Consider the following 144,179-nt stretch of genomic DNA (forward strand, 5'->3'; position numbering starts at 1 on the left):
GTTGAGAACTGGGCTTTACCCTTGCTCCCCCTGTGACCTACTTCTTTATCGAGTCTGCAGATATCTCAGATAGGCAGTCTTTCTCGGTTGTGAATTTGGGGAAGTTGTGTTGAACCGAAAGACCAGTGAATTTCTGCATAACAAGAAAGTGGCCTCCCATGGTTTCCAAGGCACAGGTAGTGGGCGTATTCAAGATGGAAGCTCCCTCAACTTCCCAAAGATGATAATTATCCATGATTTTTAAACGAATGCTAAAGGGACTTCTTCCTCTTCTTCTCCCTCTCTCTTTTTTTTTTTAACATTTACGTGAAAGATGTACATGTATTATGCTATACAAATTCATCAATAGTGGTTGTACAAGTTGAATCCAGAACCTATGGGCTATCATATGAGGCTTTGCCATGAAAACTGGTTTGTATCATTATTAAATTAGCATGGGATCCTTATCTGATTTCTCTCTTGAATGTTCAAGTGCTCATGGTGCTCTCAAAATGCCATGACATATTTGTGGAAGAGCAAATGAGAGCTCAAAAAGGATCTGCACCCCCAGATGAATCTAACTTTCTCTTTTTAACCTAAATTATGTTTGGCCTTTCCCCTATCCCATCCAACTAGAAACAAACCTCTCCTCTCTTCTTCAGTTCTACCTTCCAAAAACACCAGAGAGGTGTAGGGCAGAGGAGTGAGATAAAGAGAGCCAGAGCCTTTTGGCTACTGGATTTAGGGAGAGAGATAAAGAGGCGTTTGGAGGAAGAGGAAGAGGAAGAGGAAGAGGAAGAGGGAGAGGGAGGTGTAGGGAAAGAGGGCATGGGAGAGAGGACGAGACAGGGGTTGAAAGAAAGAGAGGGAGTATGAGAGAGAGAGAGAGTAACGCAGAGGAAAAAGAAAAGACCTAGAGAAAGAGGGAAAATTAAAAAGCGAGGGTGAGAAAGATAGTGCTATTTTGAAATTTCCCCTTATTCCTACGGTGACTAAGGAAAAGCCCTTGGGATTTTTTCATATTGACGAAAACACCATTGCTAGAAACGATGGTTACATTATTAATAAGGAATAAATGCCCCGATGTGATAATTACCAAAAATAGACATGGCATGAAATTGGAAAATATAGACTTGGGTCGTTTGGGACCCTAGGACATACAAATCCAATTTTGGTATATCTAGGTTTTGATGGCCTAAGGTCGGATGTAGTTTTCGAGATCATATCCTAGATATCCACATCCTCAAAACCACTCATGCTTTTCTTGTTCCCAAAAAAAAAACTTTGAATGGCCAAATGCAAGGTTTTAGGAAATCCAGCTTTTGCATTTAGATGATTATATAATAATATTTATTATAGTTATCATTTTTTAAAAAATATCATCAATGTCATCAATATTAGAATCATTATATTTTAGTATAATAATATTATATTGCCAAAACCAGGTTTTATATTTAGATGAATCAAACAACGGATTTGTTAAACGCCAGGTTAGTCCAGAAGGTACCCAAATGATATTGATCCTTAAACCATGTTCTACAAATAATAGAATTTGCATGCCCAAGATTTGATGCATGACCGCATATACTAAGCCCCAAACGACCCAAAAAAATGTGTGTGTGTAGATGGTGCCTTAGACCTCTTAGATCATATTATATATGGAATATGTGGGATTTGCAAGGGATCTAATTTAGTCAAATTTATAATTATTAGAATTGAGATAGTTCTTGAATCTGTTAGAGGTATGGCATGATGAAATCAGTTATACTTGTCACGACTCTGCCCCCTGACCCTTGTTGTTCCCAATCGGAGGGCAACAGAGTGCAGGATCGCGACCACAAAGGTAGCAAACGCCACTCAGGTCAGAGTGGCTCAATACTTTATGAAACAGTGATCAGTGCAAACCACGAAAGGAAGCAAAAACTGTTGGAAATATGGCCTATCAAGGCCTAAATTCCAGTAGTCTCTCATTCAATGGGAGCGATTGAGAGATTGAAATATTGGCGTCTTGCGAAATGGAACTCAGATTCTTTTAGCCTGAGTACGCATGAGGTATCAAGAGTTCACATGTTGAGAAAGCAATTTCTCAAGGAGGTGTGAGAGTTACCTCCTAGTCAGGATTTTATAGGTTAGCCTCATGTTTAGCTACAATCAGTCAGGGCTTAGAGAATCCAAATGAGAAAAATAGAACCCGAGTATTTATTGAGTATTCGCCCTGTATGGAATGGTCAAGATTTATGGGACAGAAGTCTGTATCCTGGCACGAGACCATTGCATGGCATGTACACTTTCATTTCGTACGAGAAGCTACTCTTCCAAATGCATTATCCGAGTTTAGAAGAGACGGTGCACATGTGCTTTGAAAGGACCCATGTAATTGAGTTAGATCATGTCCCACAGGGGTACACCTGTAATCCATTGAGAGCCGAATGATCGGAAGTTCTAGCTCAGCGGCTTTGATATGCCCAATTATATGCCATTGCTTTAGACTATGGAACATAGGTCTATTGGGTCGATCTGAGACTCGATGGAACATCATTCGGGACTAGCCCAATAGTGGACTCCGATACCTATAGTTATTAGCCTGATATCTCACTATATTTTTTGTCTGATTTTAATTGCTAAAAAAATACTTTAAATATTTATTGTGAATTTTAAATAATTTTTTGGAATTTTATTTGAAAAATGAGGGTTTTCATATTGTTTGGCTCATATTCCACTTTAGTCCTGACCTAGTAATGCCATGTGGCATTCGAGTAGACATAGGGCTGCCACGTGGCACCCCGCACCTCACTCTAGGATCACCGCCCAATTGGGCACTGATCCCTAGGTATGGGATTAGATTGGCATTTAATTATTTGTTTTATAAGGGGTTGTGTTATGGTGTCTTGTTATATATTGTTATATTTTGTTATATAATGTTATAAATTAAGGTCATCTTTTTATCACACGTCTTAATTAACTTACACATGGGTCATGCTTGGCATGTGTGAAGTTTAATTAATTTATTTAATTGATATTAAAGAGAAAAATGCATTTTCAAATTTGAGTTGAAAAATATCTTCACACACGTGTGAAAGAGACATTATCTTTAAATTGATTGGTTTTAAATTTTAGATCTACAAAGTGATTGGCTTTGATATAGTAGAATATCTCCACATGTGTGAGCTTTGCCAATTACTTATTTGCCCTTTAGCCTTTGTAGTTTCTACTTTAATACATTATTAAAATAAATTAAGGGTATTTTTGTAAGGCCATATTGGATACAATTGGAACAAAAACATGGGCCAAGAACAAAATGGTAAAGTGGCATAACTTAGGGTTAAGGTGAATGATAATGGTGTGAAATCTCATCCTTTCATCTTAGTGGTTGGATGGAGATGGGTGGCTAGGTACATTATCTTCTTATGCGCTTTTGGATTAATGCATCAAGGGTGTTGATTTAATGCAAAGATACACCCATGTTATAAAAGCACATCATGATATCTCAAACCCTAACTATCTAAACTCTTGAACCATTTTAAAAAATTGTTGATCTCCTCCTTTTTCTAAGGTTTTGTGCGATAAAATTGAAGAGAGCGAGCTTTTAGAGTTCCATTGATGGTGATATTGATGGTGGTCATCATTTTTTATGCTTAAGTCCATAGTTTGTATTTATCAAAGTAAACTCCATTGAATTTTACTTTCTCATAATATCATATCCTTGGCATCTATAGTTGCTGGAGTTTTGAGTATGGACCTTCATGAGTTATAACCTATATGCATGAGAATTCATGATCATGCATAGTATCTATTAATTACTTTGCTTCAAACCCATCAAATAATTTAGCCCCAGAGTGTTACTCCATTTTCAGAACTTTTTCATCACGTTTTTACCTATGGGGTTTTATAATCTTTCCATACAATACTGTGTTGGTTGTCCGATGGACTACCATGTATAGTTTGGTCATAACTCTCTTGTTCTTTATCCGATTCGATTTAAACCATTTTCATTCTGTTTTGGATGATAATGCTAGTGTGTTGAGATCTTAAGAAGTGATTTTAATGTGTGTAATTTCTTCCCATTTAGATTAGACACGTTCGTGAGATTGAACCACTTTTGTACAATCCGAAAGGATAAAATTAAGTTCTTATAGGACCCGATTGCGTGGCCCCAAAACAAGGGGTTCGAAACATGGCTTCCCTATTTTAATTTAGCATTCTAATTCCTTGTTTAGTTGGTTTTATTCTTTAGAATTTTGTTTAGATTAGTTGCGTGATGTATTTAAGATTTGGGACGTAATTTATATAATTTATGTTATAAAAGTGTAATTCATAAGCTAGTATTGCTTTATATGTAATTGCCCCATAAGGGGTTGGTATTTGAGTTTATTTACAGTGGTTATACAAAGCTGGAAATGGTTGTAATTGTTATGTAAAATATTGTAACTTATTCACTTAGCTTGATTTTTAACAAGTGGATTGTTGAAAGTGACCATTTTGCCTTGTTTTTTGGCTTAGAAATTTGCTTTAGTCTTTGTATCCACTTTCAAAATCCCCCACCAGAAACATAACAAAAAGTTGAATAAAATAAAACCATTTCATATCCATATACAATCTCCAATGTAAAAAACAGTATCCAGAATATTGCAATTCATCCAAGGCACTTCAAGCCTGACCACAAAATACATAACTTCACAAAACAACAAATGCATGGCCGGTGATTAACAAACACCTACACAAGAATAGAGATCCACTCTTCGAGCGCGGGCTTTCAGTCCACTAAACACGATCACCTCCCGCCGTTCTCGACCTGCAACAGTCAATCTACAAGGAAGGAAGCAATGAGATAAGCTAAGAAGCTCAGTAAGTAGATCACAATAGCATGCTTCCCTTCCTAACTGATAATAACTAACAATAAAGATCAAAGTTCTATACCATTCTCATAAAACAAGAGTCATGTATTTTAATCAAATCACACTTACATGATGGTTCTTTCTATGGTGAAACAAGCATGATTAGATATCAAATATCAAAGAAAAATCATATGCACAACCTTCTACCCAAAACTCAATAGATTAACAAAATCCAACAGATTAAAATACTTCTGGTTAAATAAAGAATCTCAACTCAGTCACAACATGACAAATGAAATAGACACCATTATCTCTCATTCAAAAGTAGTTTGGAGTCAAAAGACCGCCGGTTGATCAGTCAACACTTGGCGCAACCCAAACGACAACTCTGGAATTTCCGCACTTACTAATATTGACATGTCCCTTTTAAGAAAGCATAACTCCCAATTCATGAGGAATCCTGAGATGATTCCAAAAGCAAAGTTCAAGTAGAAACACCCATCTACCCAACCAAGGCGATATGAAAGCATTTGGATCTCAATTGGTTAGTCAAAAGCTCATATAAACATAGATCAATTATGAATTCTGCTTAATCTTGCCAAAAGTGACGTACATACACAAATCGAAGCATAACTTTCAATCTATGAGGAATTCCGAAATAATTTCTACATGCAACTTAAAGAACACTCAAAAATAGTCCTAACAACTGAGGTTTAGGAGCAATATGACTTCATTGATCAGTTGAAACCCATGGCAACAGAGGCAACAATTTGGCATTTTAGTGAATCTGCTAACAGTGACATACCTCCATAATTGGGATTATAACTTCACAATTATACAGAATTAGAACCAGATTAAAGCATCAAAATCATAGTAGACTCATGTATCTTTCAAATGGCTATTATTTTGTATTATTTGGGATTCAATAGGTTAAGAAAAGTCTCAGTGCAACATAAGTAATATTCTTGAAAATTTTCACAATCTGCTAACAGTGACATATAAGCACAAAATGAAACACATCCTCCAAACTATAAAGAATCTCAACTGGACATAAACATCAAACTCAAATTAGACTCAGATATCTCTCAAATGGTGGTAATTTGAGGTAACTCTAGGATCATTTGTCAGGCCAACAGAGAGTTACAACAACATCAATGCTTCCTGGAATTTCACAGTCCAGCCATAACACACATCAAATATCACATCATAACTTCTAAACTATACAAGATCACAACATGAAACCAATTTAAGCTTAAACTAGACTCACGAGAGTATCAATCCATCAATTTTCATGCTTAACAAGAATGGCAATAATGCCTAACAATTCATACAAAGAAAACCTAATTTCTGAAAAAACAGAGCATACAGACATTCATGCTATACTATTCTTGTATACAATTTCTATATAATCTCATGTCTAATCTCATGCTTAAATTCAAGCTATCATTCATGCCTAAAATCATGCTTCATACATGCTTAGATTCATACATAATTCATACATCATTCATGCTTCATAATACACTATCATGATCTACTTACCTCACAAGAACTCCAAGCTACCCCCCACCAAGCTCCCCCTCAAAGGTCGAGCTCCCAAAGCTTGAGTCTCTATGTGTGGCAAAGATAGAGAAAGGACATGGGAGAGTGAGAGAGAGCAAAAGCTCTTGGAGAGATGAGGAGGGCTTTATTTATAAAAAAGGAGAGGGCAGCAAGTGACAAGTAGTGTGCAAGAGTTCACAAGTGGCAAACATGGGCTTACATGGTCAACAAGTGGCAAATTCAAGGCACACTAAACAACAAGTAAGGGACAAGTGGTGTGTAAAAGAAGAGGAAGTCCCCCATACTACCCTATACAGCTGCGCCTGACGGCCCATATTGTACACGGCAGCTCACACGGCGAAACACAGCCGATGCTGGTCCATCTCTCTCAACACAACCCTCACTATACACTCAACACAGTCGGCGATAGCACAGGCAGCAACAACACAGTCAGCGATAGCACACTTCACTGCTGGCGATAGCACAGGCGGCAACAACACAACCGACGATAGCACACTTTACAGCTGGCGATAGCACAGGTGGCAACAACACAGCCGGTGATAGCACACTTCACAGCCGGCAATAGCACATGAGGCAACAACACAACCGGCATCAGCACTTACGCGCGCGGCGTTTGTCTCTCCTTCTCGTCACAGCACGCGCTCACCACGCTCAAGAAATTTGGGTTGTTACAATACTATTGGTCAAATTGGTTAGAGTGAATTTTTTTTTTGGAGTAAGTGCTAGACTAGATTATAAAAACAAATAAAATACAAACAAAAATAAATATTTAAAATTAGGGATTGTATACAATGAGACCATTTATCTTTAATACAAGGTGGTCACAATTACTAACAACCATTCGATATGAATTGTGATAGCTTGTATATGTCATAAAGTTTGAGAATTTTTTTTTAAGTTTGAGCTTGGTCAATGAATAATTGTGGCCATCCAATTTCACATATAATGGTCAAGATTAATGTGACCACCTTATACCAAAGGTAAATAGTCTCATTCTATACTTTCCCTTTAAAATATAAATATATTAGTATAAAGTTTATCAACTTTGTTTAACCAATTGAACCAGCTAAAACCAGGCAGTCCGAATAGGCCAAAACCATCAATATTGATAAACTATTTTGACCAAGCCAAGTTTTTGTTTTAGACCGCACTGACCAAGATACTAGTCTATGGTTTGACAGTCAAATTGGGCAAGTTGGACCTGTTTCGATAATTATGATCAAATCATTTCGATCCTCGATCTGTTAGAAACATAAGGGAAGAATAAGCTATCTCCATGGAAATAAGCTAGATTGGAACGACCGCCTCTTGGTCTGCATGCAACCAAGTGTTGGGTTTCTCATGGAGTCTCTGTGCATCCATGCATAATCTGTGTGATTCGTATGAAGCTCAAGTTCTCTTGCCGGTCTCCTCCCTAAATAAAAAAAATATTTTTTTAGTGTAGGTTTTAAGTTTATGAGGGGACTGTGCATAATCAATGGTATCCACAAATCGGATCAAGTAAGGGCCTCTACACTCACATCCCATACTCGTACTCAACCACTTCACTTCCTACATAGGGACAATCAGTTTAGCCTTCTTTTTTTGTGGGTAATTTAGTGGGGAAGAGAGGCCCTATCTTTTTTTTCATATGGATTAGGGAATTATCTTTTTTTAAAGTATCAGTGGTTCATTTCCCACATGGGGACATTTTGTTTGACTATTTATTTTATTTTTTTGGGTAATTCAATGGGGAAGACAGGCCCCTATCCATTTTTTCATATAAATTAGAGAGTTAGCTTTTTTTAAGGTGCCAGTGGTGTTAACAACATTGAAAACCACAATGTAGTAACTAGGTATGAGGGTCCTTTCTTGTTTTTATTCAACTATTGAATGCCCACAACTAACGGCCAATCTTGTTGAGTTAACAAATCAAAATGAAAAGTTTCAAGATTTATAAATGAATTAATATTCCATAATATAAACATGAATTACAAAAAGAAAATGACATTGGAAGGACCTCTACGAAATAGAGAAGAGCGCACTATCTTTTGAGAGAGGGAGCAAAGCCAAAACTTTGCCTTTTGGCATTAATCAAAGCAGAGAAAGATGGAGCTCAACGTAGGTAGAGAGCACCATATCTAGAAAGGGAAAGGTTTATATACTTCTCCAACAACATAGAAGATCTATGCTTCTCTATCATCCAGCCGTTCAATTTTGATCAACCTGATAAAGTAGAAAATAAGAAACATGCAAGTAGAAAACTAGGAAACTTAAATCTTATGGAAATAGCTCAATGTAGATAGAGGGTACCATGTTTCGAGAAAAAGCATAACACGGGAAAGTGAAAAGTAGGAAACAGGAAAGTAATAAAGTATTAAACTTGAATCTTATGGAATGTTGATAAATTTAGTATGAAGGGAAGTTATTTTTTTAAACTCCCATTGAAGCTCTTTACTAAAGTTCCACTGTCATGAAATAGGAAAGTATGAAACAAATCATTGGCTCTAAACAATAAAATTAGAGCCTGCCTTCAAATAGTATTGAGAAATGCAGTTTCAATACTTGAAATCTTTTTGATAGCCTTAAAATATATTTTCATATTTATTTATAAATTTTCAAGCACCAAAAATAGTGTAGATTGAGAGATCTATGAAAGCTTGAAAATCTTAAAAATTGATGGTTCAAAAATGCGTTACAAAATGCACTATTTTCACAACTTGAAATCTATTTTTTTCTCATGTCCATGCATCTTGATGTCGAGATGATCTATTTGAGGATATTTGGGCATCAAAACAACCTCTTATTGTGAAAGTTTCGAGGTAGACTCGAATTTGATTGTTTAGAGCTTTAGCTCTATATAAACTTTTCCACTTATATAATGGGCACAGTTTTTGTGCGACCAACCCGCATATTGTAGAAATGCGAGCTTGTCAATAAATATATTTTTAAATATAATTCAATCCTAATTTTTAGATAATATATAATATTTAACATGGAGATCATGAAGATGAAAAAATAAAAAATAAAAATTATAAATGATAATTATATCAATAAAATTTGAGCCATTAGTTATACTTATTTTTAAATGGACCACCTATTTACATCCATATTTAAGATGGATGTTTTATACCTCTGGACTGCATATTGTAGAAATGCGGTTCAGCCCGCATGAACCAATTTTCCATATATAATAATCTATCTTTAAATTATCTTCTTCCACGTAATTTATCAATATTGGTTTAAAATATTTATTGATTTCCTTAGATCGAGCAAAAAGATCGACTAAAAATCTTCATATTTGAAATGTATATGTTGTTTAAATATATTATTCAGGTTTTTTTTATAAGTGGTAATCGAATTGGAAGAATGGTTATAATACGAATCCAGGTAATAAAAATCGTATAAGATGTAATTATTGCGAAAATATATATTAATGCGGGTATAAACTGGTTCAAATAATAACTTGCCAGTATTAAGGGGAATGTTTCCATTTGAAAAAATGTCTTGAAGCTATCAAGTAAGAGATTGAGCAATGTGTAAGTTCGGTAAAACATGAAAATGAACAAATGCCTTATTATTTGGATAAGTCTTATTCTAGTTCTTTTAAATGTGGGGATTCGGGTTAAAAATATGGTTATAACCCAAATCCAAGTAATAAAAAATATATAAGGTATCGTTTTTGTGAAAAAAGATATTACTGGAGGCATTAACCGATTCAATAAATACCTTATCGGTATCCAAAATGAATGTTGTTTCGAGCAAAAAAAGTTCTTGAAGCTATTACGAATGAGATTAAACAATATTTGAATTTGGTAAAACCATAAAGATGAATAAAATGAGTATTGTTATATGGAAATATATTCACTAAGTTCTTTTAGAAGTCGTGATCCGGTTTGGAAGTATAGTCATGTAATTTATCAATATTGGTTTCAAATATTTATAGATTTCTTTAGATCGAGCAAAAAGACTGACTAAAAATCTTCATATTTGAAATTTATATGTTATTTAAATATATTATTCAGGTTTTTTATAATTGGTGATCTGATTGGAAGTATGATTATAATGCAAATTCAACTAACAAAAATCATATAAGATGAAATTATTGCAAAAAGAGATATTAATACGGGTGTAAACCGATTCAAAAAAATCATTGCCAGTATTAAATGAAATATTGCCATTTAGAAAAATGTCTTGAGGTTATCAAATAGGAGATTAAGCAATGTGTAAGTTCGTTAAAACACGAAAAGAAACAAAAGCCTTGTCATTTGAATAAGTCTCGTTCTAATTCTTTTAAATGTGGGGGTCTGGGTTGAAAATATGGTTATAACCTAAATCCAAGTAAGAGAAAATATATAAGGTGTAGTTTTCGTGAAAAAAATATCAATTGGGGTATCAACCGATTCAATAAATACCTTATCTGTATTAAAAGGAATATTATTTCGGGTAAAAAAGTTCCTAAAGCATTGTTATATGGAGATGAATAAAACAAGCATTGTTACATGGAAATATATTCACTAAGTTCTTTTAGAAGTCGTGATCCAGGTTGGAAGTGTAGTCATGTAATTTATCAATATTGGCTTTAAATATTTATAGATTTCCTTGATCGAGCAAAAAAGATAAACTAAAGATCTTTATATTTGAAATTTATATGTTATTTAAATATATTATTCGGGTTTTTCTATAAATAGTGATCTGGTTGGAAGTATGGTTATAATGCAAATCCAAATAACAAGAATCGTATAAGATGTAATTATTGCGAAAAGAGATACTAATGTGGGTATAAACCGATTCAAATAATACCTTGCTAGTATTAAGGGAATGTTGCCATTTGGAAAAATGTCCCGAGGCTACCAAATAGGAGATTAAGCAATGTGTAAATTCGGTAAAACATGAAAATGAGCAAAATCATTGTCATTTGAATAAGTCTTCTTCTAGTTATTTTAAAAGTGGGGATTCGGGTTGGAAATATGGTTGTAACCCAATTCTAAATAAAAAAACATATATTAGGTGTAGTTTTTGTGAAAAAATATATCCATTGGGGTATTAACTGATTCAATAAATACCTTATCAATATTAAAAAGAATGTTGTTTTGGGCAAAAAGGTCCCTGAAGATATTACAAATGAGATTAGACAATATTTGAATTTGGTAAAACCAGAAAGATGAATGAAATGAACATAGTTATATGGAAACATATTCATTGAGTTATTATAGAAGTCATGATCCAGGTTGAAAGTATAGTCATAGCCCGAATCCTAATGATAATATCATATAAGATATTATTGTGGAAATGGTACTAGTGGGGTATTTACTGGTTTAAGAAACACCTTGCTGGCACTAAGGGGGATGTTGTCAATTGTAAAAAAATTCACAAAGCTACCAAGGAGGAGATTAAATAATGTTGAAGTTTTGTAAAACACAAAAATCAATAAATGATGAACATGCACTAGCTAGAGCAACCAATACTCTTAGGGGCACATCTGTACAGAGGGGGGTGGAGTAGAATAAGATAAGGAAAAAGGCAAGTATAGAAAAAAATTAAGGACGAACGTTATGTTGAAGAGGGAGATGACTCATGATGGTCTCGGTTCCGATGCATATGATGAGGCTTAACCCTTTTTTTTTTTTTTTTTTGATGATGATTGAAGACTCTGGACTCTTGAGTCTTACACTAAACAATTTTTTTTTTTCTTATTTTCTAGTTTATATTAGTCTATATACACTTGTATAGTTGTAATATTGTGTAATTGTATGGAACTATGAGTTATAGAATGGTATAAATAATGGAGCACGAAGTATGATCTATGGAGTATGAATTATGAATTGTGCATATATTACTAATTACTAGAAAACAATTATATATTTATTTTTGGTTGTGCTAGTAGTCTATGTATTATAAATTACAATAGTTTTGAAACTTAGATTATGGGATTTTTAACATTTCAAGATATATACTCATATTTCTTTGCCCCTTGTTTATTTTTTTCATTCCAAGGAGCTGGGTGGCTAGGACTCCCATGACTTATGGAACACTAGTAAGAAGGGAGGAAGAGTGTGTTGTGAATGTTGACTAGGAGAAAGGAGAATAATGGATGGAATATTGGCAGGTTTTATAAACTTTTGAGGTTAATGGGAGCATTGCTCCCATGGACCATTTTATATGCTTATTCCATCAAGTTAAATACAATATAGTTCAGATAATTATTATTTTATGATAATTATTATTTCATGTATTTTTAGCTAGAATAAATGTTCTTTTATTTCTCAAGCGGATAACAAGCCATACAAGATATTTAGATTGAAACGGAACTCTTAGAACATTTACCTCACAAAGTAGGCAAGTTGTATCAATCCAACCAAATCACAATACACACCAACCTCTCCAAGATTTATTAAAAAAAGAAAAAAAAGAAAGAGAAGAAGAAGCAAAATCTCAATTATTTTCATATAAAATATGATTAAAATATAATTAGTTAGATATAGCTAAAGTCGATAAATAAAAAGATGGCAATATTATATAATACTAGTAGATTCACACACGGAAATTTAAGAAGAAATATAACAAACAATAAAAAAATTAAAAAACAAAGTTTCACAAACAAATGAAATTGAATATAATTATTATCATTATAAATTGTTTAATTCTCATATGCAATTCGATCAAAATTTTAAATTACAAAAGATTTTTAAAACTACTTTGCTATTTTAGCAGGTAGCAACAAAGATAGCATGTATGGTTTAAGAAATTTATGATTATTAATTTCAAATCGTGTAAATACAGTTGTCAAGTGCTATTTTTAACCACCATATTAGTTTACAAAACAATTAATTAATGCAAATGTTAATTACAACATATTTTACAATCTTTTTCAAGACCACCGCTTCGAATAGATCCGGATCCCTAATCCAACACATATATGTGGAATGGACAATCCATATTTTCCAAACACTGTTTTAAATAAAATATCCTCATGAACATCAATCAATATTGGTATACAACATGTGCCTATGACATTAAAAAATAATAATTAATTTATGTTCATGAGGATATTTTATTTTAAAACAGTGTTTGGAAAATATGGATTGTCCATTCCACATATATGTGTTGTTTTAGGGCTCCGGATCTATTCGAAGCGATGGTCTTGAAAATATTGTAAAATATGTTGTAATTAACATTGGCATTAATTAATTGTTTTGTAAACTAATATAGTGGTTAAAAACAGCACTTGACAACTGTATTTGCACGATTTGAAATTAATAATCATAAATTTCTTAAACCATACATGCTATCTTTGTTGCTAGCTGCTAAAATAGCAAAGTAGCTTTAAAAATCTTTTGTAATTTAAAATTTTGATCGAATTTCATTTGAGAATTAAACAATTTATAATGATAAGAATTTATATTCAATTTCATTTGTTTGTGAAACTTTGTTTTTTAATTTTTTTATTGTTCGTTATAGTTCTTCTTAAATTTCCTTGTGTGAATCTACTAGTTTTATATAAGATTGCCATCTTTCTATTTATCGACTTTAGCTATATCTAAATAATTATATTTTAATCATAATTCTCTGATATAAACTTACTGTATGTTTTGGTATACAATGGACGCAAAGCAATGCAATTCAAAACTAAAAGAAACACAACAAATTATACCAATTTAACAATAAATGGGTTGTAACCCTAGAAATTACTCAAATTGAGACCGACACACCCTAATTGGATGTTGTGATGGAGCATGCCCTAAATATGACTGATATGACGACATTTTTCTTCACATTTCCGGCCAACCTGTAGTGAGGGACCATCAACTCCAGCCCTTGTGCAACAATCATCTCATAATTCATTAGACGAGATAGAAATGAATCCCAGGATAATTTTGAAACTTACACATAATTTTGTTGAAAAATAAATTAAGTTCACAACTTCACTTTATCATTTGTCCCCTATCCCACCTTATTCGGGTGTAGGGAGCCTATGTTCATCCGAACCGTGCATACTCTGTGTTATTCTTATGCGACATTGTGATTTGTTTACTACTGTACCACTACAATATATGTCACTGTTGCCGACTCACTATAACCTATCCAATCGAGATTAGACATTATATGGTTTTTATCGGACATCTATTTATTTCATAAGTATGAAGTATATGTATACCCATGTAGATACGTCAATTATATATATATCATCATCATTTTAGCTTTTTTCAATTTAATTAAGGTCGGCTACAATCCTGGTTCTCATTTCTCTCTCTCTCTCTATATATATATATATGGGTGAGCCTTGTGTAAGGTTGTAACCTTAAACAATCAAAAGTACGGTACACATGTACCATATATCTCTAAATGATGTCAAAGTTGCATTACAAAAATCCTTGTGACGGTTTATATATATAATATAGACTTACCAATGTATGTAGGACCCTAAATGATTATCATTAATTTTGGTATAGATCTGTAGAAAAATCAAATCTCACATCCATGTGATAACTTTTATAGAAATCTGTGTCAAATTTAATAGCGATATTTTAAAGTCCTACACACATGGGTATGGAAGGATCTCATAGGATAATTAATATATATATATATATATATATATATATATGGGTGTGGTTTCTATAAGGTTGCAACCTTAAACAATCCAAACAAGGTGCACTTCCAAATTTTATTATAATTTGTAATTTTAGTGTAAACTATTATTGGAATTATCTCAAAATATATTTTCATATATAATTATAAAATTTTAAACTAAAAAAATGGTTAAAATCAAGAATATCTATAAACATATGAAAATCTTGAAATTGGATGATCAAGATAATGTGTTGCAAAATGTACTGTTTCTAGGACTCAATCTTTTTTCTTTCATAGTCATAGATCACGATGTTGAGATGATCATTTAGAGGGTTTTCCAACATTAAAACAACATTTTTCGATGGATTTTGAGGTGTATTTGTAATTTTGCATGTTAAAGTTTCAACTTTATATAATTTTTTTCCTATATATGAGAAATAATCATATAGGACCCTCCCAATCCATGTGTGTAGGACCCCGAATGATCGACATTAAATTTGATACGGATTTATAGAAAAGTCAAGTCCTACACCCATGTGATAACCTTTATAGGTACTATCTTTTAGTGAATATTCCAAATGAGTAATGATCCTATAGGACCTTTCCCCATTCATGTGTAGGGTCCCAAAAGATAACTATTAAAGTTGGTATGGATCTCTAGAGAAATTACCATATAGGTGTGAGATTTGACTTTTCTACATATCCGTGCCAAATTTAATGCTGATAATTTGAGGTCCTACACACATAAATGCGAAAGGTTTCATAGGATCATTACTCAATGTATATTTTTTTCATATTTAATTATGAAATTTAAATTTTAAAAACATGGTAGATCCAGTAAAATTACGGACATTTGAAAGTATGAGGCCTGGTAGGACCTAAAAATAAACCCTACATTAGAGCAAGGTCCCTACATACATAAGACGTGGGTGGATAACAGGGAGGAAAAATAAAAAGCAAAATCATTTTTATGTGAACACCTATAAATATAATTGGCTAGGGCTTGAAGCAGGTTTGTTAGCAGGCGCAAACCGCCTCCTCTGGATCTCGCACCACACCTTCACTCGCTCTCTTCTTTCATCTTTCTCTCTCTAAAAGACTTATCTTTATCTCTCCAAAACATCTCTCTCTAAACGCAGTGCCTTCTCCATGCCTATTAAACCCTCGCTCTCACATCTCCGGAAGGGAAACCCTAATGCTCCAGCTCTACCATCCCTAATTCCATTATCTCTCATGAGATGGGGGAACTGCTCTTATGCAACGGGGAAGTCCGTGGTTCCTGTTATTCTGCGCGCAAAGAAGCCTTTTTGACCTAGGTTTTGGCCTTTTCCTCTCAGTAGGCAGTGCTTTCTGTTTCTTCTGGTTCTTTAGGGTTTTGTAATGGCTCCTGGTCGAAGGAAAGGGATGGGCAAGTCTTCTAAGGCAGCTAAGCATCAATGGAAGCCTGGAGATCTCGTTCTTGCAAAGGTCAAGGGTTTTCCTGCCTGGCCTGCAACGGTATGCATGCTCTGACCCTAATATCCGTTTTATCTTCCTGTTTTTACATTTTTAATCTGAACATAGTTGCAAAATTAGGGTTGCATGTCTCTAAGTTGCTGTTGATCATAGGTTGTAAGCTGTTATTTGAACCAGAACTGGCTGATGAGAATCTTGGGTCTTGGTTTACACTCGTAGTTTTATTTTGTCTATTTTAATATGTATTCCATGGATATGAAGGTAGATATGCTTTTATTTTATTTTATTTAGTTTCGGCGGATGCATTTTCTCAGCAGGTTTTATTTGTTTATTTTTGTTTTTTTTTATTTGTTTATTTTTGTTTTTTTATGGGTTTATTTTGTTTGTATTTTACATTTAGCAGAGATGGAAGATCAGGTAAATATTTGCTCATAGGTTCCATTCACTTCTACCTTATTTATTTATCATTTTCTAAAATAGATGACTATGTAATTTCTAAGATAATACGTGGGGGTCATGGGTCTGAGATAATCAGTCATACAAAATCAAGAAAGGGCTTTCCTTTACTAAGGAGAGGATTTTTTAAGTTAATTGTAATTTTGGATGCTTTTCACCGTTTTATTTTTATCATTTCTGATGTATTGGATGCATGTTCTTGTTCACTTTGGCAATTCTACATCAATTTTAAATTCCACGTGCTGTCTTTCTTTTTTAATCGATAGCATAAAATTTCACAAAGAACAACAGAAATTGCGCAAACTATATTAAGCAGTAAATTAGGAGTACATTTCACATGGCCTGTTGAAAACTTGTAGATCTATTTCTCTCCCTTCTCTTTTATATCAGAATGTCATGGAACACTTCACAGCCTTTTGGAAGGGAGTGCTATACAAACATCCTACCGAAACCATCCAACAAATGACCTAACAATGTTTATATGTTCATGCATGCAATGCATCTTTTTACTCAAATCACGTCTACAACTGCTACGTATATCATGTATCATTCTCAAAAAACTGCTATATATATATCATATATATGGCTTATAATTCTTGATTATTTATGCATCTATGTTCATGCATGCTATGTATGTTGTCAATGCATCTATGTACAGCTTCTGTATTTGTCTGCAAAATAATGAAGAATTATAAACAATACACATAATATATGCTGAAGCAGCAGAGCTTGATGCACAACGACATTGTTTGCATGCATGAGCATAGACACATGTTTGTGTGATATTTGTGATGAATTCGTACAGTCTGTATGTACATTTATAATTTATCGGCATTGTCTGCATCTGGGAGCTACTGTTTGGTGTGATATTATTTAGTTGTGTGAAAGTGCAAACAGGTAATGGAACTTGCACATGCTCGCCAAAAAATAAGAATAAACTTGTATAAACTTGCTTTTGTATCTCTCTTTTTACCTGTTTATACACAAAAGAATTTCCATGCATTATTTTTGAGGTATATTTTATGGTCATCCATTTTCTATGCATTTGTTCCTTCACATGCTTTCAAATGCAAAATTTATATGCAGTTTATTGTTGTTGTTCTTGACTTGCTTTACTTGTTTGCTTGACTTTGTTATGATGTGGAAGCCCGTCGACTTGGTTATTATATTTGTTTGAGAAACTTTATTGTTTTTCATCACAACAGCTGAAAATATTACAAATTAACATGTTTCCAACTGGGCTTTTTGTAAACCACAGGTTAGTGAACCTGAGAAGTGGGGATATTCAGCTGATTGGAGAAAAGTACTTGTTTACTTCTTTGGAACAAATCAAATGTAAGTTATAGACTCGATATTTAGTTAACATATTGTGGATTTGAGACGTATTTTATAATTTTGATCCATTGATGCTAGAAGATATGATAATATATCTTCTAGTTTGATTTTCTTGTTGGTGTAAAGTTGAACAACGCTACAATTTTCAATTACCATATGTGATATGCACTATGTTTTGTTTCATAACTTCTTAGTAGTATCATATGCACAATTTGTGCTGCTAGTTTCTCCATTTACTTCATATCTTTTGTTAACATCATGGGCTGTCAAGGGAGTTGAAAATGGAGTAACATTTTAATTGTTTCCAGGGATTATTGTGCAACATGTTTACTTATTTATGTGTGAACATGTGTGGCTTATCAATCGATGCACATAAGTCCCATGTATTCTTCATGTTACTGACACATGTTTGTGTGGGTTACTTTGTATCAAACTGAGTTGATTCGGGGGCCTGCAGGTGATAGTAGTTGAATAATTTTCATGTTGTACTCAAAAGGGACTTGGTGGGTTTTCTGGCCGTTTAGGGCACAAAATGGAAATGATTTTTAGAAGGAACTGCCTAGGAAGCAACATTGAGAGGTAGAAGTCCACCTAGTTACGGGGATTATACTCTTAAATGTACTCAGAATAATCTTAATGAACCTTATAGTAGCACAGTGAACTTTTTTCCTGGGACAGATTCTAAGCCTAAATATGCTAGAGTGTTAGTTCCTGGGAACGTGAACAACTGCGTGTATTGTGAAATGTGTTGTGCCCTAACTCGTTGAAATTAATAGCTTGGGAACGTGGGTGTGCCTTAGTGAGGTCAGTCGTTGCTCTGATGTATGAGCCTGTTTAGAGCAGGATCCTCTTTTTGGGGAATATTAGTAATATTTACAGTACAACATCTTTCACCATATCTGGAGAGATTATTCACTAATAGATTGAGGGATAAGTAATTGAATTATTTACATGCGGATCTTGAATGTTCAGGATCCATAAGACCTGGACTCTAATCATGATGGGTTTTTTAGTTTTTTTTTTTTTGATACTGTTATGATGGATTGTCGAGTTACTTTTAGATATCCTAATTTGGTTAGCATTTCTAGTGGAGATGGGATTCCTTGGAGGTTTAGGAGTATGACAAAATCTATGGACAACAGGGTTTTGGGGTTTCGAGGTCTCCATGTTTGAATGGGATTAGGGAATTTAAGTTCTAATAACTTGATAGGAAGGCTAGATATGGTTAGGATAACAACTAGGGTTAGGTTTAAACATTAAAGGGTGTTAAGGGGATGAAGTTGTGAAAGTTACATATCTTCCATGGGTAATTAATGGGTTTGAATGGAATGAGGCGAGGTCAGGGCCGATTTAGCATTGGGGGGTTTAGAGGTATATGTGATGAGTTTGGGAAGGAGGTGGGCTATGTTTGGAGCGTGGGAAGGGTTTTCTTTGATGGGGTAGAGATAGGGTGACAAATTTGGTTGGAGGGATTTTGGAAAGGGAAGCACTACACACAAGGAGAAGAAAATAAAAAATGGTATGAGAAGACTATCCCATTCTTAAGATAGAGTTGTAGAATCACTCTTTATAAAAAGAGTTGAGGATTCTCTCCTCACAGTGAAGGAGTAACTCTTCAAAGATGCCCTCATTCCACTAAAAAGAACTCGAACTTTGTTCTCAGTTTCAACTTTGAATGAATTAGGCATAGGCCATATGGAGAGCTCCTAGTTTTGCTTACCCTATACTTGTACCACTTAAAACATGGAATCCAAATTTCTAGAGACTTTTAAGCAGCTGTTTTACTCAGGTTTCTAGTCCATCTTGGATTGGAATATTTTTTTGAAACACTATGATTTAATAAAAGTAAAATTAAGCCCACTTAATTCTACTTTGGAGTAACTCTCCAAAGATGCCCTCATTCCAATAAAAAGAACTCGGACTTTGTTCTCAGTTTCAACTTTGAATGAATTAGGCATAGGCCATATGGAGATCTCCTAGTTTTTCTTATCCTATACTTGTACTACTTAAAACATGGAATCCAAATTTCTAGAGACTTTTAAGCAGCTGTTTTACTTAGGTTTCTAGTCCATCTAGGATTGCAATTTTTTTTTGAAATACTATGATTTAATAAAAGTAGAATTAAAGCCCACTTACAATAAGTGCCCAATAATGAATAAGGACTAAAAAACTAAAAGAAAGAAGCCCAACACACTTAGGAAAATAAAATTCGGTTTTGTTTTTTCCATCAGGCTTTGACCATGATTGGAGAAAACTCATCCTCGAGTTTTGAAGTGAGCTTTTCCTCATAAAAAGCTTTGAAGTGGGCTTGAATGAGTCTGACTTTAAATCTGGTTGCATTCTTCATATTTTTCTCATTGCTCCTAGAAGTTTGGGTTGTACATCATTGGATGAGCATACTAATTCTTTCATGTGACCTTTGAGAAAGGTGTCAATGTATGAGAATAAAGGAATTAGGACTGCAAATCCACTCCCACTCTGTTTTCCAACCTCAATGTTTATGCACTTGTGTCATGTGCCCCTTTTTTGGAGTGAGGAGGGCAGATATTGCACGTGAAATCGTTCTCTCATGAAGAAATCTCTTATGGATGGCAACTTGTTAGGGAGCTCATCTGGGACCAAATCTGAGAAATCTGAGGATTTTTGGACCTCTAAGGAAAACTCATATGCGAGCAATTTTCTTGTAAGGTTGACATCTCTCCTAACAAGCGCGTAAATAACCCATTTTTCTTAATTTATTTAGAAAGGGACTGAGTGTCCAAGAATTAATGAGTTTGCTCGGCCTATCCTTTTTGGGAGGACTTGATTTCTTAAAAGGTTCGAAGGTAATGTTCTTATTCTTAACTTGGAAGGTGTATTTGTTGGCTCGACATATATTTGATTTGTTATCATAGAGCCATGGACATCCCAAAAAGTTCTGGCTAATGGTCGCGGGAAGGGCATCATACCAAACCTGATCATGGCAATAGTTACTTATCCAGGACTAGAGGTAGCCAGACATCAGGAAGCAACTAGGATGGTGATGTCCTTCGCCCCAGTAAGGAATGACTCATCCTGAGGGTAGCCACTCATGTGGAGGCCATCACATCATACCCGATTAGAGTAAGAGTTATTTATCCAGTAGGTAACTAAGCATTGGGAATTAATTAGAATTGTGGTGTCATTCATCTATGGAACCTTACTAGTTGTGGTATGTTTCTCACTGTTGAATTTGAGCTATCAACAAGCTTCCTTGAAGTCCTGCTCTCACTGTCTATACTGAGGTTGCAAATTTTCCCTTGTTTAACATGAGTTTCGAAAATGCTCTTGCCATCTTGCACATATAATCCTCTTCATCATCATTCCAAATGGTGAGAAAAGGTCGGATGGCAAGGATATTATTTGGAAGGGCCTCAATGTCTTTGTCTTCTATTTGTTCTTTGACTTCTTTAGGATGCTCAACTTTTATGTTATCATTGTCTCTACGCAAGTTTAGATTTTTGGAGGGGGCATTTTGAATGGTTGACCTGCTCGACCTCATTGGTAACATCTTATTTGGTTGCTGCCTCAGGAGGGTCATTTGTGACTATGTTACTCTTGTTGTTCAATTTGTTGATTCACATGTATTGGAGGCCTTGTTTTATTGGAGACCGGTTTTTTTATAAAGGGGCTTGAAAGGGAAAGGGGTTGCTGTTGGATAGTTCTTAGTGGCAAGAGATTAGGCTAGGTGAGAGCTAAAGTGTTGCAGAGTTTGTATCTTAAGTTGGTTAATCCCCAAAGCCATATACCAATCCTTGGCCACTGTCCTCATATCCCAAGTTCCATGAGCTTATTGTTTTCCATTCACTTATTGTTTTTCAAAGTTAGTTTAGTTGGCCTTGTTTTATTGGAGACCGGGTTTTTTATAAAGGGGCTCGAAAGGGAAAGGGGTTGCTGTTGGATAGTTCTTAGTGGCAAGAGATTAGGCTAGGTGAGAGCTAAAGTGTTGCAGCGTTTGTATCTTATGTTGTTCAATCCCCCAAGCCATATACCAATCCTTGGCCATTGTTCTCATATCCCAAGTTCCATGAGCTTATTGTTTTCCAAAGTTAGTTTAATTGTACCTTGGGACTAGTTTCTATTCATCAGCCTCAAAAGTGAATGGAAAGCATTAAGCTCATGGTTGTTGTGTTGCCTAGCTTAAGGGGAAGCAAATTCTAAAGCGACATCTGTTCGTGTTGTGGAGGCAAGTAACGTTCCTTCCTCCTACCATACATCTCCTCCCTTGTTTGGATGGCAGCCTGCCCCGATCTATGGAGTTTGTCTCTCCTCCTATGTTTGGATCATAAGCTGACTAGATTTAGGGACTTTTTCTTCTACCGCTTGTCACCAAGCTCTAGTTGATTCGTTTAGTTTCGCACATGTCGTACTAGTGGAAGTAGTCTTCTAGACTTGTAAAAACCAGTCTAAGGAGTTAGAGGATCCGTTCCGCTGCTAGGCCCGTTCCTTACCCTTCATTTGGCTTTGAGATTGAGCCCGAGTGGTCCGCATGGGGCTCATTGCTCTCCCAGCAGCCTCATGAACTTGCCCCCAGGTCAAGGTCTCTCCAGGGAATACGACATTGTCCTCGGCATCAACTTGCCACTCGTATGTGTTATCCATATCAGCAGCTTCAGTAGCCTCCTCTTCTTTGTATACACCTAATAGAAAAAAATTGAATAACAACCAAAATTTACGACTACATAAATACGTAATATATTAATAATTTAATATGCTAATAAACTAAGATAGTAAAGAAACAAACTACCATTATTATGTAAGTAACTAAGTATTAACTATTAAATAATGTTACCATTTCAAAGGCGCTGAAGTTGCTCTCACATCTAGACGAACTGCAAGTCAGATTTAGTAAATTAGGCATTTGTAGTAAATTAGGTACCTGTGTAATTGAAATTCAATACTCAAATCATAAAATCGATATAAGGAAGTTTTGGATTCACCAGGAGAGATCTGGTCCTCTGCCTAATTGCCACCTCCTTACCAATAGACGTAGTACAGAGCCTATATATCTCTAACTCCCATCATTACGTTGTCCTGCACTTTGGGGTTAGGGTAGAGCTTGATATTGCTTTGGTTGAATGCATTCATGAATTCAGACTTGCTATGTACCTCATGATCCTTGTAAAAGTGAGCAGGGTTAAGGTAGTACCCTGCTAAGTGTATAGGGGCCTCTCAAGCTGGTACTTCCATTTATCTTCAATAATCTTCAAATATTCCCGATAATTTTTATCATCATTCTTAAAAAATCTCTTGATTTATTCCTTTGCGTCCTACTCAGCTTTATAGATGTGCCCCTTAGCTGGTTTCTTCTTAGTATCAACCATCATGAGAAGCTTGACTAATGGGGGAAAACATTTAAGGCATATTGGACCTTATTCCAAAATCTTGAGTCCATGATAATAGCTTTTTCATCTGCTTTCTTGGCCCGCTTGGATTTGGTCCAATCCTTAGATACAAACATCAACCTCAACTTTTCCTTCTGACCACATAAGGATTGCAAGGACAAGTAGGAGGTGGCTAATCTAGTCACCCCAGGCCTCACCAACTCTCTATTCTCAGTGAACTTCCTCATCATGGCTAAGACCTGACCGACATAAAATTCCCTAAGTGAAAACTTACAATGACTTCATGTATTCAAAAGTATAAAAAATAAGTAATAAAGAAGCATAAACATACTATAGATTAGGTTCTTACCTGAGCGCGACTGTATAAATAAATTGTGACAATCCTCACTTTTTTGATGTTTGTCTTGAATGGCTTCCTCTTACCACTTGCCTCAAGCATAACGTCTATGCAATGTGCTGCACAAGGGGACAAGACAATACGCAACCTCTTCTCCATCAATAGCCTAGCGGCCGTCATATTAATTGAGTACATATCGGTCAGTACTTGGACCACTTTATCTCCCCTACTTCCTCTATGCACTGGTCCACCAAATTACAAATGAATTCCTCATTATGGGACTTTTCAGAAGCATTAATAGATCTTAAGAATATTGTCCCTAATGGACAATTCACCATCATATTCATAATGCTTCAATTTCTCTTTCACTCAACCATTAGTCATGATAGTGCAACCATATATACCCCATGCGTCCATGTGGGTCTTCAAATAGTTATTAGTGAGCTCTACTTCTTTCCTAAGCAATGGCATCTCTAAGCGCTCTTCTTTTTGTTCTACTTGAAGATCCAACCTTGGTATAAATGTCGTCTTCCTCTTTCTGAACTCTTGTATGATCTACAACCCTTACAATTCCTTCATGTCTTTTCTTTGCATCCTCTTTCTTGTTTTCCTACCCGTCAATTGCTCTTCCATCTCTCTTCTAACCTTAGCTGGCACTAGTATGCATGGGATCACATCCCATCTAATACCTGCTAAATGTTTATTTAATTATTTAATGCCAACATTATATGATTTTTTTGGCAAAACTTACACTCCACCCTATTCTTGTCGAGGGGATTTGGACAAGATCCATACTTCCAACCTGGATCACCTTGCATACTTGATCCACTAGAAGACATTGTCATTTCTCACGTCTTAAATCTCAACACACAGAGACACAGTAATTGATAGAGTATCAATGTGTATCACCTAATCAACAAGCCTGTAAAATACACAAGATTAAAGCATTAGAAAAAACATAAGAAAAATTGAAGTTTTAAATGAAGATATAAAAAAAATGAAACTACGTAAAAAATGAAACTTGAAAATATTATGATGGTATGAAACTTTCAAATTTCGTAATATGTGGAAACCAAATGAAATATTAAAAATCACATGATATTTCATATTTGGCTATCCAAAGTTCCAAGCTAACAAAAATAGATAATATGAGATTGAGTATATAATATCAATTCTAAAATAAATAATCACATAACTTAACATAAGATTAACATAATTAATATCCATAAGATTTGGTTTTGGATATCAAATATTCACAAAATATCAATTTCATTCAAAGTTTAAGACTATTTACAAAATATAAGGCCAAACTTATAACTATTCTATCTATAAACATGTAAAAATATCAATAATGTAAAACAAAACTAATAGAATATCAAAACGTCACACATTTTAGAAAAAAAGAAATTTTCGTATCACACATTATTCAATTACAAAAAAGGAGTTCGATATATGACCAATTTCATCCTCCAAACTAAGGAAATAATCGCAAAAAGTACAAAATGTTTCAATCTTTCAAACTACAAACATGTAAATATCCCATAAAAGGAAAAAAAAGAATTTCATATGACTCAAAACATAATACATTGTACCAAAAAAAATAAAAACTCCCATCAAAATGAAAACGATGTCGGTCCAAACCTCGTCTATCCGGTCGCCAAACGTTCTCTTATTCGACTACTTGAAGCTTCGAAAACTACCACGAAGTATTCCCTTTGATTTTGCAAGATATTGAAAAAAATCAAAATTCCAACAATCTTGCAAAAAGTCACAAACTCATTTTTTTTAGAGTTCTCTCTTTAGATGGCACAATTTGAGATTTGGGGGACTAGAATCAAAATCCTTCTCCCCTCCCCATTTTTTAGAAGGGGGGGATGTCATTTTTGGCCTTGGCGGAGGGCATTTTTCCACCCTTGGCCACATTGCATCAAGGCAGTGCCTAGCTGTCCGCCTTGACGCGAGTGCCTAGGTGCCAGATGCCTAGGTGGCTCGCCTAGGCGTTTCGGTGGCAGATGAATTTTCGAACATTGGTCATCATCATCATGTGTTGTGTCTCGATTAAAGTTGCTAAGCTTAAATGGGGCAACTGAGGGAGCTTCTTGGTGGTCGGTCAACCCCAATGTTTTCCCCTGCTTGAGTATTGTTATCCTCTGGGTTGGCACTATTGTCAACTGTCCAACTAACACATTGAGGAACTCACGAATAGAGTTCATCCCTTTTGTCATTCAATGGAGGATCTTGTCCCGCTGATATAGGGTGAGTCATGCTTTATAGGCTCTTCCAATGCATGTAACAACTGGGTAGATGTCTGGAACCCCAAGGATTCCTAGGCTTAGATACCAAAATTGATGTAGTACCACTAGGGCTTGGTTCCTACACAAGTGTGGCAAAATCATTGTGGGATATACCTAAGGTTTAGGGTTTTATTTCGAGGGTGTAATGAAGTTGATTAAAATTTAATAGTCCAGCAAGATACAATAGGAAAGGAGGGCATCTCAGGTTGTTTATAGGATAGAAAAGACTTGGGATGGAAGATTTGTGGTTAGAGTTTGTTAGGGGCTGATTTTCCTTGGGTCTTAAGACCTATTGGGATGATGGAGGTGTGTTTTCCGAAGAGTTTTGGTAGTGTGGTTGGATAGAGAGAGAAGAAGATGATGGAGGTACAATGGAAGACCATGAGTGTTAATAGGAAACAAAAATGGCAATGGCATTGATCCCAACCCAAGTCTAGGGTTTATGATTAAACACCATGGAAAAGAGGCTTTTCTTGCATATAACCTTTTTTTTATTATTATCAAATGTCTAATATCAATATTTTTCGAATAGCTTGCAAATGAACATGTACAAACCTTCTTGGAATGGTTTACCCCATGGACCCATCTGATCACTTTGATAGTGTCTCGTTGAATCTCTAGTGGAAGAAGGAAGGTAACTCTCTATAGTCTAAGCTTTTTGAAACCACTTGAAGGTCAAAGTTGTACTTGTTGAGTTACTTTCATGCATGTTGTTCTTTAAATGGTTTTGTATCAGGAAACTTTCAGTTCATGAAGTTGAAGTTGTCTTCAATTTTGTTTGCAAATATTGTAGAATTTTGTATACAATTTGGAAATGTCAAATGTCAGCAACCACAACAATTGATTGACTGCAGGCAATATTTGCATACAAGTTTTATGCAAAATTAGATAATTTTGTAATCTATGTTGAGTTCCTTAAACCTTGTACACTAGTTATTTTTCTTGTAGTTTGTATTATCATAGCTCTTTAGAACCATTTCAATCTTTTTTGATGTGCCTGTAAGCTGCTGTACAAGACATGCTTATTAGCAGTTGAAGCAAAATGCATTTTTGTAGAGACGGTGGCATTGCCGATATAATCCTTTTTACTCGCAAGAATCGATGCAGCAATGCTTATATCTACTGCAATAATCTTGGAGCCAATTGGTGTGTTCTATAAGTTCTCTTTGTGCTGCACTTATATGCATACATTTTTACCAAATGGTTAATAAAATCTTTATTCAACCATATAGAATTGAATTCATCATTTCTGAATGAAGGTAAAAGAGTGAAACAGTTTTTCGTTCTTTTCCTTATCCGCGAAATAGAAAGGACCTTTTATTCTTCATTTACAAATATCCCAGTTTTGATCCCTATTACCCTGCAGATAGTTTGAACCTCCTTGCAGTGCCTAAAATCTTTTATATCTTATGTATTGAGTGTAAATTGCCATGCATGGATGCCCCGACAGGCAAGTGGTTAGGTGTGCCTGTCCATGACTTGCCCTCCTGCAAATTGTGTTTTCAAAAGTATCTTAGTTTTCATTTTTTTGCCCTTAAATTCAACCATAGGTGCCATTTTTTGGCTGCATCCATTCAAATGTTGCTAGTTTTTTGGCATCCATTCAAAGGGTGCAGTTTGTATAGAGCTTAGGCTCTAAACAATCAAATTAGAGCCTACCTTCAAATAGTGTCGAGAAATGTGGTTTCAATACTAAAAATCTTTGTGATTGTCTTAAAATATATTTCTATTTTTATTTATAAAGTTTAAAGCTTAAAAAAATAGTGTAGATCGACAAATCTATGAAAACTTGAAAACCTTGAAAATTGACGGTCCAAAAATGTGTTACAAATGCACTATTTCCAAAACTTGAAATCCATTTTTTTCTCATGTCCAATTTGATTGTTTAGAGCCTTGGCTCTATATAAACTTTCCCCCATTCAAATAGTGTTAGGTTTTTGGCATCCATAGTGGTCAAGCATCCTATGAGCATATCTGGTCCTGGGTTTCTTATGGCAAATGGATATATGCTTGGGTCCCCTGCCAAGCCGTGTGGCAGGGGCTGATCTTCCAACTTTCCCTCTAAAAATGGAGACTCAGATGAGTCTATTAAGTAGTCTCTTGATTCCAATCACTGGATAGGAAGGATTCAAATTTTTTTATTTCCCCTCGATGAATTCCTACTTATGGGCCCTACTTCTAGTCTAGCAATACCAAAAAACTTTCTTCTATTTCAATGAATAATTTTCTTGATGTTGCATTGATGTAGGAGAACTTGAAGAAACCAAGAAAAATAAGCAAGAAGCACCTTGACACAAGCAATTTTGGAGAAACCCTAGGGTTTCTTCCACCTAGGACTCAAGCTTTAAGTTTCTTTTACAAGACAAAGTCTTTCTTTTCTTAAAGAGGAATACATGAGACAAAATCTTTCTTTTCTTAAAGAGGAATACATGAATGACTCGTCAGCCTATCCATGTCCTTATTTATATTGAAAAATTATTGTTTTGGACAATATTAGTCCATACAATTAACTTTTGACCAAAACGTTCTAACTTAAATATAACTTGAAACTAAACTCCCTAACTTTAATTAAAATATCTAAAAAGTCTCTAACTGTTCCTAGAAAACTAAAAAACGCTAGAATTAAACCATAAAACTAAAATCAAAATATACATCCTTCAAAATTGAATAAAAGTTTAAATAAGTATAAATTTTCCCTCCATCATTCTCCCCTTGTTGGATAAAACTCGTCCGCGAGTTTTGAAGTGTGCTAAGATGAATTCAACATCAAAACCACTTTCTTTAACCTTCTCTTTCTTTGTCGGCTCAAATATTACTCGAGGTAAAAAAAGTTCCTCAAGAAATGGGTCCTGATATGCATATTGAGGAATCCATGCAAATTTATCAAATTCAGTTATTCGTGAACTCCCATTGGAAATCATGTAAGATACTCCAAACTCAATTTTTTGGCTTTTAGAGGTTTTCTCAACATCTATTTGATCACTTTCTGAAATCAGGGCCATAATTTGCGGTTGAGATGACTACACTTCCACTGCGATACTCTGACTTCAATGCCCTAAATTTGGTGAACACTGCACCTCTACAATATTGATGAGATCTTCAAAGGGCATGATTTTGATCAGTCCTACTGCTGCCTTCTCTCCATATTCTTCCCCCGCTTCCAAAATATCTTCACCATCATCTTGATCCTTGTCATAGATCGGATCTCTTAAGAAATATTGTTCTTCATCTGAGTATATATCGAAGATTGGTGGTGAATTCCAATCATAAACTTGTTGACTTTCCATGCAATCTATCTCAAAACAAAAAATATCGTACTTCAAATCGAAAACCCTAAAGTGTTGTTCCCCACATCTAGGTCTTCTATCACTATCCTCATCACTCGACTCCACACGCGGAGCGTGAAAGTGAAAAGACTTGCACTCGAGATCCTCTTGGGCTGAAAGATCACCGTCTTGCCCATTTTTGAGTCTTGCCCATTATTGAGGCTTGTGAATTGCTGCGCCAGTTGTTGGACTTGCCTTTCAAGTTCTTCAATCTGTCATCTATAGGATTGCAGAGTAGATCTACGAAAACCCCACGTCTATGGCCCCTTCTTGCTGCCATAAGTTCGTTGAAATCACAAACCCTAGGCAAATAGTCAACAAAAATTGCTGAAATCAGCAAGATCTAGGTTGTCTCGGCAATACTCTGGCCTAGACCCCACTATATTCCCTCTTTGTTGTGGACCTAGGGTACCAAATAAAGGTGATGCTATAGTAACTCTGTGCGTGCTACAGTACTTCAGTACTGTTACAGCCTACGGTAACTTCCGTGTAGATCGCGGGCTCTGATATCACATGGTGTAGGAAAACTTGAAGAAACCTAGAAAAATCAGCAAGAAGCACTTTGACACAAGCAATTTTGGAGAAACCCTAGGGTTTTTTCCTACCTAGGCCTCAAGCGTTAGTCTTCTTTTACAAGACAAAGTCTTTCTTTTCTTCAAGAGGAATACATGAATGACTCTCAAGGCCATCCATGCCCTTACTTATATTGAAAAATTATTGCTTTCGATAATATTTGTCTATACAATTAATTTTTTACGAAAACGTCCTAATTTAAATATAACTTGAAATTAAATGCTCTCACTTAATTAAAATATCTAAAAAGTCTCTAACTGTTCTTGGAAAACTAAAAACCCTAGAATTAAACCCTAAAACTAAAATCAAAATATACATCCTTCGAAATTGAATTAGTTTTAGGGTTTAATTGTAGGTTTTTTTAGTTTTCTTGGAACAATTGAAAACTTTTTAGATATTTTAGTTAAAGTTAGGGAGTTTAGTTTCAAGTTATATTTAAATTAAGACATTTTCATAAAAAGTTAATTGTATGGATAAATATTAGCGAAAACAATAATTTTTCAATATAAACAAGGGCATGGATGGCCTGGAGAGCCATTCACGTATTCCTCTTTAAGAAAAGAAAGACTTTGTCTTGTAAAAAAAGCCTACTAAGGCTTGAGGCCTAGGAGGGAGAAAACCTTAGGGTTTCTCCAAAATTGTTGTTACGGTGCTTGTTGCTGATATTTCTTGGTTTCTTCAAGTTCTCCTACATCAAGTGAGAAGGAACCATTAATGATTCATATTTAAAGGGCAGTAGAGGTCACCAAGGAAGATAGTAAGTGGAACTTTGGTTATGATGAAAAGAAATGTTCTTCTATTTGGAGAGTTCTACAGGATAAGTGGGACATGTGACTATAGAGGCCTCTCAGCCTAGTAGGACAGTCTTTACTGTGCATATCTTTATAGTGATCATGAGATAGAAACTAAGGGTTGTTTTGTGTATGCGATCACCTTATGCAACATGAGACTCAACCAGTATGCAGACGTCCAAGACCAAGTGATGCGTGCGCGAGATAAGTAGAATTTTTCCCTCCATCATGCATTCCTCAATATTACTTGTTTTTCGGGTAACTTGTAAATCATGTACACTTGTATGGGATTTTAATCAGCCAATGGAGTTTTCTTGGTCTTATTGGTGACTTTTTTCTTTAAACAATGTCGATTAAGGACGTTCTAATTTTTAACTAGATTGAAAGTCAGGGTCAGTTTCAGGTTAAGATCCATAACCCCCAGTCCCTGCTCTTTAGCCAACATACCCAGATCGAGTGTATTCGCTCCCCTTGTTTATCTTAGGTCGGAACAAGTGATAGGACCCCCTTTTTGTGTCCCCATGTCCCTACCGGGGTGGCAACATGGGGGCGCAAAAAGGAAAGAGAGGGATGGGCTTTCTCTTGCTTTTGGCATAACGTCCTATTGGGTGGGGCTATTAGAGAAGTGGCTTTGTTCCTTTACTTCGCTTATGTTGAGTCAAGCTTCCTTGTTCCTTAGTGTAGTCTCGGTCCATAGTTGAAGACTCTGTTCCTTAGTCTTGAATCAGTGTTTTGATTAATTTTCAGGAATTTATAACTTACTATTTGAGTTTTGGCTAAAACTCGAGTCTGGGGTCTTTTCTTGTTATTGTTTTTACATTCTCCAATATTTTTACCCTTTGTTTTAGTATCATTTTTCTACTTCTTTTTGACTGTTTTGAAGACTCTCTAGGTCCTGAGAAGACTCCCCATTCGGCCTTAGTCCCTTGTGAAGTCCATTTTTCATCACTCCGTCTCTAGTTGCTTCCCATTTTTTCTGATAATTCTTAATTGCCTGCTAAATTCGTATATAGGGTGATCTGGTATACCCTCAGGGCATTGGCAGCCTTCTAACTTGCCATATGAAGGATGAAATCTGTGATATTCTTTTTGAGGAAAGACCCACTGTGCCAGGCCAGGTTGCATGCTGTTAGGCATGATATGAGTAATTAATCTACTGATTGAGTTATTTCTTTTTAACTATTTATTATCAATTGAAAAGAAACTCATGGTCATGTTTTCATTCTCATATGTCCTCTTTGCTCTCTATCAAGCTGTCGTTTTTCTCTTAATGCATGATATTTCATTTATCTAATGGAAGTAGTAGAGATCTAGTTGTTCAAGGCAGTACAAATATACAAATATATGTACGTTTGTACCAATGCTCATAAAATTGAACCAGAACGGTTAACCAGACATGGGGGTGGAAGCGGTTTAACCGGTAAATCGGCCGATTCAACCGCTCTAATTGGTCAAGTCGGGCGATCAAAAGAGTGTTGAAAAAGCTACTAAAATATGAAAAACATATAAAGAATGATTAAACTAAAACACATTCAAATGAAGTTGAAAATTAATGGAAAAAATGGATTTTAACGAATTGATTTGTGCCTAGGGGTATTTTTTTTTTTTAAAAGGATGGGAAAATATAAAAGTGAGTATTAATGACCAAAAGAATTTTTAATCTTTGCCATAATGTAAAGAATATTAAAAAATGCTTTACAAATCAATTTCCTTATTTTTGGGAATTTATATACATTATTTTTTATTTTTTAAAATACCGGTTGATCACCAAAACCGCCCAAAACTAGGACTGCTCAGTGGCCAATTTTGATCTAACCGGGCACTTAGCGGTTAGATCACGCGGTTTTTCCAACAGTGATTTGTACAGAGAGTATAAATGTATAAAGATATGTACTGCTCTACCGAAATGGTGTTTACTGATCTTTATTGAATTCCCAAATTAAAATTTAAACCAGTGTTGTAAAAATTGAACCGGAACGGTTAACCAGGACATGGGCCCGGAAGCGGTTCAACCGTTCTAACTGTGCAAGTATTGGGCGGTCAAAAAAATGTTAAAAAAAGTACAAAAAATCTAATGAAATATGAAAAGTATATTTAAAGAATGATTAAGCAAAGCACATCATATTGAAGTTGAAAATTAACCAAAAAATTTTAAAGAATCGATTTTTGCGCAGTAGTATTTTTGAAATTTTCTAAAATAGATGGGAAATTGTAAAAACAAGTATTAATTGCCAAAACAATTTCCAATCTTTGCCATAATGATGGAAAACATTAAAAATGCATTATAAACAAAATCCCTTATTTTTTGGATTATATATATATATATATATATATATTTTAAAAAAACCCGGCTGGTCGGAATAGCCGGCCAAAACCGGAACCGGCCAGTGGCTAGTTCCAATCTAACCAGGTGGTTACTGGTTAGACCGCCCGATTTTTCCTTCAATGATTTAAACTAACTAAACTTTGCACTTGAGCTCCAATTCTTGATATTTACCAGTTTTAAAACTAATCTTTGTGAGATAAATGACAATTTTTATTGTTTTGGATTTCCATTTCCCTGAAATCTCTGCATTGTAATTGTTATGCAGTGCCTTCTGCAATCCTGTTGATGTTGAAGCATTCACAGAAGATAAAAAGAATGCTTTGCTGATCAAAAGTCAGGGTAAAGGTGCTGATTTTGTTCGTGCCGTAAATGAAATAATTGATATCTATGAAAAGCTTAATCTGCAGGGTAATGGTGAGGAATTCAAATCAGATGATGAAGGTACTGTTGTGTCAAATGGTCAATGTTCCAAACGTTCCAGGGCCAAATCTTGTAAGAAAAGTCAGAAGCGAAAGCCCCATGGTAGGAATGAATCCATGCTGGAGACTTCAGACAATTCGTTAGATGACAGGTCTGGTTCCCACAATCCAGTTGATACTTCAGATACTGATATGGACATTCCTTTGGCTAGCACGACTCTGAGAAAGAAATCAAGAAACTCCTCCCTTCCAAGCTCTGATACACAGTGCAAGGCCCCATCTGTACGGCGGCAAAGAAGTGCTTCTCGGGCCGACAATTCTGAATTGCAGAAATTTGTGGTGACTGCAAATGGGAACAGCAATGATAATGTCATATCGATGGCAGAGGAACCTAAGAGAAAAAAGCGACTATCCAAATCAACGCCTGATGATTCTGAGGTTCATGTTAGAGATTTACATATCGATGGGCCAATTTTTAAAGATAACCAGAAAATTAATAAAGAGGAAGCTGGCCACCCTGACAGGAATTCTAATGATTTCCAATCTGATTTAAGCAGCTCATGTTCCCCCGCCTTTGTGGCTGAAGATAGCAGTGGAGATATTAGGGGTGAAACTGTAGTTGAAGAATCAGCGGGTACCAGCTTAAACACACGAGGTGTTACAATTTCAAATGGGAAATTGGAAGATCATGATATTATTGATGAACCTTACAAGAATGGCATGCTTCCTTTGCTTACTTCAGATCAGCCCAGCAGGGCAATCATGGCTGAGTATCCAACTAAGATGATTGTTCTAAGGAAGAAAAGGAACCCAAACCGGAAGCGGACACTTCCTGATGCAATGCCTTGTGCTAGAATGGAAAAAGATGCCAACTTGGATATTAGTACTAAGCCACCTGAGACATGTGGACAAGCTAATGGTAGGTTTCACACCATAGATGGTGATGAACACCTGCCATTGGTGAAACGAGCAAGGGCACGTTTGGGCAAGCCATCAATAGAGGATTGGGACCATGATGCAAACACTGAACTGAAGTCTGAAGGTAATATTTTAAATAAACCTGCTGGGGCAAGTCATACTTCTCCATGCTCTGAACATAAGAATACTAATAAAGAAGTGGAGTGCATTGCTACATCAGTAAAAATGTCCGCGATATCTATGAATGATAGGAGCTGCATGCCTTGGAAGGTGAATAAATTCCATCTGAGGGACAGTTCGGTGGATGGGGAGGCGGGGCTGCCACCCTCGAAACGCCTTCACCGTGCACTTGAAGCCATGTGTGCAAATGCTGCTGAAGCTGATGATGTAGCCGAATCTGATAGCATTAATATGGAAAACCAGGAAATAGGTGAAATCAAAGTTGATGTCTCTTTTAAAGTCAGAGATGATCCTTCTCAAGAAGGCGATGTATTAGTTAATGATGCAGCAGGGCTGTCATCTGAATCACCATCACTTCCACGGTTACGTACTGAAACTTGTTCTGAAGAGAAACCAAGTATCCATATCATAGGAAGTTCCTTGGATTCTATCCCTGGGGACTTCAATGAAATGGTTAAAGAGGGTGAGAAACATTCTGATGTAAAAGTTATTGATGGTTTGCCTCAGGATATCAGAACTTCTGACTCTGAAATTCCAGTGAGTTCCCTGGAGCTTTGTTCTCCTCCTCAAAAAGGGTGTAATAGTGTTGGATTTGGTCACGATGTTTGTGTGTTGCATCCTTCTCCTCAAATGGAAAAACATGCCACTGACCATGCACAAATGGAACAAAGGAATGAAGAACCAAGTTTAAGCCCAGGCAGGGTCAAAATGGCGAAAGAAAAAATAATTGCAAGCCCTGTTGAGGTAAAATCTGTGAAAGAAGGAATAATTCCATTTGCTGAGGTCCCAATCGTGAAAGAAGAAATATTTGCTAGCCATGTCAAGGTTAAAATTCCGAAAGAAAAATCATGTGCAAGCCCTGCTGAGGTTGAATTGCCAATTGCAGAATCAAGCAAGGATAACAGTGATAATGTTTTGGATGGAGAGGCTTCTGATTCACGAATGGGTAGATCAGATGATGAACAACAAACTAAGTTATTATATTCCCCAAAGCTGGATGGTGAGTTTTCACCTACGAATGGTAAACGCGTGCCACACTCCGCAATTGGGGGGACTATTTTAAGCAGCAGTGTAAGTGCTAATGTTTTATCACAATCGCTTTCAGAGGAGAACAGAGCCATTGAGGAGAAGAGAGCTATTGAGGAGTGAGTATTTGCAATTACTTTTTATTTTTGACAAGGTTACATAGGAATGGAATTTGAAACGTTGGGCTATGAAAACCTAGCCTCTACCGTCTTGACCCCAGCCCTTTTCCCGAGTATTTGCAATTACTAGGCATTAAGTTTCTGTATTTTTCTTGGCGTCATTCTTGAGATGCTTATATTTTGGTTTTTGCATGTTTGTATGTTCTGATTTTCCATAATATAACTGGAATTGCAGGTATAAAGTTCTCAAAGATCCTCCCATAACATTAAAAGATTTTGATTTCCCTGTATCTTCTAGACCCATGAAGGTTCTAATTGCAGCTGCTCAAGCTAAGCGAAATTTGTCACGATCTGCTTTTCTCTCCCATTCTTTTCCAACTGCTGATGATAAGGTGATGTCTGATTCTGGGTCGAGCCCATCCCCAGTTTTAGGAAAATTGCGAGGAAATGCTGAAGTAAATATGGCTTTAAAGTCTTTTGAAGATATGCTTGGGTCTTTAACGAGGACAAAAGAAAGTATAGGTCGTGCTACCCGTCTTGCTATTGATTGTGCAAAATTCGGCATTGCTGGTGAGGTATGCTATCCTTTTGGCCTTTTTTCTTGTATCATGTTTAGGTTTTTTCCATTAATGGCAAATTGTTATTTCATTTCTGGAAGTTGCACAGCTACACCTATAAATCTCCTCAGGTGATGTCATTATTGCTTTCTGGGCTGGTTATTTGGTTTATTTTCTCTGTCAGTTATTTCTTTATAGCAATGATTTAAAAGGAGTATAGTTTGTATTGGAAGCTGCAAATGATATATAAGCGGGTTTACTTGTTGTGACTTTATTTTAGGGATATTTGGGAGAGGTGTGACACAACTTATCGCAAGACTTCTGTTTGGGAATTTATTGAGTATACTAGAAAGTTGGTGCTTTTTTCCTGGATGTTCGTGGAGCGTGGATTTTGATTTTTCATTTCGTCCTAATTTTTGATAATTGCTAGTTATGGATATTGTTTTAAATAAGTAAAATTATCACTACAGAAAGAAACCGATGTAGATAAAATTTCTGTTGCTGCTACTTTCTGCGAGAACACAAGTAAAGCAAATCATGTGTTGGAAATCTGTGATGCCTTCTCTCATAGCACACAATTATTCTGAATTGTGAGAGTAGAATTATGGGTTTTGTATTATCTCTTATATCCTTTTTTAGTTACTATTCTCCCCATAATCTCAATCTCCATTCTTGTATCGTTCTTGGTTCTTGGAAGCTACTGGGAAATGAGTAGTCTTGGTAGTAGCCTAGTAGGAACACTTAAGGAGCAGTTTTTGGGTAATTCACGTGGTCAAAGCAACTGGGAAGGATCGATCTAGATGTGGTAGTGTCCAAGGGATATCTGATAAGCTAAAATATTTTCTACTCCCTCAGGAGTATGCTATCTATTTACTCCCTCGGGAAAAACGTACACTGTGACTATCTTATAGATCCCAAATTTTGGGGATGTAGTCTCTAGTACCCAGCAACCAACCCCAAAGAAAAAAAAAAGTTTCACTCTCTTTGTGCCTAAAAGATAAATGGAATCCCAAGTTTGCACGGGAACCATCCAATTTTTTGAGGGAATGATCTAGATGTTTAAGAACTCAACATCCAAATCTTTTTCTTTGAAAATAATCATCTAGTTATGATTAGATGGATCCCAAAATTTCAAAAAAAAAAAAAAAATCTCCCAAGCAAGTGTTTTGCCAGAGGGAGATGTATATTATGCTCCTGAGGAAGCATAGTATACGTGCTTATTGATAAAGGTTGCCTTCCTGGTAAGAACATTTTGTAACCTTTGTACGGCATAATGAGAGCTTTATAGTTTGTTCTAGACTTTGGAATATCCGGAATCTGTCGTTTGCCTAACTTATTCCATGATGGAAAACTAACGTACATCAACATGAAAAACTAACTCAGCTACATCATTGTGAATATTGCCTTATCAAGGGTTACTGTCTTCAATTTCTAGCTTCATTAGTTCATTGTAATGTCAGCATTCTAATATTTTGGTGTAACTGATTATTTTGTATACCAAAATAGAGGTTTTATATTCTGGGGGAGAAAATTAATCTTTTATTTTATCTGAATATAGACCATGCTATGCTATTCACTTCAGTTGGCTTTTTGTTTGTTCCCAAAATGGAAAGACATCAGCTCTTCAGCCGATTTGGGGGTTAGGTTTATTTTTAAAATAGAAAAATAAAAAATTTCAAAGAATTCTATACTTGGCATTGTTAGAATAAATGAATATATAAAGTGTATTTTTGAAATTCTGAATATCACAAAGTTATTTCTACATTATTTTTATATTGTGGATCCATTTTTACCAAAATTTGAATATATCGGAGCATTTATGGAATCAAAACCGACATATGAAATATATGTCTAGGAAGGATTTCCTTTGCATTGATTTGGTTGTATAACCCAAAGCCTTCGGCAGAGAAGGCTGAGGAAATGAATCTGGCAAGACTACGAAAGACAACCATTTGATGGGCCACCCCTGTAAAACTATGGGATGGAGCTCGGGACACTACATATTTTTTGTACTCTGGCAGTAGACTAGGCCAATCTTGTGTATAGCGTCTCGGGACCTATTTTTTGACCAAGATACCCGTCTCGTGGGTACTCGAGGTCCCCTCTTTCATCCTTCACTTGTACTCACTCTTGCAGCAATACAATGTTAACATTATAAAAAAAAAAAAAAAAACTATGGGATGGAGCTCTCAGCATGAGTCTTAATGCTCATTTCTTATCAACTGTTGAACTTATGATTATTAGGACAACTTGAACAAGAAAATTAATATCCCTACATGCTTTAATGCTCGAGATGTTTTTTTTGGTTGTTGCTCATATTTCTTCTCTCCTTGTTCTTGTCTTTTTTCCTGCCATGGATTCTCTTAGCATATACTGTAATGTGAATTAATTGGGAATCTATTGACAAACATATGGTTTCCTGATTGGCTTTGCTTTAGAAGTCTGATTATTTTCACATTCTGTGTGTGAATCTGTACCGACATCCACGTGTTTGTATGTGCGTGCACGTGGATGGATGTGTGTGGAAGTACTTTATTCTTATTTCTCTTGGAAACACTATGGTTTTATAATGCCTTACCGGAATTGATTTGATAATATGGTGCTCTCTTTTGAGATCAGTGAACAGAATTTTTATTTGTATTGTTCTGTATTTTTAAATTTTAGTGACCAAATATATTTGAATATATCATATCTAGGGTATCATCGCATTTTGCAAGGAGCATGCGGATTAATTTGGTCTTTGAGCCAGTATTATTTATTGGACTCTTCTTTTCTTGTTGCTTGTTGCTCTCAAACTGTAGGTTGTTGACATTCTTCTTCAGCATTTGGAAACTGAACCAAGTTTGCACCGTAGAGTGGATTTGTTCTTCCTTGTGGATTCTATTACCCAATGTTCTAGGGGTCAGCGTGGTAAGATACCTTCAGCTTTCAAACTTAGCATTTCAGGGGCTGAAACCCAAAAATGTGTTATGGGGACCCCTCTTTTTTTGTCTAGGTAAATATTGGATTTTTATTATCAGACGAAATTTAAGTTTTCTCCAAAATTAGGTCATAACATCTGGCAAATAATGGACAGTCACAGCTGTTTTGCTGTTTGGTTTTAATCAAGGGCCTAAATTGAATGTTGGCATTGATGTGTTAACACTTTAATCCTTTTAAGAATCCCTTTTCAGAAACTTTGCTTTATAATATATTTTGTGCCACATAGAATATGTTTTCAGATGCAGTGATATTGTTCAAAATTTCAGGTGTTGCAGGTGATGCATATCCTCCTGCAGTTCAAGCATTACTTCCTCGTTTGTTATCTGCTGCCGCGCCTCCTGGAAATGCTGCAAGGGAAAACCGCAGGCAGTGCCTTAAGGCATGTTATTGGGTCTTGTTTTTGTCGTCGGTTTGGATACGTCTGGGTACATTTTAATATAACTTTTCTTCTGCTTTATTAAGGTTTTGAGGTTATGGCTGGAACGGAAGACACTCCCTGAATCAATTGTTAGGCGTCACATGCAAGAACTTGATCTGTCGAGTGGTGACCCATTAAATTTTTCTCTGTCTCGTCGACCATCAAGAACAGAGAGGGCTTTTAATGATCCAGCTCGAGAAATGGAGGGTATGCTTGTCGATGAGTATGGCAGGTGCGCTTATATCTTTTAATCCTTGCGATTCTTGAGGGCAAGCTATCGAAGTCTGTTTGGTTTCAAAAGTTATTGCAAAGTTGACTGTCAATGCAAATTCCAACCGAGAAATTAAATTGATTCATCGGTTTGATCAAAAAATACTTTTATGTTTTGGCTATTTTTACTAATAAAAACTGAGTAAAATATCGACATATGCACTTATGTAGATTCTTTTAGATTCTTTTCTATGATGTCTCCTTGGGATACCTTTGTGACTGTTTTCTAATTCTATTATATGCTTTATAGTTTGATGATAAGTGATACTATTTTCCTTCTTCGGAAAAGGAAAAACTTGACAACTGCTCCTTTTGGGAAAATAGGAAACCTACCTACCTATTTTTGGTAGTTAGCAACCAACTGCTGCAGCTGCTTTCTTGCTCTCTCTCTCTCTCTCAAGCTCTCTCACTCATCCCTACTACTACTTGTGGGTTGCTTTCATTGTAGGGTAGAGAACAGTAGTCCCTCTGTGTACTCAGAAGAAAGATGAAACTAAATGTTTTGTCTTGCTTTAAAGAATGACACCCAAATTTCTTTCTTTATTTCATTCACTTTTGGGTAGAGGGAGGTCACTACCATCCTTCCTAGAGACCCATACAATATGGGCTACAGCTCCTATCTCTCTCTCATTGTAGAATCTAGTGGGGTTCTGTATTGCATTGGTAAAATTTGGTTGTGTTCCAGTGCTGGTGCTGCATCATAAATTTTCTAATGGTGTTTGTTATCTGCCTTTTCTTTAGAACATTGGTGCTTTAAGTGGCATTTCTAGCTTAGTGCTAATTGTGTTTGGTTCCTAGTACAGCAACACGAGCTTTCAACTTGTGGGACTTCATATACCACAACTTATTGAGGATGAAGAGGATGCAAGTGCTACCGAAGAGAAGGGCACCGCGCCTGCTACTCCTGTTGAAGCCCCAGAACCTCCTGTATCTGGAACTGAAAAGCATCGACGTATTTTGGAGGATGTTGATGGTGAGCTTGAAATGGAGGATGTCTCACCATCTGCTGAGATTGAAAACAATTCCACGTATCAAGATCAGTTTGGTTCTACGCCTTGTGTTAGGCCACATCCTGAAGGTCTGCCACCATCTGCTCCTCCTTTACCTTCTTCCCCTCCACCGCTGGCACCTCCGCCCCCTCCCTCTCCTCCTCCCCTTCTTCCTCAGCTACGGCCTCGCCTATTTGAGTGTATTGATTCACAGCATAACCCTCCTACAAATGTAAGCATGTTATGCCACTATTTTTTGTGTAAACATTTGATTCATGTAACAGGAAAAAGATTTCTTATTCCTTAGCCTGAAAGAAAAGAAGTTTCATGGCAATTTTTTTACATTGAACTGAGATGCATAAAATGTTCTTGTGAAATATGCGTGACACTCCACTTGATTTCCTTGATGACATATGGATTGCAGACAAAACTATACTCCATTATTGGTAAACTAGTGAACTGTCTCTCTCTCTCTCTCTCTCAATTTCCACCAAAAAAAAAAAGAATCTCTCTCAACTTCCAAAAAGAAAAAAAATTTCTCCTTATTTTCATATCTCTCTCCCCATTTATACTTCCTTATTGTGGTGAATCTATAGATAACAATAATTGCGTATTCTTTATTCTTTTATTTATTTATTTTGGGATCTGGGGAAAAAAGGGGCTAGGGCGATAAGATTATCTGTTTTGTTTTTTTATTGATTGCTGTAAATTATTTTTATTTTAGCAGAGTTTCCAAGGTAACTTGCCTCTGGATGTGACCTCGCAGCCACCTCGGGTTCCAGCACCTTATATGCCTCCAAGATGCCCGGACTCTCAAGTGCAGATGCCAGCAACAGTCGGTCCTTATAGTTCTTCTTCTTCATATGGATGTCCTCCTCGTGCAGCTTATCCTGTGATGCAACCAGGAAACAATGTCCAGCACTCTCATGTTGCACCTTTACCCAATAACGTTTATCAAGTGCAGCCCCCTCGGCCAGCGATTTCAAGTCAGTTCTCGTTTGTCCAGCAGTCAGAGCCACCCAAACGGTTACAACCTTGGTCTGAAGGCGCCCCCTCGCCTGCTTTTACACCAAAGGGCCCAATTGTTCATGATTCAAATAGATGGAATTACTCTGGTGACGGAAATACAATTGGGAGGGATCCACATCATATTGATGAGACCTGTAGATCATCCTCTTCTGTATATTCAGGTTAGATTTCATGCTTTGCATTGTAGTTAATGTACAGCAGGTTTTTGTGTCATGGAAGACATCAAAACTAAAAGATGATGGAAATTTGAGCATGAATGTAAAAAAATTAAGAAAATGAAGTGGTTGACACATAGAATCGAATAAATTATTCATCAAAAAATAAAAGTGAAGCAACAACAATGAGTTCTTTCTTTTGATAATTGTTGTATGAAGACATTTATGACGGCCTGATAACATTAGAATGCTACAATGAAGTGATTTCACACAACTGTCCTAGAGACCTGGCTAACAGATAACAGGTTATATACTCAAGGACCTCTTATGTGCCTGATGGAGGGCGTTTTTAAAGGGCTAGTGATTTTTGGTGTCTCCTCATTGATATATGCAATCCTCATTGGTTGAGGCTTCCCTTCTAGAGGTACGATCAGGGGCTAGCGAAAGATTACTGCAAATATCATGAGTTCTCTAGAACTATACCTGATGCAGTTTTATGGATTACACTTGACTAAATCCTTCTCCATTATCTGTTCCCTGTTGCCAAAATAATGGCTATTGATCTGGATCTTCAATCTGCTTTCTTAGAGGTGCTAATGGAGATGATGATTCCCTTGCGAGATATGGTTTTGGTCGAATGGTTGTCTTCTCGAGGATAACTCTTTCATTCCCTCGGCATTTCTTGTGAATGCTTTCCTATTTGTGTTTCTGGTGTATCTTTTTTTTTTTAGCAACAAAAGTTCAGAAATGTTAATAGCTGCAAAGGGAGGAGTTTTTCCATCCCATTTTGTGGTTATCTCTATACCTTCTTGATCTCTCAAAGGTGTGCCTAACTAGTCACTCTTCCTGCTTCTAGATTATAACCTCTACCTCGTCATCACCACGCTTTTCTCCGTTGATTAGGAGGGAAAAGAATTGCAATAAAACGGGTATTAGATAATGTAAAACTGAATTCTGGATAGAAATAAAAAAGCACAAAGAGTTTATAATTTTTGTGGAAGGCTCAAAATAGGTAACGGGTAGGCCCGAAAGGACATGGTTGGAAGTAGTGAGAAAAACTATGGTGATTTATGGCCTTATTGAGAGCATGACCCTTGACAGAGCAGAAAGGCGAACTAGGATTTGTGTAGCTGACTCCAAATAGTTGGAAAAAGGCTCTGATGATGAACCTTTTTTGATCTCTCAAACTTGTGCTTTACCCGCTACCATCCCTTTTTGTCAGATTTAAACCTCTACCTCATCATTGCTGTGGTTTTTCCAGTTAATAGGAGGAAAAAGGAGAATAACATAAAAAGGGAGTTCTAAAATGAGTAAACTGAAGTGTTGGTAAAAATAGAATAGGAGAACCAGGTTTTAAGTTCTAGGAGACAAAGTGAAATGTTGACCACTTGAAGCTTTGGACAAGAACAATTTAGGGAAAATGGAATTTGACTTTTGCCATGGCTATACTGCTCGTTGTTTCTGGTTGGTTAGGGACTTAATGCCCCACAGTTTTCCTGGATTTTTGATATAAGGAAAATATCAAAGGTCTTCCACTTTTGTGCACCTTTATGTATGTGTGATATATGAATAGTATAATATATTGCTAAACCTTAAAAAAAAAAAAAAGGTATAATATATTGCTTTGTTCTTGAGTTTTGTGGATATGGAATTTACTTCTTCTATACTCAGGTTATTCCAATTCTGAGAAGCCTGGACCAGCATATGCTCCTGTTCACTACGGGCCTTCAGATCATTCATCAATAACAAATCATCAACACTCTCAATATCATGGGGAATGGGATTATCGACATCCAGCACCCACATATCCTCCAATTTCTGGTGGAGCCATATCAGGTAATTATTTTTTGGTAGTAATTTAATATCAACTGTCATTTCATGGTTGTTCTGAATAAGTTGAACTCTCCTTTGCTTTGTTATAACGTATTTACATTCTTAGTGCTTATATCGAGGCTAAGAGTTTAATTGTGACTCTGTAGCCCATAACTCATGGAGACCGGTGTAAATGACACTCAAATATTGCCTACCATGGATGCTGGTATTTATTCTTCTATGATGCTTTTTTATACTTGTTCTGAGATGTTTTTTTTATTCATTTTCTTACATACTCCTTGAAATGACAGGTGAGAGCTAGATGCTCTTTTATACTTGTTCTGAGATGTTTTTTTTATTCATTTTCTTACTTACTCCTTGAAATGACAGGTGAGAGCTAGCTGCCTTTCATCTGAGTTTTGGATCCTGTCTTGATAGTTGATGCAGTGCAGATCCTTTCTGGATAATTACTCCCTTGGACGAAATTCTGAAGATTAAGAGAGTAAAAGTCTTTGCTGAAAAATCGCAAGATGCATTCCACCTCAATTGTATATATTGTAATTTGTCATTTATCTGCAAATGCAGATTGCGGAAAGACTATCACTTGGAGAGGAGCAGCTTCCCTAGCCAAAGGCTTTATTGTATCATTATCAGAACATTTCATATATTATATAATTGGTTTCAATTGCTTTGATATGGTGCCTCCACATTTTCTTCTCTGTTTGATACGTAGGAGGCTCCTTATCTTCATACTTAGCGGTTTCTTTATTTTCTGAGTGACATGGTTTTAATTTTTTTTTAAAGGACAATCAGCTGTTTATCGCTTATTCTGTACTCGTCAACTTTCCCTTTCTTGTCTATATTACTCTGGATTCCTTTTAACTCTTTTCTAGTGTTTCATGGTGTAAATCAATGGTTGCTCTCAAATTTATGTAATATTGCTTGCTATGCTATATGGGATAAGGCTTTACTTGTGGGAACTGTAAAGCTTCTTCTGACTCTATTTGGCTACGTATGCGGGCTTTTAAAGGTTTTCCCAATTTCATGATTTTTTTTTGAAGACCTGTGACTTTAGTTTTATTGGGTGTTGTCTCTTATATTTTGTCGAACGGTTCGTTAGTCTTTTGTTTCTTACTTTGAAGAGAAACTAGCATAAAAGAGGGAAAAATGCTGATATAAAATGGTCTGAATTTCAGTTCAATGATATTAAATTGCTTACAGTCATATGAAAGGAACAGATGTAATGGCATTAAGGGGAGAGAGTGGCAGACAAAAACAATGACCGTCTTAAGACATACATGCCTTCAATTTCTACGGACTAAGATTTTGGTTAGAAATCTTAAAGTTAGCTTGAGGATTAACTAGGGATGGCAAGCGCTTCTGATGGGTTTTGATTGCCAGGTTTGGCATTGTTTTGCTTGAGCCCCAGGTTTAGATATCTGGGCTAGCGTCAGGCTTTTATAGAAGTTTATTCAAATTTTTATTTTCACCAACTTTTTGAGGTATATCTGAGGTGAAGTACCCCACCTTAAGTAAACCTGAATTGTTAAGATGGCACCTCCCAACTTGGGAGAAAGAAATAAAAAGACATACAACTTGAAATTTTATGTGTAATGATCTCAAAGTGATTATTATACATAAAATTATTTGTTTTTTTAATGCTGTTTGCTTTTGACTTACCTTCGTGTTGAGAGAGAATTGTTTTATTAGATGTCTGAGAAATTCATTATATTGTAATTACTGGGTGATACTAATTTATTCTTACCAATGTGGTCATGAGGTACTTACAAATTTGACTGGTTATAGCCGAATCATTTTCTATGAGAAAAATATTATTGATTGAAGCAGTAAAATTTTTACTCCTTTGTGAAATTGGTTGGAGAGGGTGTTATGCCATATAGGATTATTGCTGTCTTAACCCCTAGTGCTGCTATTTTAGTGGTGACGTTTGAGAATGATTCTGAAGTGATCATGTCATGCAAGTGGAGATTGTTTGAAGCTGTTCTTAGTTTGTGTATAAGTTGGTTGTGTTAGATAAGAACTTGAGACTCAAGTGCATCTTATTTTTAAGTTGCAAAAAGATGGAAGTTCGTTCTACATTATATGCCTTTCATGTGCATACCATATATAAAATGGTCTCCACAGCTGGCCGAAATGACTGCAATAAAAGTTGTCATGCTCAATTCAGGGGCCTCATGAAATAATGCCTTCTTTGCTTAGTTAGTTCTCTAGCATTCCACATAATCATCTGGATTATATTGCAATTTTGCTCCGATCAGCAGCCAACAGAGGCTTCCAGGTGTGGTTCCTCTACGGGCCTGAATACTCTTCACGGAACCTGATCAATTTGGAATGGTATGAGCTTCAGATGAGGTAAGAGTCTCCTAAACCTTAATTGTCTAGAAGATGAAGTTTCTCTTTCCTATTAAGATTATTGATAAGATATTAAGTGTTTGATGGTGTCTGTTCTACAGATTGACATCATTTTTCATTATAACCATGACTACATGACGATAAGTAGATAGTTTCCTGAAGTAGATAATTCTAGTTGCTTTGGCACAATAGTTGCCATGGGATGAAATTTCTTACTGTAAATCTATGGTGTTTGTTTGTGATATGCCAATAGATTGTGCAGCTTGTTGATTGTTAAATGGCTATTTGGTCATGGGCATGTCATTTCCATGTTATCGTAGAAATGCTTGAAAGAATTCTACTTGGTACTCGAAAATTATCCTCTCGGCATTTCTTTTACTGGTCATTTGCAACCCATTGCGTTCTTCCTTTTGGTACATGGTTTTGGCCTTACTAAGTTATCTAAGTTATTTGTTGAATCTCTTGGACTCATTGTCAGTATTGGATGCCTTAAATGTACGTATAAATATGGCTCTTGATTAAATGACAGATTTTCAATTATTTATTTACTTAAATACATTAGTGTTTGAAAAAATGTTTGACAAAATTAATCATCCAAGTTACAAAACACGTGGTCTTTCATTTAGATTAGATAGAAAAATAGTTTCATTTAAAATTTCTTTTCCTTTTAACCAAAAAAGCTGTCTATCCCTTGCTTTCTGTTTCTCTCTTTCCCTTCCCAGAATGAGGCTTGTTTCCCCTCTCTTGCCTTTTCAATGCGGTGTCCAAGAACTTAGGAGAAAGGAGTAAAAGATGTACTTTTTATTCTGGCAAGGAAGCTCACTTTCCCTAACCTCAAATCATGTTTCCTTTTCCTCTCTGATGTGTCAGGGTTCATTGAGGTTGGCTCTCTCTCTCTCTCTCACATCTTTGATGGTTTTCTCTTTAGTATCTTTTTTTATTTTTTATTCGAGGGGATTTGTTTACTTGATAGGGTTTCTCTGTGCATTGTGGTCTTCTTTTTGGGACCATCTTTTTGCATTTGACGGGGATCAAGTGAAGCTGTCTGTTTTCCTTTAGGCTTTTGCCTCTAACTGCCTTTTTGGTTGGTGAGATAGAGATTCAGGCTCAATTTTGCGAGGAAACAGACGGACTTTTGAAGTAATTTTAGTAACTTGTTTCTCACAGTTTCACAGGAGAGAGCCGGTGGTGTTCTAATGTTGTAAGGGGAGTTCATACAATGGAGTGCATGTCATAAGACTTTTTGTTGACTTTCAGTACCAGATGGTCACCGTAAGAAATCATATCTGATGCCTGGGGTTGATTGTGACCTCACGTTAAAGGCATAGTGTTGTTATATATTCCATCCCTTGGGCTAACTACTGGAAAAAGAACTTCGCTAGTCTAGGAACCTTGATCTCTGAAAAAAAGATCTATTTTATAGAGCTTCAATTTACTGTAGGGGTGATACATGCACAGTCACAACTTAATCTGGATGACTATTGTTACAAGCCTCCATTAGGCGGACTTTTGAAGTAATTTTAGTGAACTTGCTTCTCACAGTTTCACAGGAGAGAGCAGGTAGTGTTCTAATGTTGAAAGGGGAGTTCATACGATGGAGTGCATGTCATAAGGCTTTTGGTTAACTTTCAGCACCAGATGGTCACCGTAAGATATCGTATCTGATGCCTGGGGTTGATTGTTACCTCCTCGAGTTAAAGACATTGTGTCGTTATATATTCCATCCCTAGGGCTAACTAGTGGAAAAAGAAGTTTGCTAGTCTAGGATCCTTGATCTTTGAAAAAAGGACCTATTTTATAGAGCTCCAATTTATTGTAGGGGTGATACATGCACAGTTGCAACATGCGCACCCTTAATCTCGACGACAATTGTTACAAGCCTTCATCTTTTAATGGCTACTGGCCATTGAGCTGTTACATGCACCCCAAGGCTTTGTGCGAAGAGCAAAGTGCGCTACAGGCATCTTAAGGCTATTTACGAAGTGCAAAGTGTGCTAACAACCGCTTTTGTACAATGTGCTACGGACATGCACCATGATTATCACCTGTGTACTATGAGTATTAGGCATGCTAATGTTTGCATTTAAATACTACTCAATCTATACTCTCGTCTTTAATGTCGGACTAAAAACTTTCATCTTTTTCGATTTACAAAATATATTTAGGAAAACTACACAAAACTATGTTGTTAATTTAAATTATACACAAGTATTCCTTAAAACAAAAAATACTAGCACCGACGACAACACCAAACCAATCATCATGCAAATGCGGGTTCTCTTTGCCACCAATGGGTCACAACCCGGAAGTATCCTATATCAAGCAACTTCTCTAATATAAAGCAATCATACTTGAGGATCTAAAGTAACAAAATCAAAGGTACAACGAACTAGTTAGTACAAAATGATATCCAAGCAAAAGATGGAAGCGTCACGCGTGAGTGATGGTGAGGTCATAGGCATGAAAACAATAAGCTTGGTCAAAATTTTCCTTTTTAATAATTGTAAACTGGTCAAATGAAAGATACCCTTTCTTTTAGCTGCGAATAAATCCAAGAGAATAAAATGTCTATCGACTCAAATGGTGCAACTACTTTTTCTCCAGACAAAATAGCAAGTAATATGGAAAGAATTGCACTAATTTTGTTCTTTCAAAACAATTTCACAAATTGTTCAATAAGATAATTTGAACCTCTGGGAGAAGATGCTTCCACATGAAATGAACCTCCCCAGCATTCCCATTTGCTAAAGGGTGTGGTTTGCGTAAGGTTGCAACCATAAACAATCCAATTAAGGCATACCTCTAAATTTTATAATAAATGTAAATTTGATAAAAAAAATTCTTAGGGGTTTGAGAAATCTATTTTCATCTCTAATTAAAAAATTTAGACTCTAAAAATAGTTTAAATCAAGTAGATCTATAAAAATATGAAAATCTTGAAAATGGATTGTCCAAATAATGCGTCACACGATATACAAACCTTGAAATCTTTTTTTTTCTTTTGATATTCATACATCTCGATATCGAGATTATCAATTAAAGGCATTTTCCAATATCCAAACCACGATGGAGTTTTGAGGTGCACCTTTAATTCTACATTTTAAGGTTGCAACCTTATATAAACTTTTTCCTTTGCATAATATCTCAATACAAACCACATCTTAATGCTTAGTGCCAATGTTAGTGATACAACACTTGCAGAAAATGTCCAAGATATTAGAAACAATACCCAGCATGTTGGAAGTCGTCTTACAACTCTAAAGTCCCAAAGCAAGTGGTACATCTATAAACCTAAATCCTCACAAACTGATGTTTTCTTTGAACCATACAAAATTGGTAAGATGACATACCCACCTCATCCAGCCTACTCCTAGATCCATTACAACCATATCACAACTAGCTCAAAATGGATAATTAGCAGAGCCTGTGTAGGATTCTATGCAATTTTCTCTCTTTTGCGCAGCTGTAGGATTTGAAATTGGGATTTATTATTGCAACAAAAAAACCTTAAGGAATTAAGCAAGCACAAATCCTTAAAATTTTAATATGTTAAACTCATTGGATATTGGTCATGATGAAAATGGCATCCCCAAATTAATTTTTAAAGTTTCAGAGAAAAAAAATAGGCAGAATATGAGTAGACTAAGATCTCAATGGGAAGTGTATCTATGTGACCCCAAAGACATATAAGTTATACGTGACCCCACTTCTTGGCCGTTCAATCTGAGTTCAAACTGTTACGATTGTTCATACTACAATGTCATGGTAAATACTGTTTTATTTTTAATTTTTTTTTACATAACATTTTTGAATGAAAATTTGGGCACCCATTATAAAATGGGCTAACCTGGTAAAAATAAAAAAAATATTTTCTGTAAAAATCAATAACCAAAATACCCTGCAAGATTTAGGGGCATTCTGGTAATTTTTTATCACGGGAAATATTTTTTATTATGTACGCCCCTGAAAAATCTATGCATGCTCCAAATTTTTCTTCAAAATTATTTGTAAAAAAAAAAAAAAAAAAACAGGAGCCATCATCTCAAGATCCGATAGCTTGTGACATTGTGACTCAAGCATCTACTCATATATAATGGTTGAGACTAGGGTTTAAGTATACTATATATATATATATATATATATATATATATATATATAGGTGGAGTCACTCAGAAAACTCCCTCGATATCAATACCCATAAAGAGCAGCAACAAACCTGCCTTTCTCAGCACCAAGTTCCCAGGGTAAAATAGGAAGGGTGAGGTTTGTATAGACCCTAGCCTCTAAACAATCAAATTACAGTCTACCATCAAATAGTGTCGAGAAATATGGTTTCAATATTGAAAATCTTTGTAATAGCTTTAAAATATAATTTTTTATTTATTTATAATATTTAAAGCTTCAAAAACAGTGTAGATCGACGTGTCTATGGAAACTTGAAAATCTTGAAAATTCACGGTCCAAAAATACGTTACAAAATACATTATTTCCAAAACTTGCGATCTTTTTTTTCCTCTTATCCATACATCTTCATGTCGAGATGATCAATTTGAAGATATTTGAGCATCAAAATAACCTCTTTTAATGAAATTTTTGAAATAAGCTCAAATTTAATTATTTAGAGCCTCGGCACTATATAAACTTTTCCGAAATAAGAATAGTAGTTTTATTAGGGAGACGTGGCCGCAGCTTCGGGAGGGAAGAGCGTAGGAGACAGAAAGGACGAGAGAGAGTGGTTACGGTTTTAGAGGAGACGAGGGAGAGAGAGAGATGGAGTTACCTGAAAAAGCGCCAGAGAAAAAGTACGGGATTTGTTTTGAAGAAAAAATATGGGAATGGGAGAATTACCAAAAAGAAAAAAAAAAAAACCCTTCAAGTTTATTAATTCTATGCAACTTACCCTAATTTAATTTTGTTTCTCATTTTTTTTTTTCAAAATATATTTTCTATATAAATACCCTCAACCAAGTAATAATAATGTCTAAACTACTTTGCTTTGTTTTTATCTTACCTACGCTTCTCTCTTCTATCTCATCAAAATAAGGGATCCGGTACTATGTAAGTGCAATCAAGCAGTAGGGCTCTGGTACTGTGTAAAATGCGGTTACCCCTGGTAAAAAGCGGTGCGGGCAGTTGCAAAGGTGCGTCCGACAGTAGATGTTACCGAATTCCACGGGTAAAAAGCGGTACGGGCAGTTGCAAAGGTGGGCCCGACAGTAGATGTTATTGAATTCCACGACTTTAATACTATGTAAGAGACGGTTCGACAGTACTGAGTTTTGATCGGATAGTTATCTTAGGTCAGCATCGTCCCCTCCGACAATATGCTACTGGGTCCAAAAGTTGATGTTAAATCTGATAAAAATGAGTTTTGTATACAAAAAAGTATTTTTGTCTAAAAAGAAACTTTTTTTCTCTGGTGGTATTTATATAGAAATTTGTTCGTACTGAAAAAAAATGAGAGAAAAACTTAGGTTGCATACGTTACGTAAAAAAAAATGTGGTCTTAAGGGTTTTTTATAATTTTTTTTTTGAAAATTTAGGGACAAATGTGAAGGTGACCTGATGAATGGTTTAACCGACGACGGGTGATTTTATCCCGAGATGGAGTCTTGATCCAACGGCCCATAACTAAAACGACCCTAAACCTGCATATTGAAAATACACATTTTCATTCCCCTAGAAAATAGGCCACTAACTTAACTTTTTAAACGAGTAAAAACGCGTGTGAAAAATGAGTGGTGGGAAAATCATTCAAAATCCCAAGGCCCCAAACAACCATGGAAATGACAAAAACACCGAAATTGAGAAAAATGAATTGAATAGGTGAACCGTGAACGTATGGCAAGTTTTTGAGTTACTCCCTGTTATAAAGTTTGAGGCTTTATATAATCCTTAGGCTTTAAATATAGGGTGTGGTTTGTATAGAGCCGAGGCTCTAAACAATCAAATTAGAGTCCACTTTCAAATAATGTTGAGAAATATAGTTTCAATAGTAGAAAGTTTTGTGATAATCTTATATCATATTTTAAATTTTAATTAAAAAATTTAAAACTTAAAAAATAGTGTGGATCGAGTAGATCTATGAAAGCTTGAAAATATTAAAAACTGAAAATCCAAAAATACGTTACAAGATGCACTATTTTTAAAACTTGAAATCTATTTTTTTCTCATGTCCATCTTGATGTCGAGATGATAAATTTGATGATATTTCAACATCAAAACAACCTATTTTAGAGAAAATTTTGAAGTAGGTTCTAATTTGATTGTGTAGAGGCTAGGCTCAATATAAACTTTTCCCTATATAGGTATTTAAATTTTAGGGTATGATAGGGTTGAGGTGTTTAGGTCCCACGCCACATTTTTGGGTGCAGGTCTAGGTTAGGGCCGCATATCATATTTTTCAGGTCCGGGCCCTAACCCTAAAATTTCATATTGACAAAATCGTCTTAGGTGACTCAATGCAAGTATCAAGACAAAATGAATCTAGGCAGGTTCAATTGTCATTTTCAATAAATGAGGATGGATTTGTCATAATAATTAAAAGCTGGTGGGTGACTTGATCAACTTAAAAGTAAGGTTGTCTTAGTGCTCTGGTACCAATTTACGTGTACCACAACCCTGTAATCTGAAAATAGAAAGGAAGAAAGAAAAGGACAAGCCCATTCCTTTGGAATTTTTCTTGTTTTTATTCGTATACTTTTTTGTTATTTTTTTTCTCTTCTATTTTTTATATTTTGGTGCTCATTTCTAATATCACCATCATGGGGAATCAATCCTCAAATCCCCTTTTTGAGGGAAGCATCCATGAATTCACAGTCAAGGTATGTCTTTTTTATTTTTTATATATATTTTGCATTTTTTTCTCTCTCTCTAGATTCCCATTTCGCTTCACTTTTCAATAATTCAATTCCTTGCATGGGTATTAATAATCTTTTCTTTTTTTTTTCCTCATTTTCTTTTGTGATGAATGCAGGATTGTAGCGGGAAAGATGTAAACTTGAGTAATTATAAGGGCAAAGTGTTGCTTATTGTAAATGTTGCTTCAAAATGGTACAATTTTTCATAGACCCCAATTTAATCCCCTTTATTAATTTTTTCTTTCTTTTCTTAATTTATATTTATTTTGCTTTATTCTTTCCATAATTATTTTTTGAAGTAATTTTTCCCGGTTTTTGTGAATTAAAACTCAATTTAATCTTCTTCATTTTTTTTTTTTTTTTTGTGCAATCCACTTTTTCAGTTTTTCATTTTATTTTCTTTCTTTCATCTGTCGCCATTTCTTGGGTTTTATTTAGCATGATCATGGTATGCTCTTATCTCTGCCAAATACTTTGTGAATTTTGATTCAGTGGGTTCGGGAGTTTCAATTACCCTCAATTAACCAAGCTTTACAAGAATTATAAAGACCAGGGTAAGACGCTTACATCCATGCTTTTATCTATTTTTTTGGCCTTATTCTTCACTCGCTCTCTCTCCGATGGACCAGATTGAATGTGTGCTAATCAGTAGTATTTGAATTTTAATCATTTTTTTAGAAATTTAAATCACATGAAAGTTGAGATGTTTACTCTTCTCATCAAGACGTACCTAACAAAAATATTAAACAAATAATTCATAAAAAATAAATTGATCAAAATAGCCTTGAAATTTTCAAGGGTATTAGATTTTTTTTATAATTATTTTTTTGATATTTTTATTAGATATACTTATTTTTAAAAAATAAACGCTTTAAATTTTAAGTGATTTGGAAATATGAAATGCAATTGTAATAATTGGATCGGCTCAAATTTAATTTGGGTTATATATATATATGATTCCCAAATTTGACAACTGATATAATCTGGGCTATATATATATATATATATATATATATATATATATATATATATATATATATATATATATATAGCTCTAAATTTCAAGTGATTCGATAATTGTGACTGTGCGATGAACCTTGGACATATATTTTCGCCTATAGGCTTTGCGTAGTGTTTATATATATATATATATATATATATATATATATATATATATATGGTATAGAGCCAAGGCTCTAAACAATCAAATTAGAGCCTAACTCAAACATTTCATTAGAAGAGGTTGTTTTGATGCCCAAATATCATAAAATTGATCATCTCGATATCAAGATGGATGGATATGAGAAAAAAAATGGATTTCAAGTTTTGGAAATAGTGGATATTGTAACGCATTTTTTGACCATCAATTTTCAAGATTTTTAAGGTTTCATAGATCTACTCGATCTACGCTATTTTTTAATCTTTAAATTTTATAATTCAAGATGAAAATATATTTCAAGGCTATTACAAAAATGTCTAGTATTGAAACCATATTTCTTGATACTATTTAAAGGTGGGCTCTAATGTGATTGTTATATGGGAAAAGTTTATATAGAGCCGAGGCTCTAAACAATCAAATTTGAGCCTACCCTAAAACTTCACTAGAAGAGGCTGTTTTGATGCCCAAATATCTTCAAATCGATATACTATTTTTTAAGCTTTAAAATTTATAAATAAATATGAAATATATTTTAAGGCTATCACAAAGATTTCCAATATTAAAATCATATTTCTTGACACTATTTGAAGGTAGGCTCTAATTTGATTGTTTAGAGCCTAGGCTCTATACAAACCGCACCCTCTCTCTCTATATATATATATATATATGGAGTTGGATGGATTGATTATTGTTTTGAGAAATACAAATTTCTTTACCACTTATTCTTTTATTTTGTGACACTTAATTTCTTTAGAGTAGAAGAGTATTGATTAGTTTTTTTTTCTTTTTTAAAAAATGTTGAAATCATTATCTTTCTTCTTCCTTTCAGATTTTGAGATTCTAGCATTTCCATGCAATCAGTTCCTCCGCCAAGAGCCAGGGACAAGTGAAAAGGCAAAGGAGTTTGTATGTACAAGATACAAGGCAGAATTTCCGGTTTTTGAAAAGGTAAAAACATGCATGAAATGGGAATAAATTGTGCCACAATTTGTGAATTATGTTGATTGATGCTTTTAGATTATGATCAAATTGTAGTTGGAAAGAAAAGAAAAGAAAAAGAAAAAAGTGAAATTTGGTTTTCTTTCTAGTTAGGATACTCTTGAAACTGGTTATTGTTTATTTTGATCGGTAGATACTTGAACATGTGGCATTCATTTCCATGTTGAAAAGCTCTAGGTAGCTAATTTAGGGTTCTTTTACATTGTAAGTCCATTGTCAAATGAAGAAGTATAATTGGCAGGCAATGATGTGGAAATATGATTGGTTGTTATAACCATTGTTCGAAAAATTGAACCAACTTCGGAAACCAGCCAAGGGTTGGTTTTGAGTAACTGGTTCAACTGGCCTAATCGGGCAGGTCCAGGCCGGTCAAAAAAATGTTACAAATTATAAAAAATATATTTAAAGCATGATTAAACAAAGCACACCCAAATGAAGTTGAAAATTAGTGAAAAAAATAGATTTTAAAAATTAATTTGTGTTCAGGGGTATTTTGAAATTTTTAGAAAAGATGAGAAAAATATAAAAATAAGTATTTATGGCCAAAACATTTTCTAGTCTTTTCTAAAGTGATAAAAAACGTTAAAAAACACATTAGAAACAAATCCATTATTTTTTACGATTTTATATACCTTTATTATTATTATTTTTTAAATATCCTGCAGGAGCACCAAAACCGGATCGGCTAGTGCCTGGTTCTAGTTGGACCAACCGAGTTTGCGAACACTAGTTACAACTAAACTTGAGTATCATGTTGTTAAGGGTAATTTATCTCCATATCTCAATATTTTGAACCTTTTTGAGTGTAATGTTGATGAGAATGATGACTTTGTAGTGAACTAAATTCGATCCTCTTTGAATTTTTTTTAAGACTTCCTTTTTTAGTGTAATGTTGATGAGAATGATGAATTTGTAGTGAACTAAATTTGATCCTCTTTGAATAAGGTGGATTTCATCTTAATGTAAATTGAATTGTAAACCCTTGTTAAGTTTGCAACAAAAAGTGTGGTTCAATATTGGCTCAGTTATTTATATGTTTATGCTTAATTAATGCAATAAACAAGGGAAGATAATAACCCAGTCTCATTTGAATAAAATGAAAGTACATTATTTATCAATGCAAAAGAATTTTGTTTTTCCTGACCGGAGGGATGGTGGCTAGTCTTAGCTTTCAAATCCATCCCATATTCCTGTGTCTGGCCAGGCCACAAAAGAAATTATCCACCACCCATTGTTCTGAAAAAAGATATAGGTGAAGTGTATGATGTGGACCGTTTGCTTTTGGTAGAAGAAAGTCACAATCATTTTTAGCCATTATATGTAAATCAGGCGGATAGGGATGCACTGTTAATTATTTTCAAAAGATTTTTTTAAACTTTGTGACACTCGCTTAACAACCTGATTTTGCATTGGATGGCTATGAGTGAATGTGACCTTCTAGCACCGAGCATAAACCACTTTATAGTATACAATCCCAAATATATAGTAGCCTTAGATAAAGAATCCCTCTCTACAAGTATGAATTTTTTTCCTTTTGCTGAATGTAAGTATATCTAAATATCATTTAGGAGAACCATTATGCCCTTATTTTTTTCTTTGACTAGTGAAAGCATGGGAATTGAACCTTAACCATGGATTTTCATACTAGGTATTCTATAGCCCATATCTCTAGACCAAACCCTTTCATTCTTATGGCATGTACATTTTTGAGTACCTGTATTTATCAGAATGATTTTTTTCCTGTTTTTTTCTTCCATGGAAAGTTCATCGAGTTAGCATGTTTTAGTTGCTTCCAATGAGACTAAACCGAACTTCATAGACAAAATTACTAGTGAAAGTGATGAGGGATTATTTCTCAAAGTAATTTACTGTATGTATGGGCAGACCAATTCTTATGGGCAATATTGACTGATATTATTATCTTTGCAGGTTAACGTAAATGGCCCGAACGCTGCTCCCCTATACAAGTTCCTCAAATCAAAAAAACATGGATTCATGGGTGACAGGATCAAATGGAATTTCACCAAGTTTTTGATCGACAAAAATGGTCTTGTCATCGGCCGTTACTCTCCTGCAACCCAACCTTCATCAATGGAGGTGAGCCATAGCATCATTCATCTGCAATTTAAAAAGTTTCCATCTGTAGCTCAGCAAATTGATGTGGCCATTTTTTCTACAATTTAGCGAGTTTTCATCTGTAACTTAAAAAATATCTGTGGTCCCTTGATTCACATATTAATGTGTATGTGTGTGTGTGTTTATGTGGAATTTTGCAGGCTGACATCAAAAAGGCACTGGGGCAAATCTGAGAGTCCAAGCTTTGTTGCTCCATTTCCAATGGCCGGTTCCTGTAGAAATTCTTTGGAGGACAGTGTTATTAATTCTTTCTTTTCAATTGAATAATCATTTGTCTATACAATTTTGCATGTCCGTCCTATTAATGAAAAGGAAAAAGTTGAATAGAGAGGTGATTTAACATTCAAGTTCAGAATCTCCCTAAATTACAAGTTCAGAATCCAAATCTCAAATCTCCCTAAATTAGTAACTGGAAATTCTCAAATAACTGGAAATTCTCAAAATCTCCCTAAATGGCAAGTTCAGAATCCAAATAACTCTCTCTCTCTCTCTCATTTCTACTCTCTCTCAACCTCATGCACAGAACGTAAACTCGCTTTCATACAAGCAACTCTCGTACTTTGATACAAGTACGGGTAAAGTTTATCACCCTTAAAACTGTCAAAATTACAAGTTTACACAAGGCATACCTTTAAATTTGCCCAAAGTTGCGACACCCTTAAACAGTCAAAATTACACGTTTATACAAGGCATTCCTTTAAATTTGCCGAAAGTTGCAATTCAAGCCTTGCGGCATGAAAATCCATTGTCACCAATGAAATTTAAAACTCTTAAAATGACGCAAAATCGAGCAAATCCATAAATTTGAAGATTGAAGGTCTAGATCATTTTCATGATTAAAATTTTTTTTTCTTCATATCCATACATTTTGAGTTCAAGATGATCGATTTGAGTCCAACATAAGAACACAATGTTTTAAAGGATTTTTGAGGTGCGCCTTACTTCCACAATATAGAGTCACCCCCTTAGGTAAACTTTTTCCCTTGCACATTCTCTTTATATCTCACTTTCGGTAACCTTTTTCCCTTGTACATTCTCTTTATATCTCACTTTCATTCAAGGGCATGTATAGTACCTTCTCTCAAGAAGGTAGTACACATCTACTTAGTAGAAGACCCGTATGGGAGGATTTTTTACTATTGGAAACCACTTAAACTATTAGATGACTATTTTTCGAAGGAGAAAATTTGAATTTTAGTTCTAATACTTGGATCTCACCTTTTATAATTTCGATAGTGTTCATTCAATCTTGAAATTATTTTTTAAGTGCATAGAAAATGCAATTAGGACGTTTTTTTAATTGAGGCTTGTCCTTTTGAAGCGGTCCCATCCCTAAAATTTGGAGAGCTGAAGTCAATCCTAGTTGGATCTTACCCAATAGAGAGTAAATGGATGGTTTTCGCTTTACACAAACAGCTCTCTCTCGTACTTCGTACCTCTCTCGCTCGCTCTCTCTCTCTCAGCAGGACAGCCCACCAGAGCAAATGACCTAATTCTCATATAAAACAAGGAAACCCTATAAAACATCATCACATAATAATCATTCAATGAATCCTACTCCATTTTTCTCTATCAAAAGCCACACCATCAGTAAAACCAATAAACTTTTTAAAACACATCCAAAAAAACTTCGAAGAAAGAATTTGAAAAGACAATTCGCCTAACCAATACTCTCTCAATGTCAAAAGACCAAAATACCTCCTCAATTCATTAATTTGGCCAAAGAATATAGGACATGGGGCATATATGTGCAATTGCTCGACAACGAACACATTGAGGGAGAAAAAAAAATAGACGGGTATACTAGTATGAAGACTAACCTGCAAAACAATTCAAATATATTCCCCATTTATGCAGAAACTTTTTCAGGTTAAGATGCCTGTCAATAGACCTTGTATTTACATGACAAAAGAGATAGAAGATTCTCGGCCATTGCAAACTGAACCCAGACTTCATGAAATAAAAGGAAAAAGGATTAAAAACGTGCACCAGTCATAAAAGCTAAGCATCTCTGTATCTTACTGAGAGTTGAGATTAACTCAATTAAATGTAAGTTCATCTTCTAGGAAATGCCATCCTTCTTCAGAGGAAGACTTTGCCTTCTGATCACCGTCGATTTTGCTCTCGATTGTTTCCTGACTGCTCGACAAATCTCGGGACGCAGTTTCAAAGGACTCACTGAGCCCATAGCGGTTAGGCACCGTGTTAAATTGGGGGCGCCAGTTACTAGAGTCCAGAGATCGGCTCCTCATAGATGAGGTAGAAGATGATAGGACACTTACTGCATCCTTGTCCTCTGATGACTTTGGCAGTCTAAGACTCATCTCGCCTATCTTAAGCCCCTTATCGAATTTTTCTTTGAGGGCACTCACGTCCTCGCAAATTACTGAAATCTCTCCTCTGCAGAAGAAAATGCAGTTTTAAGTAGGACTTTTTTCTAGATAGGAGGAGCTATGGAAATGACACTATCACAATGATAAAGAAGACATGCATGAGATTTTTTCTAGATGGGAGGAGCTATGGAAATGACATATCTAAATGACAAAGAAGACATGCATGACAAGTTATCTGTTCAGGGGAATTAAAAAAAAAACTCGAAAGCTATCACCAATTTTACAAGACTGATGCATGTGTATTTCTGCATTTGTTGTATTTTGGTTGTGAACAAACAACAAAATATTGCCATTTCTGATATTTAATTGTAGCCCAATAAAATATTTTACAGTGTGCGTTTTGCACACAGAGAGACAGATACGGATACTTTCTTTTAAAAAGATAATAACAGAAGTACTCCCATTTCCATAAATAGTTTAAAACCAGCAGAGAATTTTAACTTACTGTAGAGTGTCAACTATTCGGCCTCGGTCAATCAAGAACTCACGTAACTGCAAGAGAAGCAGATATGTCATTATCACAACGATTAACAGAAACAGGAAACATGCAAGAAACATGAAGAATTTGGCGTCCAAATCGAGACCCCACAATTCACTTGAGCATTGTTAAAACTACTCGTACCAAGTAATTGGAGGACTCGCGTTAGTTCACATTCTATGAAACAGTTTGGATTTCTGGATTTTCTCTCTCTGATTGATAACAAAATGAGCTTAGATTAAAGGGTTTAATTTTACTTCTAGGATATTTCATCACAATTCATATTAATTTTGGGATGCGGTCTCCACAGTTCACTTGAGCTCATAAAACATTTTCTACCAGTGACTGTAGAACATATCAATTCACTTCTTAACAGTTTGAATGGCTGGAATTTCCTTTTCTTGATTGATAACAGTATGTCACAATGAGCTTAGATTTCTAGATTTAATTATATTTTTAATAGTTCATCACAACTCAGCTATTGATGTTGGGGTTTGGTCTCTATGCTCAGAGTATAAGTTGCAACTCTTAACATCCATATTTGAAATCCAGTTGACCACCTAAAGAAAATGTCACAGTTCTTTTCCACTATAAAACAGAAGTCCTCCCAAAATACTATGGAGAAAATAAGTCATTATGGTCTTTTCCACTATAAAAAAGTAAGTCATCCTACAATACTATGGAGAAAATAAGCCATTACACAAAACATGCAGTTTGAATAATTGTGGATAATATCTCTCTTAGTCCCTGATACCTAGTTTGAACAATTATCGTTTAAATCTCTCATAGACCCTTTTAAATGGAGAATAGGAATCCAGATGGGCAGTTCAAGCTTTTATTCAGATTCAAGAGTTGGAAAAATTAGTCCTAAACCCAACATAATACCACTGAATTTTGGAATTTCAGAATGACCATCTTGAACTGGATAACCTCCCATTCTCTTTGTACAATAGAAAAATCTCTATAACAACTAGACTCTCAAATAGAAAATCAAATCTAGCTTCTATTTTCAGATTGAATCTACTGGATGAACTGTTTAGATTTTGATCCTCCTATATAAAACTGTATAAAAAATTTCACTCCATTTCAGAATACAAAGGCCAGGATATGGAGGTGTTACTTATAAAGTAGTTATGGAATTCCAAGCCATTCACCATAACCATGGCAACAACAAATGGACAAATTTGAAGTTTTGAACAATATATGTCATACAAAGTTAACCTTCTTCAAAAAACAATACATGTCATACATTGGGAAATTCAGCCTCATAAAATGAGGAGAATTTGCTCATTCTAACCAGTAATTTGATCATTTCCTATTAACAGGGGCCATATCTGAGAAAGAAAGAAATGTGGTCTTCGTGAACATTTGACATTTGTTTGGAGTGTACTTCAAGAAAATTTGAAGACAACATGATTAAAGAAATTGAACTACATCATCCATAACTTTCAAGCATACCATTATCAAAGCAGAAAACATAAAAAGAGAGAAATTTCAGATTAGTCATCTTCTTACCTTCGAATTTTCTTCTGCTGCTTGCTGAAGTTTCTTGGACTCCTCTACCACCTTCTCCATGATAAGTTCTTGTTCAGCAAGAGCAGCAGATGCAGCATCTTCCTTCAGTTGTTTTTCTCTCTCCGCGGCTACTCTTTGTTCTTTTGCAGCCGCAATCCTCACTTCTAGATCGCTGCGCATCTGGGTACAATACATTCATAGTTAGAAAAGCAATCCAATCATAGCTACAAAACAACATCTCTCTCTCTCTCTCTCTCTCTCTCTCTCTCTCCCAAAGAAAAATGCAAATGAGCACACACGCTCGTGTGAATTTATAAGTGCAAAGCTTGTTATCCTGCAGTAAGATATGACAGACAACATCCATTTTTCCATCTTACTCCTCTGACTGGAGTACAATCAACCATACCACAATACCGAAATGGAGTAAGTAAACCCTTTAATAATTAAAAGCAATATTACCCACACACGTCTAGAGATGTACCATGCGTACCTCAGTGTTAAATGTGACATCCTAGAATTAAGACACAGGAGGACACAACTGTGTGCGTCAATGGGATAATCTAATATTAACAACACCTAAATTCGAAGGCTAAGTTTAGAATTTGTGAAGGGTGGTTTGTTTTTTTTTTGTGTGTGCACGTGCGTGCATGCCTGTGGGCGTGGGCGTGTGTGTCTATATCTGTCTGGCACTTGAAGTGCCGGAATGATATACTCAAAAAATAATCGTGCTTTGTAGTTCGGCACTTGAAGCCAAAACAAGAACCACCAAAACAGATAAATAAATAAAAGGGGAGTTATAACCCTCAACCCTCAATGTGGCAATGGTTTAGATGGGGGATACCCCCCTTCCCCCACTTTTTTCACTCATGGAAGAGCTTTTGTTTTTAACAAAGATGTCATATCTTCAAATCTTGTTGGGCCAGCTTTCACTTCCATAAACCAAGACACCCCATGTCCGAATTGTATCAACTTTCCTATAATGATAAAAGTGTTGTACAAACAAGTGTCCCACCCTGGTATCTAGGAGTTTCGCATCATGCTGACAAAGCAAAGTATGTCTAGACTAGGCCAATTTTGGAGTGCCTGAGTAGTATATGTTAAACGCATATTGCGCAAACCACGATCTCAAATTCTGATGTCTTACCAAACCTACATGGACCCAACATGTGTCTAAGATCTAAAACAAAAGCAGGCAAAACAACATTGGCACCAATTACATAGAAGTGACATGCATGATCCCAAATATTGAGACATAAGATGCAAGCATGATTTGAGGGAAGCGCCTTTATTACCATTATTAAATTCTTTCAGCTTTCTACAAGTATAAGCTCATGATGAACTACTAGAGTAAGCCTGAATCATGACCCGTCTACTGTAATCCTATATTTTATATTTTAAATTATAAACAAAAGTGTCTTATCCAAAATTTCAGAATTAATATCTTGATGATGCATCACGACATGCTAGAATAGGAGGAACCAAAAATTCATTGTAAATGTCATTATCTGAGCTTTATGTCAGGCATCTCTTACATCCTATTTCTGCAGAAATTTTGAAGCAAAAGCAGCACATAGGTGAAAACTCCATTGAAATGGCATCCTACTATAAATTAAAGAACATAAATAGTCTTCTTCAAAATTCTCAGAATTTATATGTTGAAGATGTATCATAACATGCTAGAGTAAGAGGAACCTGAACATTCATCCTAAATGTCATTAGCTGAGCTGTACATCAGAAATTTATTAATTACTAGTTCCGCAGAAAATTTTAAAGCAAAAGCAGAATGTGGATGAAAAAAACCCATTTAAATAGCATCATCAAAACTGTACGTCTGGCATGGATTGACATGCATGTTTCTGGATGAAATGAAAAAAAAGAAGCGGACCCAGCAAATAGATGGAAGGGGATATATGGCAGTTAACTCACCTCATCAATGACATGAAGAAATTTATCTTTTTCTTCTGACAAATGCAAAAGACGGGATTGAAGTTCCCGTGCCTCAGTGGCTAATATAGATTTCTCTCCATAAACTTCCCCAGAATGCTGCCAGATGACAAATAGACTCAGTGCTTTCTTTCTTGTTCATGGGTTTTAAAGTAGACAACATATAGATAAATAATCATATCATTCAAATTCACTTGAAAATTGAAGCTCTAAGCGCTAACCAAATCATTAGCCTCTTTTGCACGTGATAACATCTGTTTAAGATCCTCCACTTTGGTAAGGATCTCTTGAGCCCCTTGATCTGCTTCTTTTTTAGCTTGTCCAGCGGCTTCCTCTTGAACCTCCGCCTCTTTGACCAAACCACGCAATGATTCCATAGCATCTAACAAAGTTTTCTGCATTTGAAGACCATTAGTAACTTCATTAATTGCAACAACGTTTTCATTGGCAGCAAATCCAGTTATTTCAAACGTTTCAACAACAAATCATCTAAGGGAAAATCATACAAATACGAAAGAAGGCAACCAAGGGAGTTCTGATTTCAGTAAAAAGAAGTAAAATCAAATTTTAAAGTTCGAATATAAAGGAAGTCATATTTCAGAGCTCTAAACTGGCATAAGGAAGCAAATAGAGGGCTTGAAAACAGTGATACAGTTGTATATCGCTCTAACTATGTAAAATTGATATCTGAACTTTTGAAGGACATGCCCTCCATGTCACAAGAGGGTATAAGGAAGGAGATAAGATCCATCCATGTGGTAGAAAAGCATGCCTAAGAGAGTTAAAATTCTAAAGATTCTGTAGATGAACATTAAAAGGCCATAAAGGTGGCTGATAAGTTAAAAGAAATTCTTGATATTCCATATACCTACGATATTCTTGATACTCTTGACAAGTTATTAGGATGGCCACCAAATGGGGTCCTCTGAAGCAGACATTCCAAGGGTACCTGCCTACCTGGTCACCACCTAAACTTTGGGAAAGGCCTTAATTGGCAAGTCCCTGGCATTAAAAAAATAAGTGGGAACTCAACATGTAGTTTTTATTTTTCGATTGCTGGAACCTCATACATGGTTTAACTCATATAAGGTTATGGATTTAGCTATCCTTATCTACTGCTATATATGGGAAATAGATCATCAGCAATTGAATAGGAGAAAGACAATTGGATAACATAAAATGAGTTGCCAATTATATGGGTGCAGTTGGCATACGGATGCATTTGTAGCTGTAGAGGTAAGGTTGAAGCAATCCCGTTCAAGTATTTCAATGGCTGAGATTGCGCACTAAGACCAAGGGGAAGACCAGCGCTCACCGGTGCCCCAGTTTTCTTCCCTCTACCCATTAACTAGAGAGAGAGAGAGAGGCAGCTGGGTTTCAATAGAGAGAGAAAAGGTCTGATATGCATTTCTCTCAGATCTGCATCCATCGTTGTTTTAAATTAGGAAGTAATAGAGAAAAGGTGTAGAGAGAAAGTTCTAGAGAGAGAAAGTGTTTGGTGAGAGAGAGGGAAGTGAGGTGCAAAGTGCTCAATTTCTGCTGCACTCTTCTGCCATGGTTGCTTATTTTTCTCTGCAATTTTGCCGAATTTCAGTGGTTTTTGCAATGCATTCTGCGATGCTTGAAGAATGGGTGGAGAGGGGCTCTAATGGTGAGGCCTGTGAATTTGAGAAGAAAGAAGCCAGTGAAGAAAAGGAGCTTTCTGTTCTTCCGAGACACACCAAGGTGTGGTCATTGGTAATACTCGTGCCAAATCTGTGTTGTGGGTCTTCAAGGTGTTGTGAAAAAGCCAGTTGGTCTTGGAGGGTGGATTTTTTTTGTTCTTACCAATGGCATGGAGGTGAAGTTACAGACGAATGCCTTGAGTGTTATTGAAGCCCCCACTAGGTATTCCCGATTGGAAACCAAAGCCCAAACCAGAAACCACAAAAAGGTGAGGTTTTTTTTATTTTTTTATTCTATACAAATGGGGCTTATGCGAAACCGCCATGGACTTTGCACAGAGAGTAGAAAAGGTAAGGTGGTTTTCTTAAGACATGGTGCAGAGAAAGGGAGACTAAGAAACCACCATTGACACCACTAAAAATCCCCTTTAAAAACAAGTAAGGAGCTTTCACCTGAAAAAGTTTCCACTTTTCTCAGTTTATATCAATGATCAAGACCCATACGAGAGAATCATGCAATGCAAAACCGCCATGGTTTTGATGAGAGAGAGTGGTGTAGGGTGGAGACAGAGAGACGCACAACTGGAAGGGTAACCGGTTGCTTCTAGTTGGAAGTATTGGCGTATGACATTCAAATGTGAAATCTGAACCATCCAAAATATTGGAAGGTTTATAAGGCTGCATCCTTAGCCATTGACGTAAGGATGCAACCGTATATAAACTTTTCCCCAATCATATACATGACTTGGAGCATACGATGCCCATCTACTTTCACTACCGTAGAAATTGGCAGCAGGTTCTTTGTGTCTCAACTTTTAGGTCATATTATCCAAGTATCTCAAGTTTTGATACAAAGCATGTGAAGTGAAAAAAAAAACAAAAAAAAGACACATATTGAACTGTGTGCAAATTAACCTAAATTTAAAAGACAAAAATTCCAAGATCAATCTTAGCTCCTAAAAAACACATGAACTGCCACAGAATCACTAAGCCATTCCAATAGTTTCTCATATTACATCCAGGCTTCAAAACTACCACTGGCATAAAGTGTTACAAGATAATTCTAGAATGGGAAAAAGACAATACCTTATAGTTCCTTGATTCTCCAATGAAATCTTCAAGATCTTCAACACTCGGGGTATGAGCAGATTGGCTACTCACGCTTGAAGAGTGATTCTCATTATCTATCCCTTCAGAAGAAAATTCATTGTCAAATGTCAAAATCTGAACATCGCTCCCCAAGGAGCCTTGAAGTGGAGGTTCCTCAGTGGCAACAACATTCCCCAAGGAACCTTGAGGTGGAGGTTCTTCAGTGGCGATGCCAATTTCACTAAATTCCTTATAATTGTGAGACTCTCCAATAAAATCTTCAAGCAAATCAATATCAAGACCAGATTTGCACGCTATAGTTGGAGATTGATTCTCATTGTCTGAATGAGGTAACTTATTGTGACATATCAAAAGTTCAACATCACTTCCCAAGGAACCCTGAGCAGAAGATTCCTTGCTTGCTACGCCAAGTCCACTGAAGTCCTTTTCCAATACTAAAGACTCCAAGTTATCTGCCCTCTCTTCATGATGTAGCAATGGCTCGACCTGGATCAACACGTTGTTTGCAAAAGATTCAGCCTCCAAGTACGAATCATGATGTTCACCCTCTCTACCTTTATCAGATGCTCCCACAGATACACTATTCGAGTGTGGTAGCATGGAATGAAGGGAATCATAAGAAGTATTGGCTTTATATGATTCAGTGTTCATTTCAGAAGATAGAGGTGAGTGTGATTCCTTCGATGAAGAGTTCAGTTCCTCTAATTTGTGGTCCCCATTCTGCATTTTATCTGTCACCAATTATCGAAAGATTATGCAGAATAATAGCATTAAGAAGCAATCCACACTTTCATCAAGAAACCAAATCCACATACAGAGATAAATGGACTATCATAATATGCAACAGAATTACCTTCTCCTCCCATGTTTTCACGAGGTGCTTCCTCTAGATATTTAATATTTGGGATAACATGGTCCATGAGAAAATCCATCGCAGCATCTACATTATCAGAATGCTCAAAGGCAACTGCTTTTAATATTCGCAAATCAATCTGAAATTATTGATAACAACCAAACAAACAAGGCAACATGAATAAAAATATACCAAATCCAGAAAAATTAAACAAGCTACAAAAATGATAGCAAATAGTGTCAAACAAAGATCCATGATATACTCTTTAACATGATAATTGTCAATTCTATCTTTCTGGTGTCATTATTTTACATAATTTTCTTTTAATCCACACACGTTCACTCCAAAATCGTATCAATCAAGACTTAAACATGATGATGTTAGGATTGCTAAAGACGATAGATAGAATCAAACAAAGTAAAGTAGCAAACTCATCGACAATATACTTAGCTCATTGATGAAGCCATCGAAACCCACAAAATTAAGCCCTTAATTCTATTCACCCAAAAATAATCACAAATACAATAATTCTTTTAAGAATAAATAGCCAAATAACAAGTAGAGCATATCCATAATCGTGAAAAGGGCATCATACCTGAGGAAACACTTCTTGCAACACATTGAACACAGATTTGGAGTCCATTTCCTTCTAATCAATCAATCTGAAAAAAAATAAAAAATAAAAAATAAATAAATCCAACATCTGCAAGCTTAATACTTAGTAACATTTGAAATAACCAAAAAAAAAGCTTGAAATATAAACAAGGAAATAGAGAAAAGAAAACAACAAAGTACATAACAAGGTCACGATACTCCTAATTTCCTAAAAACCACAAGTGAGGATTCACTTCAGAAAAAAAAGTACAAAACATTATTATTATAAAATTAAGCAAAAAAGCAATCAGAAACTCCTCCAACTTGATAACTCATCTACAAAAAAAAGAAAAAAACACCAGGAGTTGCTGATAAGAAGGCCGTCCCAATTAATTAATTTAATTTTCAAGATTCTCATACAAATCATCCAATGGAAATGACTATACATCACGATCAAGAACAGGAATAACTCCTTGAAGAATTACAGATCAATATATATAAAGTAATTCAAGACACAACAAACAATTGGAAAAAGTCCCGATTACAGTTTAAGCATAGGTTATTACAGAATAGGAACAACAACAAGACCATGGCCAGTAAAAAATTATAGAGAACATGTTGAAATTCAAAGAAGAAGAATTTTCATGATCAGCGATCATCTGATGGATTATTCACCAAACATACCATAATCCAGCAATCAATTCAGAGAGAGCGAGAGACTAAATGGAGAGAGAGAGCTTACCCACTCAACCAAGCCTTTGCATCAGAAATCGAACAGTCCGTTTGCCCCTTTTTATTCATCGCGCTTACGCCATTACTACTTACTCTCTCTATCTCTTTTTTAAGAGAGAGAGAGAGAGAAGAGGGCGATGTAGTCCCTATCTTTTAAGGGAATAGCAAAAAGGTCTTAATCTTTTAACTAATGACGACGCTGCCCCTAATTTTGATGAGTTTGCAATATAAGCTGTGCTAAGATTTTGTGCACCAAGAAGTCCAAAAAGTAGATTAATATTCCACCAATCGAACGTGTCTTCTTTGTTAATTCCTTGAAAAGATTAGTTAGGTTTAGAAACTCAATATAAAACTAAGGAAATTTTTAGGTTTTTACTATGTTTATATTTACATAAAAGGAGAAGTTTTAAGGAGGTTGCAACTTTAAAATGTAGAATCACATATGTACCTCAAAAATCTATAGGAAATATTGTTTTAATGTTGAAAAAACCCTCTAATCGATCATCTCGACATCGAGATGTATGAATATGAAAAAAAAATATTTTTGCGTTCCGAAAATAGTGCATCTTGCAACACATTATCTAGATCATCCATTTTCAAGATTTTCATATATTTATAGATCTACTTGATTTTAAATATTTTTGCTTTTTAAAATTTTTTAATTAGGTATGAAAATAGATTTTAAGATAATACTAAAATAAAATTTAACAAAATTACATGATAAAATTTTAAGGTACACCTTAATTGCATTGTTTATATAGAAACCGCACCCTTACATAAATCTCACTTTTTTTATTTTAAAATTTTTGAAATTGAGGATACTGGGTGTTTGATGCAGTGCGTAACATAATTATTGGACTCCATCTCGATTTATTTCTTCTTCTTTTTAAATTTTTAGATAGTAAGATCTAAGTATTTAAGTAATTAAATTTTAATTGTTTATTTTAAAAATACATATATAGTTGAGATGCATAAGGTTGCAATCTTAAACAATCAAATTAAGGTCCACCTCCAAACTTTGTCATGAGATGCAATTTTATTATCGAAAATTCTTAGTATAGAGTGAGAATCTGTTTTTATCTTTAGGTATAAAATTTTAAACTCTAAAAGTAGATTTTGTAAAGGGAAAATTGCTAAAAACCCCCTAAAATATACTCTCTAGACACTCTACTCCCAATCCAAACTTTTTTCACTTCTTTTTCTCAAAAACCATCTTTCCTAACTAATACCCCCAACTCAAAAAGTGAGAACTTTTTTGACAAAAATACCCCTACGTTCACCGTACGAACAAATCATTTGGACAGATCCTAATAATACTTTCGTCGGACCGCAATTGATATTTGCCAGACTTACGACATATGACTGATTGCATTTCTACAATACCGGACTGCTTATTTAGACAGTGATACGTCGGACCATAGACTATTAACGCCGGACCACCCTACTCATGTATCTAAAACATCAAACCGAGACCATAAAATGTCGGACTTACGTCTCCAGTAGTAAAATCACCGGAGCGAAGTTCTGTAACGCCGGATTGCGAGTAAGATATTGCTAGGCTACATCGTCCCAGTGTTAGATAGATCGACCATAACGCCGGAGCGAAGCTGTGAAACGGCGAACTTAACATCATTCCAGAAACACATACCGAACTGCACATTGCAAACGCCGGATTGACTCCATTCCAGTAAGTAAATTGCCGGAGCACTACTTCAAATCGTCGGATTGCCTGCATTACCGTAAACATATCGTCTGACAGCGCACATACACTACTGGACAACTGCATCAAAACGCCGAAGTGATTTTATTACAGTACGCAAAACGCCGAACGATGCCCACAAAACGCCGGACGACACCCACAAAATGCCGAACTGCCTACGCAAACGCTGGATCGGCAGTTAAAAAATATCGGATTGCCTATACAAATGCCGGACTGCCTACGCAAATGCCCTTTCTAATGTAGAAGGTAAAAACAGGGGTAATTTTGTATTTATTTCTATTTTTTTTAGGTTGGGTATTAGTTAGAAAAAATGGTTTTTGAGAAAAAAAAGTGAAAAAAAGTTTAGGATGGGGTAAAATGTTTAGAAAGTATATTTTAGAGGGTTTTCAGTAATTTTTTTTTTTATATATACATAATATTTTTGAAAATAGACTATGTACATAATGTATTGCAAAGAGATCTTGAAATCTCTTTTCCCCTCCGTATCAATACATATCAATGTCAACTTTACCGATTAGATGTTTTCCAACATCAAAACGGCATTTTCGAAAGATTTTAGGAATGCATTTGAATTCTACATTTTAAAAGGTCAACCTTATGTAATCTTTTCCATAGATGAATATCCCCAATTTTTAGATGGAGAAAATGCTATCTCAAGTCTTTCACCTAAGGAAGTAAGTGTATAGTATGATCACGCAGGAACACGCCCAATTTCTCAGTTCTGTCATGTTCCCAAACTTATTGGAAAAGTCGCCTTTTGAGACCCACGTGCAATTGTTGTTACTCTGCTGGTACTGAGTGTGTGTGGTTCTAAGGTGGCCAACACACACACACATTCAAATATGGCCTTCTTCAAAAATTTATCTTTTAATTATGTATTTTGGACCTAAAATACCGTATATTGAAAATCTTATGCATTTTTTACCACCACCACCATATAGTCACATCATCATCGTCAAAATCTTTTTTCAATTAGAATTGGCTACACGAATTATGAGCTATTACTATTTTGTATTAAGAGCTATATCTTTAATGAAATTATAAATCTTTATATAATTTTTTACCACTTTTAACCACATCTTTTTAAATTTTACCACCACCACATAAAACTTAAAAAAATAAATCAATATTCTATTTTTGAGTTGCATATTATGTATGTAAATCAAAACTGCATGAAGAATGACTCCTTATGCGTTTCATGAAGAATGACTCATTATGTGTTGAAGGGAACTTATATTGTACTCTATTGGTGTAATTTACAATGTACACCAGGGGTCATCTGCTATTTGTTCCTTATGACAAACGGTTAAGATCAATCACATGATGAATGCTTGTTTTGAAAAACTATGGATCATCTACGCCCTCCGTTGCGAGAAATAGATGATGGAAATTAAGTATAAATCATGATTATAGAGATTCGCACTCGTATGATCGATATATAATATCTTTTGTGCATGGTGCACCATGTCCTTGTGGTGCACCAACCGATATTTTTTTTTTTTTTTTTTTTTTTTTTTTTTTTTTTTTTTTTTTTTTTTTTTTGGGTTTTAGTGAAGAAGTTTCCTCTCTCTCTTCATAGGAACAAGAGAAAAAGGATTTGGGCATTAGTCATTAGCCTCTAGAAATCAGAAAGAACAAGTGGCCCTCTTTTAATGATATTGCTTTATTAGAAAAGAAATTGGAAAAGGCTGTCGTTCATAAATGCACATCTATATGTACACCAGAAGTCACATGTGGGGTCAAGCCTTTAATGGTTGGCCTGAGCTTTCTGAGCATTTTAGGAAAATAAAGGCAAGTTCGCTTATTCAAATTTCACATAAACATGGAATTAGAAATGGGAGCATCCGTCCCGGTTTTTTCTAGGTAATTCAAGGGGGAAGATTTGCCCCTACCTATATTTTCAGATAGATTAGGAAGTGAGTTTTTTTTTTAAGGTGTCAATGAGTAGTGTCTAACAGAATTGGAAACCAAAACACGGTAATTAAGTATGGGGTGTTACCGCTACGATCCAGCATCGCTATTTCAGTCCTAGATTTATTTAAGACTAGGACCAAAAACACCGCATATTGTTTTTTTATTTTTATTTTTATTTTTTTTTGAGTAAATAAAAAAAATATAAGTCAATGGGGATTTGTATCCGTACCTTTTGGTGAAAATAAAATATGAGACTTCATCATATTGCTTGATAGTATTAACGTCAAAACCCCAGCCCATTATCTATATATTGCTCTAATGTTCTTAAATTTTCAAAGAAAATTAGATCTTTTATGGTTTTGGAGTGCCAAATTTCATGATTAAAGAGCAATAAACTTAATAAGCCAAAAAAATAACAGAAATTTGGGATCCAAAAAATATATCTCCAGATCTTATGAGGGGTGGATTAACTATAATAGGTGCATCGCCAGGTGAACCCTACATACAAGTAAATTGGAATATTTCCCCGAGTTCTTAAAAAAAATTAGGGATAGATAAAAAAAGAAAGAAAGCAGAGCCTCCCCCAACACCCCATGTGGAATAGATGGTGAAGTTAATTGCAATATTTGAAGAGAGAGGAAAACTACACACCACCCATGGTGTATAAAGTATGATACACGAGAGGGGCATCTTGAGGAGAGATGGTGAAGTTGGATGTCAAGAGCTAAAGTCAACTGTACTATTCATCGACCAGATTGGATGGTAGATTCCAATAGCAAATCATGTACCATACAAAACTGTGACTATTGAGAATTGCTGTAGCAGACATTGCTGTGTACCATATAATAGTGGGTGCTCGTGTTTTTTATTTAGGATTTGAATGAAACAACGATCACTTATTGCATTTTTTTTTGAGAGAATTATAAAAATCCCCTTGTTTGGAAAAATTACAAAAACCCCCTTGAAGTAAACAATCTATACAACTTACCCCCAGTTAACATTTTGTACTTTTTTTCCCGACAACCAACTTTCGTTATAAAAAACCCCTCAATCCCAAACAAAAAAAAAAAAAAGACTAAACTACCTCCTCTCTCTCCTCATGGCTTTTACCCACGACTCTCTCCCCATGCGCTCCGACAATGAAGACACGCGCTCTGGCAATGCGCTCCGACAATGAGATTTTACCCACGACTCTCTCCCCATACGCTCCGACAATGAAGATACGGGCTCCGGCAATACAAAGACTCGCTCCGACAATGAGACAATGCAACGACTCGCTCCGACAATGAGGACACACGCTCCGACAATGAGGACACACTCTCCGACAATATATCTTCTAGTGCCACATTGCTCCGGTGGTCGAATAGGTCGCTCGGGTAATAAAGACAAGCGCTCCGGCAGTACAAATACGCGCTCCAACAATACACCTTCTGAAGCCACATCGCTCTGACGGTTGACTTGGTCACTTGGACAATACATTACTTAAGACCGTCAATTGACTTTTTTTTTTGTAGGGAAGGGTATTTTCGTTTAAACAATAACAACTTTTTGTTTAAACAATAACAACTTTTTACGATCGGGGTTTTTACAAAAAAATGTCATTATGAGAAAATAGTGAGAAAAAAAGTTGGCTTGGATACCATCATCATCGTCATCCGAGCTTTATCTCAACTATATAAAATGAACCCTCCAAGCCTGAAATTAGACGCTTCAGGCTTATTATTCCTTCATAATAGTCTACCACAGCCCCATCGTTTTTTTTTTCTTTCTTTTCTTTTCACTAAGATGATAAGAGCAGCAACAGTAGACAATCCCATTATTGGCTCCCAAAATTAGAGTGGAGAGATGATGCAGTGGCACCACATTATTTGCCTTCAACATTGGCACGAGAGTGAGAGAGAACAGTCTACTGCAACCACATCACTACGTCAAGATTAACATGAGAGACAGAGAGATGAAAATCTACTACAACCACATCATTTGCTTCAACATAAATAAAACTATGCCATCAGAAGTTGGCAGAAGCAACTCAAATTGGATCTACCCACTCAATATCAGGAGTGGGGGAAAAAAAAGGGGGTAACAACTTAATACATGGCTTAATATATTATGAAACCCACACTATAAGATCATATGAATCAATAAATAGGCTACTCAACAAAAATCATACTTTTGAAGTCATGTCTTCCACCTGCAGCTATCCAGTTGGATTCAATGTCTTATCGTAAGATAAATAGCTCCTCAAATGAAAAAATGAACAAAATTTACAAAGAACTCAAAGACCTGGCGTTGGAGGGTGCGGTGAATAGAGCCATAAACTTGGTCTCCTATTTGAAATGGCTTTTTGATTGAAAGCTCCTCTTTTTTTGGATCATTAAAAGCTGTTCTTGTTAACTCCACTTATTCATTATCTCTTTGCTCCAAGAAGTGGCTCGACGAGGTTCCCATGTGACCTATCCAAACTCGAATCGTCCTCCACCCCCTTCTTCGAAGTACTGTTAGGCTGCTGCGCCCCTTGCCTATTATGGCCTTGGCCTCCCTGAAGAACAATATGTGCACACAATCGATATCTCATCCATATTCCCTCTATTCTCTCTCTCGGGAAGAACACAATGGTATCCTATGAAAACAGAAGCACATACCCCGGCTTTTTGACCAATTAGCCTACGAATTGATGGCGCTCTTGCTACCGATGATGCAGCAGCTGCAGCAGCTACACGGATCCTGAATAACACGTCAACACAATAACTTATGATGCTATCTAAATAAAGCTTCCGTTTCTTTTCTAAATGACTCGTCCTTTTGGAAGAATCTCTCATATTAATATAGAGCACTCGAAATATAATCTACTCTTTTTTTTTTTGTTAAAGCAAATATAGGTATCGCTCCAAAAGAACATGAAAATCGAATCACTTCACAATAAACCATATGCCACTAGGTAGATAATAGTCAACTCATATAGCATAAGCAATATCAGAAAAGCACTACCTGCAGCTTAATACTCTAGGAAATGCCTTTAGGCACTGTACTCCCAAGGCATGTACTACTAAAAAGTTAGAAAAACTGCAATATCGAGTACACTAGGTGTATAAATCAGAGGCATCAGACAAATTACAATGCAATGCTAGTTATACTAAGAAAATCAGGTCATTTTCCCAGTGATACCTTTTGTGTACATCAACATATTCATCTGTCTCATCTACAATCTCTTCCTGCAAAAGCATATGTCAGCTGGTAAACAAGTATAAAATGCACAAAGAAGAAAACTTGTACACATGAAAGCGCCAGACTCAACTTTGGATTTAATAGCTATATATAACATATACCTGTAGGAGTTCTTCAAAAACATCCTCAAGCGTTATGATACCAACAACTTCCCCATCTTCAATGTCCTCAGCCATTCGGTTGTCCCCAAAGATTGGTCCATCATTCGGTTGAATAAAGGATGGCTTACTTGAGCGGACCTGACCATTTGGCCCCTTCTCCATATCAATAACAATGACATCATCCTGTTTAGGCAGCAACGGAGAAGTCAAGTCAGAACCCCCCAAACCAACTCTGCTTTCTTCTGGTTTTTCTCCATCACCAACAGTTGTAGAGCTTTTGGTCTTCCCTTTGGTCTTCACCACAGCTGCCATGTGACTGCTTCCTTTCTGAAATTCATTCAATATGTCATATAGAGGCATATCGGCTGGAACCCTGTTTCAGATCAGATATTCAGTAAGGATTTGAGAAGAATGAACAAGGCAATGTTACAGAAAAAGTGCTCGTATGAGTCAAGATCTTTCTGGGGAGTGCACTGAGTGGGCGTGGGGGGTGAGGGTGGGGGTGTGTGTGGGGCAGTGTTGTGGGGGTGTGGTTTGGGTGAAGGAATGGATGGGTGAGTAGGGTCAGGAATGGAATCCTACGTGTATGTTTCTATTTAAAGAAGAACAAATGGTGTACAATCAACTTACCCTAAAAAAGACAATTTGATACATCAAAATCATATCAGTTAATCTTAATCTCCAAACTAGAAATGGAGTTAAATTGCATTTACAGGTAACCGACCAGGAAGTTATAAGATTGAACTCTATTTGGATTATGTTATACCTTCTCATTTGTATTCAGAAAAAGCAGCCAGCTGGATTGGAACCAGCCATTCAGAGTAAACTAGCACCAACTGGATTAGAACCAGCCATTCAGAGTAAACCAGCTGGTAGGACTGGTTCTCTAACTTTAGTTGACAATGTATATATATATATATATATATAAAAAGCAATAATAATGAAATTATGCAAAAAGACAAGTATAATAAGAGAACCTTGGAATTCTCCTAATAGAAACAGCACTGACAGGAGTTTCCGTTTCAGCACGAACTGTTAGTAGACTTTTCACCTGAAACCACAAAGCGAAGCTGAGAATTAAAATAACTAAATATATAAGAATGGAATGTGGACCTTACGTCAAGAAAATATACGACCATAAAATGGCAATTACTATCATATGGAAAGAAGATACAAGTATATCCTACCAGGAGAAGCCCAATGATATTTTTTGGATTTCCAGAATACACAGGAACTCTGCTGTGACCACGAGCAAGTATTTTTCCCATCGCTTCCCTGAAAATCATAAAAAATATAAGACTTTTTCTAAATTTAGAGCCACAGTAATGGGAGTTTTGGTCTAGGGTATAGACCACTCAGTTAATTAACCAGTTTAGTCCTTTTTAGTCTGACATTTCTGAACAGCCAAACTGAATTCTTGGATCTGAATTTTCATGGACCAAAGAAGCCAGAACTGCATGGATCAGCCAGTTCCTCCAGTACAGCTTTTACCAAATGGTGCAAGCTGATTTACTTTTAGCCTAACCAATTCATTTTAACTCCAATAATTTTTTTCTGCTTTGTAATTCTCATAAGTAATCAAACCAGGGATGGCGGATTTAACAAAAATTGGCAGACTTAAAGCTATGGCCCCACTGACTTGGGTTTCCAGTTCAACCTGAAAGTGGCTGCTCAATCAGGATTTGATCTTAAGTTATGTGACAAAAAGAAAGAAACCATACTGATGTTCTGTTTGATCACTGTTTTGTTTTGAAAGAAATGCTTCCATTGAATTTCAGTGAAAAAGATACATAGAAATTTAAGTCAAATAATGGATGAACAAGAGTACAACACAACAAAGCAACATATTAGAATACAGATATCAACCTACCAGTCCAGCTTCGAGTTGACATCTAATGAAAAAGTGGACTCAATGGGTGTCATTGCCTCTTCAGCAGTCTGCATTTAACAATAGAACAGTTCGTAAGACATTGTAATGCTTCTTCCTCTAATTCTTCTTCCTCATAAAAAAACAACTGAATAGCCGACAATATAATAGGGAATTTCTTAAACTAGTAGAGTCAATATGAAGTTTATTTTAAATTGGCTACAGTCCCTATGATTGTCGAAACTCCAAGTTGTTGTATATAACAGTTTTCTCTTTCACTAAGAATCCTAATGCAGGTTTACTATTTAGTACTTAATAGATGCTTTTCATCTATGCAAAAATTAAATAGTACATGAATTCCAACACATTATATAATAATATGAGGGTCTTCAAGACATAAACACAGGGGTTATGAAGGCAACTAAGCAAGACATAAAAGATTCACAAAAATTATTACATACAGTCCCTTCCTTTTGCAACATATGTGGCTCGAGGAGAAGAGCATGCCTGCCCTAGTGGAGAACTGGTGGTCCTCAATCCTGGAGGAAGGGGTGGCATGGATATAGGCCAAGTAAAAAATTGCAGGTACTCAAAGAAAAGGATTAAATGAAGGACACGTTTGGGAAGATCCAGACAAAATGTCGAATGTCACTGCCCAAGTTCAAGAGCCTGGACATAGCAGAGCGACAAATCCCTTACCTTAAAGGAGGATAGCAAAAAGGTCAAACAGAAGGCTGCTCTCCAGGATTTTGCCTCGAACTACAGGTAAAATTGGTGCCAAAGGTCTAGAGTCAAGTAGTTGAAAGAAGGTGATCATAATACGAAATTGTCACATGGTCGACGATATGATCCAACAATATTCATGGGATCAAATCCACGTGGCAGGACCAAAGCATTGAATCAATCAAAAAGGCCATCATTCAGCACTTCAAGAAGGCCTTCCAAGTAGAGGCAAGGCTAGCAATTACGATAGACATTTTTCCCTTTGCCAACCATCCCAGGACAACTCGCGATGGTGCAAAAGCCCTTTGACATTGAAGGGATAAAAGAAGCAGTGTTCGGACAGGGAAAGGAAAAAGCTCCAGACCCAGATGGTTTCCACTTTGCATACTTCCAGCTTTTTTTGGCACATGTTGAAGGATGGACTCCTTATGTTACAAGAAGTCTACCATGTGGGCAGAATCAATAAAGCTATACATACCTCCTTCATAGCTCTGGTCCCCAAAAAATAAGGAATGGAGTCCCTCGAATGGAGTCCTTTGACGACATCCGTCCGATTAGTCTCCTGGGAAGCCTGTACAAGTCCTAGCCAAGGTTTTGGCCATAAGGCTTAGTTCAGTTAGGCGACGCTGCGACATGGTGCCACTGCCCCAATCTCCTTATGTCAATGTCTGGCAGGTCTTGGATGTCGTCCTTTTCACCCACGAATGCATACACTCGAGGGACAAAAATAACACTCCTGCAATTATACATAAATTAAATATAGGCAAGGCCCAAAATAGGTGGCGCTGGTCCGTCATACCTACAGAAAAGAATGGAGATTATGGGCTTTGGCCATAGAGGAGACTTCCATGGTTGTCTCTCATTGACCCACTTTTCCTTCCTCGCCAACAGTTGTGCTAAAGGATTCTTCCAGGCAACTAGAGGTGTCAAGAATGGGACCCACTGTCCGCTTCCTCTTCTCCATTGTTGTGGAATCATTTACCAAAATGATTGAAGCGGTCAATGCCAAAGGTTGGTTGTCAAGGCAACAATGCAGGATCCTATGATTCAAGGTTTTCCTGATGATTCACTGATGATTCAAGGTTTTCCTGCCCCTAAGAAGAGGTGAAGTGAAACACCTGACCAGGGTTCGTGGGTTGCAAGGTGAATAGCGTGCCCATGCAATTCCTAGGTCTCCCTGAAACATTGGCAGGCCAGCAACGTCTTTATGGGCAGTGGAGGACAAGTTTTAAAGAAACTAGAGCATTTGATGGCGAAGATCCTTTCTATGGGAGGCAGAAGCACTCATCAAATCGACACTGGCTAATTTCCCAGTCTTCAATCTTCAAAGTCCCAGTCTCCGTAGCAAATTGCCTTGACGGCCTTATGAACAGGTTCAAAACAGATTCCATTTGGTAAGGTAGGATAAAGTGTGCTTACTGAAAGGAGTTGGTAGTTTGGCAATCAGTAAATGACAACAAATGAACAAAGAATTACTCACCTAATGGTGGTAGAGATGTGCTACCTAGAGAGGGAGGTGCTTCTAAAGAAATATGAAGCATATTGGGCTGGCTGGCTCCTAAAAAAGTAAGAGGCCAAGTAAGGTATCTGGTAAGTGCAGGAGCATTGATCCCTGCAGCTCGTCTTTTACAAGATACAACAGCATGCTCACGGGGGATGGTAAGTCCAATTGGTTCTGGACAGATAAATGGTTCGGTAACCACCTGTACATGTCAAATTTTGACGCCACTGTCGTAGACTTGGTATCAGGCGAGGGCTCACTCATAAAATGGTTGATTAAGCTAAAACTCAGAGACTCAGATATTGATGCCTCTACCATTTCGCAACACAAGCTCCACCAGATCTAGTACAGCCCCAAAAAAATGGACACTGCCATCTCAGAACCCAATCCTCAGGCAAGCACTCCGTCAAATTTATCTATAGACTGATCTTTGGCAATAGGGTGGACAACACCATCGTCTCTTCGATTTCGTCAATTCTAGCCCAACACAATTCTCAAGCATTTGCATGGCTACTACTCATCATCATCATCCAAGTCTTATCCCAAATGTTCCGCGATTTTGCTCTATCAAGGGATTTATATAGCCACTGGTCTTGAACAAAATGCACACCACAACCAATTCAGAGACAGAAAGAAGGTTACCAATGCCCCATGTATGCCTCTGCTGCAAGCGAATAGAGGAAATGGTACATCACCTTTTTTTTCTCTGATCCCCATTTACTTTAGATATTTGGTCATGTGTGTTCGATTGTTTGGCTTCCACTTCCAGTGGGTAGTTGCGGAATCAGTTGATTGCCCCTTAACCAAATCATGTGCCCCACCACTCCCAAAACTCGACGTGCTCCTGAGGATAACAATGACAGCCATCATCTGGCATCTTTGATTGGAGCAGAACAGCAGAGCCTTATGAGATCTTCATTCAGAATTGCGCTCCCTCAAGGGCAAACTAACAGTGAAAGCCATCTTGTGGGTGAGAACGTGCAAGGAGCTTTGTGGTTTCAGTACTACGGACTTTCGATCCCACTTTCAAGACACATCCAAAACTAACTTTAGTTCCCAGGAGAAACAGACTGACCAAATGGACTTCCCCCCCAGATGGCACATTCAAACAGAACTTTGATAGAAGCTCAATGGGCAATCTGGGTCTGGCAGAGGTGGTGAGAGGTCTAGTAAGAGTCTACAATGGAAGATGCATCCTCACGTATTCAGGCCCACTTCCTGACAGCAGTGTCAGTGAAGCAGAGGCTTGCACAAAGGTTCAAGGTCTTTACATATTTACTGTTTTGCCAACAATTCTGATGGTGGAAAGGAATTCAAGTAATGCAGCACAGTAGGCTACAGGCCCTGGAGACTACCTATGGCAATCTCATTCAGGTGTTCAATAAAATTCGGTTACAGGACCAAGTTTGGTGAATATCATTCACCTACTCCAGCAAATAAACCAATGTGGAAGCCAACTCACTTGCCAAAGGAGAATCAAAGTCCTCTCCATCTGTACAAGATTTTGAATTTTGTAGTGTCTAATGTACAAATGCTCATGTTTTTGTCAAGAACAATATACACACTTGCAAGGTCAATAAAAGGAAAAGTTAATGATTTAAAGGAAAAAAAAATTATTGCATATAATGCACATGTAAAGAACAACATGGCCTGATTTATCAGCTTTTGGCTTTATCAACCTTCTTCCCTTTTTGTTGTTTTTTTTTTTTGGAGGGGGGGGGTGGTTGGTGTTAAATGAGACTTTATCAACTTTAAGCTCTTCTAAAACATAAAACCCATGGCTGATTAAAATTTAATGAGCCTGAAAAGTTGCAGACAACAAATATGAACAGAAGTACGAAAAGTTTGAGTTATCGATGTTTCATTACGATTCTTACCTTTTCAGTTAAATCAAGTGCCCCACTAATAATTGTTGTCTCGTCATGAGTGAGTTCTCCTCCTTTGCCAGCCTAAAAGTCAGGAAGATTCCAATTATGAGGAATCATGATTGCATTTCAAGCATCCATCATGACATATGTATCATGCCCTTGACAGTTATCATCAGAATGGTAGTGAAGTAAACCTACCTCTTGACTGTGGATAGATACAAGGGCTTTTAGTTGAGCCCGTCTGAACAATGCTGAATCATTATGTCCAAGCACCCAATCTAGAATCTAAAAAATCAACAAGAATTATCATATTAGTTAAGTATTTCATTCAGAACAAAACAATAATTTAAATTAAGGTGACAAACGGAATGCCCCACCTAAAACCCTATGCTGACAAAATGGAGATGATAGGCTAAATGACTGACTATTATCCATTCAATTTTTTTAGGAAACACATTATCCACTGAAGTTCATCGATGGGATAAAGATTGTTTCATAAACCCTAATCTAACAGTTTGTTTGTCGCCAACCAACAGAGCCAATAGGAAACATGAACTTAAAATACATAAGCACGACCATCTTCTTCACTCTAGACAGGGTAAGCTTAACATTGCATTAAGCTTGAGTGTGAGTACATTACAATTCAATTAAAAGAGTAGAGAAATCACCTTCCCAATGGGATAAGAAATGGGATAACAGATTATCATTAAAATACGCACAAGCCATACAAAATTCGCACCCACAGCAAGCCCATATCTTGAACATATAGCTTGAGGAATAACCTGAGAAAGGAAACAGAAAAACACAAATCAAATTTTCAGAACCTATGCTTTACAATATGAAAGGGCATCATAAACAACCGAATGCATTATAGTGATGGAAAAAATTAATTTTATTTTTTTATATGTCATTTCTTTCTCTTTTTACAAGTATGCTTATCAAAAGAATAAAGAATTGACCTCTCCAAAGAATAGAACGAAGGTAACGGACAATATGACTGCCACAAACGGATGAAAAATTTTATCCAGATAAATTGGAAGGGCCTGCAAATAGCAAATAATCACCAAACTGCAATTAGTAAATTCCATTGATGTAAGTTGTAATGGTTTAAGTAATATCAAAACTCAGATGAAAGTACCATCTAACCAAAACCTCATTGTGCATTATATGCTCAAGACCACAATAGAAATAAACATCAAATGCCATAACGTCAGTTGCATCGCTTGTTAGAATTCTCGGAAGCCAATCATTTACACCGTTCTGGACCAAATTCCCAATGCCGTGTTGCCCAAGATTAAGACATAGAAAAAGGGAACAAACAACAGAACTCCATTATAGAGTCACAGTTTCCCATGTGCCTCTATTTTATGTCTCCATTTGCATCTCTATTAGAAAAATCCTTACCTCCATGGCAGCTGCATTACACAAAAGTAAAGTCACGAGAAGTTGGTGTTGCTTTTGCACAACTGGAAGGATGTCAGCTGCAAAAAAACAATGCAACAACAACATAAGCAACAAGAACACGTCAAAAGGAGGAGATATTCAAGTCCTGAAAACATCCCAAGCAACACTAAGTCACAACATAAGACCAAAGTCTTATAGGTTACATTTAGTTGTTCAGAAATTAGAAACAAGTCCTGAAAATATTCCAAACAACACTAAATCACAACATTAAGACCAGTGTCTTGTAGATTACATTTAGTACTTTAGAAATTGGAAACATTTCCATTTCCATGACTCTGATATATTATGTTTGATAAATTACTAAAATGTAGCACATGGAGGCGGACTTATGCTTCTTGGTGTGAGTCCTTGTTAGCAAAGGTGTTGAATCCTAGACCTCTTCTTCTTGATTTATTCCTTGTTGGTTTCGAGTAAATAATTAGAGAAAGTTCGGTGACTCGTATGGGTAATTTAAATGTATCCTAGAAGAAATATCTTATGCAGGCAATATCAATTGAAAAGATGATAGGGAACCCACTCCATATTCCAGATTTCATGGCTACAAGTCTACAACAATGAGTAGCAATCTGTTCAACAAAGGAACAAGCTTTTCTATACTCACGCCTATGCCTATAATCTTTAATCCCCAATCAATATACCAAATTTCATCGATCCTGCTTCAATCTCAGATGCCCCACGAAACCATGATTGCAGGAGAACCTGAATGTGGAATCCATATCTTAAAAAATGCGTTTGAAGAACAAGACATATCTTACTTGTCGATTTCATGGGTGACATAGTTCAACCATGTTTTCCTCTATTTCTCATGCTTCTCCCACCCCTTTCAACATTTTATCATACTTTTGTCAACACAGTAACGTGTGTTTCCCTAATTTTCTCCATGCCTTGATTTTGCAGCACTAGGTTATCATTAGTTATGAACAACCATGCTGCTTTTTATATTTTACAGCCCTCTAATTGCCTCATCTTTCCTTTTCCCTGAATCACTTTGATTCCAACTAGCCTTTTCTTCCTGTTTCCCGAATCATTCCCAGAACCACTTTGTTTGAATGCAAAATCCATGATACAGATCAATACAATTAATTTCTGTAACAATTCAAGGGAAGATTTATGACACAAACAAGGAAAGCCCAACATTTTCTTCTCTATATTCACCACAACAATTGCTTACATAATTCTCTTAATTATTGTAAAAAATAAAAGGGGAAAAGAACAATGGGAATTGATCTCTCATCAGATCAGAATTCAAGACAAGAAGAGCTGGAATTTTGTAGAAATCCTATCAAATCCATTACCAATAGGCAGAAGCTCGACAAAAAAATCACCTGCCTGGATCCATAAACAAGCTAAATTTCAATAGACAAAGAAAACCCAACCAAAACAATGAATTTTAATCCATTGACCGATCAAAACCCAATAAAGTGAAAACCCAACAAACAAATCAATAAAATTGAGCTTGGAACCTCATACCATTAACAGATTAAAGCTTACAAAAACAAAGATAAAAAGAGCCCAACAATGAAAACCATGGAATAGGGTCCAGAAATTCACAAACCAGCCTGTTTCTTCTCTGCAGATGTTCCACTCCTCTGAAGAATTTCAAGCTCAACAAGGCCAAGAGACATAAGACCTAGGGTTAAACCAGACATGATTCCGGCGAAGAGAACAAGGAAACCTGAGATCCCTGCGTAACTAAACCACCAAAACGATCCAAAACTCACATCTTCTGAAGCTAGAGGGGAAGATAAGCATCTGCTCACCATTGTCCCCAAACCCACTGCGCTCAAAACCCACATCTCCCCCTGTCTCTCTCTCTAAAAATTCTGTAGAAATTAATGTTTCTCACTCCAACGAGGAACCCGTGGAATCGATTGGTGTCGTTCCAGGATTGCAGGGCTCTGGTTTTATATGTCCTCTGTAAGATTATCGTTGGTCACCATAGAAAGAATATTCTGCTGAAGAGAGAGAAACTTTTTTAAAGGGCAAAGTTTATTTGGTGCCTACGCTCTAAACCATCAAACTTGCCTCAAAAATTTTATTAGAAAAAGTTGTTTTGATGCCCAATTATACTCAAATTAATAATCTCCACATCCAAATTTAAAATCTCGATTTATGGGCTTCAAAAAAAAAAATAGATTTCAAGTTTTGAAAATAATACATCTTGTAATATATTTTGTTTTTTTTTTTTTGACAAATATTTGAAAGTTTTATCAATGACTAAATAAAAGAGTTTACATCAGAAGAAATCGAGAGAGAAAGCAACCAAGCACCTCCCTTGGCCAAAGAATCAGCAATGGAATTTGCTTCCCAGTACACATGAATGAAAGAAACAAAAATAGATTCAACCAGATCCATAATTTGCAACCACAATGACCGAAGCTCCCACGTAACCTTCTATTCGTTATTGTACCACTTAATCACATTCAAAGAGTCCCCCTCAATCCACATATTAGTTATTATATTTTTATCAATCATAGTTTTCACTCCACACAAAAGAGCCCTCAATTCAGCAAAATTAGCTGTTTTTATCCCACTCGGACTAGCAAAAGAGAAGACAATAGAACCCGAGGGATCGTGCGCAACACTACCAATTCCAGCAACTGCAGGTGCCACCCAAAAACACTTTGGTCTAATATGTGTATTCCCAATGAGAAAGAGATTGTTAAGATTTGTCATGACATCAACTATTGAAATCCCACATCCTTCTTTAGTCACAGACAACCACAACCAAATAGAATGCTTAATTTTGGTTAAAATCTTCTCAAAGGATAAAGAGTTCCCATCAAAGGTTCTTCTATTCCTCTCCTTCCATATGTCCTACAGGATCACCCCTTTAGATATCGTCCATATAACCTTACCAATAGCTGGCAAATGGCCAACAAATAGCTGAGAAACAATCCCTTCCGCCGTTTGAGGGAGTACCAGATGTACCCCAAGAGTGGAAAACAGTCAATACCAAACACGTGCTATAAAAGGACAATGAATCAACGTATGTGTCCTTGATTCCCCATCTTCTTTACATAACAAATATACATTGAGCAAAATTTTCCCCCTTTTAATCAAATTATCGATGGTTAAACTCCTGTTTAAAAAAGCAAGCCAAATAAAACATTGTACCTTATGGGGTATCGACCATTTCCAAATAGACGCCACTATGGAATAAGACCATCTTAGCATATCATGGAACAGTAAGTTATGACAGGACTTAACTGAAAACATCCTATCACTCGCAATCTCCCAAATAATTTCATCCTTTGCATCACCAGCAACATAAATAGTTTCCAAAATTTCTATTAAAGCACAACATTGGGAAAGAAAGTGGTTACTTAGATGGCCATAAGAGAGGGAGATATTCCAAGAATATTGCGTACCTCTCCTCTCTATAGCATCACGAATAGTCAAGTTAGGCTGGGTTGCCAATCCAAAAAGATCAGGAAAAGCAACTTTCAAAGGAAATTCCCCTACCCATTTATGATGCCATAAAAATACTTGACTGCCACACCTAATGTTCCACCTTGAATACCCTGAAACAATCGGCTTGCATCTATATATAGCCTTCCACACCTGTGAGACCTCTCTTCCATGCCCATTACCCAACCACATTTGGAATATATCAATCCCATACTCAGCCAAGAGAACTTTGAACCAAAGATGATTTTTTAGCTTTAAATTTCTCCACCACCACTTGTATAAAAGTGCTTGATTAAAAACATTTCCTCTTTAATTCCAAACCACCTTCTTTCTTAGACGTACACACCCTATCCCATCTAAGCAAGTGAAACGTCCTCCCATCTGAATTAGAGCCCCAAAGAAAATCCCGTATCATTTTTTCTAATTTTCGAGCAACCGAAGCAGACATATTAATCAGAGACATTTGGTAAACTGTGAGATTTAATAAACACGATTTTAACAAAGTAACCATTCCACCAAAAGAGAGATACTTATACTTCCACAAATCCAATTTAATTTGAACTCTTTCAAGCACTATATCCCAAACTGTAATCGATAGCCTTGAATCAGAGATGTGAAGACCCAAATAAGTAATAGGAAAGGATCCAACCTTACAGCCCATAATAGATGCGAACTCCTCTATCACCCCTCCATCACAGCTAATCCCAACCATGGAAGATTTATGAAAATTTACTTTCAAGCCCAAAGTGGCTTCACAAATATCCAAAAACCTTGCAATATTTGAAACTTATAATGACTCTGCCTCACAGAAAATAAGGGTATCATCAGTATATTGAAGATTGAGATATTTGAATATCATAATTAGCAACCTGAAATCTATTAAAATTCATTCTCCAACCTATTTAGCAATAAACTAAAACATTCAGCATAGATTGTATAGAGGAAAGGAGACAAAGGTTCCCCTTGTCGTAACCCTCTAGAGGCATTATAGAAACCCACTAGACTGCCTTTAAATAAGACTGAGAAATGTGCTGAGGAGAGGCACCCAAAAATCCAAGATCTTCATCTCTCACCAAAACCAATACCTCACAAAATTTCTAAAAAGGCCCCTCAGTCAACCCGATCATATGCCTTTTCTACATCCAACTAAAAGAGGATACCCGGCTTCTTACTAATAACTCTAAAGTGAATGCATTCTTGAGCCAACAAAACACTGTCTGTAATTTAATGATCCTGAATGAAGCAGATTGAGTACTAGAAATGAGAAAATACAAAACTACCTATAGTCTCTCTGCCAACACCTTAGCAATAATCTTCTACAGGCTAATCAACTAGTTTATTGGCCTTATATCTGAGAGATTAGAAATCATCACTCTCTTACGAATCAAAGCTAAAAAAGTAGAATTTACACTTGATCATAAAGCTTTTGACAAATTCTAAGACTTCCCCTTTAACCACCGACCAAAATTTAGGAAAGAATGCCAAAGGAAAACCATTAGGTCTCGGTGTTGTCACCAGGTAAGGCAAAAACCGCTTTCTGTAATTCCTCACTTGTAACCTCCCTTTTTAGTTAATTTATCAATTGTAAAGAGAGCATTTTGAAGGGAACTCTATTCAAAGATGGGGTAAAATTAACTTCTTTAGTAAAAGCTTTTTTAAAATGGTTCACCAAAGCATTTTCAATTGCACTTTCATTTTCTGAATTAACACCAGGAATTGATAAATCAAAAACATCATTTTGCCTCTTTCTAGAACTAGCAATTGCATGAAAATACTTGGTGTTGAGATCCTCTTCTTTAAGCCATTTTGTTTTAGATCATTGCCTCCAATAAATCTCCTCAGATTTGCGTAGCTTTTCCAACTTCAAGCTCTTCAAATTATGCTCCAAAACTATTTGTTTAGAAATCACCCCTGAGGTATGTCTATCGTTTCCAATTCTAGCAAAACTCCATCTATTCTTGCCTTAACATCAAATTTATTTTCTTGTTTCCACCTAATAAGTTTCCACTTGATATTTAGTAACTTACCATGCAGCTGGAAATCTATGGAGCCTTCCACCACTATATTCAGCCAAGCACTAGTAAGTCAACCACCTGCTTTTCTTGTAGCCAACTCAAGTCCAGTCTAAAAGCTTTAGGACCTCCTTTTAAGATCCCCGAATTAAGAAGGATGGGACAATGATCTGAGGACAATCTCGACAGTGCCCTCACCAAAGACAATGGGTACTCGTCCAACCATTCCATCGAGAACAGAAACCTATCTAATTCCAACATTGCCAAGTTAGACATACTATTATTGGACCAGGTGAACCTGGCCCCTATAATAGGGGGATTCATAAAAGAATGGTTATCTATAAACCTATTAAAACATATCATAGAAGAATTAATAGGATTACCCAACAAGCTCTCATCAGGTCAACAAATCAAATTGAAATCCCCACCATCCACAACCGAAAATTCAAAAGAATGAATAACATAACTTAACTCCAAAAGAAAACTTTCTTTCAAAGCCCACTAAAGGATCCATACACATTGACAATGCCCCATTGAAACCCAACTTTAGGACCACAAAAAGCCAAAAGCAAAAAGAAATCACGTTTAAATATAGCAAAATTATGGATAACTGTTGGATCCCATAAGACCCACAAATCACCAGATGTTCCACATGCTTCAATACCATCAAAAGCAACAACACTCGAGCCCCAAATCTCCATAGCCCCTGCAACATCAGGACTAGGGAGTTTTGTCTCATGGAGAATCAGAATCACTGGTTTAAACTTTGTAACAAGAAAATAAACATTTATTTTCCTAAACTGACTACCCAATCCCCTTAAAGAAGAATATGTTCCATCAAGACCAAAATCAGGGGTGCAGCTCGTCCACCATGAAATCAACAGCATGTTCGTCGTCACTGGAAGAAGAACGTGATTTAGTGTCCACATTGACCACTGAGTGATCACGGAAGACAATCGCTCTCGATGGGCCCTTCTTAATAACACATTTAGCTTGGAGTCTGGCTGATAAACGAGTATCACGAACAATTTTTTTTTCCTCCAACTTCTTCTTTTTGTTTTTCACCGGCATCATGAGAGGACCTTTCAAATGACCATCATCAGTTGAAACCACTAAACCCCTGGCTCGTCGCCTCTCCTTAATCCCATCCAACACAACTGCAAGTGACACATCATCCATACCCATGTCGAAGAGCATCTTCTCAACCAGCTGTGTATCATCCAAAGACTTATGAACCCCAAACGAAGGCTGACCAGGACCATCCTCCAAAAGAAGATGGGAAAGGACCTGATCATCATGGGGCACCACCTCTAAAGGAGTGGCTTCCGCTAATTCCAAGGCCACCAATATACCATCTGCTACTTCATCATCAAAGCTTGGCTCAAGCGCCAAAAGAGGAGGAGAAGGCTTCGGCATGGAATCCTCTTCAACAACAACTATGGCCAAGGGATCTACATGCAAAGGATCAAAGCGGGATCGAGGCTTCTTCCCCACACCCTTAGCAACAGCCAACCTAAAAACCAATGGATGCATCTTCGGTTTAAAAAGGATACCGAGGAATAAAGCACCGACTTTCTGTTGCACACACCTCTCCAAGATTTTCCGATGAACCAACAGCACCACAAGCCGCACAACACCACAAGGATTTGCAATAATTGATGAAGAAGTTCAAATTCCTTCCAAAGATGCACCAGAGGCTGAGGCTGAGGTTGAGGCCAAGGCGTTTTTGGCTATTGAGGCTTTAACATCTTGGGACGAAGAGTTCTCCCTTACAAGGTAGAAGAAATCAAAGATATCAGTCCCATCAACTTCAAGACTTCCTCCCGCCACCCCATCTAAAGTTTTGAAAGCAAATCCAAAAGGGATTAAATTTTCATAGATCGGCTCGATCTACACTATTTTTTAAGCTTTAAATTTTATTATTAAAGATAAAATATATTTTAAGGCTAATCCAAGAGTTGAAGTAGTCAAACCACATTTCTCAATGCCAGTTGAAGGCAGGCTCTAATTTGATTGTTTACAGCCTCAAACCGCATCTTTAAAAAATGTCATCCATGACCAGGTAGTTACCAAAATTTTATTTTATTTTTTGGATCTGATGTAAATAAAAATTAAAGTTATCAAAATTTTATTTTAATGAATTAATTTTTATTTTAGGAATAAAAAGTGGGTTGGGATAAGTTAGGTGGGAAGATTTTTAGTGCTTGAGTTGTTTTGATGATAGGGTAGCAAGTCGCTTGGTTAGTTTTAAAAAGATAAATATTGAGTTTTTATGTGGCTTTTAAGGAATAGAAACTAAAATTTAAAAAGAGATATAGAGCTTCAAAGAGATTTAACTCGGGAGATAAGGAAGAGATTTGGATGCTCCAGAGAAAATAAGAATATAGAGATGTACGTGAGTTTTAGAGAGAGTTTATTTTTGTGGTTTGTTTTTATTATTTTATTTTTATTAATTCTTTGTTTTGTATTTGTAAGAGAAGATATCCATTGTAAACAGAACCCGAGAATTATATTTGATTAAAAAGTTTGATCATGTTAAAAGATATTGAAGTGGACTCGGATATAATCACTCAATTATGCATTTTCGTTTTTATTTTCTAATTTGTTATTCTTTTCTCTACATCTAAAAAAGCATGTCGGATTGGCAGATTGGAGATTTAGATTGTAGAATCGGCCGGATCGAATGGTTTTGGCCTCAAAAAATAATTAATAATTTTGAGTTTTCAAAAAAGAAAAAAAAATCAAGCATTATGTACTTTCATTATTTTACAAAAATTGTACTTTCATTATTTTACAAAAATTGGGAGTGGTGGGTTCTGTGTTATTTGTGGTATTTCCTTTTCAACCAAAATGACAGACCCCATTGTCTCCCTCTCAACCTTTTCAACCAAGATTAAAAACAATGATTTCCTTTTCAACTTAAATGACAGATACTTATTCTCACTCAACTGAAATGGCAGAAACCATCTCTCTCTCCTCCTCGAGTTCAGGTGTCCATTTAACGGTTCTTACAAAAGTGTACTAATCCTTGAAACCAAAATGCCAATCGAACCATTACCCACCCTAATATTGTGCTTTGCCCAATTTAGTGGCCTTCCTCACCTAAATTGGGATCCAATTTATCAAATATTATTAATTCTCTTTGTTCATAAAAAATTATTACAATCCAATCAACTATAACATTATACTCTGAAATTAGAATTATTAGTGTATATTTTACGATTATCTTACATACAAATATGAAAAAATTTAAACTTTGCATGATAATATCATTTAATTTGCACAAAATGTTAGTTACAACTATAACAAAAATAATACACTATGAAATTTATAATATAAATAAATTAATAAATAAAATACAATATTTACTTATTAATATATAATATAAAATAATATAATTTTATAATATTGCATCAAACATATAACAAAAACTATTAAAAACTCTACCAAATTATAATATAAAAATGATGCTATGACACTTTAAAAATATATCTACTTATTAATATATAATATAATATAATATAATATTATAATATTTTTAAAAATATCTACTTATTAATATATAATATAATATAATATTATAATCTTTTTAAAAATATCTACTTATTAATATATAATATAATGTAATACTATAATATTTTTAAAAATATCTACTTATTAATATATAATATAATATAATATTATAATATTGCATCAAACATATAACAAAAATGATTAAAACACTACCAAATTATAATATAAAAACGATGCTATGACACTTTAAAAAATATTAACAAAAACTATTAAAAACACTGCCAAATTATAATATAAAAACGATGCTATGACACTTTAAAAAAATATCTTCAAACAAAAGGTTTTTCTCTAAAAAAACTAATAATGACATAAAATTAAAAAAAATAAAAAAAATTAATCACACACCATATAAATCAATAATCTAAATGCATCAAAAGCCCTAGTTTTTTCAGAAAATTATTAATTTTTTTTAAAATAGAGTACTCAATATCCCCAAAAACTAGTACGTATTTTGGCCCAAAATCCATACTATTTTCTATTTCTAAACATTGTATTGAATCTGTAACACAGAAGACATATTCAATATGATCATTTTGATTCAAGTTTCAATAAATATGGTACAAATTTGAGGATGAACAATTTGAAATGGTGGAAATCCTAATTTGTGCTACCTTCATGCAAAGCAAAAAAAAAAATTGTAGAAAAACATACAAAATGGAAATAAAATACACTTGATCTATATCAAAGGTGCAGTTTGTATAGAGCCTACCTTTAAATAGCATAGAGAAATATGGTTTTAATATTGAAAATCATTGTGATAGCCTTAAAATTTATTTTCAACTTTATTTATAAAGTTTAAAACTTCAAAAATAGTGTAGATCCGTAGATATATGAAAACATGAAAATTGACGGTCCAAAAATGCGTTACAAAATACAGTATTTCCAAAACTTGAAATCCATTTTTTTCACATGCCCATGCATCTTGATGTTGAGATGATCAATTTGAGGATATTTGAGCATCAAAACAATCTCTTCTAATGAAATTTTTGAGGTAGGCTCTAATTTGATTGTTTAGAACCTCGGCTCTATAAACTTTTCCCCTATATCAAAGCCTTAAAGCTCTGTAAATAAAAAAAACTCCATTGAAATTTGATCCACATCAACCGAAATACTCATTGATTTCTTTGATTTTTGGTGACTGTTAAAAGTTCAATTTTTTTTTCGATTTCTTGGATTTGGAAGCAAAATCGATGGGCAATACAAGTTTAATCGAACAAATTAGCAATAGAATATTTTGTAGGTTTTAATTATCTCCAAATAAAACAAATTTCAGGACATATAATAACAAATCGATAGAATGACGTATTTCTACAGAAGCTTAAAAAAACACATGATTTTGATGGCCAAATCAAATGTTTTTCAAAATCAATGGAATAATAGTTATATAAGCAATTTGCAATCATTTTAGAGCAATAATTCTCTGAAAAAAGGCCCAAGATGGATCAAAAAGTTCTAAATGTGAGTCTAAAGTCTTGAAAGCTTGTGACTTGGTGCCTCAAATATTGGAATCGATGGTTCCACTGCAGCAAATCGTTGATTCTATACAGTGGAATCGACCGTTTAGGTAGGGAGGCAGGGAGGGGAGGATTCCAATATATTGAAAGATCTGGATCATCGTCGATGATTTTTTATCTGGATTTGGCGATTGCAATCTAGATCTCCGAATTTTCAAACCTTGGAAACTATAATTATATGAAGAGAGAAACTATTATTATTGCATGGAGAGAGAAAGAGAGAGAGATTAACAGGGAATATCAAATTTTAGAAAAATGGATCGGTGGCCAAAGTCAACTACCCAAAAAATCGTGTTGGATTGGTAGATCGGAGAATCTATCAGTTTCAGCCAATTTTTTTTTTTAAAAAAATCACAATAACTTATCAAAAATATAGGTTTTTAGGTTTCTAAAGAAAATAGTGGTAATTGCATTATGGTTGTTCATTAATGTATCAAAAATATGTAAATACTGAGAATCTGTCTTATGTTTAGTGTTTGATGTTTTATAGTCAAAATAAAATTAAAAATACAACTCATGACAATAAATTGAATATCGCTACCACAATTTTTTTGGTATTAACAAATTTAATGAAATAAGTTGTTAGTAGAAAGAGATAAAGAGAGATAATTAATGGACTTGATTATTGATAGATACAATAAGAAAAAGAGAAAAATTTAGTAGAATTGATTATTAGTAGAGAAAGATAGATACCAAGGGGGATAGAGAGAGAGATGGATGGCAAAGGGAGAGAGAGAGGGGGATGATAAGGAGAGAGAGATGCCAAGATAGGAGAGAGAGAGAGAGAGAGAGGAAAACCACAAATATGTAATGGTCATTGATAATATAGACATTAGAGAGATCCACCTACAAATTGATTGGCAGTGAGGGATTGGATCAGATTGGGTGATTCCAATCGGAGTTGCTGAATTTTCAAATTTATGAGGAAGATTATTATACGAAGAGAGTGAAACTATTATGGGTGTGGTTTGTACAAGGCCGAGGCCCTAAACAATCAAAGTAGGGCGCACCTTCAAATAGTGCCGAAATATATTGTGTTAGTATCATAATTCTTTATGATGACCTGAAAATTTATTTTTATCTCTAATTATAAAATTTAAAGTTAAAAAATAGTGTAGATCGAACAAATCTACGAGCACTTGAAAAATCTTGAAAATTGACGGTTTTGATAATACAATTCATGAACTATTTCCAATACTTGAAATCTATTTTTTCTCGTATCTATATATCTTGAGGTCAAGATGATCAAATTAAGGGTTTTTCAGCATCAAAACAACTTTTTCTAATGAAGTTTTGAGATGCACGGCCTCACCCTTATATAAACTTTTTCCGATTATTATTACATGAAGAGAGAGATTATATATGTAAAGAAGATTATTATATGAAGAGAGAGAGGCTATTATTACATGAAGAGTGATTATGAAGAGAGAGAAACTATTATTACATGGAGAGAGTTAGAGAGAGATTATATGTGCAAGGAATATTTTTACATGAAGAGAGAGAAACTATTGATACATTGAAGAGAGAAATAATAATTACATGAGTGAGGTCCCTCGTAATAACCCAAGGACCCGGCCTCTCGTTTTCCCTATGTGGACGTTTACTTAGTCCCATGTTTTACTAGAGGGCAATCTTTCTATACTTTATTTATTGTATAAAACTTATATTCTTTCCCCTATCAAAATAAAATACTTTGAGGCGTTGGATCTAGATAAAAAACTTTTCCTGTTACTAAAATCGTATACACTCTCTCTCTCTTTGAAATTCTAAATTGTCGCCTCTTTCTCTCTTAGTTTATTTCGCCACATTTATCTTGACTCTCTAGAATTCTAAACAACTCTCAATTTTTTTACAATTACCATGTGTTTGTAGTTCTCTCTAAAATTATACATTAATTTCTAGAACCTTACAAATGTCAGAGAAGGTGTCAATCTTCTGCTCTAGAAGTAACGTGTATCTCAAAAATCCACCAAAACATATTTTCTTGGCAGTGAAAAATCATTTAATTAACCATCTTGACCTTGAAATATATAGATATAAAATATAAATTTTAAGTCTTGAAAATAATACATTTTGTAGCATATTATTTAGATGTCTATTTTCAAGTGTTTATAGATTTCCTCAATGTGATTCATTTATGAAACTTTAAAATTCATAATTAGTTGTAAAAATATATTTCAGGCTACCACAGGGTTCCGGTTCCTAAACTGTATCTTTTGGCATGATTTGGAGGCATGCCCTAATTGTTTTATTGCTTATACAAACGGCACCTCTTTACAAGTATAACGTAGATACTGTGACGGTCTTTCACACATGACATTACATTGGAAACGCAACATTTATGTTTGACATTTTAAAAACTTTTACACTCTTTAACTTTTTTAAATGGCACTTCTTCTCAACCTTCATTCTTGAAATTCCATGATTATGAGAGATACCTAAATCCGATTTCTTTACTTTTTTTATATAGGGTGCCGTTTGTATAAAATGACATCTCAAATCCTAGTCAAAGATGTCATTTCAGTGCCAAAAAATGATGTGATGGCCAAAAAAATCATTTTTCACCCTAAATATGAATTTAAAGCATTGAAATAAGTATAGATCGAGGAGATCTATAAATACTTGAAAAATTTTAAAAATAGATGGTTAAGATAATGCATTACAAAATGTACTACTTTCGAGGACTTAATTATTATTATTTTTGCTTCCACACATTGAGGTTGAGATGATCAATTAGATGGTTTTTTCAGCATCACAAACATCTTTTTCTAGTGAATTTTTGTACTGCGCCTTACTTAGATTAACACTTTATATAAACTTCATCCTTTTTTAGATGGTGTAGGATCTCCCATTCTTTGTATGATATCTTTGATAGTGTAAAGATTTTAAATATGCATAAAAAATCTATTACATAGGATGCACATGAGTTTCTCTTTCACCCTCGATTTTTCTGGTAATCATATTTCTCTGTTTCTCTACTTCTTTATGACACGCATGCTCAGTTGTTCATCTCTCTGTTTTTTTAGTAAATTTCCTCTCTATTTGTGGCTGCATATTTAACATTACACAGCACATGCGTGAATATAGGCCACATCGGGCTTGGGTCACAAAAAAAGGCAAAAGAGCCGGGACACTCTGAGGGCCGGGCATTGGCAGAACCAAACCAAACCAGGCCAGAGTCGAGCTGGTCCACCACTCTACCTAACCAATGCCCAAGCCTGGTTCTTGGCCCTTCGGTCTGGTCGAAGCCAAGCTCTAAGGATCTAGGCCGGGCCGCCTGGTTGAGCCTATTTTTTGTTCTTGCATTCTCTCTCTATGTTTAGTAAATTGTGTAATTTTTTTGGAAATTTATACTAATATCCTGTATTTTTTAGAAGTAAAAATCTATCCCCCTATATGTTTGTAATTCATGCTCATGTCTCTATTTTTATTTTTATTTTGTCAAATTGTCATTGGTTAGGATTTTCACCGCAAATATTAACAAATCTGTTCAGGAATAAAAAATCTGAGCCAGTTTTTTGTGAACCAATAGTTATGATTTTGAAATTCAGGACCGGTTTGTTTGATTTTGGAATTTGGGAGAAAGGATGCAGTTAAGTAGGAGGGAAATGGGGTCTGGATTTTGAAATTTCGAACTCAAAACGCAAATAAATAGATTCGGAATTTCAAAATTCCAACTAGTTGATTCACAAAAAAGAGTTCAGAATTTCAAATTTCCAATCAATTTGTTAGTAGTTTTATTTTTGAATTTTGAAGGCTCTCAAAGTTTTGGAATTTAATAATGTACCCAAATCTCCCATTATTTGCACTTATATCCATTTTCCCTGCATTTTTTAGTTTAATAACGATACTACCCTCGCCACTGACCTATATGTGGCGCTACGCCACGGTTATTATACAGTAGAAGAGTGGAGGTTCTTTGAACCTACACCCCAAAGCACTTTTTCCACTTGCAGGGGCGGACCTCTCAGGTCCGTGACAGTGCCAAGGGCCCAGTCAAGCCTCTTTGGAGGTTGAGGAGCCTATGGCACCACCACGGACCTAATAGGTCTTTTGGTATAGTTCCGTAATGGTTCTTACTATCACAATTTACTTTTTTTCCCTCCTAATGTATTTTTCTCTCTTAATACCGTGCTCTCTCGCAAAATATCTGCTCTATTTCTAATAATCAATTCACTCACTTTCTCTCTCCTAAAGTATCTCTTAATATTTTTATTTTTTGCATCCCACCGTATTTCTGATAACACAACCCACTCCGGTTACCATTTCTCTCTTCCAAGTCTCTCTCTCTAGATATTACCCTTCCTTGTAGTCCCTAATCTCTGGAGGAGATGGAGGAGCCTTTACAATCGCCACTGACTTAGCAGGTCCGTGACGATGCATTAGGCACTTTCGTGCCACATACCTAAAAGGTATGTGGATGTGCCGTTACGGATGTGATAGATCCGTTGTGCTTTGTACAAATGTGATAGATAGCGCTATGGATCTATCAAATTTGTGGCAAGGGCAATCTAGTTATTAAATAAAAAATGCAGGGAAAATAGGTATGAGTGTAAATAATAGGAGATTTTGTTACATTGAAAATATCAAGAACTTTAAAGGATATTTCTGACAATTTTTATTTTTGAAAATCTAAACCGATGGTATTTTGAAAAAATTTAAAAATAGAAACATAAGCATATATAATTGTGACCACTTTGTACAAAAGATACATAGTCTCACAATATATATATTTTATATTTAATTATAAAAATAAAGGATATTAGTATTCATTTCTTTTTTCTTATTTTTTTTTTTGGATAATTCAATGCGGATAGCAAGGCCCAACCTTTTAATAGGTTAGGTAAGAATGTAAGCCCTAGACCTTAGCTGGGTGATAAGGGGTGACATAAGACACCCATTATCTCTTTCTCGCTAACTGTTTTTTGTAAGGGCTTTTCCTACGATTTTTCTCTCTCCAGCATTTCCCAAAAGTCTAAAACCAATGCACTGGTTTCATAGGACATAGCAACAACATTGCTTTAGAGGACAAACTCATCACATGTACAGATGAATCCTTCTCCTAAAGGCCCAAAAGAAGTCTCTCTCTCTAAATAAATAAAACCACTTCCTCTCTTTCCCTCTTGGACATAATCTTCTTAAACATATGGCCACGGTTGCTATGCGGCCAAGCCCGTATATGTAGAAATGGGGTTTATCAACTAATCTATTTTTAAGGTAGATTTTTTGACTTAATTTTTAAAGACATATCTAACATGAAGATCGTGAAAATGAAAAACTAAATGTATTTAAAAAACTAAAAATAATAATTATAGTAAGAAAATATTGGACCTTTAGTTTCAATTGTTTTTAACCGGAACGCCTACTTGCATCTATCTTTAAAATGGATACTTTACACTTTTTGGACTGTATATGTACTTATGCGGGCCAGCTCGCATGGAACAATTTTCCTTCTTTCTATCAAGATTTTAAATTTTACCCCTATTTAATTACCTAAAATACCCCTAGATGACACCTACCGTGTAAATCCAATTGCCCAAATTGAATATTAGTCCATTAAATGGTAACGATTGCATTTTGCATTTTAATTTTATTTTATATTTACAAATTCAAATCACTTGAATTTTTCAACATCTATTCTTTAAAAATAAGAGAACCTAATAAAAATATCAAAAAAATTACAAATAATAAATTAATCAAAATACCCATAAAACTTTCAGATATAGTTTTGTTAATTTATTTTTTGTGAATTATTATTTTTAATATATTTATTAGTTGCGCTTTGATGAGAATAGTGAATATCTAAAATTTACATGATTTGGATTTGTAGAAAAATATTAAAATTATGTTATAAAATACAGTCGAGACCGTCAGATCGGTCTAGATTCAATGTAGATTAAATTGGTTAAATTCAGATTCTCTCGAATCCGAAACATAACCCTTTAAAATATAGAAATAATAATTTATAAATAATAATTTAACAGTATGCTAAATTAAGTTATTCAACTTTGTTTGGTGGATTTGACGGGTTTAAACAACCAGAACGTGTCAAACTTGATTTTGGACTTTTGGTTTTTGTACCAAACCTAATTTTAACTCTGTATAGACTTAGCCTAGGCATGCGTTGCAGTCAAAGCAGCCAGTCGGACTTGGGACTTGACGACTATGATAAATGATGCTTTTTCACTGGATTTAGAGAAGAGAGAGAGAGATATCGTATTAAGGGATCCTTTGTGGTCCCAAGTGGATATCCAAACACATGAGAGCGTGAGGATTTGTTTTTTTTGTAGGCGGGTACAACGTATTGCAGCAAAAAAAACAATATCGTGGACCATCCAAACGTCACCCAATCTTAGACTTAAAAAGAGTATTGAGATTACGTAAATTTAGAAAGAAAAAGTTTACGAAAAATAATGTATTAAATTTTATACTTAGAGATTGAAAATATATTTTAAAACTATCACAAAGATTTCAAGTATTGAAATCACATTTTTCCGCACTATTTGAAGGTGCACGTTACTTTGATTGTTTAGAGACTTGGGCTTATACAAACCGTGCCCTAAAAACACTCATCTTTTGTAGAAAAGGACAAAACAAAGAGGGGAATCTTCCAAAATCCACAAAAAATGATAGAAACGTTGAGGCCTTTGCTTGGCCAGGACTGCCTCAGCTCTTAGGCCCAGCCTTGGCCAATAGACCTCCAAGCCAAGCCAAGCCTAGCCTAGGACTAGGTGGCTCATCCGGCCATGACCTAGTTCGGTCCGAGTTAAGTTGCACCAAATGAAATTTTTGTAAAAAATAAATTAAAAAGAAAGCCTAGGATGCTGTCAAGCCGAAATTTGTTCCTCGGGCCAAGTCGCCCCGCCTATTACTAACCCTAAGACTCTCAAGCCCTTTCCACTTTGCTCCCGTTAGAGAAGAAACCTCTAGAGAGACAGGAGATATGCATACAAAAATTGGACCAAATGAACACCAACCATCCAAAGTGGCTTTTGATACTGTATGAGTCCCGTAGCTTATATAACCCTTTTCCCATGACAATTGATAATTCGGAGATTTACGTTTGAGTCAATCACAAGTACTAACCACGTATCAAATTGGAATTGGATAGCTTGAAATGTGTTATAAAGTTCGAAAATTTTTTAAAAATTTTGAGTTAGGCAACAACACACTAACCATTTGACTTAAAATCCTACAACCAATAGTGAATATGACCTCCTTGTATTAAAACCAAACGATACGGTTTATATAAGTCCATGTAGAAATGACTCACCTCTTAAAAATCTATTTTTGAGATGGATTTTTTGACCTAATTTTTAAAGACATGTAATATCTAACCTAGAGGTCATGAAGACGAATAAATAAATAAATTTTAAAAATTAAAAATAATATTTTTATTAAGAAACATTAAGACCGCTAGTTTCAATTATTTTTAGATAGACCACATGTTTGCATCGACCTTTAAGATGGATGCTTTATAACTTTGGAACCACAAATGTAGAAATGTGGCCCCCACCACATGAAACAAATTTCCAAAACTACATAGTCTTTTTGTATACTTTTCCTTTACATTAATATACCTTATATTTTTTTAGATTTAAAAACATCCTTTATATTTTATATTTTACATTCATGTCTTATTTTTTAAGAGCACACTAATATTCCAATTTTATATTCTTTTCTATACATTGGATTGACAAATTTTGTAGGTTCATACTTCTTACCATGATGCATCTGTAGAAACAAATATAAAAATAATAATTTTAAATAAATTATATATTTTGGTAATTTTATTTCTATTTAATTATTTGTAAAACTTTTTTACATATGCATGATGTTGAGAAGTATAAACACAAAAGATTTGAGTTCATCTTATAAATATAATACATATTATAAAGATTAAATTGAGCATAAAATACAAAAGATTGGGGATATTTTTTAAATTTCAATAAATATAGGGGAGTCACTTAAATTTACCTTAATAATTACTGCACTTGAGATCGATGATCATAATAATCAATAAAGACTATGCTGCAATGCTTTTCAAGGGAACAATCTCAAATTTTAATAATAAAAAAAGAAATGAGACAGGTCCCAACAAATATGACCAATTAATGTGTACCAGCTACATCACATGAATTCATTAAAAAAAATTACTGAAGAAAGAGGAAACAAACACATGAATTTTGTAAACAAAATGGAACAAGAGAAAAAATAGAAATACAAAACAAAAAGATAAGACTTAACTCCATGGATCATCCCACCCTTTGGGCCCTTCTCTCTTGACAAAGTCCACAATGGCCTGCACTGTTTCTTCTACCCTGTTTGAAAGAGAATGGTTCCCCCATTCAATCTCAACCTTCTCTGCACCGCCCAGGACCTTGCACAATCTGTAAGAGAGAACCATGGATTGTATTGTAAATTTTACATTAACATGTTTTTTTGTTATATTATTTTATTTTTAAGGAAACCGTTTATATAAGTGCAAGGCTCTAAACAATCAAATTAGAGTGCACCTCAAGAATTTCACTAGAAGGGGTTGTTTTGATGCCCAGATATCATCAAATTGATCACCTCGACATCACGATGCATGACCATGAGAAGAAAATGGATCTCAAGTTTTGGAAATAGTATATCTTGTAATGCATTTTTAGACCGTCAATTTTCAAGATTTTCACGTTTTCATACATATACTCGATCATCACTATTTTTAAGCTTGAAGTTTTATAATTAGAGATGAAAACGTATTTTAAAGCCATCACAAAGATTTCCAATATTAAAACCACATTTCTCGATATTATTTGAAGATGTGTTTTACTTTGATGGTTTATAGCCTCGGCTCTATACAAACCAAACCCTTTTTATTTATTTATATGAAAAAATTATTATATGCAATGTTGTCATCAGATATGCTTCAGAGTCTTATTTGGTTTGGTGAGAAAAATGAAACAATTTGGTGCTTCGACCAATTCGAGAGAAGACTTCAAACTTTTTTTAAAAAATTAATATAAATAAATTAAATATTTATAAAGTGAATATTCAAAAAAAAAAGATAAGCTAAAAATAATGAAAAAAATACAAAAAAATAATAAAAAATATTTTTTTTATAGACTTTCTTTGCTTCGGCCGAAGAGGCTGAAGCTTTAGCCGAACCAGCCCAACACAAACCCGAATCTGACCAAGAAACCCCAATCTGACCGAATCAGCCCAAATCTAACCAAAACAACAGCACCAAGCTTCACTTCACTTCAGCCTATGCCTAAAATCCGAATGCTTCGGCCTCTTCAGCCGAAGAGGAGCGGATCTGACAACTACAAGTTCCAACTTCCAACAACCATTACCCAAGTTCTTACAATTTACAATATTACAGAGTTGTTCTGAGTTCCACAACTTGGCCATGTCGTACGCATCGATATACGCCGACAATCCCCAACATGGGAACGATATTTGTCAGATGCGTCCTCCTTTTTCACATTGTAAAAGAGGATGTCTCGTGTGATTTCAACCCAACATTTTAAAATTTTAATTGTAGAGTGTCTTAAAAGAAGTATTATCTTGAAAAGGGTGGTCAACATTAAATAATCAATAAGGCACAACTCAAAACTATGCCATGTAATTTTTTATCAATTTACATTTTACTAATAATTTTTTTTATATTTTTATTAGATAGGTCTCACTAAGATGTACACGTACTCCAAATTTCAAATAATTTGAATTTATATAAAAAAATAAAAAGTGAAACATTATCGGACAACTATGACCGTACGATGAAGTTTGAATAGTGATGACGGTAGACGAAATCACGATTCATTTTCACCAATAAACGTTGTTGGGAAGAGTTTTCCTATATAGAATTATTAACACACTCATATATCAATATGTATTTGGACATACGGGTATATATATAGGAAAAGTATACACAGAGACCATTTTACTTTTTGTACAAGAAATGTCACAATAACTCTCGTCTCTTAGATTTCAAATTGGGTAGTTGTAAGAGTGTCATTAAAAAGACACAAAGTTCAAAAAAAAATTTCTCAGACTTTGTGACTAGCCCAAGCCATCCAATTTTACATCTAATGGATATGAGTGATTGTAAACACCTTGTAATAAAGATAAAAGATCTCATTGCATATAATCCCATATATATATATATATATATATATATATATATATATATATATAAAAGGTTAACCTTACAACAACTAACCAGCTATAATGAATAATATATAGGTGATATGGGAGCCGTCAGATCTTCATCATGTGGTTTATAATGCACATTACTATTTTAATTTTAAGTTTTTTTATATATATCTGATTAATATGAAATTTTGGGCATATATACCTACTACTATTGCGTACCATATAAAAATATAAAAAAATTTATTTTCAATAATTTAAAATGACCAAAATACGCCCATCATTTTTCAAGGGTATTTCGATTATTTTATATTATGAGAAATATTTTTTATTTATGCGTCCTATTTTTTAGTGCACATGTCCAAATTTTGATTATGATCTGATTTATAAAAAAAAAAATTTAAAATTTAAATAATGATATACGTTCTGAACTGTATGATGAAGATCTAACGGTTTCCATTCCACCTATAGCATTATTCATTATAGCTGGCCAGCTATTGTTTAGCTTTTTCCATATATATATATATATATATATATGAGTGATGATCCCATGAGATCCTCTCCCACCCATGTATGTAGGACCCCAAATGATCACCATTAAAGTTGGCACGGATCTTTAAAAAAATTATCACATGGGTGTCGGACTTGACTTTTCTATAAATATGTACCAAATTTAATGGTGATCCTTTGAAATCCTACACACATGGGTTGCAGAAGGTCATATAGAATCATTATATATATATATATATATATATATATATATATATATATATATATATATATATATATATATATATATATATATATATATAGGAAACGTCTTCCCAACGTGTATAGACGAAAATAAACAGTGATTTCACCTATGTTCATCACCATCCAAAATTCATCGCACGATCATGATTATCCGATTGTGTTTCATTTTTCATTTTTTTTTCTATAAATTGAAATGATTTAAAATTTGAAACGCGTATAAATTTTAGTAAGACACACCTAGTAAAAATATGAAAAAAATATTTCACAAAATATATATTGATCAAAATACCCCAGTAAATTTTCAAGGGTAATTTGATCACTTTATATTTTACGAATTATTTTTTATACATATTTTTATTAGATTCTTCTATTTTTTATGAACACATGCTCTAAATTTCAGATCATTCCAATTTGTAGAAAAAAACATGAAAAATGAAAAATGAAACACTATCGAATAATTGTGATCGTGCGATGAACTTCAGACGGTGATGAGCATAAAGGAAATCACTGTTCATTTTCAACTATAGGCGCTTCGTAAATGATTTCATGCAACTACTGTAGAGTAATATGATGCACCAACCTTTAAAAACCATCTTATGGCCATTTGTTTGATCCAAAATTTGAAATATAGATTCTTTTCATTCTAATGAACAATCACAACAAAAAGAAAAAATTGAAAACACAACATAGAAAGAATTTTTTAGCCCAATTAACATAAACCGTTCATTTTGGTGAGATGCTTAGATCTAGACCTTCGAAGGAATTTTTCATTTCCAATTTTTTTAGATGGCTTTATTATCATTAGATGAACAATGTTAAAAAAAAAACAAATGATTTTAAGTTTATAAAGGCTAATATATTGAAATTCATAAAATAAATGGTCTAGATTCGTTTTTGGATGAGACTCATTTTGACCATATCTAAAGTTCAAATTAAACTTTTTTTTTGGGGGGGAATTGATTATTGAGATGAGGAGAGTGTGTACAAAATTTGGAGTCATATAAATACCACAAACACGGTTTTCGAGAAATATCATTGCATCATACTATGATACAACTGTTGCATTGGATCATTGCTCATAGTTATATTATGGTGCTCAAACTATAAAACATTTTATAATTGTACTCAATAAATCTCATATATATATATATATATATATATATATATACGCTTATTTTTGGATGAACACACGCTCCAAATTTCAGGTCATTTCGATTTATAGAAAAAAAATGAAAAATAAAACAATACCAAACAATTAGAACCGTGCGATAAACTTTGGACGGTGATGAGAGTAGACAACATCACTGTTCATTTTCGCCTATAGGCATTTTGTAGTATCTTCCAGGTGTGTATGTGTGTGTGTGTGTATATATATAGGGAAAAGTTTGTATAGAACCGAGGCTCCAAACAATCAAATTTGAGCCTACCTCAAAAATTTTACTGGAAAAAGTTGTTTTGATGCATAAATATCATCAAATTGATCATCTCGACATCAAGATGCATAGAAATGAAAAAAAAAATAGATTTCAAGTTTTGAAAATAGTGTATTTTGTAACGCATTTTTGGACCGTCAATTTTCAAGTTTTCATAGATCTATCGATCTACACTATTTTTAAAGTTTTAAACTTTACAAATAAAATTGAAAATATATTTTAAGGCAATCACAAAGATTTTCAGTATTGAAACCACATTTCTCGATACTATTTGAAGGTAGGCTCTAATTTGATTGTTTAGAGCCTAAGCTCTATACAAACCGCACCCATATATATATATATATATATATATATATATATATATATATATATATATATATATATATATATATATATATATATATATATATATATGGTTTTGTAAATTGAACATTTTTAGTAAAGGTATTTTTTGTGGGTGTAACATCCACATGGGGTGTAATATCACCCATGTGTGTATGATGTTACACCCCTCCTAATGAAGAAAAACGTTCATTACTAAAAAATATTGTATTACAAAACAAAGGTATATAAGTGTCAAAAATTTGTTGAGTACAATTATAAAATACTCTATAGTGTGAGTACCCTACCATAACCTAATATGTGTATAGGAAAAATTTATATAAGGTTGCCACCTTATATTATACGCACCTCAAAAAAATAGCAGAAAAGAGTGTTTTGAAGCTGGAAAGCATTCTAATTGATCATCTCAACAGAGAGACATATGAATATAAAGAAAAAGAGAATTTCAAGTCCTAAAAATAATACATCTAGTAACAAGTTATATGAACCATCCATTTTTAAAAATTTTAAGTATTTATAGATTTGCTTGATATCCACCGTATTTTAACTTTTAAATTTCATTATTAGGATTGGACATGGATTCTCCAGTCATAGTAAGTTTTCGACACCAGAACTACATCTTTGGACAAAATTTTGAGGTATGCTTTACTCGTATAGTATAAGGAGTGCACCTTATACAAACCTCACCCTATATATTAAATTATTAACAAACCCATATATCTAGATGTATTTGGGCGTATGGGGTATTTGGCCCAAGTAATGGACACCCAAGGCACGTACTAAAAATGGGAGCTTAACGGGAAAAGAAATAAACTTGCCTCTCAAGTAATGCCTTCTTATCGACGTAGTCTGGGATATATTCATCAGCCATTGAGAAAATGACCTACAGGGAAGACCGAAAAATAATCAGCCATCAAAGCATCTCCCATGTGTCTGCAAAAGTCCTCTCTCTCTCTCTCTCTCTCTCTCTCTGTATGTGTGCGTGCGTGCGCATATGCATGTGTCGATGCTCTTTTGTTCTCTCCTCCATATCGAAAAGAAAACATAAACCTTGAAAGTGAAGTCCAATCTTATGCTACTTCCTAAATGGAAAATTCACCTCCAAGCTGTGAAGGACGCAATTAATCAGCTAATGCTTTTGATGTATGAAACAAGCAAAGTCTTTATAAATAGGATTCAAGTTTAAATATTCTACTGAAATTTTAGATGCAAAAACAAGGGTTTCTGAATGATACTTTTCCAAAGTTCACAAGCTAGCACCAGAGTTTCCACATACTAATTATACAAGTCAAGGAATTTGCACAACAGAGACGGCTCCATGAAGCATTAGTGCATATCATATCAAGAAACGACAAAAAAAAAAATTACATTCCCATCAATTTTTCAACATTATACAGTGAATGAACTGCCTCCCTACCATTTAGATTAGCACAATAATAGATGTAAATGCAATGAAACACAATTTTCTCTTTAAAAAGCAAAGAAAAGTCTACCTGGCATGGTGTATTTGACATATGCCCAAGTCTTAATCTCAATTGGTCATCACTGAGGTCGGAACTGAACATGTCATCATCTCCCATATATGCACAAAGTGAGTGATACCTGTAAGTTTACACCTTTAATTCGTATACTTCTGTTTTTTTTTTTAGTTTTTTTTTGGGGGTAAATATTACTTTCAGAACTTAATAAGCTCAGATTAATAATTAGGACAAGTAAACTTTCACAAAAGAATGTTACACAAATACCAAAAAACCAAAGACCCCAAAGTGCAATATGCTCTGTCAAAATTTGTCATAGCACTCACCGATAGGCAGTTATGGGTGCATCTGGATTTGCTTCCCTAGGCATCAAATCCATTACCCGACCCTCGCTGATCATAGTGGAAGCCAAATCAATCATTGCAGCAGTTTCAGGAAGGGTCGCTCTGTATTCCCTGTCACTAACTGGAGCCTGAGAAATGACATTCAGTTATGTTCTGTTAGTGTCAAGGTCATTCAGTTATGTTCTGTTAGTGTCAAGGTTACCACATATGTACTGTAATACATCTCAAAACAGACCATGTCGAAATAAACATGCCTCTAAAATCAGATACAAATGCTTTCTATCACAATGGTTTATGTGCAAAACTGATAACAACTCAATTCTCATAATAGATTCTAATGATAAGCCAAAACCATGAAGAATCCATTTCGATAGAGAAAATTCATAGCACAGATTCCACAAAAAAGAGAAAATGACATATAATCCAAAGCTATCTAATATCGCTCAAAATAGATATAATTTTCAAGTATAGCTTAAAAGTTGAGAGAGAGAGAGAGAGAGAGAGAGAGAGAGAGAGAGAGAGAGAGAGAGAACTATAATTTTCAAGTATAGCTTCAAATAATAGGATTAGGGTATTGAGATGGGCAAAGCGTGACTCATATCTTAAATTAGAAGTTAATATAAGATGACTGAAATGATCTAATTTCAAATTTCAAAATCTTAAAAAATTAAATTTTTCAAAACTGATAACCTTTCCAAACCAAATAGAAAATGGGCCCACCAAGAATATCCATTTGGAAAAATATTATCACAAGCATACGCACACAAACGAGAGAGAGAGAGAGAGAGAGAGAGAGAGAGAGAGAGAGAGAGAACACTAAGATAAAATAAAGTACCTGCAAGATGGCTGCACGCACAGCTCTCGAGCATGCAGTATTTGTTTGCATGTAATGCACAATATCCTGATAGGGTTCCAAAATAAAAGAGTGAACCTTTCATTCGAGTCCCCCTTAAAGTATATGCCTACTTTGCTAACAAACTTTCTTGATTTTTGAATTTGGAATCAAATGTTAAGATGATGGTCCCACAATTCTGTTCACCTGACAACCAGTGCTGTGCCCAAGTAGCACTACACCCTCAGAGTTCTCTTTGTTGATAAAATAGCTAATCAGCTGGTCAAGCTCCAGGCAGTCCTTTGAAGTGTAAACAACAGAACCATGAATGGCAAAGACCATAATACAATGTAGATATCAAAATATATGAAATCATAAAATTGTCAAGCGTTTGACTAAAAATTTTACATTCGGGATTATGCTCCAGTTTTAGTTCTTCAAAGTGCTTAAGCTGGCACCACCTGTGATGACTGCTTTGGATGAGACTTAGATTCCTCATGAGAAACAACTAGACTGGCTGTATCCAATACGGGCAAGATGAGTGCTTCCTTTAAGTCCAATTCTTCTATTGCATTTAAGACTTTAAGGTTCAAGGACACTTGAAACATTCTCTGTTCTTTTGTTTCTACCTAGTTAGGATTACATTTGTAACCTAAGCAACTCACTGGATGAGAGTTCACTAGAATATCTCATGAAGCCTCTAAAGTCAGCAAGTATATAGTTGTTTCAGCCTCCCAACTTCACAAGAAGACTTGTTTCCACAAGATAAGGGCCTACAATATTTAAGGATCTAAAATACAATAAGTTTCTACCAAAATTTCTGATATAGTTTTTCATCAAATCAATGTAAAGTGATCAATATAATGGAAGGTAAAAACGTTATGAGAAAATATAGAATAAGAACTTTTGCTTTCGATACATGAAGGTCATAGTCACCCTTAGCCATTGGATGTCAAATTGGACAGCTCGGGGTGTGCCTTGACTTTGCTCAAAGTCCAAAAAGATTTTCCTCAAACTTTGTGGCACGCCTCTAACTACCCAATTCACATTTGATGGCTAGGGATGGTTGTGACCTTCTTGAACCAAAGGTAAATGTTCTTATATTATACAAACCCAAATATTATATATTAGTCTCCCGTCCACATGATGTGGACGGCGGAAGTGTTTTTCCTATGGTTTAGATTGAAAGCCACATCCAACAGCCACAAAACAGTTTTTTTTTTATTAAAAAATATATTTATCTAAATTCGATTAGTAGATGCATTTTTATATGGCAAAATAATGAAAAATATTTTAAACGAAAAAATTGGCTAGAAATACTCAAGGGTATTCTAGTCAATCTTTTGTTCAAAATATTCATTTATTATTTTATTTTATGTGCTATATAAAAATGCATCTACTACTCACCAAACTATATATAAATATAATTGTTAAATAAAAATAAAATATAAAAAACTATTTTGTGGCCGTTGAATGATACTAGGTTCAATCTAAACTATTGGAGGTTGCTTGTAGACCCTTTAAGGGTCCACATGATGTAGATGCTATACCATCCCATATTTCAGGCTAGTAAGTTTCTATTCCTTATCATATAACATAAACTGCTATGGGAAGGTGTCCTCCGTGTACCAGGATATCATTACAACTATCCCACGAAATGCAACCTCAACCAAAGGTTATTTCGTTGCATCTTTAAGCAAAAGCTATTTTGTGGAAAAATCTAATTAGTCGGGTTGTGTTTGGAAGGGTGCTTTCACACTGTAAATATCTAGTAGGGTTAAGATCGTGTTAGAGGTGAAAAAACCACGATTTGCTAGCTACTTTACCAATTGAGCGGATATTGAAAAAGAGACTCCTAGCAATGTTTTACAATAGGAAAGATACAACTTTATGCTATTTCATTGCATCCTCGACCATATTGGTATTTTGCGAAAAAATCTAATTAGTTAAGTTGTGTCAAGACGGCTCTTTTATGCAGTAAATATCAAATAAGTTTAAGTGACCACCATATGCTGGGTACTTTAACAACAGGGCAGACATTGAAAAAGAGGCCCCAACCCATGTTTTACGATGGAAAAGAAAAGATCTCGTGAGGTCTTTTCTTTTCTACTATACAATATGAGGAAGAGCACTGCACTTGTAGTGCAGAGGAGGGCATTGACCCCACCAGTAGATGAAACCTTGGTCCATAAAATAATTGACTCGTATAAATAACAGTAGGAGGAGCTATTATAGTTTTGATATGCCTATGGAATCCAAATCATTTGCATTGGACTTCTTTAAGAGAGTTCCCATGGAATTCCATCATCAACTATGGTTTTGGTATGTATCAATGAGATCCTACAATGGAATTGGAAATAACTTCTTGAATCAAGAGAGCAGATCTTCATTCAAATTTATAGTTCTTCGAGTTCTGATGTGTTAAAGGAACACTATGAGCCATTGATTAACACTTCAAAAACAATTTAACATTATTTGGTAGAAGTTAACAGTTATAAAAAAAATTAAATTATTTGGTAGGATACAGGCTCGGAAGCCCTTCCGTCACAACATCTGTCCAAATTAATGAGAACAATGGACAACTTTTATTTGAGGATTTCTCTCCAAAAAAAAAAAAAATTATTTGAGGAGACAGTCATCTTGGAGCACAATTTTTATTTTTTTATTTTTTTTACCAAGAGTACAAAATGTCCAACAGCAATGGTTATTTTGTACCTTTCCAATTTTATCGCATGACTCCAATGTCTCCAACATCAGAGACATCCACTTATCCGATAAAAACAGAATGGTACAAAATAACCAATGCCATTTTATATATTGGGCAGGAGAGGGCTAGATCACATATCCACGACTTAATTTACCATGAAAAAGGCAAGAGATAAATACATGTCATTAGACGATTCATAAAGTTTTGTTACCTTAGTGTGTTTTTTTGTTTTTTGTTTTTTTTCTTGAGGAAGGGGGGGGGGCAGTGCAGTGGGGATTGGCTCCCCTACCCAAGTAGGAATAACATCGTGTTGTGGCACCACCCTGATCACCTAGCCTTGAGCCCAGTACTCTAATTACACCTAGCCTTGAGCCCAAAACTCTAATTAGTAAAAAGGCAAATCTTGGGCAATCAGAAGCACAGCAAATCTACAAGTATAGTCCAGTGGAATACTTTCAGGAATACAGATAGGAAAGCCCATAATTTTAAATGGTATTGAAGGTCAACATGCACTCTTATTCCTTAGATTCCATTCCAAATTATATATGACAGTAAATTCTCATGATTGAACAATAATAAGTTGGAAATCTTGCAGTATGATACGATAAAAATAACTGAATAAAGATCCTCAGGCAATATAGGAACTATGACCTACCTGCTTCAGGCTTCCGGTGCCATAACCAGTATAAGAAGAGGAAAACAAGAATTGCACCAATGACCACTTCTCATTTTCTAAAGCAACTGACAAAGGTTCCAAATAACTGCAGAACAGCTACAAGTTATAGCAAAACTAACAGACGTTCAAAAGAGTTAGCAAAGCAAATTAAATTCAATATTGAGAAAAATTACACTTGCATCCCACATATTGTCAGAAATACTTCACATTTCTAGTTCACTTTATGTTATCATTTCTCTTTCTAAGTTTTATCGCTCAGAATTTGCGTAAATAAAGTGGAAGATTATACTCTGTTGCCAAAAGTCCATCTGTCAATCCACCCATAAAAATGACTTGCTGCTTGAAATCACCTGTTTTGAATGCAACCTGCAAAACTGAATCCTGTCAATCCTCAAATAGCATACTTGTGAGTTGAAAGCTATGCCAAGCCCCCAAGTAGCCAATTCTTCCAAAAAAAATAAAAATAAATAAATAAAAGATAAAAAGTTAACACAAAATCCCGTATAAAAAAATACAAAGTTATTTACAAAAGAAAAGGCTTAAAAGTTAATGGAAATAGTTTATATAAGGTTGAGGCCCTAAACAATCAAATGAACGCGCACCTCAAAAATTAATAACAAGAGGTTGTTTTGATATCAAAAAACCTTCAAATTGATCATCTCGACCTCGAGATGTATAGGCGCGAAAAAAGACGGATTTCAAGTTCGGGAAATAGTGCATCTTGGAATGCATTGTCCGGGGCTGTTAATTTTCATATTTTCAAGTGTTTATAGATCTAATTGATTTGCACTATTTTTGAAGCTTTAGGTTTTATGATTAGAGAAGAAAATAAATTTTCTGCTATCACAAATATTTTTGCCACTGAGAAATCGCCTTTCAACAATATTTAGAGGTACACCTTACTTTGATTGTTTAAGGCCTCAGCCTTTATACAAGGCTCCCCAAAGTTAAAACTAAATAAGCACTTTCCAAGGCTCGCAATGATAAAATGCACAACCAGGGTGACATGGAATAGAGAACGAATGCAAATAAGAACAATAGCCTTCGCCTAGACGAGCAACCCTATGCTTAAGCATAATCAAAAAACATTTCTTAAACTCAAGGAGGCTTCATAAAATGCCAATACAAAGAACATAATAATAATACTAATAAAAGTTAAATTGTATGCCATCATCATCCAAGCCTTATTCCAATTATTTGGGGTCGGCCAAAAAAAAAGTTAAAGCCTCTATATTAAAATTTTGAATGAAATGAAATGAAAAAAACAAAAAAACACTTCATCAAAATATAGGATCTCATCTGGAAAGTAGCACTAAGAAGCCCACTTTTAATCTACAGAAATCTTCTTAAACCACGTATCCATGATTAGAATCCCAACTCTTTTTCAAGTTACAAGTTACAATTAGACAATAATCAAATAAGCAAAAAACTATGCAACCCCATCATAGTTAGTTTAAACCAAAATTTAAGGGCAAAATAAACAACAAAAATTAGAAAACAAAATGCAGGCTCTATAAGCATCAAAGTATATGTTATAACACGTCTACTGAGTACTAAGATAGAGTGTGATATGGGTCTAGTCCTATAAACCTAGATATTAATATATAAATAAAATAAAATGCATGAAAGTATTTGTTATAACCCATCGGAAGAACAAATAGCGAAAGAGTGATACGGGTCTGGTTCTCCAAACCAAGATATTCAAAGGCAAGATGGAATATGGAAATATTGAAAAAAATAAAGAAATAAAATAAAAAAAAGAGGAAGAGAAAATAGAAAACCAGACTTACCTGGATGGATTCAGGGCCATACTTGAAAAGGATCCCTCTGAGCTGGTTTTTGCGATGTGGGGTGTTTGATGCAGAGTCCATAGAGACGAGATTTGCATTATTGGTCATCTTGGGTTTGCTGCTGCGGCTTCGAACTATACCAGAAAACCATGAGGAGGAAGAAGAGGAAGAGGACGAGGAAGAGGGGAGAGAGGAATCCATGTCAGAATTCGAAAACACCCATGAGGAGAAAATTGCTCTTTTGGGGTAGATTCAAAGTGGCTACTGGATCAAGCAGCAAATGGAGTTCATTCTTTGGAAGTGTCTAGAGAGAGAGAGACATAATAATCGTACACTCTGTATTTGCTCAGAGGATCATTATTTTGCCCTCAGAAAGAAGGATGTCTTTTTATTAGAGAGAGAGATTTTTACTTGAGAGCGAGAGATGACCAGGGATCTTTTTACTAGAGAGAGATGACAATGGATCCATTTACTGTGTGCGGCGAAGGCTTCCAATATCGAGCTTAATTTGTAGATTTTCGAGTGACGAAAGAACCCTGAGTCTTCTATAGAAGCACAAAATGCCCCAGAGAGAATATATTTTCCCAGTTTGTATGCACAATTAAACGGGAGTTGCACTATTTTGTTTCACCATTAAAATGCGAATACTACCGGAATTTACATGTCCATCGGAAAAATATACAAAGAAACCATTTGCCATAACAATCATTCTTGTTTTTTAAATTTCAAAGCAAAGCAGTTTGAAATGGCTGCGTAAAACCTCACCTCAAAACTCATCAAAAATTACAATTAAATCGATCATGGTGTGAAAAAAATTAGGATTTCAAATTCTAAAAATAGTGTACATTGCAACAAATAATGTAGATGTTCTATTTCGGGTTAAAAACAAGTGTTCATAAATCCACAAAAACTCTTACCATTTTTTTAGTTTAAAATTTTATTTTAGGTGTTGAAAATTGATTTGAGAGGATCATGGAGATTTTCGATGACCATAGTGCTTTCCGAATGAGGATTTTAGGTGGCTTTATTTTGTTTTCATAAAGCCTATGCCCTATAGAAACTCCATCCAATTTCAAAATGGGTGCATTGGATAGATACCCAGTTCCAAAAAAAAAAAGTATTTTGACCTTGTGACTCATCCCAAACCATTCAATATAACATCTAATGAGTACAAATAGTTGTGACCTCCTTGTAGTAAAGATAAATGGTATCTTTATAAACAATCCTTGTACGTATCATCCTAGAATCCTCACTTATGTAAAAAAAAAAGAAAAGTGCGTTTTATGTAAGGCGTCTATCTTAAACAAACAAAATAAGGTGCACTTTTAAACTCCAAAGAAGGAAGCATTTAGTGCTGAAAACCCTGGAAAAACCTTAAAATATATTTCTATTTTGTGAGTTTAAAGCTTCTAAAATTTATCGATCAAGCATATCTGTAAATACATAAAAATCGTGAAAATGATCATCTCTATAGTGTATTACAATATACACTATTTTTAGGATTCGAAATCTTTTTTTTGTATCCATATATTTCAAATTAGAAAATATCAATGAAAAGGGCTTCTAAAGTTGAACAATTTTTTTCAATAGTTTTTTTAACGTGCGCCTGACTAAGATTGACACCTTATATAATTGCTTTTTTTAAATAAAAAAAACCCACAATGTTTTGATAGAATGGACGGTCCAAATCAAATTTTGATATAGCATTCAAGATGATAGATATTCGTCTCTATATGTATTTTAAGGGATTGTCTACAAATAAATATTTATATTTTGTACATGAAGGTCATAATCATTCTCACTCATTATATGTCAAATTGGATGGCTTGAGAAGAGTCACGAAGTGCGAGAATTGTTTTTTTCATAACTTTGTTTCTATTCAGTGACACTTTTATAACTACCCATTTTGAAATTTAAAAGACGAGAATAATTATCATCTCCATGTACAGAAGATAACTGATCTTTTTGTAAATAATCCTATATTGCTGGGAGTTGAGAAGATGGATTTGCAAATTTTTGGAATCATCCAAAATATACAAAAAGGAAAGTTCCACAATTTTCGAGTGAGTTGAGGGTGTGGTCCAAAATCACTAATTTAATAGTCTCAATGCCCAATGTTTCGATCATGGGGGCTCTAATATGCTACAGGAGATTAACACTTCATCTCAACCTAGGGCTGAAAATGGATGGCAGATAAGATTACATACAAAATACAAATTCCAATAAATGTGGGAAGATTCCCCACAATAAATGACCATAGATACAAATTAGAAGCTTTTTAGCCTGTTATAATGCTACGGATCTTCTCTGTTTCTTCTTTTCTGTCCAAGTGAAGGCATTATCCCTTTTCTTCCATATTACTAAATTTAGCCTTATTTTAAGTATTCAACAGTGTGTTAGCCGTTGTTCAGTTTATTTGAAAATTTAAATATCCAGTTATTAGGGTCACCAGTTTAGTTGAAAATTGAAATATCCAGTTATTAGGGTCACCAGCTTCTCATTCGATGGAAACTGAGGTCACCTTCGTTATTCACATTATCGAAATTCATAATTTATTCATGAAAAGGTTTATACAAGGTGCTAGATTCGTATTATAAGAAACCCGTAAATTGATCATATCAACTGTAAGTTATATGGATAAAAAAAGAGAAGAGGGAAGTATGATCAATTTTAAGTCATATGGATAAAAAAAAGAGGGAACTTTCTATACTTCCTCACCATATACATCTTATATGGTTCCCCTCCTATTCAATCATCCAATTTAAATGAACAGTTGAAGTTATTTGTCACAAAATGAAACAAGTGAGCCATTGACCATGTGATTTAGATCCGAAGTATCAGAGTATTCTATTTTTATTTTTATTTTTGTACCAATTATATGAATATCAAATTAATACACGTCATTATCTCAATGAGGAGCACCTAAAGAAAATTTTGGTCACTATCACTTTCAAGGGTAATTTGGTCTTTTTATTTTATCAGAAATATTTTTTTTATAGTTTTTTAAGGTGTAAGTTTAAAAGAGGAGTGGCCGCCCCAAATTCGGTATCAAAATATTTTGTAAAAAAAATTAAAAATAAAATATTGTATAGACGAAACATTGTGATTGGGGCCATCTCAATCATCCATTTAGATCGGACGGTTCGGAGATGGAGAAGTATACAAGATATATATGGCGGGAAAGTATAGAAAGTTTTTCTATAAAAAATGTAATAAGTTATATATATATATAGGAAAAAGTTCAGATTAGCCCACTAGCTCATATGAACATATGAGCCCAACGGCCCAGATTGAATCTGAGCCGATGATCACAGATATCCGGTAGTCTACTCCCAACTTTTTCCATATATATATATATATATATATATATATATAGAAACTAAAGCAAATTATAAGGGTAAAATATTTAATAGCTCACCTCTGATAGATACTTTGATGAATTTCCTTCTAAATTCTACGCAATTATTGCATTTTTCCTCTTTTGTGTTTGGGGAAATTGGATAGACATCCCATGATCTATCACATTTGCTTTACAATGTTACAGAATATTTATGATTCTTCAATTTTCTTTGACAAGCTATTTAAGAAAATTGGAAAATCCACTGAAAGGCCCTTTTATATGGTTATTAGTGAAGATACATGGACCATACTCTAAAAGTATTTTGGCTCCAGAATACTAGTGATGACCAACTATATCTGGCCATGACTGAAATTTGAAGCTCCAAAATTATCGCAGGCTAGATCAATGAGAACTTGAAATGGATGGTCCAAAAAATATTTTAAAAGATAGAGCTCAAAACCTTTTTTCTTTACAAATTCATGGTTATCAAGGTTGAAATTATCAATTTACAGGTTTTCCAGCACCAGAATTGCATTTTGAGATTTTAGAAGCAGCTTTATAAAGCAGCTGTAGCCCTTAAAAAAACACTTTTCCATACCTAAAATGATTGTTCTACACATCATATTCCACATTATTGAACCATTCTATGGAACAGCCCACACAATAACCTGGAGTGCTGAAAATTACCTTATCATCAACACCTTCAAAAACAATAATGAGGTGGAAAAATGTGTACCGAGAATAGAGACTTCAATTCAGACTTACGAGGTCCTGAGCCCGAGAGCTGCCCCCTCAGCCAAGCAGGATATCCAATTAGGTGAAACACGCCGGAGTTTCAGTCTCTCTCATCTGGAACCGGCACCCTGCTCGGTCCAAGTAACTCAGGCAAGTCCAAATCCAAGTCATTAGTTTCTTAATCACTGTAGTGATATAACTTCTAGGTTTGTACCAACAGTCATAAACATAGACACTTCAATTCCACTTAAAATTTATGAATCTAGAGAAAGGACATCATTTGAATATTCACGGGTAGTAATTGGATTAAAACGAACGATTTCTAAATGAATAGATCAGCAAAACTTACAAGGAATGTTAAAGATTCCTCAAGGCAAAGGTTCTTTCGAAACAAAACAGAAGGTTGGTGTTCTAGTCAAGCATTTCTAACAAGGTTCATGTTAAAATCTGTAAGGGGTGGCCTTTCGTTTATTTGAAAGAGTTTCAGGCCATGCCATGGTGACATGAACAAACCTGCCATCAAAAAACTGTGCAGAAACATTTCACATCAGACGGGGAAACACATATGTACAAAACATCATGAATTAGACCTGCACAATAGTATGAAGCCTTTGCGATTGCGTATGTTATCAGTGGAATAATACATGGAGAATAACCTTGCTAGAAAACTTGGCTCAGGAGCGAACAATTCATCATTTTAGCCAAAACTATTGGGAGAAACTTTTAAAACAGTGGTGGATAATAAAAAGACGACCCAAAAGCCATTTGTATAGAAATATACAGAAATTTTCACCAATTGATTATGAGTGAGTAAAACCATTCACATAGAAAAGAAAAGGTAACACAATGATGCCCTGAAATGTTTCGAATGACCCCTCGTCCCTATCCCCCCAAAAAAAAACAAAAAGAAAATAAAAATCCATAAAGATAATCAATTCTTCGCTCTGTCATATTTTGGAAATAATTTTTTTTCAATTCAAGAGGTTTCATATGATGCAATCAGCTTGGTGCACTAATTGAGTTTTTTAAAATTTTTAAAATTTGCATGTTGGGGTTGGATAAAGTATAACCCTCTTTAAATTGTTATGAGCCAACAAAAGATAATGTTTAAGATACCTATATGGGGGCTGAACAATTTTAGACATTGGAGAGAGGAATCCACAGGGTATCTAATACATGCCTCTTGACCACTCAAATATGTAAAATTTCAATAGAAGTTTAAAAACCTACAAGGTTTCTTCTGTCAATCTTTTGAAAAAATCAATGAATAGTTCCCCCCCCCGCCCCCCGCCCCCCCTCCCCTTTTTGAGAAACAAATGCCAGATCTGTAACCTAAACAAACTGGGTAACTTAAAAAAATAAGTAAATAAATGAATAAAGTCTTTCAGAATCAATGGCATTTCAGTAGTTCCCTAAAAGAGCTGTGAATAATTGAAGCATACCTTTCCATCCATCTTCTTTACAGCTAACTTAGCATCCTCTTCACACGTAAACCATATATAAGCAAATCCAAGAGATTGTTTTGAAGCTCTATCTGTTACAACCTTAACTGCAACATTGAAATAGGTTATGTAATACTCATAGATTTTCAAACATTTGAAGACACCATTTCCTAAAAAGAGTTGCTATGATCATAGGTTATTACCTCTGTCAACTTTCCCAAACTGTGAAAAAGCATTGGTCAGGTAGCCTTCTGTTGTTGATAGCGAAAGTCCTATACTCTCACGTGTTCAAAAGTTCAATAACTATTCAGAAGTAACTAAGACATGAATGAGTCGGCATTTATAGCATATCAACGCAAAACTTCATAAGTGATAATGAAAATCTATACTCACAATTCATGTGCCAGATAGGCATGAAATTTGAAGAAGTTAGCTTGTCTATCCAAACAGAACATCAAGAAATAGAAAGAGGTATATATAGGGAACAAAGTTCAAGGTTCAAAGTGCAAATCCTTGACATCCCTGATGCAAATCATGTATCTTAACATTGAACCCAAAATTAAGAAACACCAAAATAAGAGTAAACATGCCATTTATTACAACAAAGCGAATCACAAAGTAAGTTTTTTCCCCTTAAGTATTCTACTCTCTACAATAACTATATGAAACTCTAGCTTCTTAAAATTGTTTCATATAGCTTCTTAAAAGTGGCATCCTCACCTGCCCTAGAATTCTTGAACTCGACAATGAAAACCATGATTCTTATCATTGGACCAAAAATAAAATCCAACAGCGAAAAATTCCATTCTATCATATAACCCGCATAAGTGCATCAAAATTGGATATTTCCGAGCAGCGAGGCAGTTGGTGTATTGCCTTAGGTAGGGTTGAATAGATGGGAGGTTCTTTTTTTCTTTTTGTATATTGGAAGGTTTATAACTCGATTACACTTTTGGGAATTATATAAGGGATCTTCGATCCTAATAGGGGGTGTGTAAGGAATAGCTACGAAAGCAATAAAATATCTGTTGCTCAACCATAATTCCCAAGAGGAGGAGTTCATGTCTTCTCTTCTTGGAGGTTTTAGGCCAGCAAGATCAATAACCAACAGCACATTGACCTACCAAACACAAATGGGGTATTACAAATTATATCGATCACAATCATTTTGCCAACCTTATACAACTCTAAAGACCACTGCATGAAAACTCGACAAGTCTGACAAAGACTCATCTGAGTCATCTGGACTCAGCAGGCTGCCTAGCCCATATCCAACAAATCATAACCAGCCAGGTCTGACCAGTTCCAAATATTTTACCATTTTCTTGGTTCAACTCGGCCTAGTCTATCAGACAAAGTTCAGACTTCCCCCTAGCAAGTCCTGGACCAAGTCCTCGTCTTAACCCCTGCTAACTGGAAAATATTATGGTTGGTCGAATTCTCTCAAAAAAAAAACATATTATGGAGGGTCAAAAATAAATGGCACCTTCTCGGCCAAATGTACATTAGCGAACTTACTTTCTTTGGTTAGTTATGGTAGAATGAATTTGCACTAGGAAACAAAAAAAACCATGGAATTCAACAAATAACCACGTCAAACAATCAATGGTTTTGCGTTAGGCAGCAATCTGCAATGCACTATTGCATCTACTAAATAGAAGGTTAATAACTTAGCCAATAAACATATGGCTCGTAGAATGATACACCACTCACGGGGACGTAAAAGCATCAAAATTGCAGGTTCTTAAGGAAATGGGACGAATCTTACAAGAAATTCTCCCTGTTAACAATGTGGGAAATGGCCCCCTTTTCGATTTTTTTCTCACTGTTTTCGTTAATTAAGCCACTTCAGTCAGCCAAATATACAAGATAAACTAATCCAGAACAAAAATCAAGAAATAAGAAGAAAAAAATAGCCTGACCCCTGATTTTTTGAGGGAGCATGGCCACACAGTAATCCCAAATCTATCGCAGAAAATATCGAATTAATTCAAATAAAGAGGCATGAATACCTTTGATAAAGACCCTCGTTGAAGGAGAATCGTCTGATGAAATGGGAGAAGAATTATTCCTACATTTGCAGAGACATTTGGGAAGAGATACAATTTCTGGCATATAATTAACAGAGATTGATGTTTGGGATTTTGGGGAACGAAAAAGTAGAAATAAATTAGCGCTAGGGTTAAGGTTAATAAAGGGTTTCTCTGCAAATGCTGGGCATGAAAATGGTGGAAGTGCCATTAGAGCCAAGCAGCCAAAGTGAGGATACTAATGTCTTTTTAATTGTAGGCAAATCTATACAGGTTGTGTACCGTGTTCGACGTGACCATAGAAACATTACAATCATAACTTTCATCACCGTCCAATGGATATACTGGACGGAGATTGAAATATAATTCGATTTCTTTAACCCTTGGGTGATCTTGTAGGGCTCTATGTCGTGAGGATAATAATAGGGAAATTTATCCAAATAATTATGAAAGATTCATCATTTATCTTACTGTTTTATTTAATTTCAAAATACCCATAAACATATACATGATCATGAGTTGGAATAGTTGCAAATGTGATAGATAGTGCAACTCTTATAGGTATTTTATAAGTTTTTCGATAATGATATCTTTTAAATCAAGGGCAATCTAAACATATTTTGTATTGTGATTCATATGACCATAGAAAGCTTGTAATCATAATTTTCATCACCATCCAAGGGATCTAACCTGCGTCAACAAGCTTATGCTATAGTATATAGTAGTCACATGGCTTACATAATTGTTTATAAGAAAAGTATACAATGAAACTATTTACCTTTGGTATAAGTTGGTCAAAATTAATCTTGATTATTGGATGTAAAATTACATAGTCGTATTTATTCCATTGACCAAGGTCAAACTTCAATTTTTTTTTTTTTTAACTTTGTGATATGCCTAAGCAATCTGATGTCGAATGATTGCAAGTAATTGTGACCTATTTGTATAAAAGGTAAATAATCTCATCGTATACAATCCCTTATTTATGATCTCATCGTATACAATCCCTTATTTATGATATGGCAAAGATTACACAAAGAATGAGTATATCTCGTCCTTTCATTTTATTTCTTCAAAAATTGCCACATTTTGTTATTCTTTTGATCATCGACCATATCCATAATATAAGTTTTAGATCAACTTTCTAAGCTCCTAAATTAGAAGCTAAAATTTTGTTTTTTGTGTTTTTTCTCTCAATGTGAAAAAGCTAGTGTTGTGTCTGAAAATATGCGATTAGCTTTTAACAAATTGATCTAAAACACTGCTTCAAAGTTTGAGTTCGATTCGACGATTTGGATTCCAATCCAACTTTTAAACACACTCAATTTTTTGACGGTTTCAAAATCCCCAATTTGGGACAAATAAAAGCTTGAAAAATAATTACAAATCAAAATTTCAAATGATTTAATATAGGAATTGTATATTATGATACCATTTATTTTTAGTGTAAGAAGGTCTACTAGCCATTATATATTAAATTACATGGTTTATGGTGTGTCATAAAATTCAAATTTTTTTTTGAACTTGAAGTCTAATCAATTATATACTCACAACTATCTTATTTGAAATACAAAAAAGATTATGACCACCTTGTATTAAAAGTAAGAAGTCTCTTTCTATATTTTATCTCTAATCTAAAACAACAAAAAAAAAAGTGAAAAATAATGCTATAATCGATATAGAACAAATAATTCATTTTAAAATTTTCATATTTTCTTCTTCCTTTTTTTCAACTTGGTCAAGTGCCAATCGGAATCATTGATGTATATTGATTCATCAAAGGGCAAATACAATACCCGATTCCAAGTTACAAAATACTAGGTGTAAATAAACATCAAATGATTTTAAGACGTTTACCTAATATCAATGTCGTCGACATTGGATAAGCCAATGAACTAGTGGGGTGTTTGATATAGTTAAAAAGTAATAAATTATCAGCTAAACCGATCAACAAATCCTAATTCTTACTTTGGACTACTAATCCAATTATCAGCGTAGTAGAAGCCCAATGCTTACTTTAGGCTACTAATTTAATTGATAGTCGAAGCTTAATTTTTTTTAAGATTAGATAGACGCACTAATCGATAGTCCAACCAAACATTGTAATAGTGTATATACCATCCATAAACCAAGACGCCCCATCTACCATGTATTCCTAAGAATAGACGGTCGAGATGTAATCACAATTCTGAACAAAGCATGTACTATGCTGAATTTATTTGTGAGAGAAGTAAGAGCTCTGGGATTTAAATTTAGATAACAGTACATTTTAGAGAGAGAGAAATCCAAGGTCAGGTATCATATTTTTAGAGAGAGAAATCCAAGGTCAGAGATCATATTTTTAGAGAGAGAGTCATATCTCTAGAGAGAGAGAGGTAGAGAAAAGAGAGAAAACACCTCTGTTTCCCTCGTGCACTATGTAACCTCTGCTTCTCACACTGCAACACACGACCTCTCCCTCGCTCCCTCCCTCTCTCTACCAGATAAAAATGGCGAAGTTTCTTAGATTTTCCAGAAGTGCCGTAAAATCCACTATCCTCCCTTCGTGCTCAGCTACTCTAAAACTCCCTCTTCCTTCTTTATCCCCTGTAACTTCTAGGCCTTTCTTCACCGAGGCCTTGTCTGCAACTGATCACCATGTCAAATGGGATTACAGAGGTCAGAGAAAGATAATTCCTTTGGGGCAATGGCTCCCTAAGATTGCCGTTGATGCTTATGTTGCCCCAAACGTGGTCTTAGCTGGTCAGGTTAATGTTCAGGATGCTGCCTCTGTGTGGAATGGGTCGGTTCTTCGTGGTGATCTCAACAAAATTACTGTGGGATTTTGCTCCAATGTTCAGGAAAGATGTGTTCTTCATGCCGCCTGGTCTTCACCCACAGGTTTGATGCTCAATTCTAGGTTTGTCCGTCTTTCTGTCTCTAGGGTTTTGTTTGCTCACATTGAGTCTTTCTTTCTTTCTTTTGTCTTCTTTCTACTGTTTTTTTAATTGATTGAATTTATTTAGTTGATAATTCTTTATGTGGAAATGAATTTTTCTAGGGAGATTATACAGCTATATTGTAAGTGTTAAAGATAGAAATTGGGAACATCAGAATATAGTCTGGATCTCTTAACTGCATAGATTGGATTGGAATGTGTCCCTACTGTACAAACTGTTATGCAACCTGAAAATTTTGGGTTTTGCTTCTTCTTTCATCTGAAGCGTCCCATTTACTCTTTTTCCTTTTCCCTTTCTCCCTCTCAATTGTTTCATTCGATTGAGGAAGTCGATTGAGTTTCCTCAATGGATGACTCATGTATGCTAGGATACTGAGATAGCAGCTTCCAACTTAGAACTTCAAACCGTGTAGATTGAACTAGAACGTTTTTCTACTGCTGTGTATCTGGTGCTGAATAGATTGGTCGCGACTACGATGGGAAATGCATTGCTGTGATCAAAAACCATTTGGTAAAAGAGTTTAGAGATTAGTGCTTCTCGCTTTCAAAGTTCAAAGTTCAAACCACTAGACAATAGAACATACTCCATAGTCCATACCATAGTCCAAATTCTATGCACTCCATAGTTCATACACATGGTAAAAATTAGAAAATAATGAAGAAAAGGGAATAAATAATGCTTAGGACATATCAAAAGTTCATAATCCCCAATTCCACATACACTCCTCTATACTCTATATCCATAGTCCATACATGGTTACATACACATAACTAAGAGGAGGAAAAGAAAAAGGAAAGAAATAGACTCTAAGATTCAAAAAGTATTAAGTGATCGCTCAACATCAGAAAAAGCAAAGTCAGCTACTTCATATCCATCGGAGTTGAGCCATCATCATGGGAATCATCTCCCTCCTCAATATAATGGTCATCCTCCTCTATCTCCTATGAATATGTTTCTTCTTCCTCCTCCACGCTCGTCCTCCATGAAGAAGGCTTAGTGCCTAGGAGGGTTGACTGTTATCCTTGGGGCCTCCATGTGTATCTTCATGCCCCTTGACTTCTTCATCATCAACCAACCACTCCATAGCATTATCCCTACTTTTTTATATGAAGGTATCTCTCTTATCTCTCTCAGCAAACCTCTCCTTTAAGTATCGATTGCACTTCACATAAACTAGGTCATTGAACCTCGTTGATTCAAGCCTGTTTATTTTCTTTCTATGAATCTAATAAAATCAAATGAAAATACTACGAAGTTACAATTGACATTGCAGTTAACAACATAAATAAAATAAAATACAATTGACGTAGTAATCAGTAATTAGTTACTAATAACTACTAATATAAATTCTTAAACTGCAAACTAATAAAGTAACTAAATTACCATCTCAAAAGTATTCCAATTCCACTCACAGTCGGACGAGGTAGTGGTTAGGCTCAAGATCCGAATGGCCAACTTTTGTAAGTTTGGAGCACTACACCCATGTTGACTCCACCAATCGGCTGCAAATTGATTATGAATTACTATCATATATGAAATATAAAAAACAAACAACAAATATGAAACTTGAACTTGAGGACTGGGTTAAGTATATTATCATCTGGATCAATTTTGGTCCTTTATCTTACTGCCATTGGACTGATGAACTCCCAAAAGACTTCAATGTGCACTAGTAACTTGCTACCTCATATAATGTCTTGGATGTCTTGATTAGGGACTAGCACATCCAGACACTTATTAAATATAGTCATAATCGTGTCATTTGTGTGTATGTACCTTTCAACATAGTAAAAGCTTGGTTCAAAACCTAACTAGCTACATGCAATGGTTGATGTAGCTGCCTATCCCACTTCTCATAAATAATCTTTCAGACGGGCTCATAGCAGCTGACATCGTCATCCAAATTATGGACTATCTCTCTCTTGCAACTTTTCATTGCCTTGTATATGTAGCTCATGGAGGGCTTGTCACTGTCAACCATGTGAAGGACTTTGACAGGAGGAAAAAATACCTTAAAAGCACCGTCACCCCTCGCCAAAAAGCCTCAGATAGGACAATATCTCTCACTTTCTTCCTTTTATAATCCTTGGCCCACTTGCATACTCTCCAATCATCAGAGGTAAACATCTGCCTCAATTGAACCCTCCTTGAATGTATGTTATCTAGACATAGATACCAAGTAGCAAATCTCGTGACGCTTGGCCTCACTATCTCCTTGTTATTTGTAACATCATACTGAGGGTGAGGGCGTGGTTATAAATGAAAGCCGTAACTGACCTGGTCTTTTTAACTACACTTGCAATCTCGCTCAAACTGGCAATAACCTCATGCATGAGATCTATACAGTGTGTTGTGTATGGTGTCCAAAAGATATTAAGGTAATCTATGCCCAACAAATTATTAAGGTAGGCTGTGCCCAACAAATTAGTAGCAACAACATTACAAGCAACATTATCTGTGACAACTTGTATAACATGCTGCTCCCCAACCTCCTTGATGGCCTTCTCCATCACCTTCAATATATAATGGGCATCATGGCTATCATCAGAGGCATTAATAGACCTCAAAAGACCAGTCCCTAGAGGATAATTCACCAAAAAGTTCATCTGACTTCTTCTCTTCTTATCACTCCAAGTATCAATCATATAGAAACCCCATAATGAGCCCATGCATCCTTCTGTGACTCCACATTCTCCCTTGTGGCATTCACCTCTTTTTTCAAAAGAGGCTCTGAAAGCTCATATAGAATTAGGGGCTTCAACCCAGGCTTAATTGGCTAATTGCTTCTGCCGAGGTGTAGAAGCTGTTTAGGCGAGAGACACTGAAAGGAATGCCCCCCCTCATAAAACCACCTAAGCTCTCTCTCTTCCTTCTTGATTCTATTCTCAATGGTTGTTTGCTTTTTTGTTTTCTCACCTGCAACCTTAGGGTCAAGCCGTGGAAAAAAGAATCCATAGGCCCCCTAACATGAGGCCTCTTAGGCCCCCCACCCCCAGAACCAACTACCATTCCCTTTTCTTTCCCCCCTAGGCTGGGACATAGCATGCTGCTCCACGTCTTCACACCCCTCTTCATGATCATCATAATTAACACGAACCCCAGACCTTGGCTCTGCTATGCATGCCTCCATTTCCTCTTTTTTCTTTTTTACTATGCTTATAAATTTTTTTATCTCCTCCAGTCCTCCCCAATTGCATCAGGAACTTTTTTACACGGGGCAATATTCCCCCTGATATCGGCAAGATGTTTCTTGAACCTGTTTATACCCCATTTGTATCATTCTCACAATGACTGCATCTTATGCAATTTTTATTTAAAGGATTCGGGTTATTGCCATATTTCCAACCCGGATCACCATTATCCCGAAGAAGACATCTGAAATTAATCTAAGCAATCTAAAAAGAAAAGTTTTTCACTAACCTTGATTGGTCGATCTTCAGACTTCCACTTTTGAGATGTTTTAAAATCTCAAAATCTTCTAAAAATCCTCTAATAGTCTTAAAAAATCTGTAAAAGTAAATCTAAACTCAAAGGGTGATGTTTGGATAGATTTCTCAGAACTTTGAGAAACCCTTCAATCTTATGAAAATCACAAAATCCCAATTTTTTTTGAAGTTTTTCTCTCTCTAAAATGGTTCAAATGGTGTTTATGTTGCATATGAACCTCAACCCCCTTTTGTAGAAGCTTAAATTTATTATTATTATTTTTATTTTTTTAAAAAAAGGCCCCTTCAAATGGCCCTGGTATACCCCTCAACAAGGGGCATTTTTGCCCCTAGGCAGGGTGCAGGGTTGCCCAAGGCCGAGCGTTGGGCGCCTGTCCAGGCTCCCCTAGGCAGGCCTTTTTGAAACGGGAAAGCTTTCCATGTTCTCCCTACAACATAGAAGCTCTATGTTCCCCCTACCATCGAGCTGTCCATTTTTTTATCAAGAGAGCCACTCACCGTTTGATTTTAGATTTGACGTCTCAAAGAATTTTATTTTTAGTTTTTTTTTAATACATTTTTTTTGAATATGAAATTTGGTGTGTGCCATCTTTTTATTGGGGCGCACCTATAAAAAATATTAACAATAATTTTTCAATAAAAAATAATGACCAAAATACCCCTTGAAACTTTCAGGGGTATTTTGGTCATTTTATTTTATCAAAATTTTTTTTTTTATATTTTCGTTAGTGCGAGTTTAATATAGGAATGGACGTCCAAAATTTGGTGTCAAAACAGTTTATAGAAAAAAAAATAAAAATGAAACAGTGTAGAGACGTGGCATTGTGATTGGGACAATCGTAGCCCTCCATTAAAAATGGAGGGTTGGATAAGGGGGAACATAGAACTTCTATGTTGTAGGAGGAACATAGAAAGCTTTCCCTTTTGAAACACCTCACGTTCATCCTATTGCTGTTTGATTATTATATAATTGAGAACTCTTAATTTCTACTTTGTTGTTCTTTTTCTCCTATTTTCAGACATCATTAGAGCCTTTTCGTAACTATTTGGGTTTGGCTATAAGAATCCTGGTCCGCCATTCTATCTTATCTAGGGCCATACCCTCAATGAGGCTATAAGTCCAATCTTTTCTCACTATTTCCAACCATGTCCTTTTGGACATACTTCATACCCTTTTTGAGCCTTCTACTTGAACTAACTTACACTTATACTTCCTAAAAGGTGTTGTACTAGGTCTGCGCTATACATGGCCAACCCACCTAAGTCTACTTTCTCTCATCTTATTGCTTTTTGGAGCCACACCTAAGTTCTCCCGAATGTATTCATTTCGAATTCTATCCCTTCTTGTCTTGCCACTCATCTATCTCAACATCCTCATCTCAGCTATACTCATCCTATGGGTATGTTGTTTCTTGACCATGCAACATTTCATCCCATAAAGCGAAGCTGGTCTCACAACTGTCCTATAGATTTTGCCCTTTAGCTTCAATAGTATCCAGCGATCACATAAACTCCGGTTGCACATCTCCACTTCCCCCAACTAGCTCTAATTCTATGTGCGACATCTTCCTGTTTTTCAGACATATCAACAAACTTGTCCCTTGTAGATATTCTAGTTTTTTGTGACTAATATTTTTGACATTTGTAGGATTTTAAATAGACCTGCCGACTATGTTTGATTATGTCGACAATTGGAAACATGTTAAATATGGGGAAACCTTTTTTATGGTATAGTGAGGCTGTTTACTTTCTAGTTTTGGGAAGAAAAACTCAAGCTTTGCTTCTGGTGGGAAAACAAATTGATTACAATTGTAAGAGAAAAATAAGTACGAGGGTTAAAAATGGTGTCATGTATAAATTGCTTTAGGTGTTGTGGTTCTCAAAAAAGAATAGGGTATTGTTGTTCGAAACGGACAGGGGCTTTATGGCCTGCTCACAACCTCTTTTGTTGTGAGAAGGGTGGTGCTCTCTAGTACTCACCTTTTATCTCCTTGGCGTTCAACTATCTGCCGTTGGTTATGTGTTCATATCACATGATTTTGAATATCATTTCGTATCTTGGTTGAGGAGCTATAGTTGCTACTCACTTTTCTTTTATGGGTAATAGAAATCACTTGTAAAACTTAAAAAAAAATCTTTATCATCAAAAAAAAAAAAAGGTGCTAGAGTAAAAACAAGAGATACAACAAGGATATACCAAGATGGCATCTAAATGACCTATATTCCACATGAGACACGAAGCAGTCCATCTTAGCAAGTGCAACCACTATCATTAGCATAAAGGCGCGAAGAGCGTAAATGAACAATAGAAATGTTAGGAGGAAAAAATGCCGTAAAGAGGATAAATAAAAAATACCCTGTGCCTATTCACTGCTCTTACCCTCCCTTCCCCCCCCCCTCTTCTTTCTTCCTAGCATTCATCTCCACTTCCTACCTGCTAGTTTTGATGGATTGATAAGGAGGCCACTTCGAGAAAACAATGCAGGAATGGTTTTCCAAGCCTCCGCCGGGGATCAATCTTCGGGCAAAAAAGGTTTTCTCCAAAACGTCTTCCCTTTGGCAAAATCCCCATGACGCCCTCTTCACCCCTTTATGAGTTGGGGATCCCTCGGTTAGTGGCCTCCCCATCAAGCCACCAAAACCAGGAGCCTTTGCCACTGGCGTCCTTATCATGGTCTTTCTATGAGGCTCCAGAATCACCATTTTCATGGCTGTGGACCCACTTGGAAACCTCCTTCTCTATGACGCCTCCCTTTGATCAATCTGACAGCCCCTAATGTTCCAATGCTGACTCAGAGGAAATTGAGTGAATCTCAAGAACTGGTAATAACAACGAGATGCTGCTGGCCATGAGCTTTGTCTATAATGGAGCCATTGAGGGCATTATTGAAGCCTCAAAAGCCCATGTAACCAAGGGAGAACCAAATTCGAATAAAAGTGCGAAGGACATTGGAAAAGTTAAGCATGGACTCAAGAAATTAGTGTGGGGTTTCAATGAACATGGGACCCCAGGAAGCCTCCTGCCTTCTGATCCATCCTCCTCCACCTCTTTTATAGACAATGTTCGGAGGCGGCCTACTCGAGGCCTTGCAATGGGATAGGATTGGATCCCAGATGGGGATCTTAGTTTGGACTATAAGGGTTTGGGTGACCCTGACAAAAGGAGTTCTGTGAGCATGCACACCCACAAGTACCAATCCGATATACTCATTCTCACTAAAACAAAGGACGCCCCCAATCTTGAGTGAGCCCATTCAGTTGGTGTCGTCGACATGTGGCATGGTCCTCCTTGCCAGCCCAGGGTGCTTCTGGTGGCATTTGGTTCTATGAGACCCCATAGTATTATATGTAATGGACACTATTGTTGTAGCTTTCTCAATATCAACCTTCTTTATTTGTATCTCCTACAATTTTGTAGGCCTTCTCTAGCCTTTCTGCAGCCCCAATTGACCAAATCTCCAAAAAACCCTTTTTGGGATGAATTAGATCAAACTTCTACTCAGTTCTGTCTTTTGTGGTGTCTAGGCGAGGATTTTAATGTCATCTGTTGGTCCTTGAAAAAAAAAACAAGAGGTGGTTCAATCAAACCAGCATGGCTGAATTCTTGAAGTTTGTTCACAGGAACTCCCTCATCAACGTCCCCCTTAGTGGTCCCCTCGTCCTCTGGTCAAACAGCCAGTCCTCACCTGTTGAAATTGGATATACTCTCTGTCAATCCAGATTGGGAGCGGCACTTCCAGGAGGCGATTTCTAGATCCTTCCTGAGGCCCACATTGGATCACATTCCCATGATTTTAGATACCTAGCTCCTCCATTCCAGCCCAAGGCCTATTAGATTTGAACTATATGGTTGGACAACAGTAGACTGCACTCCCTAATCTTCCAATGTTGATCCTCTTTCAAAGTCTGGGTTTGGCTGGTTTCAAGTTGTCTAATTAGCTACAGCTAGGGGTGGGAATTGGGTCGTGTCGACCCGTGGACCCAATGGGTCAGCCCGACCGAGTACAGGTCGACCCACCGGGTTGGGTCTGGGTCCACTTGACCTTGACACGACCAGGTCTGGGTCCGGGTCTGGGTCTGGTTTGAGGCCAACCCTACCCAGCCTACCGAATATATTAGTGTAAATTACATATAAATGATACTAATTTTATAGATAAAATATAGAAAATAATTTTTTATATTTTTTATTTATTGTTCTGGAACCAACCTGACCCACTGGATCGGGTTGGGTTGACATGGACCCGACCCGATCCAACTCATTCCCTCCCCTGGCTACAGCTCCTCAAGCAAAAATTGAGAGCCTAGAATACGAATATTTTCAGCTCTCTCCACAAAAAAAACAGAACTCTTAGGAGGAAACAGATGAGTTAGACTTACTAGAGGAACTCAGGGACCTTTCCCCTTCTGAGCTTGAGGCTAGAATTCATGCAAAGACAAACTTCCAAATTATTCTAAAGCAAGAGGATATATTTTTGACGCCAACGCTCTAGGATTAAATGGCTACAAGAGAGGGAGTAAAACACCTCCTTTCATAAGTCTGCAAGTTGCCAGCCAATTCTATCCTACACATCGTGGTCAATGGTATAATCTGCGAAGGGCAAGACGACAGTCCCAGGGTTGTTGTCTCTTACTTTTAAAATCTCGTTGCTGCTGAAAGTGCCCCTAAATCTGGGGTAGGAAATGTCTCCTTTCAATTTATATCTTTAGATTGTGCCCGGTGGCTTGAATGACCTATTTCAGAGCAAGAAGTCCTCAAAGCCTTTGCTGATTTGAGCTAGGATAAGGCCCCTGAGCCAAGAAATCCTCAAAGCCTTTCCTATTCATCAAGTTCTTGGATGTCCTTGGCCCCTATGTCTTAGCCTGATTCTCTGAATTCCATAAAAGGGGAGTGGTAAACAAAAGTATGTGTGCTACGTTTATCACACTCATCTGAAAGTAGAGGGGGCAGAGGAACTTAGAGTTTAGACCAATTGGCCTTCTGAACAGTTCTTATAAGATCCTTGCCAAGTTTATTGCCTCAAGACTCCTCTATGTTCTTGGCCAAGCTATCTCCCCCGACCAGGGAGCCTTTTTCGCTAACGAATACTTCAGCTGACAGTCCCTCTCAAGAACACCGGGCTTGATATGTAAGCTAGATCTTGCAAAAGTCTATGATCATGTAATCGGGGGTTCCTTTACTTTATCTTGTATCTGATGGGCTTTGGGCCAAAATGGAGGCAATGGATCCGGGGCATATCTGTCCTCAGCTCACTTCATCATAATCAAGGATCCCCGTAAGGCTCCTTCATTACTACCTGTGACCTTAGACCAGGGGATGGATCCCTTGTACCCTTTCCTATTTGCTATTGTGGCAGACATATTTAGCAGGTTCATTGAAAGGCTTTACCAGTTCAGTTTTCTCACGGGTTTCTCCTTGCCCCACCAGGGCCCCACTATCTCTCATTTTCTCTATGAGGATGATTCTTTGGTGTTCCTTGATGTCTCTCCATAAGAAGTCGATAATCTATGGATTTTCATTCGTTGCTTTGAATTGGTCACAGTCTTCAAGTCAACATGCTTAAAACCAATCTCATGCATTAGACAGTTTCCCTCCATGTGTTAGCATGAAGAATAGGGTTTGCCAATGGCAACCTCCCAAGCAAATATCTTGGATTACCCTTTACTTGGATAAACCAAAGATGCCCAATGGGATACCATGGTTGAGAAATTCAAGAAGAAGCTGGCTACCTGGAAGAGTCGCTTCGCCTTTTTGTGAGGTCGAATTATCCTAATCAAATCCACCTCGGCAAGCATCCCAGTGTCCCAAATGTCCTTTTTCCACTTGCCTGTATGGAATGGAAGCTCGAACCCTGATATATTCCACCTGGTCAGGTTGGACCAGGTATCTTCTGGGGACCGAGGCTTCCTAAACCTGCAAATTGCCAATACCGGCCTACTGGGCAAATGATGGTGGCATTTTGCCACTAACCTGGATCAGCTGTGGACATCAGTGATATCCAATAGATGTGGTACTGACTGCAAAAGATTCTTCTTCCTCTAAAGCTTCGGGTGCATGGCGAGTTATTAGACAACTAAATTCCAACTTTTCAGTCTGTGGGCCTCCTCCCGTACTACATCTGGCAAGACTTCCGTCTTGGATGTAGCCTTACCTGCCTTCTACAATGCTGCTGTAAAAAGTGAGGCTTTCATGGGCGACTATGCTTCTTGAGTGGTTGGGAATAGAGTTTGGCCCCCTGGCCTAGGCCGAGACCTCATGTAGTCCGAGGACTCCCATCTTGGTTTCCTTTTGCTCATCTAGATTCTTTCTTCAAAACCCTCACAATCTTCACCCAAGCCAGTGGCTGCAAACAGAGTTTCACTCCCCTTGGCCCCACCCAATGTGCAAGCGCTCTCTTGGCATGCCATTTTGGACAAAGTTCCAACTCTGGACAAGATAAAAAATGTGACTTCCATCTGGCCAATAGATGTACCATGTGTGGTACTGAAAAGGAATCTAATCCTGTGCACCCAATCAACCATGATTTGGGCACCTTTTCTGAACCTTTTTGGCCTATCCTGGATTGCCGACCCCTCAGAGGAAGACCTTTACAAACAATACTATTCTCTCCCCCTACCAGCTTCCAGTCGACTCCTTTTGCACCTCCCGTCCAGGCAATCATTTGGTCCATATGGCTCAAAAGGAATCGAAGGATCTTCGAGGGTTCAACATCTCGCCTATTCAACATCATCCAAAGGATCCTATTCACTGTTATATTTGGGGCTTCCTCAAACAAACTCTTCAACTGCTATTCCACCTGGCGCAATGTTATTCTCTCAACACCTACCATTTCTGGGTCCTCGGCATGGTTACCTTCAGGCTATTGTAGTCATTTGCATTGAACTTCTATGGCTGTGCCCGCAGGAATCCAGACCCTGCTGGCATTGGTGCCTATTTGGAACCCATAATGGGGACTCTTTTGTCTTTCTCAGGTCCCATCGGCAGTGCGGGTGATTCACTTGCTGAGGCTTTTCTACTTCTTCTCTGCCCATCTCTATATAATGGAGAAGAGGGTCCTCGATCCTCATTGAAGGAGACTCCCTCAATGTTATTGAATGGGTCTCTAGGGCTACCCCTTGCCCCTGGAGATTCGACATCTTCAAGCAGATTTTCCATCTTTTTTAAGGACTGGTGGTTTCATTTCAACACGCTTGGCATGAAGCTAATTCTGATGCAGACTCCCTGGCCTGTGCAGGAAGAACTTCCTTCTACCATTGTCGCCACAAATGCTTCATCTGTTTAAAAGAGCCTTAAGTCCAGCTCCTGTTTCTGATTCATAACCATTTTTGTATCCATTTTGCAATTACCTATTCTGTTTTGTGACACCAATTAAACTGTGCATTTTTACAACATTGATACAAGTACAATTTAGTTGCTTACAACCCCCCCTTCCAACCACCCCAAAAAAAGAAAAAACAAAACTCCAAATAAAAGCCAAGATTTGAAGTGTTTATTTATGTTCACCTAATTACATTAAGCAAGGTACAAAGATTTACAAAATTGCTTATAGCATAATCTGCGCCCAAACAGGAGCGACAAGCAAAAGTTTACAGCGGAAAGAAAAAATGTATCCTGGTTAGGAGTTAGGACAGACACCTGTTAATTAGAAAGGGGTCGCTTGCGACAACAACCTAATTCTCCTTGTGGTATGTATGTTTGTAAGAGACTTGAATATTGTTAGATATTAAATTTGGTCGAACAAATGTTTCCAGTACCAGGGGGCGGCAATCCCTGAGGTTCATCTACTCACATTCTCAGAGTCCCTTTCTTTCTCAAGGGAGTGGGCCCAGTAAAAATATTGGAAGTAAATGTTACAGTACTTTCGGATGCTTTGTAGAAGTATTGGTCATATAGAAAGAACTGTTGGGAAAATTTAGAAATGCTTTCTTTTAGGGGATTGTTTACAAATAAACCATTTACCTTCTGTACAAAGTGGTCACAATCATTCTTGTCTTTTAGATTTCAAAATGGTGGTTTTAAGAGTGTCACTGATTAGACGTAAAGTTCAAAAAAAAAAATTGTCGGACTTCGTGACTCACCCCTAGTCATCCAATTTGACATCTAATGAGTGGGAATAGTTTTGACCTCCTTGTACGGAAGGTAAATGGTCTCTTTGTAGACAATCCCTTCTTTTAAAGAGTTGATGATATATTTCTAAGAGTTTTGACATGCATGTCCTCTATATATCTATATACTAAACAGAAAAGGGTGATGCAATTGATTTATTAGATGCATGAGCTATTTATACCATTAGCAAAGAAGTTGCAGTTAATGCCTTTGTTTGAGATTGACATGATAGGCTAGTTTTATTTATTACAAAGTAGACAATCGAACTATTAAGAATGTTTTCTCAACATAGTCTGAGCTGGAAATCTCCACTCTGTAGAAACTAAGTGGTATATTGGAGAATATCTCCCTTTATTGTCTTCCCCATTTCTCTAGTACCAGGAGAAGCTAAGAAAATATAAATCAGAATCTGGATAGTAGGATTGTAGGAATTGGAAAAATTCATTTATAATCATAGAAAAGTATCATGAAAAAAGAGAAAGCCAAGTTATGATATGTCGGTTACTGCATTGGTCCTGGTAGCATCATCCTGTTTTCACTCACTAAACAGCTAAATGAGCCTTTCTCAATGTCTCCGCTTATTCGGATGGGATTGATGTCTTATTGTTATGGGAAGACTTGACAATGCAGTTGTGCTTCTAGTAGAAAACATTTTTCCTACATGAACTTTGTTCCTCATACTAGGCTTTTATATTTTTGTTGAATATGTACATTGAGTTTTGCACCATACAATTTGGATGTCCCTCTCTCTTAAAAATGCCATAGGCTAAAAATGATTAGTGTTTTGCCCCGCAACAGTTCTCGTAGAGCCGTTGTGGTTTCCCGTGTTTTTTGTATGAAAAATCGACCGCACCAGAAATGCTATGTCCGTTGCGGTCGATTTATCCATGCTGTCCGAAAAAATCGGATGGCATCGAGCCTGTGGGTGAAAGCACTATTCATTTTCACCCATAGGCATTGCGTAGTGGCTTCCATATATATATATATATATATGAAATTGTTGTCATCTGCATACCTATAGGGCTTTATTTTGCTTCTTTTATCCTTACAGTCACTGAACGTAATCTCTCTCTCTCTCTCTCTCCAGGGCTTCCAGCTGAAACAACCATCGAGATGTATGTCACTGTTGGGGCTTACACACTCCTGAGGTCTTGCACCATTGAACCTGAGTGCATCATCGGGCAAAATTCAGTCCTCATGGAGGGCTCCCTTGTTGAGACTCATTCTATCTTAGAAGCTGGGTCGGTCCTTCCCCCTGGTCGTAGGATTCCAAGTGGTGAACTTTGGGCTGGGAATCCAGCACGATTTGTGAGAACTCTAACCAATGAAGAGATCCTGGAAATACCCAAACTCGCGGTTGCCATTAATGACCTAAGTCGAAGCCATTTCTCTGAATTCCTTCCTTATTCTACTGTTTATTTGGAGGTCGAGAAGATGAAGAAATCACTTTCTATTCCTCTGTGAAGAAGCTGATCCCTTCATCACCCTTTGGTTTTCCTTCAAAAGAATAAGCCCCACCACAAACTGTCCTTTGACCATGGTCTTTTAAGCATTTTTTTCGTTTGCAGAGTTGGGAGAGAGGAACTGCTTTGTTTTTATGTCTACTGTGGTGAGGAGTGAGGATTGAGGAGAGGGTTTGCCGTGGCCTTCATTTGGCAGGTTTTATTTATGCTCTCTTGTTGTAGTTAATCTTTGTTCCATCGTTTGTAGCTTAAATCAAAACCAGCAATTCTGGTTGATTTTTCATGGAGCTATGGAGAATCTAAAATATGTTCCGTACCCTTTCGCTTCTCATTTTTTTTTTGGAAATCTGAACTCCTGGTTATGTGGGAATGTTTACTGCTTTTTCCTAGCCTCATGGACTTGAAAGGATAGAGCACTAAGTGCTGCAATTAGGGGCGGTGCTAGAGATGCTTTTTGTTACTCTCTGCTACCATGGCATTAAAGTTAACCTAGACCATATGAATTATGGTATGATATGAAGAAGAAATCTTTGGGATCGATCACTCCAAATTCTTGAGAGAAACTTATTCTGGTGGAAGTCTGAACCATAGATTCATGTGCATCCAGTCAATTGAACTTTGGCCTGGTTTCCCAAACAAAGCTTAGTCTTTGAACCATGGATTCTTGTCCACACAGTCAATTCAACTTTCCCTGCTACCAGGTGGTATCTTTTTTAGAACTGCCATGGCTGGTTCTAAGTCAGTCATACCGGTCCCAAGTTCGGAGAAAGGAGGAGGATTGTGTTTGGTGGACAGCCAGCATAGAACTTTGCTACATCTTATTAAAGAGAAAGTTTAATAGGATGGCTATAGGCTCAATGATGTTTTATGGGATGCAGATGGTGTTTTATAGATTATATTTGATGTTGAAGAACATATTAAAGATAAAATTGTGCGAGTGGGTTATTTTATTTTTTTTGAGAAAATATTTGACAAAATAACATTTTGATTTTTAAAAATAACACATTAAATGCACATGATTGCAAAGTTTTCAAATATAAACTTTATTAATTACAATTTTTTCGGATCAATTTTCACTCTAGAGAATCAGTCCCTGGATTAGCCATCTGGATTGGTCTACCACGGGAACCATTACAAGATCAACGAGCATTTGTTGGCTTCTATTGAAGGGTATCATCCCTAATTTATAAATGGAAAATATTTGATGGTCCCGGGGGTCGCAGGCGTCTATACTCTTAACACAAAAGCACCACATTTGGCTGGCTAAAAGAGAGAGGCCATATATGTACGAGAGAAAGAGAGCCAAACAAAAAAGAGAGAGAGAAACCATTTATGAGAGGGAGAGAGGAACGAGGGGAGATGAACCTACGAGAAAAACATTCTGATAAGTGCTGACAAAGGAGAATGAGAGAGAGAGAGAGAGAGAGAGAGATGGGGATGGGGAAGAGTAAATTAGCCCTCAAAAGCATTTCTGACACAAATAATTGGGTTCATCACAATGCCACCAGCAACAATATGGACAAAATAATACATTACAAATAAAAATATGGACAAAAGAATATTTATATTAACGAAATTTCCTGACACTATTCTTCGATACTCGTAATTAAATACACATGCGTACAAAAATCCCCATCAATACAATTTGGAGCTTTGCTTTACAACCCATTTCATATGCATTTTCCTATAAAATAAAGGGCGCGATTTACAATGAAACTAAAGACACTAGAAAATGAGGTTTCATTTTTGCACTTATCAAGTAACACGAAGCTCCAAAAATGGTTTTCATGGCAGATATTGAATGGTCTAAAATGTATTATAAGATTCATTATTTTAAGGGTTCGATTTTTTTTTTTTCCCAAGTCTATAATTGTTCAGTATCGAGCATCAATATGAGGGTTTCCCAAAAACTACAGCAGAGCCCATTTTGCTAATCTCCTCTGGCTTGAAATTAGGGAAATAAAATTCCACTAGGAGAAGTATTGTGTGCTAGAAGACAATTCATCTTTGATATAAGGTCACAAAATATGGAAAATTTGATCGTTTTGAGATGTATTATGAAGTTTGAGTTTTCTTTTAGTACTTTGAATACATTAAAATAGTATGCCCTCGGAATGTGATTTGTCACATCCTGTTGCCAAAAGACAACTTTATTATTTCTAGCCTCGTATTTCATTTTTATTGAAATTGCTCGATCGTGTTTTGTTTTGGGAATTGATAGAACCATACGGTTCTTGCAGGAATTGTTCGGTTTTCAGATAGAATTGTAAAAAAATCAGCCGGTCCGACTCTACCTTTAATTTTTATTATTTCTAAATTTTTATTTTATTCTTTATATTTTTTAAAATTAATTGATTCACTCGGCCGATCGCCAATCTGGACCGCCAATCCATACTGGATTTTTTTTTTTGTAAGGGCAATCTGGGTAATCGGTCCCAAATTTCAAAACACTTAGTTTGGTGTTTTTAAATTTGTCGGATATTTTTCCACGTCCGAGTCGTCGTGACTCCTATGCTTAATGACAAAGATACATACATAATACCTGCCCAAAAATGGGGGCACTAAACGTGTCATTTACTCGCTCCTTTGACACGCGCCCCAGTTGCTGCGGTCTACGACGGAATTCGCATGCTTCCGAAGAAACGTCGGCGGTCCGTTTGGTTGAAAGGGACAAGTGTACGGTGAACGCTTCACGGGACGTGCCAATAGATGCGATTCCATTTTGGTTACGCACGCCGAGCCTTTCCTATTTGTACGGCCAGGATGATTCAAATGGAATCATCCTCTGTCCCACCTTTCTTTTTCATGGTACATGGTTTTTTTTTTTTTTTTTTTAAGCTTTTGCTTTTTATACCGTTGTTTGTGCTATTCCCACTCAAGATATGAGTGGTGATAAAAAGAAAAAGATGCTAATTAGAATCATCAGTTTTGGATTGGAAATCAATAAGAGCAGTAGGTGAATTTTTCTACTCTATATTAATAAGAGAAATGACCCTCCCCTACATGGTTTTTTATAGAATCGAACCGTTCTATTAGGGAACTCTAGGCTCCACTTTTTATTTTCGTCAGAATTTTTTTAATTTTTTTTTTTTAAATTAGGATAAACAAAGAAAACAGGAAAAAAAAAAAAAAAAAGGGGAAGGGAAAGGAAAGGAAAAAGGCATCCAAGAGTGCTTAATTTTGCTAGACATTCAGCTTCTCCTTGTTGATTTGCGTAAAGATGACCTCTTTGGCTTGTATGATTTCATCGATAATAGGGGTCAATTGTCAAGGTAGGTTAGCACACAATTTGACAACATTTTCATAATCTCCCACTTTAATGATGCGTACCTCTATGAAGCTTTAAAACACCATTCTTAATTGCTTTCAGTTCTGCCTCATTGACCTCACAGAATTGAAAAAAAATAAATACATTTTGTTCTATTTTTTACTGGCCGATTTGGCTTGGCCAGACAAGCTAGCTGGACTCGACAAATTATCAATCTGTAAGATCCAAAGAAAAATAGGGTTTGATTGAAATTCAATCAAAATTAGTATTTCACAAAATTTGACAATTAGGATTTCTTGATATTTGATCGATTGAACCGGCCGAACAAAGATAAACTTTTGTAAATATATTTTATATTTAAAAATTTTATTTTTATTTATTCTTAAAATTTTCTTTTTACATACCAACTAAAATGTAGAATTGCTTAACCAGTAGGAGTATTTGAAACATGACAAAGTTAGAGATGGGAAATTTATCAAACATGAGAGATGCAATCTTTAGCATTTTATGCTTTTATTCACCCACAAAAGTATTTTATACTTTGGAAAAGTATGCCATAAGACTGTTTACTTTTGTTATAAGGCGGTCACAGTTAACCTTAATCATGAGATGCGAATTTGGGTGGCTACATTTATTCCATTGACCAAGCTCAATTTTTTTTAAATTTTTTATGAACTCTATTACACATCCAAGCTCTCAAATTTCAGGATGGTTATAAATAATAGTCTCATCGTGTGCAATCCCTTATGCCCTTGGTACTATTTCAGCTAATCGTGGTAGATTATTTATGGGTATTCTAAAATTAAATCAAACCATATAAGTACATTATTAAATAGTTCATTTCACATGAGTGTTTTGATAATTTTCTCATTAGATATTTGACCCATGAAATAGGGTGTATTTTTTTTTAGGGGTAAAACTGGGTGGAAGATTAACCAAACAGTCAAGCCAAATTAGGATGGATTGGACGGTCAGCATTAAAGAGATCAGTAAACTAGCGCAATTGACCATCAGATAGCTGCCAATTTGCCTTTAATTTAGGTGCAACCACGAGGTCAAACATTTCGTTTCCAAAAGGCAAGCCATCAAACCAACGATCGCGATTTTCGGAAAAATATCAGCCGTCCATTCCCTGCACACAGTACGGACGCCCGTTTTCCAATTTTTTGTCTCATTGAGAATGCATTAATAATACATTAATACCGCATTAAAGAAGATGCACAGTAAATAGCTTTTTGCTATTCTTTTCTATTTTAAATATCACTATGCTGCTACAGGCAAGTAGAGTAGGCATTGTTTAAGTGTAGGACCCAAAAATTTAGATAAGAGAAGAGAAGAGAGGGGAGAGCCCCAATATACGAGAGCGAGAGACCCCAAAAAGTTAGAGAGAGAGAGAGAGAGAGAGAAGAGCCAAGAAACTAGAGAGAGATCCAAAAGTTAGTAGAGAGAGCCCCCAAAAAAAACTAAGAGAGAGAAAACCCAAACAACTGAGAGAGAAGAGTAGAGAGAGAACACCCTCAAAATACTAAAAGAGAGAGAGAGACCCACAGAAAATAAAGAGAGAGAACCCCAAGATACTAGAGAGTAAAGAGTAGAGAGAGAAAACCCAAAATATACTAAAGAGAGAGAGAACCCAAAAAAAAAAAAAGAGGGAGATTTTTACTTTACACAAGGCCGGCATTTCCGAACGGCGCCATAATTCAAAAACTCGCCGGCGGGAAATTGGAAGAATCCGGTGGCATCACACGTGCATACGATCAATTTGCCAGGTTGTTACCCCCACTATCCCAGCAGAGGAGGGCACGCCAAAACTGTTCCTCTCACAGATAACGGCCTCGAAAGAGACCATTTTTTTTTATTTTTAAAATATGACCAGAAAATGAGATCGCACGCGTGAGGACCCCTGCCTGAGCCCCGGTCGTTAAGCGATGCGGCCTGCGGGGGCTCGCTCGAGGGCCGGCATCGGCGCCACGGCGGTGGCTGTGAGGAAGCGGCGCACCACACGGGCGCTCGGCTGCACAACGAGCCTCTCCCACGCCTCGTCGGCGCTGGGCCGGTCTGCGGCGTCGAGCACTGCGGTGGCATCGAGCCGGTGCAGCTCCCACCCCCGGAGGCTCCTCAGCCTCTGAATCTTCTGCAATTGGCAGCAGGCCAGCTTACATGTGTTCGCCTTGATCTCCTCCATCGCTTCCCGTATCAGGGCCGCCCTTTCGTGGAGAGAGAGGGACGCCTGCCTCTCCGATTTGATGAGCCTGTCCATCTCTGGGACGCCAATGGCTTTGCCGAGGCCACGGGAGAAGTCGACCCGGCCACCACTTGTATCGAACAGAGCTCGCACATCGGCCACAAGGCCGGCCTCCACCATGTCCTCCACCCGATCGCTTACAAACTGATGGAGCACCGGAAGGGCGGCGTCAACCCAGAGGAAGCAGCACTCGTATCTCATTTGGCCCGGAGCCGGCCCGGACACCAGAGCGTCTATGTAGGAGTTGGATCCACCTGCGACAATGGGAAGGTGGCCGCGTGACGAGATGGAGAGGACCGCCTGGGAGGCCAAGTCCCGGAAATCGTTGCAGTCGAAGTCTTGGTGGGATTTGGGGTCCAAGGTACCGAGCAGGTGATGGGGGACGCCCCTCCGCTCTTCTACAGGGACTTTGTTGGTGACTATGTCTAGGCCCTGATAGAGCTGCATTTTGTCAGCGTTGATGATCTCTGCTGGGAAGCGGGCGGCGAGGTCGATGGAGAGGCGGCTCTTGCCAGTGCCCGTGGCGCCCATGACCACCACCACCTTGTCCTTGCCGGAGCCGCGCCAGGCGAGGGCGAGGTGCGGTCGCAGGGGGCGCGGTGGGCGAGCGAGGGGCGTGGCCTGCACGCGGTGGCGGCACCCGGAGAGTCTCATCATGGCGGGCTGCCCCGTCATTACGAACCCTTTTTTCACATTCGATTACTCACTCTAGATTGATTGAGCAGATGGGAGAGAAGGATGCTGTCTTGTCCACGTGGGCGCCATGATAGCTTCTATCGGGTTGGGTTCAGATTGTGGGCCGCCGCTTCATTGAACCTTGCCCACTGTAGAGACAGAGGGGAGGGGAGGGGAGGGGAGGGGGCTCTGAGACTTGGTTTAGGGGTTGAAACTCTAAGAGTGAGAGTAGTTGAGAGA

At 35.9% G+C, this 144,179-nt stretch overlaps 8 protein-coding genes across 27 annotated transcripts in view; 3 read left to right on the forward strand and 5 right to left on the reverse strand.

Moving 5' to 3' along the window:
* Positions 1–15,932: 15,932 nt before the first annotated feature.
* On the forward strand, positions 15,933–44,748 carry LOC18440587 (protein HUA2-LIKE 3). Of its 10 annotated transcripts, none has more exons than XR_002282098.2 (13): positions 15,933–16,421; positions 18,094–18,170; positions 33,446–35,842; positions 36,078–36,417; positions 39,201–39,309; positions 39,648–39,760; positions 39,844–40,031; positions 40,873–41,290; positions 41,783–42,248; positions 43,914–44,078; positions 44,222–44,280; positions 44,445–44,556; positions 44,640–44,748. XR_002282098.2 is itself a non-coding variant. In XM_020671496.2 (12 exons), exons 1-11 carry the CDS (start codon positions 16,305–16,307, stop codon positions 44,245–44,247), a joined length of 4,416 nt encoding a protein of 1,471 aa, XP_020527155.1. In that variant the 5' UTR covers positions 15,933–16,304; the 3' UTR covers positions 44,248–44,280; positions 44,445–44,748. The 10 variants fall into 10 exon arrangements, 3 of the variants coding, with proteins under 3 accessions (XP_020527155.1, XP_011625693.1, XP_020527159.1); XR_016043449.1 differs by having other exon boundaries at positions 41,786–42,248; XR_016043454.1 differs by having other exon boundaries at positions 41,825–42,248.
* Positions 44,749–52,941: 8,193 nt separating this feature from the next.
* On the forward strand, positions 52,942–57,907 carry GPX5 (glutathione peroxidase 5). Of its 2 annotated transcripts, XM_011627392.3 has the most exons (6): positions 52,942–53,251; positions 53,404–53,480; positions 53,780–53,841; positions 55,276–55,394; positions 57,375–57,542; positions 57,722–57,907. In XM_011627392.3, exons 1-6 carry the CDS (start codon positions 53,192–53,194, stop codon positions 57,752–57,754), a joined length of 519 nt encoding a protein of 172 aa, XP_011625694.1. In that variant the 5' UTR covers positions 52,942–53,191; the 3' UTR covers positions 57,755–57,907. The 2 variants fall into 2 exon arrangements, with proteins under 2 accessions (XP_011625694.1, XP_088706703.1); XM_088850577.1 differs by lacking the exon at positions 53,780–53,841 and having other exon boundaries at positions 53,022–53,251.
* Positions 57,908–59,402: 1,495 nt separating this feature from the next.
* LOC18440585 (ELKS/Rab6-interacting/CAST family protein) lies at positions 59,403–68,945 on the reverse strand. 3 transcript variants are annotated; one of them, XM_006850723.4, is made up of 9 exons: positions 68,875–68,945; positions 68,134–68,200; positions 67,539–67,677; positions 66,662–67,416; positions 64,133–64,306; positions 63,894–64,010; positions 61,968–62,147; positions 60,420–60,466; positions 59,403–59,981 (listed from the first exon to the last, which is right to left on the reverse strand). In XM_006850723.4, exons 2-9 carry the CDS (start codon positions 68,179–68,181, stop codon positions 59,621–59,623), a joined length of 1,821 nt encoding a protein of 606 aa, XP_006850786.1. In that variant the 5' UTR covers positions 68,182–68,200; positions 68,875–68,945; the 3' UTR covers positions 59,403–59,620. The 3 variants fall into 3 exon arrangements, with proteins under 3 accessions (XP_006850786.1, XP_020526957.1, XP_020526956.1); XM_020671298.2 differs by having other exon boundaries at positions 67,539–67,625; positions 68,817–68,897; XM_020671297.2 differs by having other exon boundaries at positions 68,817–68,897.
* A 5,516-nt stretch (positions 68,946–74,461) lies between these two features.
* On the reverse strand, positions 74,462–85,618 carry LOC18440583 (DUF21 domain-containing protein At4g14240). 2 transcript variants are annotated; one of them, XR_016043502.1, is made up of 13 exons: positions 84,803–85,618; positions 83,188–83,264; positions 82,743–82,826; positions 82,452–82,565; positions 81,982–82,068; positions 81,793–81,864; positions 77,695–77,762; positions 77,012–77,099; positions 76,802–76,875; positions 75,825–76,151; positions 75,664–75,710; positions 75,141–75,222; positions 74,462–75,037 (listed from the first exon to the last, which is right to left on the reverse strand). XR_016043502.1 is itself a non-coding variant. In XM_006850721.4 (13 exons), exons 1-13 carry the CDS (start codon positions 85,041–85,043, stop codon positions 74,906–74,908), a joined length of 1,539 nt encoding a protein of 512 aa, XP_006850784.1. In that variant the 5' UTR covers positions 85,044–85,618; the 3' UTR covers positions 74,462–74,905. The 2 variants fall into 2 exon arrangements, 1 of the variants encoding a protein (XP_006850784.1); XM_006850721.4 differs by having other exon boundaries at positions 75,825–76,197.
* A 16,179-nt stretch (positions 85,619–101,797) lies between these two features.
* Positions 101,798–119,615, reverse strand: LOC18440582 (alpha/beta-Hydrolases superfamily protein). 7 transcript variants are annotated; one of them, XM_088850581.1, is made up of 10 exons: positions 118,358–119,615; positions 114,253–114,386; positions 112,752–112,828; positions 112,442–112,547; positions 109,287–109,379; positions 109,083–109,148; positions 108,230–108,375; positions 107,919–108,027; positions 107,244–107,308; positions 101,798–102,147 (listed from the first exon to the last, which is right to left on the reverse strand). In XM_088850581.1, the coding sequence occupies exons 2-10, from the start codon at positions 114,358–114,360 to the stop codon at positions 102,000–102,002; spliced, it is 918 nt and encodes a 305-aa protein (XP_088706707.1). In that variant the 5' UTR covers positions 114,361–114,386; positions 118,358–119,615; the 3' UTR covers positions 101,798–101,999. The 7 variants fall into 7 exon arrangements, with proteins under 7 accessions (XP_088706707.1, XP_088706708.1, XP_088706706.1 ...); XM_088850582.1 differs by having other exon boundaries at positions 118,329–118,854; XM_088850580.1 differs by lacking the exon at positions 118,358–119,615 and adding an exon at positions 114,664–114,852.
* On the reverse strand, positions 118,559–122,038 carry LOC110007812 (RNA-binding (RRM/RBD/RNP motifs) family protein). The gene is made up of 4 exons (XM_020671170.2): positions 121,782–122,038; positions 119,973–120,041; positions 119,770–119,876; positions 118,559–118,854 (listed from the first exon to the last, which is right to left on the reverse strand). The coding sequence occupies exons 1-4, from the start codon at positions 122,008–122,010 to the stop codon at positions 118,768–118,770; spliced, it is 492 nt and encodes a 163-aa protein (XP_020526829.1). The 5' UTR covers positions 122,011–122,038; the 3' UTR covers positions 118,559–118,767.
* Positions 122,039–124,165: 2,127 nt separating this feature from the next.
* LOC18440580 (gamma carbonic anhydrase-like 1, mitochondrial) lies at positions 124,166–138,069 on the forward strand. The gene is made up of 2 exons (XM_006850718.4): positions 124,166–124,679; positions 137,376–138,069. Exons 1-2 carry the CDS (start codon positions 124,289–124,291, stop codon positions 137,750–137,752), a joined length of 768 nt encoding a protein of 255 aa, XP_006850781.1. The 5' UTR covers positions 124,166–124,288; the 3' UTR covers positions 137,753–138,069.
* Positions 138,070–142,173: 4,104 nt separating this feature from the next.
* The window catches only part of IPT5 (isopentenyltransferase 5), a 2,456-nt gene continuing 450 nt past the window's right edge, over positions 142,174–144,179 (reverse strand). The window contains exon 1 of the mRNA XM_006850717.4: positions 142,174–144,179. This exon is cut by the window's right edge and continues 450 nt beyond it. Coding sequence (XP_006850780.1) covers positions 142,941–143,939 — 999 coding nt within the window. The 5' untranslated portion in view covers positions 143,940–144,179 and the 3' untranslated portion in view covers positions 142,174–142,940.

The sequence above is a fragment of the Amborella trichopoda genome, chromosome 1, assembly GCF_054954075.1.
Source record: "Amborella trichopoda isolate Santa Cruz 75 chromosome 1, AtrichopodaSantaCruz75HAP2 v2.0, whole genome shotgun sequence".
Lineage (NCBI taxonomy): Eukaryota > Viridiplantae > Streptophyta > Magnoliopsida > Amborellales > Amborellaceae > Amborella > Amborella trichopoda.

What these genes read in the sequence shown, in the direction of transcription:
- LOC18440582 (XM_088850578.1), bottom strand. Translation starts at nt 114,453, where the DNA reads ATGGATTCCTCTCTCCCCTCTTCCTCGTCCTCTTCCTCTTCTTCCTCC. An exon ending in GGCACAGCACTGGTTGTCAG is followed by an intron (nt 109,149 to 109,286) that starts GTGAACAGAATT and finishes GAACCCTATCAG; the next exon opens with GATATTGTGCATTACATGCA. An exon ending in TGCGTGCAGCCATCTTGCAG is followed by an intron (nt 108,376 to 109,082) that starts GTACTTTATTTT and finishes GTCATTTCTCAG; the next exon opens with GCTCCAGTTAGTGACAGGGA.
- LOC18440585 (XM_006850723.4), bottom strand. Translation starts at nt 68,181, where the DNA reads ATGGACTCCAAATCTGTGTTCAATGTGTTGCAAGAAGTGTTTCCTCAG. An exon ending in TGCAAGAAGTGTTTCCTCAG is followed by an intron (nt 67,678 to 68,133) that starts GTATGATGCCCT and finishes CAATAATTTCAG; the next exon opens with ATTGATTTGCGAATATTAAA. An exon ending in TTCTTCATGTCATTGATGAG is followed by an intron (nt 62,148 to 63,893) that starts GTGAGTTAACTG and finishes TATTGTACCCAG; the next exon opens with ATGCGCAGCGATCTAGAAGT.
- LOC110007812 (XM_020671170.2), bottom strand. Translation starts at nt 122,010, where the DNA reads ATGGCACTTCCACCATTTTCATGCCCAGCATTTGCAGAGAAACCCTTT. An exon ending in GTTTGGGAAAGTTGACAGAG is followed by an intron (nt 119,877 to 119,972) that starts GTAATAACCTAT and finishes TCAATGTTGCAG; the next exon opens with TTAAGGTTGTAACAGATAGA. An exon ending in TAAAGAAGATGGATGGAAAG is followed by an intron (nt 118,855 to 119,769) that starts GTATGCTTCAAT and finishes GTTTCTGCACAG; the next exon opens with TTTTTTGATGGCAGGTTTGT.
- LOC18440580 (XM_006850718.4), top strand. Translation starts at nt 124,289, where the DNA reads ATGGCGAAGTTTCTTAGATTTTCCAGAAGTGCCGTAAAATCCACTATC. An exon ending in CGCCTGGTCTTCACCCACAG is followed by an intron (nt 124,680 to 137,375) that starts GTTTGATGCTCA and finishes CTCTCTCTCCAG; the next exon opens with GGCTTCCAGCTGAAACAACC.
- LOC18440583 (XM_006850721.4), bottom strand. Translation starts at nt 85,043, where the DNA reads ATGTGGGTTTTGAGCGCAGTGGGTTTGGGGACAATGGTGAGCAGATGC. An exon ending in TTTTTGAAGAACTCCTACAG is followed by an intron (nt 75,711 to 75,824) that starts GTATATGTTATA and finishes ATGCTTTTGCAG; the next exon opens with GAAGAGATTGTAGATGAGAC. An exon ending in TAATTGGTCAAAAAGCCGGG is followed by an intron (nt 75,038 to 75,140) that starts GTATGTGCTTCT and finishes ATTGTTCTTCAG; the next exon opens with GGAGGCCAAGGCCATAATAG.
- GPX5 (XM_011627392.3), top strand. Translation starts at nt 53,192, where the DNA reads ATGGGGAATCAATCCTCAAATCCCCTTTTTGAGGGAAGCATCCATGAA. An exon ending in TCCATGAATTCACAGTCAAG is followed by an intron (nt 53,252 to 53,403) that starts GTATGTCTTTTT and finishes TGATGAATGCAG; the next exon opens with GATTGTAGCGGGAAAGATGT. An exon ending in AATTTCCGGTTTTTGAAAAG is followed by an intron (nt 55,395 to 57,374) that starts GTAAAAACATGC and finishes TTATCTTTGCAG; the next exon opens with GTTAACGTAAATGGCCCGAA.
- LOC18440587 (XM_020671496.2), top strand. Translation starts at nt 16,305, where the DNA reads ATGGCTCCTGGTCGAAGGAAAGGGATGGGCAAGTCTTCTAAGGCAGCT. An exon ending in AGCATAACCCTCCTACAAAT is followed by an intron (nt 41,291 to 41,782) that starts GTAAGCATGTTA and finishes TTTTTATTTTAG; the next exon opens with CAGAGTTTCCAAGGTAACTT. An exon ending in ATCCTCTTCTGTATATTCAG is followed by an intron (nt 42,249 to 43,913) that starts GTTAGATTTCAT and finishes TTCTATACTCAG; the next exon opens with GTTATTCCAATTCTGAGAAG.